We start from the raw sequence: 142,149 nt of genomic DNA, 5'->3' as shown, positions 1-142,149 counted from the left end.
ATTACAGTTTGAATCGGACAGCAGCCAATAAAATTGTGCCAGCTGAGAAAAAGTTGTGGGTGGCAGTGCAGAGGAACATCGGCGGGTGAATTCAGAAGGAGCACTTGGAAAGATGATACCCCAAATTATTATTTTCGGATATAAAGACAACGCTGTATAAACAAAAAATGGATTGCAACTTGCAAAACATGCGGGAAGAAAATTAGACGGAGGCGCAACAATTTTCAACTTTGTTCGACATTTGAAGCTGCACAAAGAATGGTAGGTCGTGGCTAATAAGGCGGAAGGTATGTATTTTATTACTTTACTAGTGTATCATGTAGGCTAGCGTAACGTTAAATCAATGAGCCTCCACAGAGTCATCATTGCACCCAAGATCGTGATCATTAATCCCAAGATTGAGCTACAACTGGATAGGCAGTTGGTAGCCTAAATCCTGCCTGATGTTCCTAAAACAAGTTTGGCCGATTGTGTACAAGCCTACATCACCCGATTGCACCCCACTATCGATGTATTTCCATGGAAATATAACGTTTATTTGGAAAGTAATATATATATATAGATATTTTTAAAAGCATTCATGATTTGCGTAAATGTAATATACTAACTATTACTCTTGTTAAAAATATGAAATGGAATTACATTTGGTGAATAGCACGCATAGCACATTCATCTCCTGCACATCTATCACTCCAGTGTTTTATTGGTATATTGTATTTACTTCGCCACCATGGCCTATTTATTGCCTTACCTCCCCTATCTTACCTCATTTGCACACACTGTATATAGATAGACCTTCTCTACTGTATTATTGACTGTATGTTTGTTTATTCCATGTGTAACTCTGTGTTGTTGTATGTGTCGAACTGCTTTGCTTTATCCTAGCCAGGTCGCAGTTGTAAATGAGAACTTGTTCTCAACTGGCCTACCTGGTTAAATAAAGATGAAATAAAAATATATATAATAAAGTTACACCAGCTCTGTCAGGGGGGATGGGCCAAAATTCACCCAACTTGTGGGAAGCTTGTGGGAGGCTACCCAAAATGTTTTACCCAAGTTAAACAATTTAAAGGCAATGTTACCAAATGCTAATTGAGTGTATGTAAACTTCTGACCCACTGGGAATGTGATGAAATAAATAAAAGCTGACATAAATCACTCTATCTACTATTATTCTGACATTTCACATTCTTAAAATAAAGTGGTGATCCTAACTAACCTAAAACAGGGATTTTTAAATGTCAGGAATTGTGAAAAACTGAGTTTAAATGTATTTGGCTAAGGTGTATGTAAACTTCAACTGTATGATTCAGATAGTGAGAGACAGCCATGCAAAAGAGTGGGAGGCTTGAGTGTGGGTGTCAAACTGATACAGGATGTGTTTGGTCTTGAAAAGAGCGAGAGGTATCGAAAGAGGAAATACCACAGGCTGTAACTGTGAGGTGTTATTTTGAACATACACTCATAAATTCCATTATATTTATTAATGGAGAGTTCAGAGAGTTCAGCTCATGCTGGTAAGATCTGTTCATCTCCTGCTGTTATGTGGATTGGGTCTGATACTGTTTGTAATTTTGGAAAGTCTTCTTTGGGAAAGGCTGCTACAGCTCTCTATGTCCTTCCTTTCTAGCATTGACCACTGTAAAGGTCATTATTTTGATTTCCTTGATACAACCCCCGAAGTCGATCTAAGTTGCATGATAAATAAAATTGCAGTCAGGGACTGCGTTTTTTGCATGGGTTAGGTCTCAATTTTCCACATCCGCCGATGTCTGCCTTTCGCAAATGCGGTGTAAGGTGGTGGGGCTACAGTTGTGTGTGTCAGACCAATGGCGTCATTTATAACCTTTGCGTAAATTATGCTTACTACATTTCTGAATAGTCTGCGCAAATACAGAACTATAGAGATTTATAAATTTAGCACACGTCATACATACACGTTTCCCGTTATAAATCAGACCTGTTGTAAAACTCCAGGCTACAAAAAACAAAATGCAATCACAGTACTTGTAGATCAACTTTAATATTGCAGATAGATTGTCGGTTCTATCAATATAAATGTCCACAAAATTTCCAATCCCCCTAATTTTTTCTCCCTTTTCTCTATACATCCTACCTTACTGTACCTACCATCTCAACCCTTCTTGCAGCCTGATCTCATAGGCTAGACATAACATAGTAAACGTAAAACCGAGATCCTCAAATTAGTATGATATGCCCCATCTGTTTTGAGCCCCACCTGTTCAGCTAAAAAAATGTATAAAATAAAAAAATATTGCCTGTTTGGCATGTTATTTGGGCATTAATACGTGTCACATATCAGTTTGCAAACAATGTCAAAAAAAGAAGAAGATTGAGTTAATGAACAAACATGGTCTCTTTTTTGCTTTCTTGAGTAAGGCATCTCCAAAATGTTGTTTCAGCCTAGTTCAGTGCCTTCTGTGGTGGAGGTGCAGCCAGTGGAAAATACAGAGTGTAGGCATGGGTAATCTTCTCTAGTTGTGCGGTGATTGGCTCAGTGTTCTGTCACTCACGGGGACACTTCGTCACCGCAGAATCTACAGCGAGAGCTAGGCAGAAATGCCCATTCAAGAAGGCTCAAGGTCAAGGCCTCAGATAAAATGCCATCAAATCACGTTATATTAACAATAGTTTTGATGGGACTGATCATGTCAACATCATACTTTCAAAATCTTAGCTAGCAAGCTAGACAAGCAGTCATCGTCATGAATCACATTGACAATCTAATCACATTGACAATCTATTGGTAAATCCTTTTCAAATCTTGTCATATGAAGAGAGATTATAGGTAAAACGTATCGGTACTCATCTGCAATTGGAGATAAACATTGCACAACAATGAGTGGTTTGGATATCACAAATTCAACAATGAGTGGTTTGGAAGGAATCGGTGGCTAACTGCAAGCGTTGCAAAGCTATTACTATTTTGCTTCCCCTGCCTGCTATTTGGTGGAGTGGGTGTGTGGTCCAAGTCTGGGTTTAAGGGTCTCTTCTCAAAACTTAAAATGATAGTCACACGCAACATCATGGGCCAGAAAAGGTTGAGTACATTGGCCATGCTGTCAACCCAGCATGACTTCTGCCATGCTCAAAACAACTGGAAACTCAGAACTGGGAAATCTCAGACTTCAGTGAGTTCAAGACAACTGGGAAAAAAACGAGCTCCGAACCCAGAGAAAGCACCATGAACCCAGAGAATGCCAGACTTTGATGATAAAGTTTCTAGTCAAAATTTGCCCGCAAGAACGACCGCCACGCCACCTTCCTGTTAAAGTGAGCAGAGTACAACAATGGTGAGTCCAAAAATGTCTTGTATGCTGCTGCATAAATTATGTGATATTCCACGGAGATATGTATACTGTATCTAAGAAAGTTATAATAAGTGTATGTTGTGTAGTAAGCTGTTAGTAGCCCATGTGCCTCACCTTAATAACTTGGTCCCTTTCCCCCTCATAACTTAGCCTACTGTTCTGACTTGGTGGTGCACATGTTTTAGATAAATAACATCATTGAATATTTTAAGAGCTTTCATTGTCTGCTTAAATGGACCCTTTATTTATCCTACATTTCTGACTTGGTGTACAGGGAGAATTCCAGTAAGAACAGCCCATGTTCGGAATTCTGTCGCTGTACATTTCAAAAGTGCTGAACAAATAGTTATATTGTTTACGTCCATTTTAGCTCGCTAATTAATTAACATCTTAATCAAAATTTCAGGTTGCCTCCTGTCCTCTCATCGTTCCCTTATGCCATAGTTTGTACATCTCAATTGTCAGTAGAAACCACATTTGTTTAAGTAAGTCAGCCATTTTAACTTTGTTTTTTTTAAAGGCAGTAAATGAGGCTGAATAAACTGTTTAGCTGCCAGAGAAGGCTCCACTGAGGTGTATCAGTGGTAAGGATTCACTCCATGGTGCTGAAAAGAAAGCTCTTATTTTGGGACAGCTTTATGTAGGCCCTAACAGTTTGTGGGCACCGCTTGTCACCGTTATTGTGCAATTAACGTATTGTTCAGTGTTGTGCTGTGTAGTGGCTTTGTTGGCATGCATCTAAAAAAAAAAATTTGAGTTTGCCCACCAAGATTTCTTTCACATATTTGATGCATTTGAACCAATCAGTGACAAGGTACGGGTGGTATACAGAAAATAGCCCTATTTGGTAAAATACCAAGTCCATATTATGGCAAGAACAGCTCAAATAAGCGAGGAGAAATGACAGTCCATCACTATCTTAAGACATGAAAGTCTGTCAATCTGGAACTTTGAAAGTTTCTATAAGTGCAGCCGCAGAACCCATCAAGTGCTATGATGAAACTGTCTCTCATGAGGATCGCCACAGGAGCGGTAGACCCAGAGTTACCTCTGCCGCAGAGGATAAGTTAATTCGAGTTACTAGTCTAAGAAATTGCAGCTCAAATAAATGCTTCACCTAGTTCAAGTAACAGACATCAACTGTTCAGAGGAGACTACGTGAAACTGGCGTTCATGGTCGAATTACTGCAAAGAAACCACAACTAAGGACACCAATAAGAAGAGACTTGCTTGGGCCAAAAAACTGTAGAAATGGACATTAGACCGGTGGAAATCTGTCCTTTGGTCTGATGAGTCCAAATTTGAGGTTTTTGGTTCCAACCGCCGTGTCTTTGTGAGACGCAGAGTAGGTGATCTCCGCATGTGTGGTTCCCACCGTGAAGCATGGAGGAGGAGGTGTGATGTTGTGGGGATGCTTTGCTGGTGAAACAGTCAGTGATTTATTTAGAATTCAAAGCACCTTTAACCAGCATGGCTACCACAGAATTCTGCAACGATATGCCATCCCATCTGGTTTGCGCTAAGTGGGACTAACATTTGTTTTTCAACAGGGCAATGACCCAACACACCTCCAGGCTGTTAAATGGCTATTTGACCAAGAAGTAGAGTGATGTAGTGCTGCATTAGATGACCTGGCCTCCACAATCACCTGACCTCAAGCCAATTGAGATGGTTTGGGATGAATTGGACCGCAGTGTGAAGGAATAGCAGATATTCTCATATATATAGCAGTGCATTCAGAAAGTATTCAGAACCCTTGACTTTTTCCACATTTTGTTAATTTACAGCCTTTTTCTAAAATGGCTTAAATAGTTTCCTCCCCATTAATCTACACAAAGCTGAAATAGTTTTTTTTTAGAAAATTTAGCAAATGTATAAAATAAATCAAACTGAAATATCATGTTTACATAAGTATTCAGAACCTTTACTCAGTTATTTTTTGAAGCACTTTTGGCAGCGTTTACAGCCTCGCGTCTTCTTGGGTATGACACTACAAGCTTGGCACACATCTATTTGTGGAGTTACTCCCTTTATTTTCTGCAGATCCTCTCAAGCTCTGTCAGGTTGGATGGGGAGCGTTGCTGCACAGCTATTTTCAGGAATCGTCAGAGATGTTCAATCGGGTTCAAGTCCGGGCTCTGGCTGGGCCACTCAAAGCCACTCCTGCTTTGTCTTGGTTGTGTTCTTAGGGACGTTGTGCTGTTGGAAGGTGAACCTTCGTCCCAGTCTGAGGTCCTGAGCACTCATCAAGGATCCCTCTGTACTTTGCTCCGTTCATCTTTCCCTCAATCCTGACGAGTCTCCCAGTCCCTGCCACTGAAAAACATCCCCACAGCATGATTCTGTCCCTTACCATGCTTCACCGTAGGGATGGTGCCAGGTTTCCTGGAATGCTTGGCATTCAGGCCAATGATTTCAATCTTGGTTTCATCAGACCAGAGAATCCTGTTTCTCATAGTCTGAGAGTCTTTAGGTGCCTTTTGGCAAACTCCAAGTGGGCTGTCATGTGCCTTTTACTGAGGAGTGGCTTCTGTCTGGCCAATTTACCATAAGGCCTGATTGGTGGAGTGCTGTAGGGATGTTTGCCATTCTGCAAGGTTCTTGCAGAGGAACTGTAGAGGTTTGTAAGAGTGACCATCGGGTTCTTGGTCACCTCCCTGATGTAGGCCCTTCTCCTCCCATTGCTCAGTTTGGCCAGGCAGCCAGCTCTAGGAAGAGTCTTGGTAGTCTTGGCCACTGTGTTATTTGGGGACATTCAATGCTGCAGACATTTTTTTGGTTCCCTTCCCTAGATCTGTGCCTCGACACAATCCTGTCTCGGATCTCTAAGGACAATTAATTTGACTTCATGGCTTGGTTTTTGCTCTAACATGCACTGTAAACTGTGGGACCTAATATTTACAGGTGTGTGCCTTTCAAAATGATGTCCAATCAATTGAATTTAGCAGAGGTGGACTCCAATCAAGTTGTAGAAACATCTAAATTATGATCAATGGAAAAAGGATGCACCTGAGCTCAATTTCGAGTCATGTAACAAAGGGTCTGAAATCTTATGTACTCTGTTTTGTTTTTGTAATATATTAGCAAAAATGTCAACCTGTTTTTGCTTTGTCATTATGGCTTATTGTGTGCAGATTGCTACGGATTTTTTTTATTTCATCCATTTTAGAATAAGGCTGTAATGTAACAAAATGTGGAAAAAGTCAAGGGGTCTGAATACTTTCCGAAGGCACTGTACACACATATTTATATATATATATATATATATATATATATATATATATATATATATATATATATATATCATGTATTGTGTTCAGAGGAAATACCACAGTGTTAATGGTGTGACTCTGAGGTGCTATTTTGGAACATGCACTCATCAATTCCATTCCATTACTTAATCAAGAGTAAAGATAGTTCAGCTCATGCTGATAAGATCTGTTTGTCTCCTGCTCTTTATGTAATGTGGAATGGGTCAGATACTGTTTGTAATTTGGGAAAGTCGACTTTGGTAAAGGCTGCGACAGCTCTATATGTAAACTTCATATTATTTTAATTTCCATGATACATAAAAATATGGTCACTCTTCATCTCCATCCCTGTCTTTCTCCCTGTATCTTTTCCTCTTTCACTTGCTATCTCGCGTTGGGTACTTTTCAGGTGCTGCCCTGGATTGGAAACAGAGATAGACATTAAATACATTTTGTAGAAAGGCCTTGAGTTCAGGTCAGAGGAAGTAACTGCCACTTCCTTCGCTGGCCATGGCAGAACACTGACATTCCTGTCGTTCAGGAAATCACGCACAGAACAAGCAGTATGGCTGGTGGCATTGTCATGCTGGATGGTCATGTCAGGATGAGCCTGCAGGAAGAGTACCACATGACGTAGGAGTATGTCTTCAGATCAAATAAAATACAATTTATTTATATAGCCCTTCGTACATCAGCTGATATCTCAAAGTGCTGTACAGAAACCCAGCCTAAAACCCCAAACAGCAAGCAATGCAGGTGTAGAAGCACGGTGGCTAGGAAAAACTCCCTAGATAGGCCAAAACCTAGGAAGAAACCTAGAGAGGAACCAGGCTATGTGGGGTGGCCAGTCCTCTTCTGGCTGTGCCGGGTGGAGATTATAACAGAACATGGCCAAGATGTTCAAATGTTCATAAATGACCAGCATGGTCGAATAATAATAAGGCAGAACAGTTGAAAATACAGTCTTCCCTGTAACGCACAGTGTTGAGATTGCCCGCAATGACAACAAGCTTAGTCCGATGATGCTGTGACACCCGGCCCCAGACCATGACAGACCCTCCACCTCAAATCGATTTCGTTCCAGAGTACAGGCCTCAGTGTAACACTCATTCCTTCGACAATAGACGCGAATCCGACCATCACCCCTGGTGAAACAAATCCGTGACTCATCAGTGAAGAGCACTTATTGCCAGTCCTGTCTGTTCCAGTGACGGTGGGTTTGTGCCCATAGGCAACGTTGTTGCCGGTGATGTCTGGTGAAGACCTGCCTTACACTGGCCTACAAGCCCTCAGACCAGCCTCTCTCAGCCTATTGCGGATAGTCTGAGCACTGATGTAGGGATTGTGCTTTCCTGGTGTAACTCGGGCAGTTGTTGTTGCTATCCTGTACCTGTCTCGAAGGTATGATTTTAAGATGTACCAATCCTGTGCAGGTGTTGTTACACGTGGTCTGCCACTGCGAGGACGGTCATCTGTCCGTCCTGCCTCCCTGTAGCGCTGTCTTAGGCGTGTCACAGTACGGACATTGCAATTTATTGCCCTGGCCACATCTGCAGCCCTCATGCCTCCTTGCAGCATGCCTAAGCCATGTTCACGCAGATGAGCAGGGACCCTGGGCATATTTTTTTGTGTGTTTTTCAGAGTCAGTAGAAAGGCCTCTTTAGTGTCCTAAGTTTTCATAACTGTGATCTTAATTGCCTACCGTCTGTAAGCTGTTTGTGTCTTAACGACAATTCCACAGTTGCATGTTCATTCATTGTTTATGGTTCATTGAACAAGCATGGGAAACAGTGTTTAAACCCTTTACAATAAATATCTGTGAAGTTATTTGGATTTTTACGAATTAATTGAAAGACAGGGTCCTGAAAAAGGGACGTTTCTTTTTTTGCTGAGTGTACATTATTCTACAGTACACTGCAATATTCTATAGTATTTACGAAACATGCTCAAGGGATATTACAATTTGTAGTATAATATTCTACTGTATACTACGGTCTACTACAGAATTATATTTGAAGTACTTTAGCATTTTGTCATGCAGGTGGGGTAGAAAGAAAGGTAGGATGGAGAAAGATATGAGGGGGAGCGAGAGGGGGAGACAAATATAAGCATGGAGGTGTGACAATGCCACAAGGGAGGTAATAGGCACATACACACATGTGCCTATTCACATACACACCTTTCTATAAGTCTATAAATGATTTGCACATTATTTGCACTGGCAATCACTGGCAATCATGACTCCTGAAAAAAATACAATCAGATGGTGCCGGAAAAGGCAGACATTAAACCGATTGAGTTTTTTTGTTTGTATATTTGCGTTGTTTGTAACTTATTTTTAGACTTATTTTGTACATAATGTTGCCGCTACAATTTCTTATGACCGAAAATAACTTCTGGACATCAAGACTGCGACTACTCACTATGGACTGGCAGAATCCTTTTTTCCCCTTTAACAAGCCTGACAAGGCTGACGTGAACGATACACTGCTTTCTAGGGAACAGGCCCAGATCCCTGTGATTTGCGTGAAGAGGAGGTGTAGAAAAAGGGTCCGGAGGTAGGGGCTGCCTTCTGAGAATTCCTAATCGATCAAATAAACCCCCACATCCTTCCATACATAAGGGAACATTTTGACATTTGCCATATGGTTAGTGAGAAAGTCCACATTGCAAATGTACAGTCCCTTACTAGACGTCCGAAAACGTTTGTAAAATTCGCAGAAGGCGTCGGGCCGTGCGGCAGGGCCGGATCTTCCAGGAAGTCATCAAAGGAACTCTCTCGGACATTCGGTTTCCGTTTGATAAAATAATCAAATTTTGGTCATTTTTCCGCTGTCCCGGTAAATCCCGCAAGAGGGCGAATGGAATCATATTGCAAATGTACAAAACATCACGAATCACGACGTGGCCTTATCTCCTAAACTGAAAATATTTCGAAGCCGAAACTTGGTGAGCATAGGTTTGGCATAATGGGCAGTTGGCCCCGAAAAAGATGGTGTCTAGGCCTCAACGGTTTTTGAGTTATGGCCATTTTTCTGGGATTAAAGGTCCAAAATGAAAATAGAGCAATAATTTAGAGCAAACATCAAACAGTGTTCTATGACTTCTCTCCCCATAGGAATACATTGCCTGCACCCTTAAATTCAACCTGAAGCCTATGTGGGTTATGAATGTCTTATGAACCTGTCTTCGATGACAGTCCATCAGGCCACTATGAGGTCTTACATACCACCACAGTCAGAGCCTGGCACTAAGACAGGATTGAATGAGTTGTATTCTGCCATAAGCAAACAAGAAAACGCTCACCCAGAGGCAGTGCTCCTAGTAGCCGGGGACATTAATGCAGGGAAACTTAAATCCATTTCCATCAGCATGTTAAAACCTCTTAAGGCTCCCCTGCATTTTTTCAACATTTTGTTAAAAATCGCGCAACATTTCAACGTCCTGCTACTCATGCCAGGAATATAGTATATGCATATGTTAGTATGTGTGGATAGACAACACTCTGAAGTTTCTAAAACTGGTTAAATCATGTCTGTGACTATAACAGAACGTGAACAGCAAGCGAAATCCCAAGAAAAACCTGGTCACAAAAAAAAGTATTCATCCGCCAGTCTCCGAATTGTCTATGGCAAGAGAAAATAGATGGCGATCAGTTGACAGTTCCTACAGCTTCCACACGATGTCGCCAGTACTGTCATTTTCATGGGATTTAATCCTTGGTGGAATGAGAAATAGACCCTTCCTCTCATCCAGTATACAGGAAGAGGCTTATGGGGGAGAGACAATGGACGATGATTTCAAGAGTAGCTGCTATTGAATACAGATCGCCCCGTGATCAATTTGATCGATTATTAACGTTTACAAATACCTAAAGTTGGGTTACAAAAGTAGTTTGAAGTGTTTTGTCAAAATTTATAGGCAACTTTTTTAATTTTAAAAAATGAAGTTGCGTTTTGGAATGGTGCTTTTCCATGGATCAGACGGGCTATATAAATGGACATTTTGGGTATACATGGACGGATTTAATCGGAAAAAATACCCAATTGTGATGTTTATGGGACATATAGGAGTGCCAACAAAGAATCTCGTCAAATGTAATGAATGTTTTATATTTTATTTCTGTGTTTTGTGTAGCGCCGGCTACGCTAATTCTTTTGTTTACTTCCCCTTCAGGTATTTCGGGGTGTTGCATGCTATCAGATAATAGCTTCTCATGCTTTCGCCGAAAAGCATTTTAAAAATCTGACATGTTGGCTAGATTCACAACGAGTGTAGCTTTAATTCAGTACCCTGCATGTGTGTTTTAATGAAAGTTTGAGTTGTATCGAGTACTATTAGCATTTGGCATTGCGCACTTCCATTTCCTGTTGACTAGGTGGGACGCTAGCGTCTCACATGGCTCTAAGAGGATGTGCAACCAGAAGAAAACAACTCTGGACCACATTTACTCCACACACAGAGACGCATACAAAGCTCTCCCTTGACCTCCATTTGGCAAATCTGACCATACTTCCATACTCCTGATTCCCGATTACATGCAAAAATTAAAGCAGGAAGCACCAGTGACTAGATCAATAAAAAAGTGTTCAGATGAAACGAATGCTAAGCTACAGGACTGTTTTGCTAGCACAGACTGGAATATGTTCCGGAAGTCCTCCGATGGCAATGAGGAGTATGCCACATTAGTCATGGGCTTCATCAATAAGTGCATTGATGGCGTTGTCCCAACAGTGACCGTATGTACATACCCCAACCAGAAGCCATAGATTACAGGCAACATCCGCACTAAAATAAAGGCTAGAGCTGCCACTTTCAAGGAGCGGGACTCGGAAGCTTATAAGAAATCCCGCTATGCCCTCCGATGAACCATCAAACAGGCAAAGCATCAATACAGGATTAAGATTGAATCGTACTACACCAGCTCTGATACTCATTGGATGTGGCAGAGCTTGCAACCCATTACAGACTACAAAGGGAAGCACAGCCGAGAGCTGCCAAGTGACATGAGCCTACCAGATGAGCTGAACTACTTCTATATTCGCTTCGAGGAAAATTACACTGAAACATGCATGAGAGCACCAGCTGTTCTGGAAGACTGTGTGATCACAATCTGCAGCCGATGTGAATAAGACCTTTAAACAGGTCAACATTCACAAGGCCGCAGGGCCAGACGGATTACCAGGACGTGTACTGCGAGCATGCACTGACCAACTGGCAAGTGTCTTCACTGATATTTTCAACCTCTTCCTGTCCAGGTCTGTAATACCAACATGTTTTAAGCAGACTACCATAGTGCCTGTGCCCAAGAACACTAAGGTAACCTGCCCAAATGACTACAGACCCGTTGCACTCACGTCTGTAGCCATGAAGTGCTTCGAAAGGCTGATCATGGCTCACATCAACACCATTATCCCAGAAACCCTAGACCCACTCCAATTTGCATACCGCCCTAACAGATCCACAGATGATGCAATCTCCATTGCACTCCACACTCCCCGTTCCCACCTGGACAAAAGGAACACCTATGTGAGAATGCTATTCATTGACTACAGCTCAGCATTTAACACCATAGTGCCTTCAAAGCTTGTCAATAAGCTAAGGACCCTGGGACTGAACACCTCCCTCTGCAACTGGATCCTGGACTTCCTGATGAGCCGCCTCCAGGTGGTAAGGGTAGGTAACAACACATCCGCCATGCTGATCCTCAACACAGGGAACCATCAGGGGTGCGATGACCCAACAGTGGTATGCTGATCACTGACAACGACGAGACAGCCTATAGGGAGGAGGTCAGAGACCTGTCCATGTGCTGCCAGGACAACAACCTCTCCCTCAACGTGATCAAGACAAAGGAGACGATTGTGGACTACAGGAAAAAGAGGACAGAGCATGCCTCCATTCTCATCGACGGAATTGCAGTGGAGCAGGTTGAGAGCTTCAAGTTCCTTGGCATCCACATCACCAACAAACTAACATGGTCCAAGCACACCATGACAGTCGTGAAGAGGGCACGACAAAACCTATTCCCCCTCAGGAGACTGAAAAGATTTGGCATGGGTCCTCAGATCCTCAAAAGGTTCTACAGCTGCACTATCGAGAGCATATCTGCCTGGTATGGCAACTGCTCGGCCTCCCACTACAAGGCACTACAGAGGGTAGTGCGAACAGCCCAGTACATCACTGGGGCCAAGCTACCTTCCATCCAGGACTGCGTTGTCAGAGGAAGGCCCTAAAAATTGTCAAAGACTCCAGCCACCCTAGTCATAGACTTTTTTCTCTGCTACCACATGGCAAGCGATGCCGGAGCGCCGAGTCTACATCCAAGAGGCTTCTAAACAGCTTCTACCCCCAAGCCTTAACTTCTTAAGGTATAGGGGGCAGCATTTTCAGTTTTGGATAAATAGCGTGCCCAATTTCAACTTCCTGCTACTCATGCCAAGAATATAAGATATGCATATTATTATTAGATTTGGATGGAAGACACTCTGAAGTTTCTAAAACTGTTTGAATCATGTCTGTGAGTATAACAGAACTTATGTAGCAGGCAAAACCCCGAGGACTAACCGTTCATATTTTTGTTTTAGGTCTCTGTCTGTTCACTGAGTTCTCATTGGCAAACAATATTTCTTAGGAACTTGTCTTCAGTTCCTACCGCTACCACTGGATGTCACCAGTCTTTGGAATTTGGTTGAGGTTATTCATTTGTGCAATGAAGAAGTAGGGCCAACTAGGACCTGCGTAACACTGTTGAGAGTTGCGCAAGACTTGAAAAGTAGCTTGGTTTGTTGTGTTCCTGTATTGAATCCAGATAGACCCGTCTTCAATTTGATTGATTATTAATGTTTAAAAATACCTAAAGTTGTATTACAAAAGTAGTTTTGGCAAAGTTTATAGGCAACTTTTGAAATATTTTGTAGTGATGTTGCGCATTTTGGAAGCTGTTTTTTTTCTGGTTCAAATGGGCCAAATAAATTGACATTTTGTATATATATGGACAGAATTAATCGAACAAAAGGACCAATTGTGATGTTTATGGGATATATTGGAGTGCCAACAAAAGAAGCTCGTCAAAGGTAAAGCATGTTTTATATTTTATTTCTGCGTTTTGTGTAGCGCTTGCAGGGTTGAAATATGCTACCCTCTTTGTTTACTGCTGTGCTATCATCAGATAATAGCTTCTTATGCTATCGCCGAAAAACCTTTTTCAAATCTGACATGTTGGCTGGATTCACAACGAGTGTAGCTTTAATTGAGTATCTTACATGTGTGACTTAATGGAAGTTTGATTTTTATATCAATTTATTTGAATTTGCCGCTCTGCATTTTCCCTGGTTTTTGGCCAAGTGGGACGCAAGCATCCCCTATACCATAAGAAGTTAAGACTCCTGAACATCTAGTCAAATGGCTACCCAGACTATTCACATTGCACCCCTCACCTCTCCACACCACTCTCTGTTGTCATCTATGCATAGTAATTTCAATTAACTCTACCTACATGTACATACTACCTCAACTAACCGGTGCCCCCACACATTGACTCTATACAGGCATTATTGTATTATTAATTTTTACTGCTCCTCTTTAATTACTTGTTACTTTTATCTCTTGTTCTTATCCATATTTTTTGAAACTACACTGTTGGTAAGTGGCTCATAAGTAAGCATTTCACTGTAATACCTGTTGTATTCGGCGTGTGTGACTAGTAACATTTGATTTGATTTGAGGAGTGTTAATTCACCTGTTTCCATACATGTTTCACTTCAAAACATGTATCTTACAAAGGAGTAGTTTAATCTATCTGTTTAACTATTTATTTGTACATGGAATTGTATTTGTTGTTGTTTTACTCCTTTATTTCTATTCCTTACAGGAAAATGCCACGGGCACTATCTGATGTGTGGAGACATTTCACTGCAGCTAATGTAGGAGGAAAAGCTGTGTATATTTACAACTAATGCGCCGAATCATATGTGAAGAATGCAACAAAGATGCAGAATCATCTGGCCAAGTGCATAAAGTTCCCTCAGCACTCTGAACAAGCAACCTCAGACAAAAGTCCCTCTACTTCTATTCAAGGTGAAAATGATGAATCAGACACCTTATCGATAGCAACAGCACATGGTCCTCCTGGTATCAGAAGTTTTTTGAACTCAATGGAGGAGAAATGCTGATGAATGTCTTGCTCGAGCTGTGTATGCAAGTGGTTCAACTCTGATGCTCACAGACAATGTGTATTGCAGAGATTTCTGAATGTTCTTCACCCCGCATACACCCCTCTAACCAGACATGCTTTATCTATTAATTTGCTGGATGCAGAGTTCAACAGAGTTCAAGTGAAGGGCAAGCAAATCAGAGAAAGCAGACTGTATTGCAATCATCTCTGATGGGTGGTCGAATGTTTGTGGGTAAGGAATTATTTAACGACATCATCTCCACCCCTCAACCAGTATTCTACAAGAGCACAGACACAAGGGACAACACACACACTGGTCTTTACGTTGCAGATGAGCTGAATGCAGTCATCAATGAACTTGGACCACAAAAGGTATTTGCACTGGTGATAGACAATGCTGCAAACATGAAGGCTGCTTGATCTAAAGCTGGCTGTGCTGCTCATGCATTGAATCTGCTCCTCAAGGACATCATGGCACTGAAAATAATGTATACACTCTACAAGAGAGCCAAGGAAATTGTTAGTTATGTAAAGGTTCATCAAGATATAGCAGCAATCTACCTCTCCAAGCAAAGTGAGAAGAAAAGAGCACCACATTGAAGCTGCCCAGCAACACCCACTGGGGTGGTGTTGTCATCATGTTTGACAGTCTCCTGGAGGGGAAGGAGTCTCTCGAATAAATGGCCATATCAGAGTCTGCCAATATGGACAGCCCCATTAAGAAGATCCTCCTGGATGATGTAATTTGGGAGAGAGTTTTTATTTTTTATTTTATTTCACCTTTATTTAACCAGGTAGGCTAGTTGAGAACAAGTTCTCATTTGCAACTGCGACCTGGCCAAGATAAGGCATAGCAGTGTGAACAGACAACACAGAGTTACACATGGAGTAAACAATTAACAAGTCAATAACACAGTAGAAAAAAGGGGAGTCTATATATACATTGTGTGCAAAAGGCATGAGAAGGTAGGCAAATAATTACAATTATGCAGATTAACACTGGAGTGATAAATGATCAGATGGTTATGTACAGGTAGAGATATTGGTGTGCAAAAGAGCAGAAAAATAAATAAATAAAAACAGTATGGGGATGAGGTAGGTGAAAATGGGTGGGCTATTTACCAATAGACTATGTACAGCTGCAGCGATCGGTTAGCTGCTCAGATAGCAGATGTTTGAAGTTGGTGAGGGAGATAAAAGTCTCCAACTTCAGCGATTTTTGCAATTCGTTCCAGTCACAGGCAGCAGAGAAGTGGAACGAAAGGCGGCCAAATGAGGTGTTGGCTTTAGGGATGATCAGTGAGATACACCTGCTGGAGCGCGTGCTACGGATGGGTGTTGCCATCGTAACCAGTGAACTGAGATAAGGCGGAGCTTTACCTAGCATGGACTTGTAGATGACCTGGAGCCAGTGGGTCTGGCGACGAATATGTAGCGAGGGCCAGCCGACTAGAGCATACAAGTCGCAGTGGTGGGTGGTATAAGGTGCTTTAGTGACAAAACGGATGGCACTGTGATAAACTGCATCCAGTTTGCTGAGTAGAGTGTTGGAAGCAATTTTGTAGATGACATCGCCGAAGTCGAGGATCGGTAGGATAGTCAGTTTTACTAGGGTAAGTTTGGCGGCGTGAGTGAAGGAGGCTTTGTTGCGGAATAGAAAGCCGACTCTTGATTTGATTTTCGATTGGAGATGTTTGATATGGGTCTGGAAGGAGAGTTTAGAGTCTAGCCAGACACCTAGGTACTTATAGATGTCCACATATTCAAGGTCGGAACCATCCAGGGTGGTGATGCTGGTCAGGCGTGCGGGTGCAGGCAGCGAACGGTTGAAAAGCATGCATTTGGTTTTACTAGCGTTTAAGAGCAGTTGGAGGCCACGGAAGGAGTGCTGTATGGCATTGAAGCTCGTTTGGAGGTTAGATAGCACAGTGTCCAAGGACGGGCCGGAAGTATATAGAATGGTGTCGTCTGCGTAGAGGTGGATCAGGGAATCGCCCGCAGCATGAGAAACATCATTGATATATACAGAGAAAAGAGTCGGCCCGAGAATTGAACCCTGTGGCACCCCCATAGAGACTGCCAGAGGACCGGACAGCATGCCAGAGGACCGGACAGCATGCCCTCCGATTTGACACACTGAACTCTGTCTGCAAAGTAATTGGTGAACCAGGCAAGGCAGTCATCCGAAAAACCGAGGCTACTGAGTCTGCCGATAAGAATACGGTGATTGACAGAGTCGAAAGCCTTGGCAAGGTCTATGAAGACGGCTGCACAGTACTGTCTTTTATCGATGGCGGTTATGATATCGTTTAGTACCTTGAGCGTGGCTGAGGTACACCCGTGACCGGCTCGGAAACTAGATTGCACAGCGGAGAAGGTACGGTGGGATTCAAGATGGTCAGTGACCTGTTTGTTGACTTGGCTTTCGAAGACCTTAGATAGGCAGGGCAGGATGGATATAGGTCTGTAACAGTTTGGGTCCAGGGTGTCGCCCCCTTTGAAGAGGGGGATGACTGCGGCAGCTTTCCAATCCTTGGGGATCTCAGACGATATGAAAGAGAGGTTGAACAGGCTGGTAATAGGGGTTGCGACAATGGCGGCGGATAGTTTCAGGAATAGAGGGTCCAGATTGTCAAGCCCAGCTGATTTGTACGGGTCCAGGTTTTGCAGCTCTTTCAGAACATCTGCTATCTGGATTTGGGTAAAGGAGAACCTGGAGAGGCTTGGGCGAGTAGCTGCGGGGGGGGGGGGAGCTGTTGGCCGAGGTTGGAGTAGCCAGGCGGAAGGCATGGCCAGCCGTTGAGAAATGCTCATTGAAGTTTTCGATAATCATGGATTTATCGGTGGTGACCGTGTTACCTAGCCTCAGTGCAGTGGGCAGCTGGGAGGAGGTGCTCTTGTTCTCCATGGACTTCACAGTGTCCCAGAACTTTTTGGAGTTGGAGCTACAGGATGCAAACTTCTGCCTGAAGAAGTTGGCTTTAGCTTTCCTGACTGACTGTATGTATTGGTTCCTGACTTCCCTGAACAGTTGCATATCGCGGGGACTATTCGATGTTAGTGCAGTCCGCCACAGGATGTTTTTGTGCTGGTCGAGGGCAGTCAGGTCTGGAGTGAACCAGGGGCTATATCTGTTCTTAGTTCTGCAGTTTTTGAACGGAGCATGCTTATCTAAAATGGTGAGGAAGTTACTTTTAAAGAAAGACCAGGCATCCTCAACTGACGGGATGAGGTCAATGTCCTTCCAGGATACCCGGGCCAGGTCGATTAGAAAGGCCTGCTCACAGAAGTGTTTTAGGGAGCGTTTGACAGTGATGAGGGGTGGTCGTTTGACTGCGGCTCCGTAGCGGATACAGGCAATGAGGCAGTGATCGCTGAGATCCTGGTTGTAGACAGCGGAAGTGTATTTGGAGGGCCAGTTGGTCAGGATGACGTCAATGAGGGTGCCCTTGTTTACAGAGTTAGGGTTGTACCTGGTGGGTTCCTTGATGATTTGAGTGAGATTGAGGGCATCTAGCTTAGATTGTAGGACTGCCGGGGTGTTAAGCATATCCCAGTTTAGGTCACCTAACAGAACAAACTCTGAAGCTAGATGGGGGGCGATCAATTCACAAATGGTGTCCAGGGCACAGCTGGGAGCTGAGGGGGGTCGGTAGCAGGCGGCAACAGTGAGAGACTTATTTCTGGAGAGAGTAATTTTCAAAATTAGTAGTTTGAACTGTTTGGGTATGGACCTGGAAAGTATGACATTACTTTGCAGGCTATCGCTGCAGTAGACTGCAACTCCTCCCCCTTTGGCAGTTCTATCTTGACGGAAGATGTTATAGTTGGGTATGGAAATCTCAGAATTTTTGGTGGCCTTCCTGAGCCAGGATTCAGACACGGCAAGGACATCAGGGTTAGCAGAGTGTGCTAGAGCAGTGAGTAAGACACACTTAGGGAGGAGGCTTCTGATGTTGACATGCATGAAACCAAGGCTTTTTCGATCACAGAAGTCAACAAATGAGGGTGCCTGGGGACATGCAGGGCCTGGGTTTACCTCCACATCACCCGCGGAACAGAGAAGGAGTAGTATGAGGGTGCGGCTGAAGGCTATCAAAACTGGTCGCCTAGGGCGTTGGGGACAGAGAATAAGAGGAGCAGGTTTCTGGGCATGGTAGAATATATTCAGGGCATAATGCGCAAACAGGGGTATGGTGGGGTGCGGGTACAGCGGAGGTAAGCCCAGGCACTGGGTGATGATGAGAGAGGTTGTATCTCTGGACATGCTGGTTGTAATGGGTGAGGTCACCGCATGTGTGGGGGGTGGGACAAAGGAGGTATCAGGGGTATAAAGAGTGGAACTAGGGGCTCCATTGTAAACTAAAACAATGATAACTAACCTACACAACAGTATACAAGGCATATTGACATTTGAGAGAGACATACAGCGAGGCATACAGTAATCACAGGTGTTGAATTGGGAGAGCTAGCTAAAACAGTAGGTGAGACAACAACAGCTAATCAGCTAGCACAACAACAGCAGGTAGAATGGCGATTGATTAGGCAGAGAGGGTCGGATTAACTACACACAGAGCCTAAGTGCGGCTGGGGCCGACAGATAAAACATAAACAAGCAGAATGGATTACCGTGATTAATGGACAGTCCAGCATGCATCAGCTATGTAGCCAAGTGATCAGTGTCCAAGGGGCAGCGGTGGATGGGGCAGGGAAGCTGGACTGGCGAGTGTTATCCAGGTTAGAAAACTAACAATGACTAAATAGCTTGTAGCCAGTTAGCTGGTTAGCTTCTGGAGGTTCTTGAGTGTGTTCTAAAAATGTAAAGATAATAGCGGTTCCGTATCACATTGGGTGAGGCAGGTTACCGGAAGGTATAAACAAATTAAAAATCGAAAAGGGATAGAAAGTAAATATGGGTTCAGTGAGTGTTTGGGACGCGGCGATTCAGACGGTTAGCAGGCCTGTGCTAACAAGCTAACAGTTAGTAGACGGTGCTAAACACGGTAGCAGTTAGCGGACCGGGCTAAACAAGCTAGCAGTTAGCAGGCCGAATTTGCAAGCAAGGAGATAGCAAGGGCTAGAGAGTTAGCCTTTGGGGACGTCGCGATGGGGGGAGTCTGTTTATTCCTCTTCATGCGGTGACATCGATGGACCGGTCGTGGGTCTGGATATTGTAGCCCAGGAGCTCAAAATGTTCCGTTTGCGATGGGAATCCGGGGATGAAAAATAAAAATAAAATAATAAATAGGTCCGTTATGCTCTGGTTAGAGTCGCGTTGTTCGAACTGGCGAGAGCTTTCCGAGCTAAAGGTTAGCTGATGACCGGTTAGCTGAAGACCGCTAGCAATGTTTTGCTGAAGCTGGTAGTTAGTTGGCTAGTTGGCTAGCTTCAGTTGAGGGGTTCCAGATCCGAAGTAAATATAAATACTTTAGGAAAAATAGCTACGTTGGGTGAGGCGGGTTGCAGGAGAGTATTTAGAAGAAGTTGAGGTTCAGCAAAAGGTTTTAAAGATATGTGAAGAAAGAAAAAAAAAAAAAAACGAAAACAAGCGATATATACAAGGGACACGACACGACAACACGTCCTACTGCTACGCCATCTTGGATCTTGAGTGATAAGAGTGGTAAGCAGCCTGAAACTACTGAAACCTATAGCACTGCTGCTCCAAGCAGAGGAAACTGCAGTTCTGAAATGCATCAAAAAGCGTGAAGACTTCTGCCTGAAGCCCATACACGCCACAGCGTACATGTTGAACCCAAAGTATGCTACAAAGAGCATCCTGTCTGATGCAGAGATCAACAATGCCTATTGTGTAATCATTACCGTGTTTCGCCACCTTGGCCTGGATGAGAGCAAGGTTCTTGGCAGTCTGGTGAAGGACACTTCCAAGCAAGGGCTTTGGGATGGAGATGCAATATGGCAGTCGTGCCAACATATCTCATCAGCCATCTGGTGGAAGGGACTTGTTGGATCTGAGGCTCTTTCCCCTGTTGCCTCCATCATCCTCCAAATCCCACCAACATCAGCCGCCTCAGAGCGCAACTGGTCCTTGTTTGGGAATACACACATTAAAGGACGCAACAGGCTGACCAATACAAGGGTTGAACAATTGGTGGCCATCCGGGCAAATTTGAGGATTTTTGAGCCTGACAATGAGCCATCCTCAAAAAGGTTGGAAAGTGACAATGAAGACGAGGGATCAGAGTCTGATGTTCAAGAGGTGGACATTGAGGAAGTCCAGGGAGAAGACATGGAAGCCTGAGAGGAAGACAAACAAAGCTTTAGTTTCAAGATTATCATTTTACAGATGTACTGTATGTTGAAAACGTTTTTGGGAGATGTGATGGATCATTGGGAATCATTCAATATTCCCTTTCTTTTGTTGTTCAGTGAAATCATCCCACGAGAAGAGTCAACTCATTTAATGAAAGTTCAATTTGTAACAATAAAAAAAAACATTTGCAATTATGTCTACTTATGATAAGGTTAATGTTTCTGTCTCCATATGATATGGTAAATGTATCCAATGCAAAAAACATCTACATTTTAAATGGTATTAATATTAATTAGCATATATTTTCATTAATTCCCATATATTCCTGTTAATTCCCACGGAACGTTTCCACCTCTGAATATTCCCCAAAATGTGCAACCCTAGACATGACTCCAACAGGGTCACCAGGAAGGATAAGCCAAAGAAGTTGGAAGTCCCACCCAGTGACTACACTAAAATGGTGGAAGCCCTCAATGGTGCTGCCCATGCTAAATACACTTTTGGCCACTAGAGGGGTCTATCATTCTCTATGGTGTGTCTACTGTGTGCGTGTGTCTGTGTGGGGGGGGGTGTCTAATGGAATTATTTGGATTGGGAGGGGGGGGGTGTCTAATGGAATTATTTGGATTGGGAAGCGTTCAGCTTTGACATGCAGGGAATAAAGTTAATTAGCAAAGCGTCAGTCTTTTCTCCCCTAGAGGAAATGTCGCCTGGGTGTACCGTTGCCAAGTTGTGTCTCCATGGTGATGTGGTGTAGGTCTGTGGTGTAGGTCTGTCTGTCTCTCTTATTGTAATTATCTTTCTCTCATTCTGATTCTCTTTTTGACATTCTTTTTGGATGTGCTTAATGTGCTGCCAAGGATATTATGGTGTTGGGATAGGTGTGTGATTGTGCATGCATGCATGCGTGATTGAGCCAGCTTTGTAGATATCAGGCCTCTGATGTATGTCTTACAGTAATACATGACCTTGATTATGGTCACTATAATCATGCTCTCCCTAACTCTCTCTATCCCCCTCTCTCTCTCATGTTAAATGAATGAATGTGTGCTACAGTCACAGACTCCTTTGGCATGTACACCAGCACACACACCTAGAGAAGAGAGAGGAGAATTCCAGCTACATTAAACACATAGTAGAGCCGGATGGCAAGCAAACCTGGTTTTGCCTGGCCCAGCGTGTCCTCCCTCTGTATGGAGTGCTGGAGTACGGGTTAAATGCTGAAGATACATTTTGGTTGAATTAATTCAGTTGTGCAACTGATTAGGCATCCCCTTTCCCACACACACATACTCATTTACAAATAGGACTCCATAATACTTTAAAGTTCTGTGATCACTGAGAACATAGATATGAGTACACACACAAACACACACAAACACAAACAAAGCATGCAGTGAGACCCAGTTGGTAAACGCTACACACATCTGACAGATGTTGGTGTGAGCCTGTGGTGCAGACCCAGACTGACTGCTCTGCTCAGTTTCTTTATCTCTGAATCTGCCTCTCACTCCTCTAATGGAGACCTGCAAAGAAAAAAGAGATTAAACAAAACATTGATCATAGAGAACAACACGGCAATTACATAAAATGATATAAGTTGTATTGATATGTGTGTGTATGGCGATAGGATGTTGAGTGTGTGTCAGCCTGACGGAACCACATCTTTTGAACAAACTGTATATAATGATGGGTTAAGAATTAACATACCAGACCAGAGAGACGTTGAGCTGCAGCTTTGCGTTTAAAGTGGTTTGAACTCTGAATCTCAACACGAGGTAGAGATGATAAACTCACCCCCTACAAACTCACCTCCTGAACAATCACTGGTACAATCACTGGTACGGCTGATTAGCTGTCCTAAGTATCTAGAAAAGGGAATTGAAGTGGGACCATTCTACTACTCTGCTCAAATCATTGTATTACGCTACTCTCATCACACTACTGGGAACCATCGACACGGCTGGCTAGCATATCTTCAAAGAGGCAGCTTCAAGAGCGAATGGAAGGAAAGTCAACTCTGTAGTTCTGTTCAGGACTACACGACAAGTCACCGGATACCAGACAACTACAGAGAAGAACAACTGTAGAAGACTTGTTGGAACCATTTTGGGACAATTAGAGCCTTACAAGCTTGCCGCAAAAAGGCCAAACCCACTTTCCACTGAGAAAAACCAAGGCATTTCACGTAAATACATTCATGATTTCCTACTTCAAGTGGGCGGCGATTCATGTGCAAAGTATAAGAGTACTATAAGTGAGAGTAGTTTCTACATGTGCCAGTGTTAATTGTCTCTGTCCCTCTCTCTCTATCTCCATGTCTTTTGTAACATGCAGCCGTATTGTTGTCAGTCCGCTAGGGACTGTGTATGTTTATCCTGTGTTACCATTTAATTAGCAAGTAAATAAATAATTAAACTAATTTGTGTCATACTGAATCATAAGTAAGGCTTGGGTTTTTGCAGATGCAAGTAGGTTATGACTGTTCAGAATCATGATATGATACGAGGTTATGAAAAATAAATTGACTGTTTATAGATGTGATAAGTAAAGACCTTTAGAGTTTAATTCGGGAGATGGTAACTCTTTAAAGAACCGCTCTCGTGGTGCCCCAGATCCCAATGAGTTAATTGTTACATGATTAATTTAATCGGGTAACAATTAAACATATTTAGGTAATTAGATAAATCTTCAGATTAATGTTAAAGTCAAATCACGACATATTGGTGCCCTATGCAAGGCATCTAAAACATAATTAGGCCTTAATGCTGAATTAGTCCTCTACATGAATGGTGGAGCAAATTACATTATACCCAGAAAGAGCAATAGGCAGGATTGTCGTTGAGTGTGTGTGTGTGTTTCCTTTCAACCAGATAGCAGGGAGAAATTGACTCTGTTGTTGAATACCTGACAAAAGGGCAGAGTGTGTAGGTCAGCTGATTTAAAGAAATTTAAAGAAATTTGAGAAGATATATTTGTTTGGCCGAAGCAAAGTATTACCTCTCTCTTGCGCGCTTCAGGAGCGTGAATAGACACGGCGAGTATATATTTATGTTACCGTGTATTCCTGTAACATTATAGCAAGAAAGACTGATTGGGTTGAACGTGAGACCTTGTTAGTAAACCACCGTTCCCCAATTGAAGAGGACCGTTTTGTGCTTGAAGCGAACATTCTTGTACAGGAACAACTTGCTTTGCATTAGCTAAGCTAGCAAACCGAGAGAAGCCGCCTTTGCTCGAATCCCATATGATTTGTATTTGTATTTATTATGGATCCCAATTAGCTGCTGCCAAAGCAAAAATAAGGCAGTTTATACAATTTTAAAACATTACAATACATTCACAGATATCGCAACACACTGTGTGCCTTCAGGCCCCTACTCCACCACTACGAACATATCTACAGTACTAAATCCATGTGTATGTATAGTGCGTATGTTATAGTGTGGGTGTGCGTGTGTATGCATGTGTCTCTGCCAATGTTTGTGTCTAATCTAATTTTACTGCTTGTGTCAGTTACTTGATGTGCAATAGAGTTCCATTTAGTCATGGCTTTATGTAAAAGAAACATCCCTTTTTCGGGACCCTGTCTTTTAAAGATAATTCGTAAAAATCCAAATAACTTCAACAGATCTTCATTGTAAAGGGTTTAAACACTGTTTCCCATGCTTCAATTAACCGTAAACAATTAACCTCTAGCGTCGAGCAATCCGGTATCCGGGAGCGTAATCAAATGACAAACAAAGCGACAAACAAACGGAGGTATTTGGATATAAAAATAATCTTTATGGAACAAAAGGAACATTTGTTGTGTAACTGGGAGTCTCGTGAGTGAAAACATCCAAAGATCATCAAAGGTAAACGATTCATTTGATTGCTTTTTTGATTTTCGTGACCTAGCTACTTAATGCTTAGTGTACATAATGTTTTGTTATGCTGTCGATAAACTTACACAAACGCTTGGATTGCTTTCGCTGTATAGCATAATTTCAAAATCTGAGACGACAGGTGGATTAACAAAAGGCTAAACTGTGTTTTGCAATACTGCACTTGTGATTTCATGAATATGAATATTTTTTAGTAAAATTATTTGACTGTGGCGCTATGCTATTCAACGGTTGCTGATGACAATTATCCCGCTTAAAACCTCTTGGGGCTAGGGGGCAGAATTTTCACTTTTGGATAAATAGCGTGCCCAATTTCAACTTCCTGCTACTCATGCCAAGAATATAAGATATGCATATTATTCCTAGATTTGGATAGAAAACACTCTGAAGTTTCTAAAACTGTCTGTGAGTATAACAGAACTTATGTAGCAGGCAAAACAGAGAGAGGCAAAAAAAGACAATTCTGAACAGTTAGTCCTCGGGGAAGCGGTAGGATGATGGTCGGATTTGCGTTTATCATCGAAGGAATGAGTGTTACACCGAGGCCTGTACTCTGGAGCGGGATCGATTTGGAGGTGGAGGGTCCGTCATGGTCTGGGGTGGTGTGTCACAGCATCATTGGACTGAGTTTGTTGTCATTGCAGGCAATCTCAATGCTGTGCGTTACAGGGAAAACATCCTCCTCCCTCATGTGGTACCCTTCCTGCAGGCTCATCCTGACATGACCCTCCAGCATGACAATGCCACCGGCCATTCTGCTCGTTCTGTGCTGCAAGACAGGAATGTCAGTGTTCTGCCATGGTCAGCGAAGAGCCCGGATCTCAATCCCATTGAGCACGTCTGGGAACTGTTGGATCGGAGGGTGAGGGCTAAGGCCATTCCCTCCAGAAATGTCCGGCAACTTGCAGGAGCCTTGGTAGAAGAGTGGGGTAACATCTCACAGAAAGAAATGGCAAATCTGGTGCAGTCCATGAGGAGGAGATGCACTGCAGTACTTAATGCAGCTGGTGGCCACACCAGATACTGACTGTTACTTGTGATTTTGACCCCCCTTTTGTTCAGAGACACATTATTCAATATCTGTTAGTCACATGTCTGTAGAACTTGTTCAGTTTATGTCTCAATTATTGAATCTTGTTATGGTCATACAAATATTTACACATGTTAAGTTTGCTGAATATAAACGCAGTTGACAGTGAGAGAGTTTAGTACTGTGTGCCTCCCATAGTCTTTTCTGGACTTGGGGACTGTGAAGAGACCTCTTGTGGCATGTCTTATGGAGTATGCATGTGTATCCAAGCTGTGTGCCAGTAGTTGAGACAGGCAGTTCGGTGCATTCAACCTCTCATAAATAAAGTAGTGATGAAGTCAATCTCTCCACTTTCAGCCAGTAGAGATTGACATGCATATTATTATAATTAGCTCACTGTGTACATCCAAGGTCCAGCCGTGCTGCCCTGTTCTTAGCCAATTGCAAGTCCTTTCTTGTGGCACCTGACCACACGACTGAACAGTAGTCAAGGTGCGACAAAACTAGGGCCCGTAGGATAACATGATCAAGGTTACAGGCACTGGTTACAGTTAGAAGTATTTTCCTGAGTGGGCAGAATGATGATAGCCAGTCAATATTTAAATCACCAAGAAAATATACTTCTCTGTTAGTATCACATACATTATCAAGCATTTCACACACATTATCCAGATACTTAGCACTTGGTGGTCTATAGCAGCTTCCCACAAGAATGGACTTTAGGTGAGGCAGATAAACCTGTAGCCATATTACTTCAACAGTATTTAACATTAGATCGTCTCTAAGCTTTACAGGAATGTGGTTCTGAATATAGACCGCAACACCGCCTCCGTTGGCATTTTTGTATTTTTGGTAGATGCTATAACCATGTATTGCTACCACTGTATTTTTTTATTTACCTTTATTTAACTAGGCAAGTCAGTTCAAGAACAAATTCTTATTTTCAATGACAGCCTAGGAACAGTGGGTTTACCTGCCTGTTCAGGGGCATCACGACAGATTTGTACCTTGTCTGCTTGGGGATTTGAACTTCCGGTTACAGGTCCAATGCTTTAACCACTAGGCTACCCTGCTGCCCCATATCATCAAAGGTGTTATCTAAGTGAGTTTCAGAGATTTCAGAATATGAGTGTCATCTGTTACTAGCAAGTTATTGACTTCATGGACCTTGTTTTTTAGGCTCCATATGTTAATATGGGCTATTTTTAGCACTTTTCTGGGTTGCTTGAATGTTTTTAATGCTTTACCGGGAAGCGTATTAGAGGTAGACTTACTCGTGTTATTTACATTGGAGCTGATAATGCAGGGTGAGCGGCTTAAAGTGGTCTTCCTACTATTGCACACCGCCTCAGTGCTAACAGTGCAACTCTGGTTTATAGGCTCATGATTACTGCTTACAATAGCTGTAGGATAAACAGATCTATTCAGTGCAATTAGGGGTACATAAATTAAAGTACTTACATTGTGTTTGCCAATGTCCCTAAGCTCATGTACATCTGATGCAGCATTATGACGACTCATTGTCACAATGGTAGGGATTAACTGAGCTGGTCTTGGATCATTTACCAGTCATTGTTTCAACGCAGCCTTGAAGTGTGTTGAGAGAGTCCAGAAGCCAAGATGATTTGGATGGACTCCGTCATTCCTGTAGAGTATCTTCTGTTTCCAGAAGGTGTCAAAGTTATCAATAAAAGTGAATCCAGCAGAGCTAGAGTAGTCTTTTAGCCAGATGTGTAATGCCAGCAGTCTGTTCAATCTTTCACACCCGCGGCCCTGGACCTGAAATTATTGGCCGTTTTTTTGGAGTCTTTTAATGCTAAATGCTTCTTTAAAATTAATTTTCAAATGTTCCGAGCTAGCCCTCCTGATGTCATTGACCCCACATGGACTAAGACAGTGTTAGTTCCCGGTATCTGGGTAGCACAGGGTTTTTGCCTTGGGGACCGAGATGTTTCTCACCATAGAGCTGCCTATGATGACAGCTAGTGATGATGAATGGGCCGGTCTTTCAGGCAGCCTCACAGTCTGGTTAGGCTGGGAGCTCCAAGGATCTGGACCCTAGGTAGAAGCCACCGGAGAGGGAGACAGAGACGAGGAGGAAGACACAGGTACCTCCAGATACGATTTTGATTGGGAAGCCACCACGGACGAAGGCGCCGGAACCTCTAGATCCAAGGCGGCAAAGCTGTTTCTGATCTTTGTCAGATCTGGGCTCAACATCTCCTTGGAGACTCCATTGCCAGAGGATGCCTTCTTCGACTTCCATGGCGAGTGACGTACTTCCATGGCTGTTTGCTTGGGTCGTGATCAGCTCCGTTCTCCAGGGAAGGAGACCCCTTCGGGGATGGAACCCTGCCTAGCACCGGCCAATCGGCTGTGGAGAGCAGGCATGGTGGCGACACTTCCACCAGACCAGAGCGCCGTCCGGCTACAGGGGTGGAAGAAAATTAAAAAGTAGGTGGGTGTGTGTTCCCCAGTAGCTTATGTAGGTTTGCTACTTGCTTGCTAAGAGTAGCTACTTCGCTCCTGTACTCCCCCGCAAGCAAACAGTTGCTATATTGAAAGTCAACGTGGTCCACATTGTTCCAGAACAAATCAAAATAAATGCAGCTCCTGCAACATTGGAAACGTTCAATAGTGGCCTCCAATTGAGACCGCTGAGCCAGCTAGGCTAGCTGGTCTTTCGCGTCTCTCCCCTTATATTTGGAATCTGGCAGGATCCCGGGACAGATGGCAGCGCTCACAGCAATTTAGCCCAATAGAGCCGCAGGATTCAAAATAAAATAAAAGTACATGAAAACACTGTCAGCTTTTAAACCAAGGTCTTTAGTTTGGGTTTCAAAGTTCAACAGATTTCAGTTTCGGCGTTCGACAGCGTTCAACAACAACAAACATACATTGCGCTCTAATGCCGTCGAAATCGCTACAGAATGTTTCAACTTTCAGGGTAAGTGACCCCTTGTGGTGAAGAATCACCCCTGAAATGTTTTTGAAAAACATCATGTCCAATGTGAGGGCAAAACGTCTTCTCACATCTGTAACAACTGGTTACACTTCTAATATCCAACCAAAATCATCTGATTGGATATCTTTAATCATTCGATTTAACAAGGAAGTTAAATTGCCTAACAAACATCTTTACCAGGTTGATAATTCAGATAAGGACCAAATTAATTTGTTCCAACCAATGAGACATTTTAAACTTTTCCATGCAGCGACGCTTTCAGATTATTTGAAGTTTATTTCCCAGATAGCCTACACAGGTATGATTAATCATTAACATTGCTAAATCAGTTAATAAACTTGCTTTTGCAAGTTCATTGAAGTCCAACTCCAACATTACTGATCCAGGATTGATGATTCATTAATGCCTATACATTTATTCAAATCTTTTTTCAGCTCCCAATGAGTCAAAACCCAAAATTAAATAATAAATATAATAATGAGCAAGCTATCAGAGGGGGTGGCCATCATTCCCCCGCTAATAAGTGAACCCTCACCGACAGACAGATTGATCGTTGACCTCAGCAGCGATATAAACCTAAACTATGCCAAAGGGCTGAGAATGTTAGATCACAATGCCATAAGCAAAAAAACTGCAGAAACGGTGAAAAACACCCTCCAAAATAAAACATCAGGCCCAGGCATTGTAAAGGTTCTCTTAAGTTTAGCCCAGAAGTACGGCAGCCAGCAAAGATTGGTCCAGTAGCACAGTGCCCAGCTGAAGCACGATCAAGAAATGGAAACGGAGGAAATCTCATCACTGAATCTCTCGCTCCGCACTCAAGACCTCTGCCTGCAAACCATGACAGATAAGGATGAGGCCAAACAGAGCAAGTGCCACACTCATGTGTCTAAAATAAGTACTCTAAGCTCCCAAGTAGACTTTGTTATGCAGCAGAAAACCACCCTTAGGTACCATCTGGAGGAACTCCAGAAAAGTCACAAGCTACAGCGTGACTACCCAACAAAGCAACCAAGCTCGCAACCGTAGCTCGGTACACAAATGAGTGAAGATGACAGAAGGTTTCAGACGTTGCCTCTCTCTGTGTCCCTCGGTCTTTTCCTCTTGGCCATTCAGGACAGAGTTATATCTTCTTTGTATACATCAATGATGTTGCTCTTGCTGCTGGTGATTCTCTGGTACACCTCTACACAGACGACACCATTCTGTATACTTCTGGCCCCTCTTTGGACACTGTGTTAACTAACCTCCAGACGAGCTTCAATGCCATACAACTCTCCTTCCGTGGCCTCCAACTGCTCTTAAACGCAGGGAAAACTAAATATATGCTCTTCAACCGATCCCTGCCCGCACCTGCTCGCCCATCCAGCATCACTATTCTGGACGGCTCTGACTTAGAATACGTGGACAACTACAAATACCTAGGTGTCTGGTTAGACTGTAAACTCTCCTTCCAGACTCACATTAAGCATCTCCAATCCAAAATTAAATCTAGAATTGGCTTCTTATATCGCAACAAAGCATACTTCACTCATACTGCCAAACATACCCTCGTAAAACTGACCATCCTACCGATCCTCGACTTCGGTGATGTCATCTATAAAATAGCCTCCAACATCTACTCAACAAACTGGATGCAGTCTATCACAGTGCCATCCGTTTTAGTCACCAAAGCCCCATACACTACCCACCATTGCGACCTGTACGCTCTCGTTGGTTGGCCCTCGCTTCATACTCGTCGCCAAACCCACTGGCTACAGGTTATCTACAAGTCTCTGCTAGGTAAAGCCTCGCCTTATCTCAGCTCACTGGTCACCATAGCAGCACCCACTCGTAGCACGCGCTCCATCAGGTGTATCTCACGGGTCACCCCCAAAGCCAATTCCTCTTTTGGTCGTCTTTCCTTCCAGTTCTCTGCTGCCAATGACTGGAACGAACTGCAAAAATCTCTGAAGCTGGAGACTCATATCTCCCTCACTAGCTTTAAGCACCAGCTGTCAGAGCAGCTCACAGATCACTGCACCTGTACATAGCCCATCTGTAAACAGCCCATCTATCTACCTACCTCATCCCCATACAGTATTTATTTATTTATCTTGACCCTTTGCACCCCAGTATCTCTACTTGAACATTCATCTTCTGCACATCTACCATTCCAGTGTTTAAATTGCTATATTGTAATTACTTCGCCACCATGGCCTATTTATTGCCTTAACTCCCTTATCTTACCTTATTTGCACTCACTGTACATATACTTTTTGTTTTCTTTTGTTCTACTGTATTATGTACTGCTGTATGTTTTGTTTATTCCACGTGTAACTCTGTGTTGTTGTACGTGCCGAATTGCTATGCTTTATCTTGGCCAGGTCGCAGTTGCAAATGAGAACATGTTCTCAACTAGCCTACCTGGTTAAATAAAGGTGAAAGAAAATGTAAAAAAAATAATATGGCCTCTCCTCGCCGCCAAAGCTTGGCTTCTCCTCTTTGTATTTTGGCCCAAAATTCCCCACAGGATGAAGCCAACCTTCTCCGCACACTTGGCACAGAACGCCTTGACAAAATGATCAAGAACTTCCGGACATTTGACCCCATTCCAGGGAAGACAAACGACACTGAGACGTTCTTAGCAGACATCGAGGACACCTTGGATGGCTACCTGAACGCTACGGGTACTGACAGGCTTTACCTGTTGAAGCGAACGTCGAATAGACACGTGACAAGGTTCATCCATCTACAACAGCAACACATGCAAAACGACTACGCAAAACTCGCCACGGCTTTGAAAATGGAATTCAGTCGTTCTGCAACTCGCAAACACAACAGCTCGCTGGCTAACACTGTCAAACAAGTACAGAATGAACACCCACAAGCATACTTTTATAGGCTTCGTTTAGCTTACTTTGGCCTACTCACTGAAACAGGAATGGAATTACCATTCAAACAAATGTTTCTGGCGAACGTGTATCCCAACTTCATTATCTACTTGGGCCCTACAGCCCACATTGGTTTGTCAATCTCAGAACTCAGAGAGCTTGCGTGCACAGCTTCTGAGGCATCAAGAGTGAGCCACGCAAAGAGCCCTGACATCTCGGTTTTCAATACTTAACAGGACCCACTCCAGTTAGAGGGAGCATAATCAGGGATAGTAGCGGTGAGAGATGATGCTCAACAGCCGCATCTACCACAAAACCACGATACAAATAACCACCGCGGTCAAAATAACTATAAAGAACGTTGCCGGCAAAAACAACTACCGCTACAATCAATCTGATCGCTACGTTCCTGCACCCAACCCACACAAAGGGTCAGGGCACTAGAGAGACAAAGGGTTCAATGACGACCAAAGCATAGACCGATGCTCTCTAGAAGTTCTGCTAAGAGAAGTACAAAAGCGCCATAAATTTGACAAAGAGGAAAAATATGATTTTCCATGACTAGGCGTGGATTTTCCGGAGAACAAGTCTGCCGAACGTAAACATTCAAATTACCCCCGCTCTCACTCAAAACCCTATGCTGGTCTGCTCGATCAAGAAACAAGCCCACAGGCTTCGACTATAGACTCAGATACAAATGTTGCGACGCTGAAGGTAAACCACATCACAATAGCCAATTCCACTCAAACTCCAATAAGTTGATCTGTTTTCACCATGAACACAAATGACGCATCACATTATTGCGAACAACCACTCCACTTTGTGGGGAATATGACCACAAAACGTAACTCTGAAAGTCGCTACCTGGAAACAATCCTGGAGGACTGCTTAAACCGTGATGCGCTAATTGATTCAGGCTCGACAATATCGCTCATCTCTCAAACATTGTTCAATGATCTCTAAAGGGCTGTGAACCCAGCTTAACATTGGATAAAAACAGAACGATGCAACACTAAACTGAGATTTCACTCAGACTACCTCGCCTCTCACATTGAGACTCATGCTGAAACTACACCTCCAAAACGTATTGCTTGTTCACCCTGTGTATGGTTACGAGCCTCAAAACTTCATACCCGCTACTCTGAGCAGACTTGATGGATCGTTTGGTCCCACTGATGGATTGGATAAACAACCCATTTTTGTCACAAGTAACCGTGCTGTCTCCACCGACCACACTGTCTTCTCCTAACGCTGGCTGCAACAAAGTCATCCACAAGGCGTATCTGTCGACAGGACCCCTTGGGACAAATACTTTTCGATACCTCTTCGTGCAGAATCTGACTCAAGCAGATATTACGATATCTCGGCACATACAATCAACAAACATGGTAGATTATTATTTTCATGATTTTGAGTCCACAGTCTCTGTGAGTGAGCAACTTCCTCCTCCTTGGAGTCATGCAATACTGTAGCTAAGATTAACTTATCTTGTCCTTCAGACACTTCCACTAGCACCGCGGCCGTATCAGGAAACAAAGCATCAACGTTCAGAGTGGACTCTGCCTCTGATGATACATTTTCCGCTTTGAGGGGGACTGAAACACCTTGAAATGGAACTAACGGAGTCAGTCCCACCACTGACCCGGTGACTCCAACTGGTGAAACACTGTGCGATATCGCCGAAACATATCCTTGTCTCAGTTTGCAAGTACAGGAACGGTTGCCACACGCGCACGCTGTGGTGTATGGCAGGCCACAACAGCCACTGAGCGTTTTGAAGCACGTACAGCTTTAGATTTGTTTGAAAGGTTACAACCAATCTACTAACAACACGGCTGCTGATAACTCGTACAAAGGGCACAATCTTTTAGTTTGTGCCTTGGACACAAACATCAACCGCGCTGGGAGGGGGGTCCTGAGACAAAAAGGGGGGGAATCCTAGCCGAGACCCATGACAGCCTCGTCGAGGCCAGTGCGGGGGTCAAGGCTACGTGCAACACTGTATGAGGCCGCCCGATCAGGAAACAAATACATTTGTAAACCTCCCCACGAAAACAGAGAGGAGCAGACAAGCCCCTCGATGGGGATAACCTTAGAATACACCTTGAGGTGTCCCACACTGGTCGTAAAAGACGTCCAGTGGACTTTCCACCTACCCCCCCAGAAATAGTAACAATAATTATTTATTGCCATGTGTAGTCTCAACTACACTGCAACTAGTAAAATGCTCTAATCACGTGTTCCAGTAGGATAACATTTCGGCATAAATTGGTAGGGTAGCTGGTCCCCTTGGGTAACAGTACCAATGCCAGCAACTGTCAGTCCAGCGACAGTCAGCAAGAAGGTTAGAGACCTAACAAGTCAAATTGCCCTTGATAACAGCGACAGAGGAGATGGTAGTCACTCAGATTGCAACAAGTGGAAGGGAATCGCCAAAACACTCTTCTGATGGTTAAATCACATGCCGCTAATAAATTGAACCCTCCATTAAGTTTTTAGAAGTCATGAACCATGATCTCACCGCATACGACTGGTTCAGTGGTTATAGAGTACTTCTGTCGTGAGGTTAGCTTCTCCGTGGATAACATAGCTATGAAATAGACTTCTTCATACCTATTGCCACTACAATGGTGTAAGACACATTGACTTGTAGTAAAACCACTACAGGTTCCCTTGGCATATGGCTTGTGGTCGGCACCCATTCTTACTGACACACGGTCATTGACATGGAAATTATCTGATGATGTCAGACTCATTCTTCCCAGGTTGCAGCCTACCAGGATACTTGATTTTCTTGCCCTTGGCATGTACGCTTGTGCAAGCATAAACACACGTGCACAATGGAACCTTTAATGAGGATTTGTACTAGGATCAGAGCAAAATACAAAGGGTCAGAGCAAAATACCAGTCTTGGTAAAGTTGAAAATAGACCCAGAAGCCCCTTTGACTCTACAGCTACATGAATCAGCCGTTTCTAACAAGAGGTCCATAGGTCATCCCTGTAGACTGTTCGAAGCTCGTGCCTTACAGCTGTAGACTCATCATATAGTTATCAACTTAGGCCCTTAGCAACACACCGCTACAACCACCAGTTAGTACCACAACGCCGCTAATTTGGGGAAGAAATGTAATGATGTATTGCATGAGTGTTGTCCGTTATTAACGTCAGTCTAAGTTACTGCATAGATCCACCAGCCTGGACAACCGGACGACGGGTCTGGATCGACAATGCACAACCATGTCCATTCTTGTGGGGGTCTGCAGCTTGCAGAAATCCTACCAGGTTTAACCATCATGTCATGATGATTCACAAACCAGGACACCCTGTGGTCATTCATGTGGTGGGTTGCAACTTGCAGACTCCTTCCAAGATTGAACCCACCAGAGGGGGATTGTCGTGAGGGTCCTGTGAGGATCCAAATAAGTCAGATCAGATTTGCAATGAATGACTTCAACCAGACCCCCTCTCACCTGTGTGTTATTTTGTCATGTCATGAAAGAGTTAATTGTTACCAGATGAATTTAATCGGGTAACAATTTAACGTATTTAGGTAATTAGATAAATAACAGTCTTCAGATTAATGTTAAAGTCAAGTCACAACAATGATCTAAATTGATATTCTTTCATGATGAAACCATCTCTCTTTCCATATTTGTGCAAATCTTTCTAAAACAGAAAATAGATACAATTCAATGGCTATCAATCAACAAAGAGGTAAGAATATGTAGGCTAAGATGTGTTGAAAGCTTTGGTGCAGAAGACTGAGCTGCTCACGTGTGTGTCTGTGTCTGCCGATATACAGGCAAGGAGCCATTCAAAGATATGTAAATTGGTATTGGTGTGCAGATCACATTTACCTCTTTCCTCATCAATGAATATGCCATAGGCCTCTACATTATGGACAATATATGTGTATGAAAACCATTATCAGCAGTTTTTTATATATATCGACCGGCTGGGATGTTCTTGTCCCATTTTGCTCTAGCGACTGTTTTCCCTCCTTAGTTTCACTCCGGTGTTTTGCAGACAGTGCTCATATTAAATTCACAGTGACACTCCAAGGGTCGTCTCCAGGCATAAGAACCATAAGCGGGCACTTAGGGCCCCCGGCTGCTTAATAATAATAATAATATATTTTAAGGAACTCAGTCAGAGTCTCAACTTACTGTTGAGTGTTAGAATAGCGCTACGCGAGTGGCGCAGCGGTCTAAGACACTGCATTGCAGTGGGGAGCAAAAGGGGAGAATAAAAAAATTGTGGGGAGAAAAAAAGAAAGAATAGTAGATTGGTACTAAAATAATTTTTAGATTGGTACTGTTAGTTAGCCTAGTCAGTTATCTAAACTTGTAGTAATCATGGCCGAATACTGGCCCAGGGGCCCTGACTTCCAGGGGGCCCCCATTGATTTTGTTAGTCACTCTCAATCAGACACAGTGTCATAAAAATTGCATAAGTCATAGCCAAATGTGTAGAATTGCAGTAAATGGGCTTTAAAATGGCAAAAATGTCTCTCTGTCCAATGGCAGAATGAGTAGAATCGCATGTAATTTGTTATAAAATTGCACATTTCTCTCTCTACCCCATTGCAAAATGTGTAGAACTGCAGAAAACATATTTTAAAACTGCATGCTCAAAATACACATACTGTATGCAAAAAAAATGAGTGAGCCTTTTCCTGGTTGTGCTGTTACTTTATATCCTCTAGTGTGCATGCATGTGTGCAATTCAATGTTGCTCAGATCAAGGCACGTCTATGGTCCTGTCAGACACTGATGGTTGTTTGTGAATATTTGAGATGTTTTCCTAGGGAACCACTGGCTCAACAACAGGAAAGAGGAAAGTAATACCGCTGCTGCTCTCTTCTACAATCTGAACACTGCATGAGGAGCTCTCAGGAATAATAAAAGCGGTAAAAGCATCTGCAAAAGGAACTAAATATAAATGCAAATGTACATCTTAACAATTGCAAAGTATGCTGAGTATTATTCTAATGAGCTCCACCCCGAAACAATACCCAGTGTGCAGTTCATTTTGGCATGTTCATTTTCAAATATTCATTTACGTTTTGATAATTTATCAGACACACTTATCCAGAGTGACTTGCTCAACTAAGGAAGTTAAATAACATATCACACTCAATTAAATACATTACAAAATACACTTTTGTCATTTATTTTGATACATTGATCTTTATGGTATTTTGTATCTGTATTTTGTCATTGTGGTTTGTCATTTTTGCCCATCCCTGCCTGATGTGCAGTTTTCAATCAATATAAGAACAGATTGCTTGACATTGACAGCTTGGAGATAAACAGTATTCCAAATGTTCACATATATCAAGCCAAGCAGAGAGTGTCTTTATGTAGCACGAACCTCAAAGAGAGAATACACACAGATCTGAAAACGTATCTTGCTCCTGTTAGCATGTATTTTCATGCTTGAATAGAATGTGGTGTAATTTTTTTTACAATATCTTTGTTTTCTTCCATTAGTTAACACACATAACACATACAGTATATAAACATAATATCATATTTTCACATTGGAGACATGTTTCTTATTTCTCTCCAGTATTGTCACGGTCGTCGTAGTGAGGAGACCAAAGTGTAGCGTGATGTGAATACATCTTTTTAATGAAAGACGAAAAACACGAAGTACACTAAACAAACAAACAAAATAACAAGACGACCATGACCGCTATAAAAACTGAGTGCAAACATGCAACATCACATAGACAATAACCCACCAAATACCCAAAGAGGATGGCTGCCTAAATATGGTTCCCAATCAGAGACAACGATAAACAGCTGCCTCTAATTGAGAACCAATCTAGGCAACCATAGACATACATAAACACCTAGATGGTAAACAACCCCATAAACCTACAAAATCCCTAGACAATGAGAAAACACATACATCACCCATGTCACACCCTGACCTAAACAAAATATATAAAGAAAACAAAGAATACTCAGGTCATGGCGTGACAGTACCCTCCCACAAAGGTGCGGACTCCGGCCGCAAAAACCTAACCTAAAGGGGAGGGTCCGGGTGGGCCTCTTTCACGGCGGCGGCTCGGGTGCGGGACGTGGACCCCGCTCTACCTCAGTCTTGGCCCACTTACGTGGCGCCTCAGGAGCGGGGACCCTCGCAGCGGGCTCCGGACTGAAGATCATCGTAGAGAGCGCCACTCGACGGAAAGGCGCCTCTGGATTGAGGAGCGACTCTGGCAGCTCCGGACAGGAGGGAGACTCTGGCGACTCCGGCATCGCCGGCGTGACAGGCGGCTCTGGCAGCTCCTGGCTGATGACTCTGGCAGCTCCTGGCTGACTGATGGCTCTGGCAGCTCCTGGCTGGCTGACGGCTCTGGCAGCTCCTGGCTGACAGACGGCTCTGGCAGGTCCTGGCTGACAGACGGCTCTGGCAGGTCCTGGCTGACAGACGGCTCTGGCGGATCCTGGCTGACAGACGGCTCTGGCGGCTCCTGGCTGGCTGACGGCTCTGGCGGCTCCTGGCTGGCTGACGGCTCTGGCGGCTCCTGGCTGGCTGACGGCTCTGGCAGGTCCTGGCTGACAGACGGCTCTGGTGGATCCTGGCTGACAGACGGCTCTGGCGGCTTCTGGCTGGCTGACGGCTCTGGCGGCTCCTGGCTGGCTGACGGCTCTGGCGGCTCCTGGCTGGCTGACGGCTCTGGCGGCTCCTGGCTGGCTGACGGCTCTGGCGGCTCCTGGCTGGCTGACGGCTCTGGCAGCTCCTGGCTGACGGCTCTGGCAGCTCCTAGCTGACGGCTCTGGCAGCTCCTGGCTGGCTGATGGCTTTGGCAGCTCCTGGCTGAATGGCGGCTCTGGCGGCTCCTGGCTGACTGGCTGCTCCTGGCTGACTGCCAGCTCTGGCAGCTCCTGGCTGGCTGACGGCTCTGGCAGCTCCTGGCTGACGGCTCTGGCAGCTCCTGGCTGGCTGACGGCTCTGGCAGCTCCTGGCTGACGGCTCTGGCAGCTCCTGGCTGGCTGACGGCTCTGGCAGCTCCTGGCTGGCTTTCGGCTCTGGCAGCTCCTGGCTGGCTGACAGCTCTGGCAGGTCCTGGCTGACAGACAGCTCTGGCGGCTCCTGGCTGGCTGACGGCTCTGGCGGCTCCTAGCTGTATGGCAGCTCTGGCGGCTCCTGGCTGACTGGCGGCTCCTGGCTGACTGGCAGCTCCTGGCTGACTGGCAGCTCTGGCAGCTCCTGGCTGACTGCCGGCTCTGGCAGCTCCTGGCTGGCTGACGGCTCTGGCAGCTCCTGGCTGACTGACGGCTCTGGCAGCTCCTGGCTGGCTGGCGGCTCCTGGCTGGCTGACGGCTCTGGCGGCTCCTGGCTGTATGGTGGCTCTGGCGGCTCCTGGCTGACTGGCGGCTCCTGGCTGACTGGCAGCTCTGGCAGCTCCTGGCTGACTGGCGGCTCTGGCAGCTCCTGGCTGGCTGACGGCTCTGGCAGATCCTGGCTGACTGACGGCTCTGGACAGGCTGGCGGCTCAGGACAGACGGGAGACTCTGGCAGCTCAGGACAGACGGGAGACTCTGACAGCTCAGGACAGACGGGAGACGCTGACAGCTCAGGACAGACGGGAGACTCTAGCAGCTCAGGACAGACGGGAGACTCTAGCAGCGCTGGGCAGGAGGAAGGCTCTGGCAGAGCTGGACATGCTTGAGCAAGTGTAGGGATGAGACGGAGAGACGGCCTGGTGCGGGGGGCTGCCACCGGAGGGCTGGTGCGTGGAGGTGGCACTGGATAGACCGGACCGTGCAGGCGCAGTGGAGCTCTTGAGCACCGAGCCTGCCCAACCTTACCTGGTTGAATGCCCCCGGTAGGAGCTGGAATGTACCGCACCGGGCTATGCACACGCACAGGGGAGACTGTGTCCTCCACCGCATAACAAGGTGCCTGCCCGGTCCCTCTCTCTCTCCGGTAAGCACAGGAAGATGGCGCAGGTCTCCTACCTGGCTTTGCCATACCCCCCGAAGTTTACATACACTAAGTTGACTGTGCCTTTAAACAGCTTGGAAAATTCCAGAAAATTATGTCATTGCTTTAGAAGCTTCTGATAGGCTAATTGACATCATTTGAGTCAATTGGAGGTGTACCTGTGGATGTATTTCAAGGCCTAACTTCAAATGCAGTGTCTCTTCGTTTGACATCATGGGAAAATCAAAAGAAATCAGCCAAGACCTCAGAAAAAAAATTGTAGACCTCCACAAGTCTGGTTCATCATTGGGAGCAATTTCTAAACGTCTGAAGGTACCACGTTCATCTGTACAAACAATAGTACGCAAGTATATATACCATGGGACCATGCAGCCATCATACCACTCAGGAAGGAGATGCGTTCTGTCTCCTAGAGATGAACGTACTTTGGTGCGAAAAGTGCAAATCAATCCCAGAACAACAGCAAAAGACCTTGTGAAGATGCTGGAGGAAACGGGTACAAAAGTATCTATATCCACAGTAAAAAGAGTCCTATATTGACATAACCTGAAAGGTTGCTCAGCAAGGAAGAAGCCACTGCTCCAAAACCACCATAAAACAGCCAGACTACGGTTTGTAACTGCACATGGGGACATGGGGACATACCTTTTGGAGAAATGTCCTCTGGTCTGATGAAACAAAAATAGAACTGTTTGGCCATAATGACCATTGTTATGTTTGGAGGGAAAAGGGGGAGGCTTGTAACCGGAATAACACCATCCCAACCATGAAGCACAGGGGTGGCAACATCATGCGCTTCACAAAATAGATGGCATCATGACGATGGAAAATTATGTGGATATATTGAAGCAACATCTCAAGACATCCGTCAGGAAGTTAAAGCTTGGTCACAAATGGGTCTTCCAAATGGACAATGACCCCAAACATACTTCCAAAGTTGTGGCAAAATTACTTAAGGGCAACAAGGTAAAGGTATTGGACTGGCCATCACAAAGCCCTGACCTTAATCCAATAGAAATTTGTGGGCAGAACCTAAAAGCGTGTGCGAGCAAGGAGGCCTACAAACCTGACTCAGTTACACCAGCTCTGTCAGGAGGAATGGACCAAAGTTCACCCAACTTATTGTGGGAAGCTTGTGGAAGGCTACCAGAAACATTTGACCCAAGTTAAACAATTTAAAGGCAATGCTACCAAATACTAATTGAGTGTATGTAAACTTCTGACCCACTAGGAATGTGATGAATGAAATAAAATCTGAAATAAATTGTTCTCTCTACTATTATTCTGACATTTCACATTCTTAAAATAAAGTGGTGATCCTAACTGACTTAAGTCAGGGAATTTTTACTCTGATTAAATGTCAGGAATTGTGAAAAACTGAGTTTAAATGTAGTTGACTAAAGTGTATGTAAACGTCCAACTACAACTGAATGTAGCATCACCCTTTTTCAGGAGAACGTTCCTGCAGTGTTTGACATTTTAAACTTGTGTATTTGAGGTTTAAAAAGGCTTCTGAAATGTGCAATTTCCACTTAGAAATTTCAGACTTCATTTTCCCTAATGAAAAATGTTTCAAGCCCTAAAAAAAATCTCCATTCATTAAAATCTAGATAGTAATTTACATTTCCTGTTGCTGCAGGATTATTTTCCTGCTGTAGCAAACTGTCTTAAATTAAGATCCTACATCTGTATATTTAATCAGATATCCTCTGCTGCCACTGTCAACCTGGCAGGTTATATCTGCCAGACTGTCACCCACTCTGATAGAGCAGATCGGAAATGTGTTGATGATGATTCTGTATCATAGCCTTATAGAGATATGGTCTTCCTACACAGACCTCACAAGAGAAAAGCAGACACCCTTTAAAACAAGCTCTCTTTGTTACGGTTTTCTTCCGATGAAAGAGAGGCGGACCAAAATGCAGCGTGGTTATTTTGATTCATTGATTCATTTAATAAAGAAACTACACATGAACAAACTAACAAAACAAGAAACGTGAAAACCTAAACAGCCTTATGTGGTGCAAAACAAACACAGAGACAGGAACAATCACCCACGAAACACTCAAAGAATATGGCTGCCTAAATATGGTTCCCAATCAGAGACAACGATAAACACCTGCCTCTGAATGAGAACCACTTCAGGCAACCATAGACTTTCCTAGATAACCCCACTATACCACATTCCCAATACCTACAAAAAAAACAAGACAAAACACACCACATAATTAACCCATGTCGATATAAACGATATCTTAACCGCCATCGATAAGAAACATTACTGTGCAGCCATATTCATTGATCTGGCCTAGGCTTTCGACTCTGTCAATCACCACATCCTCATTGGCAGACTCGACAGCCTTGGTTTCTCAAATGATTGCCTCGCCTGGTTCACCAACTACTTCTCTGATAGAGTTCAGTGTGTCAAATCGGAGGGTCTGCTGTCCGGACCTCTGGCATGGGGGTGCCACAGGGTTCAATTCTTGGACCGACTCTCTTCTCTGTATACATCAATGAGGTCGCTCTTGCTGCTGGTGAGTCTCTGATCCACCTCTACGCAGACGACACCATTCTGTATACTTCTGGCCCTTCTTTGGACACTGTGTTAACAACCCTCCAGGCAAGCTTCAATGCCATACAACTCTCCTTCCGTGGCCTCCAATTGCTCTTAAATACAAGTAAAACTAAATGCATGCTCTTCAACCGATCGCTACCTGCACCTACCCGCCTGTCCAACATCACTACTCTGGACGGCTCTGACTTAGAATACGTGGACAACTACAAATACTTAGGTGTCTGGTTAGACTGTAAACTCTCCTTCCAGACTCACATCAAACATCTCCAATCCAAAGTTAAATCTAGAATTGGCTTCCTATTTCGCAACAAAGTATCCTTCACTCATGCTGCCAAACATACCCTTGTAAAACTGACCATCCTACCAATCCTTGACTTTGGCGATGTCATTTACAAAATAGCCTCCAATACCCTACTCAACAAATTGGATGCAGTCTATCACAGTGCAATCCGTTTTGTCACCAAAGCCCCATATACTACCCACCATTGCGACCTGTACGCTCTCGTTGGCTGGCCCTCGCTTCATACTCGTCGCCAAACCCACTGTCTCCATGTCATCTACAAGACCCTGCTTGGTAAAGTCCCCCCTTATCTCAGCTCGCTGGTCACCATAGCATCTCCCACCTGCAGCACACGCTCCAGCAGGTATATCTCTCTAGTCACCCCCAAAACCAATTCTTTCTTTGGCCGCCTCTCCTTCCAGTTCTCTGCTGCCAATGACTGGAACGAACTACAAAAATCTCTGAAACTGGAAACACTTATCTCCCTCACTAGCTTTAAGCACCAACTGTCAGAGTAGCTCACAGATTACTGCACCTGTACATAGCCCACCTATAATTTAGCCCAAACAACTACCTCTTTCCCTACTGTATTTAATTGATTTATTTATTTTGCTCCTTTGCACCCCATTATTTTTATTTCTACTTTGCACATTCTTCCATTGCAAATCTACCATTCCAGTGTTTTACTTGCTATATTGTATTTACTTTTCCACCATGGCCTTTTTTTTGCCTTTACCTCCCTTCTCACCTCATTTGCTCACATCGTATATAGACTTGTTTATACTGTATTATTGACTGTATGTTTGTTTTACTCCATGTGTAACTGTGTCGTTGTATCTGTCGAACTGCTTTGCTTTATCTTGGCCAGGTCGCAGTTGTAAATGAGAACTTGTTCTCAACTTGCCTACCTGGTTAAATAAAGGTGAAATAAAAATACAAAATAAATAAATAAATGTCACACCCTGGCCTGAACAAAATAATAAAGAAAACACAAAATACTAAGACCAGGGCATGACACTCTTCCTCTGTCTCCCCACCTTTCTCTCTTCTCTCACAAACACACATACACACTCTCACTTTTGCTCTCTCTATCTTTCTTTCTTAATTTCTCAATGGAATAAAAACATACAAACAGGCATGCTTGTTTAACATTTCTGTCCCTGGGTGTTAGGTGAGTGGTGCAGGTACTGTTTAAACAATGATGAAGGGGAAGGAGATAACTTCTGCCCATCTGTCCTGCTCCTCTACCCCAGGTCCCTCACCTCATACTGGGTAGAGAGAGGACCCCATCCCCTTATGGTGAATACAAATGTAGGTTCCTTTTTCTGTGTGTGTGTGTGTGTGTGTGTGTGTGTGTGTGTGTGTGTGTGTGTGTGTGTGTGTGTGTGTGTGTGTGTGTGTGTTCGTGTGTGTGTGTGTTCGTGTTTGTGTGTGTGTGTACGGCCGGCTCAAGTCTTTTGGAGGCTCTAAGTGAGATTTGGTTGGGGGGCCCCCTATCTCGTGGCAAAACATTCTATTGCACAGCAACATTTTTCAGTGTTGCATTTCCAGTGCTGATTTAGGAGTTAAATTCACCCTGTAAGAATAAAACGAACACTCAGTGGTGTAAAATAAACAGTCCCATCAAACAGTCCCATCAAAACCACGCCCATCATTATCATGTTTCCCAGCTCTACTGAAGGTGAATTTTTTAGAATTGTTTTTAAAATCTGTGTTTTTGCATGTACATTTGCCATGGTGCTGGAATGTTGCATGATAACTTTGACCTTTTCTTATGTTTGCTGTGGACTGTTTGCTGATCATTTAATTTTTGCATGAAGACATTATGATTTGCAGTGGAATTGAAAGACTGACCTTTTAAAGGGTATTTATTCCTTACATTTGTTTTAGACAATTTGAGTATTCTATCACGTTTGTATTTTTGCATGCTTCTGTTGTTGGGATACACCCATGCAGATGACGACCTCTGAATTTACTTCCTGGGCTTCCCACTGGATTATCGACTCTGATGAACTAGACCCTGCCTGAATCTGAACTGTGGGTGCTGCCTGCATGTTTCCCACAGGATACATTGCATTCGCGAAGTATTGCAGGTTACAGTCTTATTCTAAAATATATTTAAAGTTTTTTTTTACCCACATCAATCTAAACACAATAACCCATAATGACAAAGCAAAAACAAGTTTTAAACATTTTTGTAAATTTATTCAGACCCTTTACTCAGTACTTTACTCACTTATTATCCTTCTCACTTATTATGGCGTAGCTGTCGGACGTGTGTTTTGTCTTGTCCCGTAATGTCCCGTGTAAATATAGTTTTCCTCATTTTTTCCGTATATATTTATATGTTTTTTAATCTCACTTTCCATCTATGGACTGAATATACTCTCCTGCATCCCGCCTCACCCAATGTGGTACGGATCTGCTATTTTTATACTTTACAACCGGATCCCCCCTCAGAAGCTAGCCTGCTAACTAGCTACTAGCTAGTAGTCAGTTAGCCACTGCTAGCGGCCTTCACCGTTAACTCGGACACCAGCCAGCCTCAGCTCGGTGAATACCTGCCAGTCTACACAGCGTGATATCAACCCAGAGCATATCGGACTGCTGTTTCTCTATCACATCTCCGGATTTCTACAGCAAGCTCTGAACCTTTACACCGGAGCATTACAGCTAGCTGCAATTCTAGTGGCTACTCCTGGCTAACATCTCTGGCCTGAAGCAAGCACCAGTTAGCCTTGAGCTAGCCTCGAGCTAGGCCTATCTCCTGGCTAGCCGAAGAGGTCCACCAGCTAATTTCTTGGGCTACAATACCTCTTTTGCAAATTGGCCTGGACCCTTTATTGCCGATTCGGAGCCCCGCCGATCCATCACGACTGGTCTGCCGACGTAATTGTCCGAGGTGGTTTCAACAGGCTTTTCCATTGCGAAGTCGCCGAAGACCCATCTGCTAGCCCCGGCCCGGTCCAAGTAAATACACCTCTGCTGTCTTCAACCAGGATATAAGTGATCACTGCCTCATAGCCTGCGTCCGTAATGGGTCCGCAGTCAAATGATCACTGTCAAACGCTCCCTAAAACACTTCAGCGAGCAGGCTTTTCTAATCAATCTGGCCCGCGTATCCTGGAAGGATATCCTGTCAGTAGAGGATGCTTGGTTGCTCTTTAAAGATGCTTTCCTCACCATCTTAAATAAGCATGTAGAACTAAGAACAGGTATAGCCCTTGGTTCACCCCAGACTTGACTGCCCTTGACCAGCCCAAAAACATAATGTGGCGTTCTGCATTAGCATCGTATAGCCCCCCCGATATGCAACTTTTCAGGGAAGTTAGGAACCAATATACAAAGTCAGTTAGGAAAGCTAAGGCAAATTTTTTCAAACTGAAATTAGCATCCTGTAGCACTAATTCCAAAAAGTTTTGGGACACTACAAAGTCCATGGAGAATAAGAGCACCTCCTCCCAGTTGCCCACTGCACTGAGGCTAGGAAACACTGCCACCACCGATAAATCTACGATAATCAATCATTTCAATAAGCATTTTTCTATGGCTGGCCATGATTTCCACCTGGCTACCCCTACCCCTGCCAACAGCTCTGCACCCCCTGCAGCAACTTTCACAAGCCCCCTGCCGCTTCTCCTTCACCCAAATCCAGATGCTGATGTTCTGAAAAAGCTGCAAAATCTGGATCCCTGCAAATCAGCTGGGCTAGACAATCTGTACCCTCTCTTTCTAAAATTGTCAGCTAAAATTGTTGCAACCCCCTCTCTTTCATATCGTCTGAGATCCCCAAAGATTGGAAGGCTGCTTCGGTCATCCCCCTCTTCAAAGGGGGAGACACTCTAGACCCAAACTGTTATAGACATATCCATCCTGCCCTGCCTTTCTAAAATCTTTCAACGACAAGTTAACAAACAGATCACCGACCATTTTGAATCCGACCGTACTTTCTCCACTGTGCAATCTGGTTTCTGAGCTGGTCACCTCAGCCATGCTCAAGGTCCTAAACGATATCACAACCGCCATCGATAAAAGACAGTACTGTGCAGCCGTCTTCATCGACCTGGCCAAGGTTTTCGACTCTGTCATCCACCGCATTCTTATCGGCAGACTCAATAGCTTTGGTTTCTCAAATGACTGCCTCGCCTGGTTCACCAACTCGCCTGGTTCACCAAGATAGAGTTCAGTGTGTCAAATCTGAGGGTCTGTTGTCCGGACCTCTGGCAGTCTCTATGGGGGTGCCACAGGGTTAAATTCTTGTCCGACTCTTTTCTCTGTATATATCAATGATATCGCTCTTGCTGCTGGTGATTCTCTGATCCGCCTCTACGCAGACAACACCATTCTGCATACACCTGGCCCTTCTTTGGACAACAAACCTCCAAACAAGCTTCAATGCCGTACAACACTCCTTCCGTGGCCTCCAACTGCTTTTAAAGGCTAGTAAAACTAAATGCATGCTCTTCAACCGATTGCTGCCCGCACCTGCCCGCCTGACTAGCATCACTATGCTGGACGGTTCTGTTTTGGAATACGTGGACAACTACAAATACCTAAGTGTCTGGTTAGACTGTAAACTCTCCTTCCAGACTCACATTAAGCATCTATTTCGCAACAAAGCCTCCTTCACTCATGCTGCCAAACATACCCTCGTAAAACTGACTATCCTACCGATCCTTGACTTCGACGATGTCGTTTACAAAATAGCCTCCAACAGTCTACTCAGCAAATTGGATGCAGTCTATCACAGTGCCATTTGTTTGTCACCAAAGCCCCATATACTACCCACCACTGTGAACTGTATGCTCTCTTTGGCTGGCCCTCGCTACCTATTCGTCGCCAAACCCACTGGCTCCAGGTCATCTATAAGTCTCTGCTAGGTAAAGCCATGCCTTATCTCAGCTCACTGGTCACCTTTGCAACACCGCCCTGTAGCAGGTATGTTTCACTGGTCATCCCCAAAGCCAACATTTCCTTTGGCCGCTGCAACTGCTGGAACGATCCAGAATTCGGAGAGCCTGAAGTGCAACAGCATTGTGTATCTGAAGGTGACTCACATCAAATCAAATCAATCAAATCAAATCAAATTTTATTTGTCACATACACATGGTTAGCAGATGTTAGTGCGAGTGTAGCGAAATGCTTGTGCTTCTAGTTCCGACAATGCAGTAATAACAAGTAATCTAACTAACAATTCCAAAACTACTGTCTTGTACACAGTGTAAGGGGATAAAGAATATGTACATAAGGATATATGAATGAGTGATGGTACAGAGCAGCATAGGCAAGATACAGTAGATGGTATCGAGTACAGTATGTACAAATGAGATGAGTATGTAAACAAAGTGGCATAGTATAGTATAAAGTGGCTAGTGATACATGTATTACATAAGGATACCGTCGATGATATAGAGTACAGTATATACGTATGCATATGAGATGAATAATGTAGGGTAAGTAACATTTATATAAGGTAGCATTGTTTAAAGTGGCTAGTGATATATTTACGTCATTTCCCATCAATTCCCATTATTAAAGTGGCTGGAGTTGAGTCAGTGTCAGTGTTAGTGGTGGCTGTTTAACAGTCTGATGGCCTTGAGATAGAAGCTGTTTTTCAGTCTCTCGGTCCCAGCTTTGATGCACCTGTACTGACCTCGCCTTCTGGATGATAGCGGGGTGAACAGGCAGTGGCTCGGGTGGTTGATGTCCTTGATGATCTTTATGGCCTTCCTGTGACATCGGGTGGTGTAGGTGTCCTGGAGGGCAGGTAGTTTGCCCCCGGTGATGCGTTGTGCAGACCTCACTACCCTCTGGAGAGCCTTACGGTTGAGGGCAGTGCAGTTGCCATACCAGGCGGTGATACAGCCCGCCAGGATGCTCTCGATTGTGCATCTGTAGAAGTTTGTGAGTGCTTTTGGTGACAAGCCGAATTTCTTCAGCCTCCTGAGGTTGAAGAGGCGCTGCTGCGCCTTCTTCACGATGCTGTCTGTGTGAGTGGACCAATTCAGTTTGTCTGTGATGTGTATGCCGAGGAACTTAAAACTTGCTACCCTCTCCACTACTGTTCCATCGATGTGGATAGGGGGGTGTTCCCCCATCACACACTGGTCCAGTAGGCTGTAGACTGTGACCTGGGAAAATCGTATGTAACCTGGTCTGATTTGTTTGTATGGTGGAGGTCCACATGAGGCCGGCTGTGGGTCCATGTGGACTACTTACTCGGTAGCAAGTTAGGGACGCACAAAGAGTTATGTGGAGTGTTTTGTTTAGCATTGTTTGCACAGTTAACCTTTTCAACATTTGTGATCATTTTTAGTCCAGCTGTAGTTTTCAAACATGGCCAAGCTATAGAGAGAACGTTTTCTGAGTGTACTTTTGGAGTGCTGTGCGGAACGAGGCACTGACTCTATATTCTCTTGTGTTTAGATCGCTAATCCGGCTCTGTGAAATTGGACTCGACTGTGGCACCATCTGGTGGAGTAAAACTGTCTTTTGAAAGTTACTATTTTTCTTGTGGAATTGTTTTTCTAAATGTTCTATATTTTTTTCTGTAGACAGTGTTTTTAAGGGCACATACATTTTTTTGAATAAAAGTTATAATTGTGTACTCTACTTCAGCCTCTGCCTCCTTCTAGGTAATTGTTACACTGCCCCATCCCAAACCAATAACCTGTTATTTTATAGTTATTCCATTGAGAATAACTATATAAAAAAAGATACATCTCTCAGATATAACACAAACTTCCTTTTGATAAAACATTTTAGTATCTGTTTTCCATGTATGAATCTCTTATTCAATGCGTTTCTTTGGGCTAATAGCTGTCACTTTACTCCCTCTCTGTCGCTCAAGTTCGTCAGGCTGCTCATTATTACGCACACCCCTCATCATTGTTACGCGCATCAGCGCCTCATCAGACTCACCTGGACTCAATCACCTGCCTGATTACCTTCCCTATAAATGTCACTCCCTTTGGTTCTTTCGCTAGGTGTTATTGACTCAGTTTGTGTTCCATGTCTGTACGCTACCCGTGTTTTGTTCTATGTTCATTTATTTATTCTACACATTTTGCCATGATTTACACCATCTTCATATAATATCTGAGTGAGAATGACTAACAAAATCAATGTTGGCCCCTTGGAGATCAGGGCCCCTGGGCACGTGCCATATGTGCCCGGTCGGTATTCGGCCATGATTAATTTAAGTTTAGATAGCTGGCTAGACTAACTACTACTCTAAAAATGTACATGGCTAATTGTCAGCTAATTGAGTGACTGACATAACAAGGGAAAAACTGATGATGCACAACAACATTTCTAAATTGCACCTGGTATGTTCTACTATTCTTACTCTCAATAGTAAGTATAAAAAAAAATGTTACCCGACCGCTTATGTTGCTTATGCCTGGAGACGGCCATGTGTGAATGTGTGTGCATATTTACTTTTCTCTTCCCCACTGTAGCTGGAGGGAGGTCCTCACCTTGTGGCAGGCTCAGTGGAGTGGAGCATTAATTAATTGCTGAACTGCATGCTGGATCTGTTCCGCTTGCCTACATTTTACAGTTGTTCCTTTTCAAGCTGCTCATTAAAATTGTATCTCACCACCAGCCCCTGGTGAGTAAAAGGCTTAAAGTAAGGGAAAATCAATGTTGTGACGAAAAGCCAGCCATCTCTCAGTCATTAGACCTATCCAACAAAACAAGCCTTGTTGTGTACTAGCTAGCAGGGTACATTGTTGATTCATTTCACAGTTGCATTTTCCAATGGTTTGTCACTGTTTGTGTATCCCTCTTGGATACCAAGACATTCTAAGCCGTTATGTGCTGTATGTCTACATCTGATTTTAGTCTCACATCCATTTGGAGGGAAAAGCTCTCCCTTGTTTTGGTTTCATATCCCTGCATGCCAGTGAAAGGTCACTCTCTGAGTACAGGAGATGGGGGGGGGAATGAAAAACAAATACACACATCCCGTTGGGGGAAGTGTGATTTAGTAACGGTGAAAAATGGAAATGGTACAATGAAAAGGTGAAAATGCTTGGATTTTGTCTGATAATACGGTGCTTGTCGTGATGAAGATGTGCAAGAGGGGCTTCTTTGCACTTCAATGAGCAAGCCACGCTTCAAGAATGAAAATCACTCAAAATACATGTGTAGATCCATGGGGGTGGGCACTGTGTGGTCTTTGCATCTATTTAAACAGGTATAGCTATCCATAGAGCGATAGGATCATCTAAAATGTCAAACATACACTGGAAAGATTCATCTTTCATCGAATTGAAATTCAGATTTTAAGGGTGTGCAATCTTTTGTTGCTAAGCCAGGCAGAGAAGACCATCCTTATCACTATTTAACCCAATGAGTACCGTTAGTAGCAGGTGCGATTTGGACCTCTAACTCCCTTCAAACATTGACTTCTGGGTTGTACCATTGGATTTGTCTATTTCATCTGCAGCCGTAGATACCATACATTAGTCTGTGTGATTAACGGGGGCTAAGCTAGAGCGGTCTTTGTGAGACAAAGACGGATCCCAAAAGGTATTTTTACAAAAATGTGACAGACCACCTAGATTCGGTCTGTAGCAAAATTTGAAATTGTGTTTTTTTTTTACATTGGATAAAAGCAGAGACACAGAGCTACAAAATGGTATATCACTTTTGAGAAAATGGCCTTTGAATGTTTTGGTACCTACTTAGGTGAGAATTGTCTGTCATTTGAATGATTAGAATATTCCTCCCTGAAACATATAATTGTATGGAATTTATTAGAATGTATAAAATCATAATCAATAAATGTGTAGTCCTAGTCAGAATTAGGGTAAAACAATATGTCTTCATGGTATTTTAAACACAGACTGTCTGAGCTTGGTGCCGACCTGACTAGAGATTTGGGAGAGAACGTGGAGTACGTCTCAAGGACAAGGTCACTATCTCTGTCGGCTGGGTAGTGAGACAGACAGTGTGTGCGTTGCAGGACATGTGTGTGCTTCTGTTTGTGTGCATGTGTGTGTGGGTATGTGTGTATGTGCGTCTGTTTGTGTGTGTGTGTGTGTATGGCTGTGTGAATGTGTGGGCGTGAGAAGTCAGTATAAAATGAATTGTTTTGTATTCTTGATTTTAGAATGTTCCATGAATAAACCTTTTTGTCTATTTAGCTGGGCCTCCGTCTGTTTTATTCGACCAGGATCTTACAAATTCTGGTTGGCAGACAGAGTAATATAAATTCAATTGGGTGATGTACCTGGAGAACATAATTCTCTTATCACTACTGAAGAGTTCTTCTTTGTCTACACCCATTCAGCATCGTTCACACACTCTTAAGCTTTAGCCCCATCCATCTCTTTTTGTTGTTCCAAACGTTCTGCCCTAACAACTGCAGTCAAGCACCAAAGCTAACTGGCTAACGTTGGCTACCTTGCTAGCTACTACCAGACACAAATGAGAGAACAGCTCACTGACCATCTTACTCGCCCTAGCAGAGCTGGTTAGGCTGTTTTATGTTTTCCAGAGTGTTGGTGACTGCAACTGTGCTGCTGGCAACAATTTACACTTTTTTTGGCAAAGTTTACAGATTGGTGACTGCAACTGTGCTGCTGGCAACAATTTACACTTTTTTGGCAAAGTTTACAGATTAAAGTTGACACTTGACATATTCAATGGGTGTTGAGTGCTCGTAAATTCGTCAGTTATTCTGCGCTCTGGCACACACAGATTAAAGTGTTCTGAAATTGGAGTAGATAGCCAGAGCGAATTTACCAGCTACGTCTATCAACAGTTGTCGCAGTGACATTCTATTGAAATGGATACTACCATAGTGGAGTCTTTTGTTAAGACATGTAGCTAGCTAGCTAAACAATTAACCATAATCCCAACTCATGACATTACTACCCTGCATGAATCTGCAGGTAGCTAACCAACCTGGTTCAATGTTAGCTAGCTAACATTAGGCTATAACTAGCAAAGCAAATGGCTCTATGATACGAATAATAAGATTGTTATTAAGGCACGTGAAAGTTCACATGTTCCAGAAGGCATTTCTGCCCAAAAACACATTTTTATTAAAATTGCTCTCCTGTGAAGTAGTGACCCGCGACTTACGCCTAGTTTCCTTAAACGAGTCACAAATGTCTGTAGAGTCTGAATAGTTTGAGCTATTTATGAAAAGCTGAGATTCTCACGAATATGTACATGTTTTGCTCTATGATGCCCACAAGCGTCGTTAAAACGTAAGGAGTTCTTCTACATAGATCATAGGAAATCCTATGATACTGTAATAAGCTCACATAGTTTCTGTCACAAACTCCATACAGTTGTCACTGACTAGTTTGATATTAATTTCCCAGTGAGCAAACCATTTCTGTACTTCCAGCATTCATATAAATTCATTTTTAACATTTGTCAATAAAACTCATGAATGCAACTATTTATGTCAAGTTGTGTGTTCTACTTTTAGCCCTGGTTGTCCTGAAAAGAAAATGGGGAAACACTTTATTGGGAACCTAAATATAAGGGCTTGACATGCAGATTAATGAAAGTCAGATAAATGAATAGCCAATTATTGCTGGGGTTTCAGGACTGATAGGGTTAATTAGTTTAAGGGTGTAGGACACATTGAGGCTTAGTTATCTTGGAATATTTGAAAAACATGTGGGCTAACTAGCTAGCTCACAACTCTAACTAGCTAATGTTAGCTAGCTAACTTGAATAGCTAATTCTGTGAGACACAATAATAGCTAGCTAGCTACATCCAAATCAAATAACATTTTGTCACGTGATTGATACAACAGACTTTACTGTGAAATGCTTACTTATGAGCACTTACCCAACAATGCAGAGTTAAAAACTAAAAATAAAAAAGGAAAGTGTAACACAAAATAACAATAACGAGACTACATATACTGAACAAAAATATAAATGCAACAATTTAAACAGAGTTACGGTTCATGTATGGAAATCAGTCCATTGAAATACATTCATTAGGCCCTAATCTTTGGATTTCACATGACTGGGCAGGTGCACAGTCATGGGGGAGCCTGGGAGGGCACCCATGGGAGACTGGCCCACCCACTGGTGAGCAAAGCCCAGCCAAACATAATTAGTTTTCCCCACAAAAGGGCTTTATTACACACAGAAATACTCTTCAGCTTAAAACTTCTTATGGATAGGTGGGATTGTAGCGTCCCACCTGGCCAACATCCGGTGAAATTGCAGAGCGCCAAATTCAAATTAAATTACTATAAATATTCAACTTTCATGAAATCACAAGTGCAATACCTCAAAATAAAGCTTAACTTGTTGTAAATCCAGCCAAGGTGTCAGATTTCAAAAAGGCTTTACGGCGAAAGCAAACCATGCGATTATCTGAGGACAGCGTCCAGCACACAAATGCATAACAAATCATTTTCAACCAGAGAGTTGCGACACGAAAGTCAGAAATAGCAATATATTATATGCCTTACCTTTGAAGATCTTCTTCTGTTGGCACTCCAAAATGTCCCAGTTACATTACAAATGGTCCTTTTGTTCGATAATGTTCTTCTTATTCTTATTCTTATTATTCTTATTCTTATTTTTTTAATGTTATACCCATAAATACTCAGTTTAGCTGGCGCGCTTCTGTCAATAATCCACTTGTTTTCCCTCCGTCAAAATGCATACAAAATGAATCCCAAACGTTACCAATAAACTTATCCAAACAAGTCAATCAACGTTTATAATCAAACATTAGGTACCCTAATATGTAAATAAAAAAATAACATTTAAGATGACGAATCGTTATTGTCTTTACCAGAGATAAACAAAAAGAATGCGCTCTCGGCCATGCGCTTGGAAACACTACAGCCAAAATTGGAGCCCTTAGAAAAACAACTTCTTCTCCCTCATTTATCCAAAAACCATCCTGAAACCCTTTCTAAAGACTGTTCACATCTAGTGGAAGCCCTAGGAACTGCAATTGAGGACAATTTCGCCCTATTATAAAAGTGCCAGCCATTGAAATCAGTGGTATGCTGAATTATCTTTTTTTATGGTTTGTCCTCGGAGTTTCGCGTGCCATTTCAGTTCTGTAATACTCACAGACATTATTGTAACAGTTTTAGAAACTTTAGAGTGTTTTCTACCAATTATGTGCATATCCTAGCTTCTGGGCCTGAGTAGCAGGCAGTTTACTATGCGTCAATATGTGTGTGTGTGTGTGTGTGTGTGTGTGTGTGTGTGTGTTTTGTGTGTGTGAGCATATGTATTGTGTATGTTGGAGTGTCAGTGTAGTATGTGTGAGTGTGTGTGTTTTGTGTGTGTGAGCATATGTATTGTGTGTGTTGGAGTGTCAGTGTAGTATGTGTGAGTGTGTGTGTTTTGTGTGTGTGAGCATATGTATTGTGTGTGTTGGAGTGTCAGTGTAGTATGTGTGAGTGTGTGGGTTTTGTGTGTGTGAGCATATGTATTGTGTGTGTTGGAGTGTCAGTGTAGTATGTGTGAGTGTGTGTGTTTTGTATGTGTGAGCATATGTATCGTGTGTGTTGGAGTGTCAGTGTAGTATGTGTGAGTGTGTGGGTAGTATCCAGTGAGTGTGCATTGAAATGGTGCAAGTAAAAAAGGGGTCAATGCAAATAACCAGGGTAGACATTTGATTAACTTTTCAGCAGTCTTATGGTTTGTGGGTAGAAGCTGTTCAAGCGCCTTTTGGGTCCAGAGTTGGCGCCTTGTCGTGCAGTAGCAGAGAGAACAGTCTATGATGTGGGTGGCTGGAGTCTTTTAACATTTTTAGGGCCTTCCTCTGACCCCATTTGGTATAGAGGCCCTAGGTGGCAGGGAGCTTTGCCCCAGTGATGTACTGGACCATGCACACTACTTTCTGTCGCATCTTACGGTCGGTCGCATGCCATGCAATTGCCATACCAAGCAATTGCCATACCAAGGGGTTATGCAGCCAGTCAAGATGCTCTCAAAGGTGTAGCTGTAGAACTTTTTGAGGATCTGAGGGCCAATGCAAAATGTTTCAAGCTCCTGAAACACCAATGCCAGCTTTCTCTTTCATGTTGTCTAAACGGTCTATGATTTTGTCATGATACAATACGTGCTTTCAGTTTTTGTTGTCCTAGGCTAATGGCTAAAATTAACATTAGACTACTACATCTAGCCTACATCTAGTCCAACAACAACATTGACGAATACGCTGATTTGGTGAGCGAGTTCATTAGAAAGTGCATCAGCGATGTTATACCCACAGCAATGATTAAAACATTCCCAAAATAGAAACCGTGGATTGATGGCAGCATTAGTGTGAAACTGAAAGCTGCAAACTGCTGCTTTTAACCAGGGCAAGGTGACCGGAAACATGACCGAATACAAACAGTGTAGCTATTCCCTCAGCAAGGCAATCAAACAAGCTAAGCTGTAACGGGATTCTTCTGTTGAAGGAGAGGCGGACCAAAACGCAGCGTGGTTATTGTGATACACCTTTAATAAAGATGAAAATAGAACAATATACAAAAAACAAGAAACCGAAAAAAACCGAAAACAGCCCTATCTGGTGTAACAAACACAAAGACAGGAAGAATCACCCACAAACCCCAACACCAATTAGCCTACCTAAATATGGTTCCCAATCAGAGACAATGACTAACACCTGCCTCTGATTGAGAACCATGTCAGGCCAAACACAGAAACAGACAAACTAGACACTCAACATAGAATGCCCACTCAGATCACACCCTGACCAAACAAAACATAGAAACATACAAAGCAAACTATGGTCAGGGTGTGACATAAGCGTCAGTATAGAGACAAAGTAGTCGCTATTCAAAGGCTCAGACACAAGAGGTATGTGGCATATTTTAGAGTCAATCCCGGATTACAAAAAGAAAACCAACCCCATCGCGGACCAGGATGTCTTGCTCCCAGACAGACTAAATAACTTTTTTGCCCGCTTTGAGGACAATACAGTGCCACTGACACAGCCCACAACCAAAAGCTGCGGACTCTCCTTCACTGCAGCAGATGTCAGTAAAACATTTAAACGTGTTAACCCTCGCAAGGCTGCAGGCCCAGACGGCATCCTCAGCCGCGTCCTCAGAGCATGCGCAGACCAGCTGGCTGGTGTGTTTAGGGACATATTCTTTTTAAAATGTTATTATTGATGTTGTTAATGTTGTTATTATTTCGTGGTATCCAATTGTTAGTAGCATGCGCAGACCATGCATATCTTGTCTCATCGCTGCAACTCCCAAACGGGCTCGGGAGAGACGAAGGTTGAAAGTCATGCGCCCTCCGATACACAACCCAACCAAGCCGCACTGCTTCTTAACACAGCGCGTATCCAACCCGGGAGCCAGCCACACCAATGTGTCGGAGGAAACACCGTGCACCTGGCAACCTTGGTTGGCGCGCACTGCGCCTGGCCTGCCACGGGAGTCGCTGGTGCGCGATGAGACAAGGATATCCCTACCGGCCAAGCCCTCCCTAACCCGGACGACGCTAGGCCAATTGCGCGTCGCCCCACGGACCTCCCGGTCGCGGCCGGTTACGACAGCGCTGCAGTACAGCGCCCTTAACCTCTGTGCCATCCGGGAGGCCGTTTACGGACATATTCAATCAATCTTTATCCCAGTCTGCTGTTCCCACATGCTTCAAGAGGGCCACCATTGTTCCTGTTCCCAAGAAAGCTAAGGTAACTGAGATAAACGACTACGTAGCACTCACTTCTGTCATCATGAAGTGCTTTGAGAGACAAGTCAAAGACCATATCACCTCCACCCTACCTGACACCCTAGACCCACTCCAATTTGCTTACCGCCCCAATAGGTCCACAGACAACGCAATCGCAACCACACTGCACACTGCCCTAACTAATCTGGACAAGAGGAATACCTATGTGAGAATGCTGTTCATCGACTACAGCTCAGCATTTAACACCATTGTACCCTCCAAACTTGTCATCAAGCTCAAAACTCTGGGTCTCGACCCCGCCCTGTGCAACTGGGTACTGGACTTCCTGACAGGCCGTCCCCAGGTGGTGAGGGTAGGTAACAACATCTCCACCCCGCTGATCCTCAACACTGGGGCCCCACAAGGGTGCGTTCTGAGTCCTCTCCTGTACTCCCTGTTCACCCACGACTGTGTGGCCATGCACGCCTCCAACTCAATCATCAGGACGACACTACAGTGGTAGGCTTGATTACCAACAACGACAAGACGGCCTACAGGCAGGAGGTGAGGGCCCTCGGAGTGTGGTGTCAGGAAAATAACCTCACACTCAACGTCAACAAAACAAATGATTGTGGACTTCAGGAAACAGCAGAGGGAGCACCCCCCTATCCACATCGACGAGACAGTAGTGGAGAGGGTAGTAAGTTTTAAGTTCCTCGGCGTACACATCACGGTCAAGTATTTCGCTACACTCGCATTAACATCTGCTAACCATGTGTATGTGACAAATTAAATTTTATTTGATTTGATCTTGAACGTCCATACTTTCAGGCCAGGGGCACAATGCATGAATTTATGGTTGGATCCGAATCACTGTTCTAATCATTGGCCAGTACGGAGAATTACTTAAAAGGAAAGGGACAAATAATCGAAGTGAAATGTGTCCCATGAACATTGTGCTGATATTTTTCAACAAATGCCTGTGCAGGGAAGTCTAATGTATTATCCTTATTTTCCAGACAATAAAGCTTGATGGCAGACATATTTTTCCTGAAGTATACTACATGTGGAGCCCTCTTGTGTTGTAAGGGCTGTCTATCCCTCTCTCAATGATCAATATGCTGTATAAAAACGTTGACTCCAAAGAGGAATTTCACATTTACTGAAATATCATATTTACACTACCAGTCAAAGGTTTGGACACACCTACTCAGTCAAGAGTTTTTCTTTATTTTTTACTATTTTCAACATTGTAGAATAATAGTGAAGGCATGAAAACAATGAAATAACACATATGGAATCATGTAGTAACCAAAAAAGTGTTAAACAAGTCAAACTATATTTTATAGTTTAGATTCTTCAAAGTATTCACCCGTTGTCTTGATATGTCCTTCTATATATACCTTAGTTTAGTGAACTGACTGTATGTCACTCTGGATAAGATTGTCTGCTAAATAACCATGTCATATCAGGTAAAACGTTTCTGTAACTGTTCCTGAGCATGTTGTTGTAGTTAAAGATACACTGGTCTTCAAGGTATATTGTATTTGTTAGGAGATACCTTTTGCTGTATCTTTGCCCATCTCTGGTTGGTGCCAAGTACGTTACTGTAATATTCAGTAAATTGCTACCAGTTTCCTGTGACTGTAATATCAGAGCAATGATACAGCACAATACTGTAAAATGTACCTACTATACTGTGAGAAAGTAAATGCTACTGTCATTTAAATAATGGCATTTCACTGTACGTACATGTGATTGGTGCAAGCAGGTTGGCTGCTAGTTATTTGTATGTTGCAGTACTACAAATACTGTATTTGGTGTTTATTTAATGTAGGAAATATAGTCACAATAAAGGCACACCTCTAAATATATTAATGAGCCAGCGATTATTTCCCAGCCCACAACATTTGACCGTAATTTATAGAACACTGCACTAAATAAACAGAAAAACAGTAATACAGTACTTTATTGTTAAATTGTATGGTAATAAAATTACAGCAATTGCTAACAGTGAGTATGTAATTATATATTACATTATACCAATGAATATTTGGGGTTTTATATCACTTGCAGTTGTAGAGGCCTTAACAAAGGCTTCTCAACTGGCAGTGGCTAGAGGGCAAAACAGTTCAAAAGGTTCAAAACATGGCTGAACACTCAACCATTAAAAGTTTGAGGCTAGCTGCCACTCTGATCAGTCCCCTAAACACATTCAATTGTTTGGGAACTACTTCCACATTTCAGTTACCGATGCAACAAATATAACCTCTTACAAGGCAAGCCTCAAAATATATAAATGAGACAGAAACAACACTACCATGTACCCATTAGTGTTCAAAAGTTTTTTGGCACTCCAAAAAAACAGTATGTTACTGTATTCTGTGGGGTTGGTATGGAATTACAGTGAAGTACTGGCAGCACAGTAGCTAGTAAATTACTTTAGATTTACAGGAAAATGTTTTTAGATTCCAAAAATGCAGTATGTTATTGCATTACAGTAAATTACTGGCTGCACAGTAGTCAGTAAGTTACTTTAGTTTTACAGGACAAGGTTTTTAGATTCCAAACTTACGGTATGGTACTATTTTCTTTGGGGTGCAGCATTCTAACTAACGGATGCAACAAATAGTGCCTCTTACACTGCATGCCTCAAAATGTGTTAATGAGCTACAGATTTGTTCCTCGCCCACAACATTTCCCACAATGCAACCTAATTCATAGTATGCTGCCATAAATATACATCAAAACAGGCAATACAATGTTTTATTTTAAATTTACATGGTAAAATTACAGAAATTGCAATTTTACAGCATTGTAGAGGAATTGTAGTGGAATACCATTTAGCCCTGATAATGCACTCCTCTTCACAGTACTGTACTGTAATATAGAATTATAATAGCAAAGGTAAGTGTTTTGCTGTAAATGTACAGCAATGTGTTTCAGTGGGGGTACAGTAAGCCATGAGACCATAACCTGCTTTGGTGCGCTCTGCCAGCGGTTGTTTGTCAAGTATGCTGAGCTGTATCACGCAAACCCTGCTAAAAAATAACATTACTCCAATTTGTATAATGATTATATAGATTTACGTCTATTAATTGAGTAGCATTTAGATAACTGCTCAGTAACAACTAGATATCAGCCGAAATAAGACAGGGGAAATAAAAATCATGAAAAATACATCTTAATCTGCTTGTGATCTGGTTATAAGAAGTCCCGACCATATTTCAACCAATAAAATACGTCTTCATCACGTTGTATGTCCACTGGGTACAACCATTTTGCAAGTAGGACATTTCTGAGTTTCGTAGTTCCGACTAGCACGTGAACGCTCCATAACGTTCCTGCGCTCCGGAGATTTTCATTGGTCACGCCATATCGGGGGCAAGACTCGAGACCAGGAATTCCTCAGCGCTCCTCAAATTTCCTGAAATCACAGACCTCTCGCTCGCCTCGGTTACCGATACATTCTGCGCCCACCTCCTCCTCGCAACAGACGTCTGAACAGAGCCGCTTTTCAAAATGGTAATTTTCTAATATTGCTCTTTATTTATTTGACTATTTTACTTGACATTAACCAATAACATGCGTTTTTCAACTTTCGTATATTTTCATATTTTTCTCTTCCTTGCCTCTGTCTTCCCAGATGTTGCAAAGTGTCCCCTTCCTCCTATTGCTGGCCATAGCGCTCTGTCAAACCGAGGTAAGTTGGACTTCAGATTGTTTTGTTAAATGGTAATCAATGCAAAGCCAAACAACATATTATGATTGACATAGGTTACTTCTATATTAAACGTGAAAGGCTCTGCTCTCTTTACTGGCTTTATGGTTTTTTGGTGCTTTTAGGCAGGACCTGATTATTGCAGGGGCTTACAGGGGCTGAAGCCCCAGGGACTAAACCAGTAAGGGGGCCCTTGAAGCAGAGAAAACATTTTCACAGTTAAATTACGTGTTTAATATTAGGCTCATCAAAAAATATCTAAGCCCCTATAAAATATCTAAGCCCCAGGGACTATGATTTTTTAATGCAGCCCTGCTTTTCGTGGCACAGCTGGAGCACTTACAATGTAGACTAGTCTAGTTATATTTGTGACAAACATTGGACCTAATAATTAAAAGCCTGGTTTTCTTTTCAAGGGAGAAACGATTAACATGGCATTATCCAAGGGACATTGCACACTAGACTTCATTATGGAGACAATTAGAAAATTGCATTTTAATTGGAAGATCTTCTTCCAAATCTGTTTGTAGATTATGATGGCCACACAGCATATTATTTTATCATCATGGTTTGTAGGACTATCCTAAAACAGCACAGACATTTATCTTTGATAATTTAGTTTAGCTATGTTCACAGATGTGAATGTGTCCTCTATATCTCTGATGGAAATAGGGCAAGGATTGGTATTTTTGACAGTGTTTTGGACCACACAGATGGAACAGAAAAAAAAAAACACACACACACACACACACACACACACACACACACACACACACACACACACACACACACACACACACACACACACACACATACACATACACATACACACACACACGAAGACACACACACACGCACACTCAAACACACACACACACACACACACACACACACACACAAACACACACTATCCTGTGAATTTCCTCTTTCAGTGTTTGTTAAGTTGATGAAGTGATATTGTTGCAAGCAAACGAGGATACTCTTTATTATCTTTGGCTCCATGGGTATCAAACAGAGTTAACTCTTTACACTCGTGGGAATTGGCCTAAATGGATAGGGCTACATTTAAATGTATTTTGCAGAAGAAATATGGAAATGCATAACAATGGTAGCAATTACACTGAACAAAAATATAAACGCAACATGCAACAATTTCAAATATTTTACTGAGTTACAGTTCATATAAGGGAATCAGTCAATTGAAATACATTCATTAGACCCTAATCTATTGATTTCACATGACTGGGAATACAGATATGCGTCGGTTTGTCAAAGATACCTTAAAAAAAAACGATAGGGGGCATCGATCAGCTGGATGTGGAGGTCCTGGGCTGGCGTGGTTACATGTGGTCTACGATTGTGAGGCCGGTTGGACGTACTTCCAAATTCTCTAAAACAACATTGGAGGTGGCTTATGGTAGAGAAATTAACATTCAATTCTCTGGCAACAGCTTTGGTGGACAGTCCTGGAGTCTGCATGCCAAATGCACGCTCCTCAAAACATCTGTGGCATTATGTTGTGTGACAATACTGCACATTTTAGAGTGGCCCAGCACTCAAGGTGCACCTGTGTAATGATCATGCTGTTTAATCAGCTTCTTGATGTGCCACACCTGTCAGGTGGATGGATTATCTTTTCAAAGGAGAAATGCTTACTAACAGGGATATTCTATATTCCATAGAATATGAGAGAAATATGCTTTTTGTGCATATGAAACATTTCTGGGATCTTTTATTTCAGCTCATGAAACATGGGACCAACAATTTACACGTTGTGTTTATATTTTTATTCAGTGTAAAGGGGAACAGTTTGGAGAAAAGTTATGTGCATTTACATTGACTATACATTCAGTAACATGATACGAATATTCACAAGGCAATTTGGAGAAGCAGATGGTAATTTTGGTGCGCATAGAGTGGAGTCATGAGTGCATTCAGATGCGTGGTCCGTGGCAAATTTTCTTCATAATACAGGACAAGCGAGGGTATGACACCATGTCGTCTTGTAACTGGACATCCAGCATAGTGATCATAAACGTTGACACGGTATATTACATGAGTTTGATGATATGGAAATGTGCGGTGCACTTTTGGACTCACGGGTGTTTGACTTGCTTGTATGACATCAAAGCGGTATTTATTATAATCCTCAATGTCTCATCTTTCAAAATATATCTAGTCCTCGTCATTTACAGCAATTCCCTAACTCAGAAAACAAAAAAGTTGCGCAATTATCGGGAGGGATGGTGCAACTTCTTGTCACGTGAGGGGCTCAAGTTCAGAATGTCTATCAGTCAAAACTCATGCAGACCTGTGAAGCGGACACCCTTAGCATGTTACTATACAGCCACCTCATTCCAATTTAGGCACTTATCAGTGTCCAAATCTGCAACTTTCAACCGTATATGGGTATGCGTGTAGAGGGTTAATAGACAGCTGAGCTAACTATACAGGGATCAGGAAGACTTTTTGCTGTGCTGGGGTTGTGTTTGGGTGGTCAGTGTGTGTGTGTGTGTGTGTCTCTCTGTGTGTGTGTGTGTGTGTGTGTGTGTGTGTCACTCACCCGGGTGGGTCTCACACACTGTGGTGCTAAGTAATGCCTGAGTAAACACTGAACCTAAAGTGGTTGGAGGTGAGGTCTCTTGAAACCACACAGTTAGAATTGTCACACACACATACACACATGTTGTCTATTTTCAATTACTTCTCAATAAATTCAAAATATGTTTATTTATGTAAAAAATAACAACACACACTTGTGGGCTTCGGGGTTAGATTGTGGAAAACACTTTGGAATTTCCAAATATGTTCAGGAATTACTGTGGAATTCCAAGGATTTTCAGGAATTATGCTACTTTGGAATTACTTTGCTTTTCAGGATTACCCTCATTTCTAGATTAAGATTATAGGTCAAGGTTTGGGAGAGGTTAGCTTTTGGGTTGAGGTTTAGCATGGTTGTAGTTCTGTCTCTAGACTTGCGGGAGATTGCAGGGTGAACTAAGTCAGCCTCTACTCATTGGCATTACATGTCCAGACAGTCATCACTATCAGTACCAGCGCTACTACCTCCAGGCCCTCTGCTGACCTCCGAGTGCTGCCCCTGTCATTGCCTGCTGAAAAAAGGCCCTTTGTGTGGGTCTTTATTGGATCTGTGACCTCTCTCATTGGTGACATCTGGCACTGAGAAGACTGAGTACAGGCCAGAGTTTGTGGAATGTGGCTGTGGAATATGTGGGAGAGGCATTATAAAGACATATATAATTTAAGGGTAATTACCCTGCTAATATACAGCCTATTGACAGACCCAGTAGGAATGTTAAAGTGGCCTGCTAGTACACTGTCTTAAGGCGGTCTTGGGGATTGTTTAGTTATACAATGTGTTGGTATACAGTTTAAAGTTTACTACAGACCAATTTATGCTTGATCCGAAAATGTGATCGGAGGCTCTGTATAGAGGGTGTGACACAATTGAAGCGCCTCCGGGGGCATGCAGAGGCCAAATTGAGCTCTGTACCCGCATTGCCTTGCGCCTCCCAAATGTTTTAACAATGCAGAGGGCTCCGCATAGCTCCGCATTGACATGATTGGTTGTTGGTACGTGGGGGCGGTTTGTATAAACACATTCATTTCCTTGACAACTTCCTTCACAACAGCTCTCCTCAACAGCTATACGCTGCTCCGTGAAGCGCAATTAGTATGAATGCAGATGTCAGATTGACCATGCAGTGCCTTTAAGGCAGACTAAAATGTTGCACTGCATGGCGGTCTTCAGTGATTATTTCAAGTCTCAATCCCTGTTGTTTAGTTAGTTTAGCTGCGGATACTGTACCTCAGGTTTATGTGTTTTGTGTGTGCGAGTGTGAGTGTGTGTGTGTGTGTGTGTTGCTGTTTGATGGCTCTTTATATTGCTGACATATGAATGCTAAGATATTAAAATGTGAAAGCTGGCTCCAGATTTATTATGAAGGAGAGAATGCCTGGGTACTTCCTGAGGCAAGAAACGGCTGTGTTTGCATATAGTACGGCTGGGCTCACGGCTATTCTCTCTGGCTGTGTAAAGACTGAGGAGAAAGATGCATCTGGTGAATATGATGTGGACGTTTCCCACACACACACACACTGTGAGAGTGAGATGCGAAGGCTGTGTGTGGGGGGGGCACACACACACTGTGAGAGTGAGATGCGAAGGCTGTGTGTGGGGGGGCACACACACACACACTGTGAGAGTGAGATGCGAAGGCTGTGTGTGTGGGGGGGCACACACACACTGTGAGAGTGAGATGCGAAGGCTGTGGGGGGGGGGGCACACACACACACTGTGAGAGTGAGATGCGAAGGCTGTGTGTGGTGGGGGGCACACACACACACTGTGAGAGTGAGATGCGAAGGCTGTGTGTGGGGGGGGCACACACACACACACTGTGAGAGTGAGATGCGAAGGCTGTGTGTGGGGGGGGCACACACACACACTGTGAGAGTGAGATGCGAAGGCCGTGTGTGGGGGGGGCACACACACACACTGTGAGAGTGAGATGTGAAGGCTGTGTGTGGGGGGGGCACACACACACACTGTGAGAGTGAGATGCGAAGGCTGTGTGTGGGGGGGGCACACACACACACTGTGAGAATGAGATGTGAAGGCTGTGTGTGGGGGGGGCACACACACACACTGTGAGAGTGAGATGCGAAGGCTGTGTGTGGGGGGGCACACACACACACACTGTGAGAGTGAGATGCGAAGGCTGTGTGTGTGGGGGGGCACACACACACACTGTGAGAGTGCGATGTGAAGGCTGTGTGTGGTGGGGGGCACACACACACACTGTGAGAGTGGGCACACACACACACTGTGAGAGTGAGATGCGAAGGCTGTGTGGGGGGGGGCACACACACACACTGTGAGAGTGAGATGCGAAGGCTGTGTGTGGGGGGGCACACACACACACTGTGAGAGTGAGATGCGAAGGCTGTGTGTGGGGGGGGGGGGCACACACACACACTGTGAGAGTGAGATGCGAAGGCTGTGTGTGGGGGGGGCACACACACACACTGTGAGAGTGAGATGCGAAGGCCGTGTGTGGGGGGGGCACACACACACACTGTGAGAGTGAGATGTGAAGGCCGTGTGTGGGGGGGGCACACACACACACTGTGAGAGTGAGATGTGAAGAAGGCTGTGTGTGGGGGGGGCACACACACACACTGTGAGAGTGAGATGCGAAGGCTGTGTGTGGGGGGGGGCACACACACACACTGTGAGAGTGAGATGCGAAGGCTGTGTGTGGTGGGGGGCACACACACACACTGTGAGAGTGAGATGCGAAGGCTGTGTGTGGGGGGGGGGCACACACACTGTGAGAGTGAGATGCGAAGGCTGTGTGTGGGGGGGCACACACACACACTGTGAGAGTGAGATGCGAAGGCTGTGTGTAGGGGGGGGCACACACACACACTGTGAGAGTGAGATGCGAAGGCTGTGTGTGGGGGGGGCACACACACACACGCTCACACTTTTCTGTTCTCCAGGCATCCTGTGTTATTGCATTACCCATGGTGGCCGGTGTAATAACACAGTAGATCATTCAGTTATTAGAAACACGGCTGGATCTGGCTTTGGAAATACAGGAAAGAAACTGACCAATGGCCCTCAATGCCACACACAGTATACAACCTCTCTACTCACACACAGTGGATATACTACCTCTCTACTCACACACCGTGGATATACTACCTCCCTATACACACACAGTGGATAGACAACCTCTCTACTCACACACAGTGGATATACTACCTCCCTATACCCACACAGTGGATATACTACCTCCCTATACACATACATTGTGGATATACTACATCCCTATACCCACACAGTGGATATACTACCTCCCTATACACACACCGTGGATAGAAGACCTCTCTACTCACACACAGTGGATAGACAACCTCTCTACTCACACACAGTGGATAGACAACCTCTCTATACACACACAGTGGATAGACAACCTCTCTATACACACACAGTGGATAGACTACCTCTCTACTCACACACAGTGGATAGACAACCTCTCTACTCACACACAATGCATATACAACCTCTCTACTCACACACAGTGGATAGACAACCTCTCTACTCACACACAGTGGATATACAACCTCTCTACTCACACACAGTGGATATACTACCTCCCTATATACACACAATGGATATAGTACCTCTCTATACACACACAGTGGATAGACAACCTCTCTATACACACACAGTGGATAGACAACCTCTCTATACACACACAGTGGATAGACTACCTCTCTACTCACACACAGTGGATAGACAACCTCTGTACTCACACACAATAGATATACAACCTCTCTACTCACACACAGTGGATATACTACCTCCCTATACACACACAGTGGATAGACAACCTCTCTATACACACACAGTGGATAGACAACCTATCTACACACACACAGTGGATAGACAACCTATCTACTCACACACAGTGGATAGACAACCTCTCTATACACACACAGTGGATAGACAACCTCTGTACTCACACACAATGGATAGACAACCTCTGTATTCACACACAGTGGATAGACAACCTCTGTACTCACACACAGTCGATATACAGTGCATTCGGAAAGTATTCAGACCCCTTGACTTTTTCCACATTACAGGCTTTATCTAAAATGTATGAAATAAAAGTTTTCCTCATCAATCTACACACAATAACCCATTATGACAAAGCGAAAACAAGTGTTTAGAAATGTTTGCAAATGTATTTCTAAAAATAACAAACAGATATAACTTATTTACATACGTATTCAGACCCTTTGCTATAAGACTCGAAATTGAGCTCAAGTGCATCCTGTTTCCATTGATCATCCTTGAGATGTTTCTACAACTTGATTGGATTTACCTGTGGTAAATTCAATTGATTGGACATGATTTGGAAAGGCACACATGTCCATATAAGGTCTCACAGTTGACAGTGCTGTCAGAGCAAAAACCAAGCCATGAGGTCAAAGGAATTGTCCGTAGAGCTCAGAGACCGGATTGTGTTGAGGCACAGATCTGGGGAAGGATACTATAATACATTCTGCAGCATTGAATGTCCCCAAGAACATAGTGGCCTCCATCATTCTTAAATGGAAAGAAGTTTAGAACCACCAAGACTCTTCCTAGAGCTGGCCGACCGGCCAAACTGAGCAATCGGGGGAGAATGGCCTTGGTCAGGTAGGTGACCAAGAACCTGATGTACACTGACAGAGCTCGATTTCAGATTTCCTCTGTGGAGAAGGACACCCATCTTTGCAGCACTCCACCAATCAGGCCTTTATGGCAGAGTGGCCAGACGGAAGCCACTCCTCAGTAAAAGGCACATTTGCCAAAAGGCACCTAAGGACTCTCAGAGCATGAGAAAAAAGGTTCTCTGGTCTGATGAAACCAAGATTGAAATCTTTGGCCTTAATGCCAAGCGTCACGTCTGGAATAAACCTGGCACCATCCCTGTGGTGAAGCATGGTGGTGGTAGCATCAGACTGGGGCGAAGATTCACCTTCCAACAGGACAACGACCCTAAGCACACAGACAAGACAATGCAGGTGTGGCTTTGGGACAAGTTTCTGGATGTCCTTGAGTGGCCCAGCCAGAGCCCGGACTTGAACCTGATCGAACATCTCTGTAGAGACCTGAAAACAGTTGTGCAACAATGCTTCCCACCCAACCTGACAGAGCTTGAAAGGATCTGCAGAGAAGAATGGAAGAAACTCCCCAAATACTGGTGCGCCAAGCTTGTAGCGATATACCCAAAAATACTCGAAGCTGCCAAAGGTGCTCCAACAACTGAGGAAATGGTCTGAATAATTATGTAAATGTGATATTTCAGTATTTTTCTTTTTTTTACATTTGCAAACATTTCAAACAGTTTTTGCTTTGTCATTATGGGGTATTGTGTGTAGATTGATGAGGGGAAAAACAATTTAATCCATTTTTAGAATAAGGCTGTAACGCAACAAAGTGGAAAAATAAATGGTTCTGTATAATGCCAAATAAGGGCTATTTGACTGGTAACCACAGTGAATCCCTTTTTTCAGCAAACTTAGCATGTGTAAATATTTGTATGAACATAACAAGATTCAACAACTGAGACATAAACTGAACAAGTTCCACAGACATGTGACTAACATAAATTGAATAATGTGTCCCTGAACAAATGGGGGGTCAAAATCAAAAGTAACAGTCAGTATCTGGTGTGGCCACCAGCTGCATTAAGTACTGCAGTGCATCTCCTCCTCATGGACTGCACCAGATTTTCCATTTCTTTCTGTGAGATGTTACCACACTCTTCCACCAAGGCACCTGCAAGTTCCCGGACATTTCTGAATGGCCCTAGCTCTCACCCTTCAATTCAGCAGGTCCCAGACGTGCTCAATGGGATTGAGATCCGGGCTCTTCGCTGGCCATGGCAGAACACTGACATTCCTGTCTTGCAGGAAATCACACACAGAACGAGCAGTATTGCTGGGGGCATTGTCATGCTGGAGTGTCATGTCAGGATGAGCCTGCAGGAAGGGTACTACATGAGGGAGGAGGATATTTTCCCTGTAACGCACAGCGTTTAGATTGCCTGCAATGACAACAAGCTCAGTCCGATGATGCTGTGACACACCTCCCCAGACCATGATGGGCCCTCCAGCTCCAAATAGATCCTGCTCTCGAGTACAGGCCTCGGTGTAACGCTCATTCCTTCGACAATAAACGCGAAATCGACCATCACCCCTGGTGAGACAAAGCCGCGACTCGTCAGCGAAGAGCACTTTTTGGCAATCCTGTCTGGTCCAGCGACGGTTGGTTTGTGCCCATAGGCAACGTTTTTGCCAGTGATGACTGGTGAGGACCTAATTGCCTACCATTTGACCGTTCCACAGGTGCATGTTCATTAATTGTTTATGGTTCATTGAACAAGCATGGGAAACAGTATTTAAACCCTTTACAATGAAGAGCTGTGAAGTTATTTGGATTTTTATGAATTATCTTTGAAAGACAGGGCCTGAAAAAGGGACGTTTCTTTATTTGCTGAGTTTAAATAGCACCAATAAGGGTTCCGCCATGGTTACAACCCCTTTTGGGTTCTTTAGCAAGAAAAGTTATTTATAGAACCATTCTCAATATCAAAGGTTCTTTATAGATCCTTTTGAAGATCCCACATTTTTTTGGGCTGGTTATCCATATTAGGTTGTTAAAATTCCATAGGTATTGTTATGGCAATGTACAAGTTCAATCAGGTGTGCTAAATCTTGAACTGCTGGAGAACCCCGAGGAGAGAATTGAGAACCATTGATATTGTCAACCATTCTCAATTAACACAAGGCCATACATGAGTATTACCTAAGACACCATCACTATATATTGTCATATATAGCATGCAATCACATAACATAACAGATTAGATAAACTGGAATGACACTCGCAATCACGGTTGCACAAAAATATTTTTTAGCTTTGTGCTAAACACGGCCCAAATTATTCCAAGGAGCAGCCGTCCCTATATTTTAATTATCACTAAAAGAGCAAAGAACCCTTTTGTGAACTGCAAAGAACCATTGAAGGGCTCAAATTCCCAAAGAACCCTTGAGGAATCCTCTTTTCTTAGTGTGTACTCTCAAAGTTGAAGGACATGATGTAGGACATAGGATCAAAATGTTAGAATACTGATGGTTTGCAATTCGTTTTTCACTTGATCTACTGTATAAACAAATACATGTTCTTGTGTGTATTGGTCATAGAATCACTTAACTAATGTTAGCGACTAGCAATGTGCAAAACCACATTTAGCAGGCTACTTTATAGTCGAAGTAGAGGAACTGCCTCCCAAGCTGTAATATCCTTACTAGAGCTGACAGTGACAGGGTCGCTGCCTCCATGTCACCATGCTGTGTAGCTGTTGATGACTGTTCTCTCATTGGAAGGTGCTGCCTGGGCTATAAATACCATGCCAAGGAGGAGTGAACAGAGCTGGAACATGGGGTACAGTACAGCCTGTCCTCTGTCATTTTTACTCAGGAATGCTCTAATTGTTCTAGTTCTACATTCACACACACACCCACACACACACAAACACACGCAGGAAGGCATGCACGCAAAGACACACACATGGAGAGAGAGAGAGAGCTGCACTTCCTAACCTCCTGCCAAATCAAATGTATTGGTCACATACACATGTTTAGCAGATGTTATTGCGGGTGTAGCGAAATGCTTGTGCTTCAAGCTCTGACAGTGCAGTAATATCTAAAAAGTAATATCTAACAGTTTCACAACATATACCCAAAATACACGTAAATCTAAGTAAGGAATGGATTAAGAATATACAGTGGGGCAAAAAAGTATTTAGTCAGCCACCAATTGTGCAAGTTCTCCCACTTAAAAGATGAGAGAGGCCTGTAATTTTCATCATAGGTACACTTCAACTATGACAGACAAAATGAGAAAAAAAATCACATTGTAGGATTTTTAATGAATTTATTTGCAAATTATGGTGGAAAATAAGTATTTGGTCACCTACAAACAAGCAAGATTTCTGGCTCTCACAGACCTGTAACTTATTCTTTAAGAGGCTTCTCTGTCCTCCACTCGTTACCTGTATTAATGGCACCTGTTTGAACTTGTTATCAGTATAAAAGACACCTGTCCACAACCTCAAACAGTCACACTCCAAACTCCACTATGGCCAAGACCAAAGAGCTGTCAAAGGACACCAGAAACAAAATTGTAGACCTGTACCAGGCTGGGAAGACTGAATCTGCAATAGGTAAGCAGCTTGGTTTGAATAAATCAACCGTGGGAGCAATTATTAGGAAATGGAAGACATACAAGACCACTGATAATCTCCCTCGATCTGGGGCTCCACGCAAGATCTCACCCCGTGGGGTCAAAATTATCACAAGAACGGTGAGCAAAAATCCCAGAACCACACGGGGGGACCTAGTGAATGACCTGCAGAGAGCTGGGACCATAGTAACAAAGCCTACCATCAGTAACACACTACGCCGCCAGGGACTCAAATCCTGCAGTGCCAGACGTGTCCCCCTGCTTAAGCCAGTACATGTCCAGGCCTGTCTGAAGTTTGCTAGAGAGCATTCGGATGATCCAGAAGAAGATTGGGAGAATGTCATATGGTCAGATGAAACCAAAATATTACTTTTTGGTAAAAACTCAACTCGTCGTGTTTGGAGGACAAAGAATGCTGAGTTGCATCCAAAGAACACCATACCTACTGTGAAACATGGGGGTGGAAACATCATGCTTTGGGGCTGTTTTTCTGCAAAGGGACCAGGACGACTGATCCGTGTAAAGGAAAGAATGATGGGGCCATGTATCGTGAGATTTTGAGTGAAAACCTCCTTCCATCAGCAAGGGCATTGAAGATGAAACGTGGCTGGGTCTTTCAGCATGACAATGATCCCAAACACACCGCCCGGGCAACGAAGGAGTGGCTTCGTAAGAAGCATTTCAAGGTCCTGGAGTGGCCTAGCCAGTCTCCAGATCTCAACCCCATAGAAAATCTTTGGAGGGAGTTGAAAGTCCGTGATGCCCAGCAACAGCCCCAAAACATCACTGCTCTAAAGGAGATCTGCATGGAGGAATGGGCCAAAATACCAGCAACAGTGTGTGAAAACCTTGTGAAGACTTACAGAAAACGTTTGACCTCTGTCATTGCCAACAAAGGGTATATAACAAAGTATTGAGATAAACTTTTGTTATTGACCAAATACTTATTTTCCACCATAATTTGCAAATAAATAAATAAAAAATCCTACAATGTGATTTTCTGGATTTCTTTTCTCATTTTGTCTGTCATAGTTGAAGTGTACCTATGATGAAAATTACAGGCCTCTCTCATCGTTTTAAGTGGAAGAACTTGCACAATTGGTGGCTGACTAAATACTTTTTTGCCCAACTGTATACATATGTCAGAGCGGCATTGGGCTAAGATACAGTGGCATAGTATAGAGTACAGTATATTCAGTTGAAGTCGAAAGTTTACATACACCTTAGCCAAATTCATTTAAACTCAGTTTTTCACAATTCCTGAAATGTAATACTAAAATTCCCTGTCTTAGGTCAGTTAGGATCACCACTTTATTTTAAGCATGTGAAATGTCAGAATAATAGTAGAGAATGATTTATTTCAGCTTTTGTTTCTTTCATCACATTCCCAGTGGTTCAGAAGTTTACATACACTCAATTAGTATTTGGTGTCATTTGGAAGTATGCTTGGAGTCATTGTCCATTTGGAAGACCCATTTGCGACCAAGCTTTAACTTCCTGACTGATGTCTTGAGATGTTTCTTCAATATATCCACATAATTTTCCTGCCTCATTATACCATCTATTTTGTGAAGTGCACCAGTCCCTCTTGCAGCAAAGCACCCCCACAACATGATGCTGCCACCCCCGTGCTTCACGGTTGGGATGGTGTTCTTCAGCTTGCAAGCCTCCCCCTTTTTCCTCCAAACAAAACGATGGTCATTATGGCCAAACAGTTCTAATTTTGTTTCATCAGACCAGAGGACATTTCTCCAAAAAGTACGATCTTTGTCCCCATGTGCAGTTACAAACCGTAGTCTGGCTTTTATATGGTGGTTTTGGAGCAGGGGCTTCTTTCTTGCTTAGTGGTCGATGTAGGACTTGTTTTACTCTGGATATAGATAATTTTGTACCTGTTTCCTCCAGCATCTTCACACGGTCTTTTGCTGTTGTTCTGGGATTGATTTGCACTTCTCCTACCAAAGTACATTCATCTCTAGGAGACAGAACGCATCTTCTTCCTGAGCGGTATGACAGCTGCGTGGTCTCATGGTGTTTATACTTGCATACTACTGTTTGTAAAGATGATCGTGGTACCTTCAGGCATTTTGAAATTGCACCCAAGGATGAACCAGACTTGTGGAGGTCTACAATTTTTGTTGATAGAATTTCAGGAGCCAATTTGCTTTGTTTAAATCCCCAGGTACAGTAAATGCAGCCTCAGGATATGTGATTTCCAATTTGCAAAAAGTCCAGTGAAGATCTTTGAGGGCCGTTGTGGTATTGGCTTGAGGGGGGATATAGACCACTGTGGCTATTATTAACAAATGTAGGCTGTTACGGTATGTTATCCAGAGCATAGTTACCTGCAACTGTGCTGTCAGATTGTCCGTTTGTAAATTCAGAGCTTTTCACGTTCAGAGCCCACGTTGGACGCTCTGGCCAATAAGTAAGGTTGTTTCCCGAAAGCTCTGACCTCACAACCACAGTCAATGAACCAAGCTAACTGGCTAACATTGGCTAGCTACATCCAGACACATAATGAGTGAACACCCCACTCTGACCATTTTAGTCACCCTAGCAGAGCTGGTTAAGCAGTTTTCATGTTATCCAGAGCATTGGTGACTGTAACAGTGCCCTGCAGTGCCTAGTTCCACTCCGATTCCCCAGGCGCTCTCTTTTGATGACTTCTGTAACCGTAATAGCCTTGGTTGCATGCATGTTAACATTAGAAGCCTCCTCCCTACGTGTGTTTTATTCACTGCTTTAGCACACTCTGCCAACCCAGATGTTCTAGCCGTGTCTGAATCCTGGCTCTGAAATGTTCATCCCTAACTACAACATTTTCAGACAAGATAGAACGGCCAAAGGGGGTGGTGTTGCAATCTACTGCAAAGATAGCCTGCAGAGTTCTGTCCTACTATCCAGGTCTGTACCCAAACAATTTGAACTTCTGCTTTTAAAAATCCACCTCTCTAAAAACACGTCTCTCACCGTTGCCGCCTGCTATAGACCACCCTCTGCCCCCAGCTGTGCTCTGGACACCATATGTGAACTGATTGCCCCCCATCTATCTTCAGAGCTCATGCTGCTAGGCGACCTAAACTGGAACATGCTTAAAACCTCTTAGAACTACCCATCCCGGATCCGGGAGAATTGTCATCAACTACACTAATTAGCATAGCGCAACGGTCAAAAAATATTACTAGAAAATATTGATATTCATGAAATCACAAGTTAAATATAGTGAAACACAGTTTAGCCTTTTGTTAAATAAGCATGCCCCATTCAAGAAATTTAGAACCAGGAACAGATATAGCCCTTGGTTCTCTCTTTCGTGTCATCTGAGATTTTCAAAGATTGGAAAGCAGCTGCGGTCATCCACCTCTTCAAGGTTGGGGACACTCTTGAGCCAAACTGCTACAGACCTATATCTATCCTACCCTGCCTTTCTAAGTTCCTCAAAAGCCAAGTCAACAAACAGATTACCGACCATTTCGAATCCCACCATACCTTCTCCGCTATGCAATCTGCTTTCAGAGCTGGTCATGGGTGCACCTCAGCCACGCTCAAGGTCCTAAACGATATCTTAACCTCCATCGATAAGAAACAGTACTGTGCAGCCGTATTCATTGACCTGGCCAATACTTTCGACTCTGTCAATCACCACATCTTCATCGGCAGACTCGACAGCCTTGGTTTCTCAAATGATTTCCTCGCCTGGTTCACCAACTACTTCTCTGATAGAGTTCAGTGTGTCAAATCGGAGGGTCTGTTGTCCGGGCCTCTGGCAGTCTCTATGGGTGTGCCACAGGGTTCAATTCTTGGACCGACTCTCTTCTCGGTATACATTAATGACGTTGCTCTTGCTGCTGGTGAGTCTCTGATCCACCTCTACGCAGACGACACTATTCTGTATACATCTGGCCCTTCTTTGGACACTGTGTTAAAAACCCTCCAGGCGAGCTTCAATGCCATACAACTCTCCTTCCGTGGCCTCCAATTGCTTTTGAATACAAGTAAAACTAAATGCAAGCCCTTCAATTGATCAATGCCTGCACCTGCCCGCCTGTCCAACATCACTACTCTGGATGGCTCTGACTTAGAATATGTGGACAACTACAAATACCTAGGTGTCTGGTTAGACTGTAAACTCTCCTTCCAGACTCACATCAAACATCTCCAATCCAAAGTTAAATCTAGAATTGGCTTCCTATGTCGCAACAAAGCATCCTTCACTCATGCTGCCAATCATACCCTTGTAAAACTGACCATCCTACCAATCCTCGACTTCGGCGATGTCATTTACAAAATAACCTCCAATACCCTACTCAATAAATTGGATACAGTCTATCACAGTGCCATCCGTTTTGTCACCAAAGCCCCATATACTACCCACCACTGTGACCTGTACGTTCTCGTTGGCTGGCCCTCGCTTCATACTCGTCGCCAAACCCACTGGCTCCAGCTCATCTACAAGACCCTGCTTGGTAAAGTCCCCCCTTATCTCAGCTCGCTGGTCCCCATAGCAGCACCCACCTGTAGCACACGCTCCAGCAGGTATATCTCTCTGGTCACCCCCAAAACCAATTCTTCCTTTTGCCGCCTCTCCTTCCAGTTCTCTGCTGCCAATGACTGGAACGAACTACAAAAATCTCTGAAACTGGAAACACTTATCTCCCTCACTAGCTTTAAGCACCAGCTGTCAGTGCAGCTGACAGATTACTGCACCTGTACATAGGTGCATAGTTAAATAAAGGTGAAATAGGCCTCCCGGGTGGCGCAGTGGTTAAGGGCGCTGTACTGCAGCGCCAGCTGTGCCATCAGAGTCCCTGGGTTCGCGCCCAGGCTCTGTTGTAACCGGCCGCGACCGGGAGGTCCGTGGGGCGACGCACAATTGGCCTAGTGTCGCCCGGGTTAGGGAGGGCTTGGTCGGTAGGGGTGTCCTTGTCTCATCACGCACCAGCGACTCCTGTGGCAGTGTGCGCTAACCAAGGTGGCCAGGTGCACGGTGTTTCCTCCGGCGCATTGGTGCGGCTGGCTTCCGGGTTGGATGCGTGCTGTGTTAAGAAGCAGTGCGGCTTAGTTGGGTTGTGTATCGGAGGACGCATGACTTCGTCTCTCCCGAGCCCGTACGGGAGTTGTAGCGATGAGACAAGATAGTAGCTACTACAACAATTGGATACCACGAAATTGGGAAGAAAAAGGGGTTAAAAAAATACAAAATAATAATAATTAATAAAGGTGAAATAAATAAGTACAAATAAATATTAAACTGGTGTTGAGCGTTCATGTCTTTTGTTAAGACATGTAGCTAGCTAGCTAAACAATGGACCATGATCACAACTCTTGACGTTACTACCCTTTGATGTTACTACCCTACCTGAATCTGCAGGTAGGTTCTATGGCTATAACTAGTCAAGCAAATGTGTCTGAGATACGAAGAATAAGATCATACACAACGTTACCTAGTGACCCAGCCAGCTAACGTTAGCTAGCTAACAGTACACTTGAAATTAAGCAACGTTCTGTCAAAATTAGAAATGTGTAACATCTGAAACTAAACAAACTAGGCTCGTAATTTAACAATTGTATTTGTATTTACAGATGGAATACAAGTTTGATATTAAGGCACATGAACTTCACATGTTCGAGAAGGCATTTCTGCCAAGAAACACATTTTGATAAAAATAAATGTTTTATGTTCAAATAGCTCTCCTGTGAAGTCATGACTTGGAACATATGCCTAGTTTCCTGAATCGGGTCACGTTAGCACATCGTTACAACACTGTACATAGACATAATATGACATTTGAAATGTCTCTATTCCTTTGAAACTTTTGTTAGTGTAATGTTTACAGTTCATTTTTTTATTGTTTATTTCTCTTTCATTTGATATCTATTTCACTTGCTTTGGCAATGTAAACGTATGTTTCCCATGCCAATAAAGCCCTTTGAATTGAATTGAGAGAGACAGAGTGTGTGCCAGTGTTTTATGGCCATGTTGTGTGATCTCCTCACTCTTGTCTAGTCATGAAAGGAATCCTCATTAACCAGCTGTACTGCTCTCTTATCCTCATCAGAGACACAGAAACACACGCACACGCGGTACAAAGACGTCATGCCTCACTGCCTCCTATGGTTGCTTTATAACACCATCCTCTCTCTCTCTCTCTAGCCTCTCTTTTCTGTAGCTAGCTCCATCTCGTGTGTGTGTGTCGTGGGATAGGACCAGGCACAAAGATAGCACTTGGCAGCATGCCCAAACATCGGGCCCAAATTGGCGGGCAATTAATACCAAGCAGAGCCCTGGGAGACACACACAGCCTAATTTCAGTGCAGCTTCAAAATGAAATGGTTTATGACACAATACTTCAATGTAGAAAATGAACATGGACCTATCCGACTCGGCGAAACACTTGAATTGACACAGTGTATTGAACTTTGATGATAACCGTGGTCTCCAACATGCATCTGAACATTCCAGTCCCCAAAATGGCTGTCCATTCTACATATTCCAACCTATACTGTAGAGGTCTGCAAACAGGCCCACTTCCTTTGCCAAACACACTTTCAGCCATTAGCCCTGACTGTGGCCCCATGGAGGGAGTAGTGTCTGGGGCAGGGAAACTACCAATTCCTCTGGTCTGGGCCTGGGTCTGAGCCCTCCCACCCAGACAGACTGGAGGGCTGCCAAGAACAGGCAGTGAGAGAAGTGGGGTGGAGAGAGGGGGAGAGAGAGAGGGATTGAGAAGGGAGGATAAGGGAGAGAGGGGCAAGGTGGGGAGCTGGTAAGGAGAGAAAGGATAATTTCCAACAAAAATAAGAGATTTTCACATAAAGAGGGAGACAGGAAAGAAGGAAAGGTGAGGGTATGGATAATAAAAGTTCGACACAAAATCAGCACAAGAGAGATGGACAGAGAAAGAAAGAGAAGCCTCCTCCTTGGATTTAGCAATGGAAATGGAGGCAACAGGACAGAGGTGTCATTGTCCTGACTGTGCCATATGCCCACTGGGTTAGGTTGGGCAGTGGTGGCACTCTGATTTTGTTTTTCTGCTCAATTTCATGGCATCCAATTGGTAATTACAGTCTTGTCTCATCGCTGCAACTCCCGTACGGACTCGGGAGAGGTGAAGGTCGAGAGCTTTGCGTCCTCCGAAACACAACCCAACCAAGCCACACTGCTTCTTGACACAATGCCCACTTAACCCGGAAGCCAGCCGCACCAATGTGTCGGAGGAAACAACATACAGCTGGCAACTGTGTCAGCATGCACTGCGCCTGGTCTGCCACAGGAGTCGCTGGTGCGAGATGGGACAAGGACATCCCTGCCGGCCAAACCCGGACGACGATGGGCCAATTGGTGGCACTCTGTTTTAGGGACTTTATTTTCTTGGTGACATTGTAACAGCAAGCAGATGTGCCTATAAGCTCAGGCCATGACAACTTCCTGACTAACAGCTTTCATTATTTTTTTTCTTTCACTCTTTCTTCTCAGTATTTCGTTTGCTATTTCTTTTTCTCTATTCCTTCCTACAGCTCTCTCTCCCTGCTTTCATCTCTCTCGCATTCTCTCTCCCTCCCTCTTTCTCTCTAACCCCCCATCTTTCTCTCTCTCGCTCTCTCACCCTACCTCTCTCACCGTTTCTCTCTTTCACCCTTGCTCTGTTTATCTCTCTCAACCTATTTCTTTCCCTCTTTCCCCCTTCTCACCCTCTCTCTCCATTTGTCTTTGTTTTCTGTTCCTTTTTGACACGATCTTGAATCTCATGGACTTAAGGGATATGGAATGTGCAGCTTTATAATGACATCACACATGATTCCATTCCAGATACGTGCATAAGAAAACAACATCTCCAAGAAACAAATACAGATCAATACACAATGGTATTTTCTCTCGCTCCATTTGGCCAGAGAACCAGACACAAACACTGGTCTGTGGCCATGTCCGAAGTCTGTCTCGCCTACTACTTCCTAAAATGACATACTATGTACTAATCGTACTGCATACTATTTAGAATGTATTGTTTAGTAAAAACGAATGCAGTAAGCAACAAAATTTCAACATACTGTCTCATACATACTGAGATGTGTAGTCAATTGTGCAATTGCGTTGATTCCTGGCATTCTGTTTTTTAAAAAGATAATCAGATAATCAGCTGTTGTAAAACATGTGGGTCTGGAAAGACAATTCCCTTCCTCAAAAATGTCCAGTGAATTCTACTAGCTGAAAAGCCTAAATGAGTATGACATCCTGGTATTTAAAGCGTATTGTAAAGAAGACGCTAAGAGTCGAGAAGCAGGTGGCACGTTTAATAAACCAACAAACATGGACCAAAACAACATCGGAGTGGCGTCTTAACCTAGACACAGACACAATACTGAATGGGGAGAGAACCTAAGGGTGTGCCAGATATAGGGAAGTTAATAAGTGAGGTAATGGAGTCCAGGTGTGCCTCATGATGACGTGCAGGTGCGCGTAATGATGGATGCCAGTACCGATGGAGATCGACTACCAGAGGGGAGGAGCGGGAGTAGATGTGACACATACTGAAAATATATGCATTTCATTTCAAATCTTTTATTTCAGATACCCAAAATGCCTGCTATTTAGAACGCAAGTACAAGTATTCAGACACGGCCAATGTGTATGGAACAAAGACTACCAGAGAGCCTGTGTGTATGGATGTCATTTCTCTCTGTAACTGTTTCCTATATTACCCTGTTTCCTCATCACAGCTACATACTGGTCACTCCTCTCTCACTCCAATATAAATGCATGGAATAGGAACCAGGCGTTTCATCTCAGAAGAGGATGAGAAATCCCTGTCATGCTGTAGTGTGGTGTCTAATGCACTGCAAGTCATTTCAGTTCACTACTGGTCGCTCAGCAGGGGTTCCCTCCATAACTCCTTTAAATTGAACGCAGTGGAGTAAAGGTATGATGAAAGCCTGATTAGTTGGAACTTAGGCTCAAAAGTGTGAAGATCCATATGCAGTCTTTGTAGGATACAGGTCTGTTTCAGGATAATTAAAAGTACATTTAGAAATTAAGGAGCTGTCATTGAAAAAAAAAATATTCCTCCAAATGATTATAAAACGCTCTAATTAAAACTGCTGTAAAGTATTTCTTCCTCTGGGCTATCCTCCAATGTGTCCCTTAGCTGAGCAGAGAGCTCCTCTCCTCTCCTCTCTTCTCTCTGGCCTGGTTTGGACTGGGTCAGAGTTGTGTGCATAGGCTAGGACAACCCTGGGGAGGCTGGGAGTTGTGTAGAGAAGCAGGGAGGGGAGGGATATAGGAAACGGGGACGGAGGAGGGAGTTTGGGGGAACGTCCCTCTTACCCAGATATTTATGAGATTTTGGCTCCGGAGAAACCCCAATAGACATTGACAGAGGCACAGTTGAGCACCCAACCAATCTCTACTTGTTCTCTCTTCCCCTCTTGGTCTGACTCTTTTCCTCCCTCCCTTCCTCTTTCTCCCTCTCTCTTCAGATTATTTTGCCACGCTCCCTTTTATTCATATTCTTACCCTCTCTTGTTCCCTACAGTATGTACAGTACCTTTCCTTCATGCTCTTTTGTCCCTCGTTCTCCTTTCCACCCCCCTCCCCCCTGTTGGAGTTTAATAAGAAACATGTGTCTGAGAGCTATGAATGTTTCATTGGGAGGGGTGTATAGGCATGATGTCATCCATGGTGAGCTGCAGAGAGTCTGTGAGCCATTATGTTTAAACTCCCCTTACACATTTCTGTAATGGGGTGTATGTGTATAGGCATTGGTTTGTTAATTCAAATTATAAACTGGGTGGTTCGAGCACTAAATGCTGATTGGTTGACAGCCGTGGTATATCAGACCGTATACCATGGGTATGACAAAACATTTATTTTTAATGCTCTAATTACGATGGTAACCAGTTCATAATAGCAATAAGGCACCTTGGGGGTTTGTGGTATATGGCCAATGTACAGTACCACGACTATCTGCTGTATCCAGGCACTCCGCATTGCATTGTTCGTAAGAACAGCCTTTAGCCGTGGTATATTGGCCATATATACCACACCCCGTCATGCCTTATTGCTTAAGCATAGCATTGATTAACACTAATCTCACTGGCCTTTTACTGTTGTTGCGGTTAGCAATACTGTTGTTTTAAAGGTAGTTACAGATTCTGTTGCAGGGGAAAAGAGAGAGAGCAGAGAAGGAGTCGGGGGATGGGTTTTATCCTTGCTTTAAACTGGCTATCAATGTTCTGTATGCTAATGCATGCAGTGGTGCATCCTGGGAAGGGACTAATTGAGGTGGGAAAGTGACCCCACAACAGGAAGCATCAATCCAACTGCTGACTCAGTGGATCATTACACACAAATGTGCACACGTGGACGCACACGTCCAACGAGAAAGTAAACCAGTCGCAGAAGTAATCCCATTTTGTGAAATTAAACCCCCACTGTGAAGTGTGGGTGTACACTGGTTTCTTCTAACTATGTCACCTCCCATTCCATATGCGGTGCTTTTATGGTGCTATGTTATATCATACTTCCTGCTCTAATGATCTGTGTTTGCAGGCTCGCAGGCCGCCAGGGTTTCCGTTAGCCGGCAATTGCTGGCTTTTAGAGAAAAACATTTTTAAGCCGATAAATAAAACTGTTGCCGGCCAAACAAAAAAAAAAAAGAAAATCCCAATGCAAAATGATGCTTTTTATTCATTGATGTAAATACCAGTCGATGTAAATACATTTGACCATTATGCTTATCGATCTATAGGTCAATTTGCATAATATATTGGAATAAAACTGGCCTGTGTGTATTTTTGTTAGTCATCATGTATCATTTATCCAACACAACTATCACATGTGCACAGCATACAGAGCCTATTTTGAGCTGGATTTCTCCTGCAGCTCCTCAGCTTGTTGCTGCTGGAATAAAACATGTGCTTTTGTAAGCCCATTCGTTGGCAACATTTCTGAATGCAATTGTGTTAGAAAACTGTTTTCGTGCACGGTTAAAAAAAGCTAGTCTTACTATTGTTATTTCTCAACTGGTAATTGAAGCCTGGCTCATTCACCATTCAAGTGCATGCAACAGACTATCAGCGCTTCACCCACCACTTTACAATGTGAGCTTGAAGCCAAATGCATTTTGAATGCATACTTAATTGTTTGAAAACTGAATGGTTGTTTTTTTCATATTATTTTTAAATAGCTTACTGTGAGGAACTCTAATTATAATATATTCTAATTCGCTATGGATGTTAAAAAAAATAATATTCCGAGCAGTTTGCCAGGTCTTCTATGCGTGCTCAGGAGCGCGCTCCCTCAACTTTATCAGGACAGAGAAATCAGACACATGCTCAGGAGCGTGCTCCCTCAACATTATCAGAGCAACCAGACAGAGTCTCATTGCTCACACTGAGCACTCCAAATATAAGACAATGAACATTTATTTATTAAATAAACCAAAACTTGTTTCTCACAAGTGTAGTAGGTTGTGAACTCTGCAAAAAAAGAAGAAAATCCACAACTGGAATGAGAAGAGTAAATGTTAATGTTCAATATTAATTCATACATGCATTAACATTACTACAGAGATGACCTCTTCACACATCAACACTATTCATGGGTTGCACGTTTCATCAATTAACATTATTATGAAGACTGATGCCCCACAAAGGGTGGCTCCTTTGAAGAATCTCAAATATAAAATATATTTAGATTTGTTTAACATTTTTTGGGTTACTACATGATTCCATATGTGTTATTTCATAGTTTTGATGTCTTCACTATTATTCTACAATGTAGAAAATAGTAAACCTAAAGAAAAACTCTGGAATGAGTAGGTGTTTCCAAACTTTGACTGGTACTGTATGTATATTACTTTTTATGTTTTATATGGGCATACGGGGCCTTCAGAAAGTATTCATACCCCTCAACGTATTCCACATTTTATTACATGACAACCTGAATTCAAAATGTATTCAATATTTTTTTTCTCACACATCTACACACAATAACCCATAGTGACAAAGTGAAAACATGTTTTTAGACATTTCTGCAAATGTATTGAAAATGAAATACAGCTAAATTAATTTACATACGTTTTCACGCCCCTGAGTCCTTACATGTTAGAATGGGCTTTGGCAGTGAATACAGCTGTGAGTCTTTCTGGATAAGTCTCTAAGAGCTTTCCACACCTGGATTGTACAATATTTGCATAATATTATTTAAAAAATTCTTCAAGATCTGTCAAGTTGGTTGTTGATCATTGCTAGACAGCCATTTTCAAGTCTTGCCATAGAGTTTCAGTATAAGTCAAAACTGTAACTAGGCCACTCAGGAACATTCAATGTTGTCTTGGTAAGTAACTCCAGTGTTTATTTAGCCTTGTGTTTTAGGTTATTGCCCTGCTGAAAGGTGAATTTGTCTCCCGGTGTCTATTGAAAAGCCGACTGTACCAGGTTTTCCTCTAGGATTTTACCTGTGCTTAGCTCTATTCTGTTTATTTTTATTCTAAAAAAACTCCCTAGTCTTTGCCAATGACAAGCATGGGGTGGCAGGTAGCCTAGTGGTTAGAGTGTTGGACTAGTAACTGAAAGGTTGCAAGATCGAATCCCTGTGTTGACAAGGTAAAAATCTGTCATTCTGCCACTGAACAAGACAGTTAACCCACTGTTCCTAGACTGGGACTATTGAACATAAGAATATATTCTTAACTGACTTGCCTAGTTAAATTTAAAAAATACCCATAACATGATGCAGCCACCACCATGCTTGAGTGGTACTCTGTGACATATTGGATTTGCCCCAAACGTAACTCTTTGTGTTCAGGACATAAAGTAAAGTTCAGACCTCTCACCCATCCCCACTTTTTCTTCCAGTTTCTGACTCTTTTTCTACAGCTCAATTCCTATCATTTCTCCCTCTCTGTCCTCTCCTTCTCCCATCAGTCTTTTTCTTCCTATGAAGAGTGGCACTCAGTGATGTGTTGTGCTGGATTTGTCCTAAACATAACACTTTGTATTCTGTATTCAAGACATAAAGTACATTTCTTTGCCACATTTTTTATAGTTTTACTTTGGTGTTAATTGCAAACAGGATGCATGTTTGGAATATTCTTATTCTGTACAGTCGTCATTTTTTTCACTGTCAATTAGATTAGTATTGTGAAGTAACTACAATGTTGTTGATCCATCCTCAGTTTTTGCCTATCACAGGCATTATATTTTTAAGTCACCATTGGCCTCATGGTGAAATCCCTGAGAGGTTTTCTTCCTCTCCGGCAACTTAGTTAGTAAGGATGCCTGTATCTTTGTAGTGACTGGGTGTATTGGTACACCATGCAAGGTGTAATTAATAACTTCACCATGTTCAAAGGAATATTCAATGGCTGATTTTGTTTTATTTTTACCCATCCACCAATGGGTGCCCTTCTTTGTGAGGCATTGGAAAACCTCCATGGTCTTCGTGGTTGAAACTTTGTCCGATCCCGGGCAGTGTCACAATCGATCATGACCGAGAGTCCCATAAGGCGGCACACAATTGGCCCAGCACCGTCCGGGTTAGGGGAGGGTTTGGCTGTGGGGGCTTTACTTGGCTCATCGCGCTCTAGCGACTCCTTGTGGCGGGCCGGATGCCTGCAGGCTGATACGGTCGTCAGTTGAACAGTGTTTCATCCGACACATTGGTGCGGCTGGCTTCCGGGTTAAGCGGGCGGGTGTTCAAAAGAGCGGTTTGGTGTTTCGAGGAATTCTTGACCCAACCTTCGCCTCTCCTGAGCCCGTTGGGGAGTTGCAGCAATGAGAAAAGATCGTAATTGGATATCACGAAATTGGGCAGAAAGATATATTTAAAAATCCACTGCTCGACTGAGGGACCGTGTCAATATTTATGTGTAAATAAATGTACATGTTGGGTACAAAGATGAGGTAGTCATTCAAAAATCAGGATAAATAGGTGTGAGTTATTATTTGACTTGTTAAGCAAATATTTAGTCCTGATTTGTTTTAGGCTTGCCATAACAAATGGGTTGAATACTTACTGACTCCAGACATTTCAGCTTTTCATTTCTAATAAAAATGTATTACATGGCTTATAGAGTGACGGAGAATGGTAGAGAAGAGCTGTGATGTCTGAATACACTTCCCTCACCTGGAGCTAGAGAGAGATATGAAGGAAGGGACTAGTGAGATTGTAGTGCCTCAAAATGTTTAAAGGCTGATCAATATACATTCATAAGCAAATCATTAATCACACTCAGACAGCTCTGATTTCCGATTGGCTCAGTTGGGGTTTATTATTGGCCAATCATTAATCACCCAGACAGCTCTTGGCTGCTATTGGCTCAGATTGGACAGATTGTTTTTTTCGTTATCAGTTCAAATAAACAAAGGCCATTACTTAACTCAATATTTTAAGAGCCTCAGTGTGTGTGTGTGCATGCATGCATGTGTATGCTAGTTGTGTATATGAATGTATATCTTTCTGGTATGACTGTAATCCTAGGTGATGCTTGACCTTCTCCCTGTCAATAGGACAGTAAGACATGCGTCTCTCTGAGCCTCACATCCCCTGTCACCATAGAAACTCCCCATTCAGAGCTGGTGGAACAAAAACTGCTCTCTCTTAGCTAAAATGAAAGGTGGTCCTGCAGGCGATATTTGGAGAGGTGTAGCTGGAGCTAGACTAAACCAAGCAACATCAGCACATCCATTACTCGGCTAGGGTTATCAGAGAAAGAGACTGCAGGTTTCAACAGACTCCTCTCTCTGGTCTCTGGCCATCTGTAGCTAACTGTCTGAATGGACCACTACTCCACCAACCCTCATGGAGGCATTTGAAGAAGTATTATAGTATGACCTCAGCTGTGGTTTGTGTGGAAGGGGGATGTGTGAGTGTGTTTAACTTTTACACCAAACAGGGTTGTGTGTGTGTATATGCCTTCCACCAAATGAACAGACTGGTCGTCTCTCAGGTAAAGGTCAGTAGTTAGTACATTACAATAGGCTGTTTAGCCCCCTCCTCTCTCTCTCAGGTAAGGGTCAGTAGTTAGTACATTACAATAGGCTGTTTAGCCCCCTCCTCTCTCTCTCAGGTAAGGGTCAGTAGTTAGTACATTACAATAGGCTGTTTAGCCCCCTCGTCTCTCTCTCAGGTAAGGGTCAGTAGTTGGTACACTACAACAAGCTGTATTGCCCCCTTCTCTCTCTCTCAGGTAAGGGTCAGTAGTTAGTACATTACAATAGGCTGTTTAGCCCCCTCGTCTCTCTCTCGGGTAAGGGTCAGTAGTTAGTACATTACAATAGGCTGTTTAGTCCCCTCCTCTATCTCTCAGGTAAGGGTCAGTAGTTAGTACATTACAATAGGCTGTTTAGCCCCCTCCTCTCTCTCTCAGGTAAGGGTCAGTAGTTGGTACACTACAACAAGCTGTATTGCCCCCATATGACCTCCATGTTAGCCTGTCATTAGCTTCCTAAAGGCTGATTGGAGAGATGGCAGGTCACAGGAGCCTTCAGGGATTTCTCCCACATTCCATGACTCACCCACACGCACGCGCTAACACAGCACACAGGGGAGGGAGGAGAGCGAAGAACAGGGGACCCGAGTAGGGGGTGGGGTAAGAATTACATAGACCATGGGAACGGGCCCAAAGGAAAACACAGCTCAGACTCCAGATGTGGATACACCCTGTTTTAAACACACACACACTCACACACACACAGTGAAAATGGGGAGGGAGGGGGTAGTAGGGAGGGCTGTAAGGCTACTCCCAGAGCTGTGCTTGGCAGCTGGTGATTGGCTGGCCTGTTGCTCATAATGAACTGGACTTGGCAAGTATACTGCCCTTGTTTCAGGAGAGACAAAGGCACAGAAATAGAGAAACAACGGAAAGAAAGAGCAATAGAAACATTTACAAGTATAAAGAGAATGAACAAAACCAAAGACTGTTAGTGTGTGTTCTGTATGAGGTCATATCTTCTCCACAGAATACATATACAGTTAGTATTTTCCTACTATTCACACACACACACAGCTCTTCTATCCTTGTGGTCCCTAACCCCAAACCCTAACCGTAACCCAAACCTAACCACTAACCCCTTACCCTTATGTTATTTCTAACCCTAATTGTAAACTTAAGCCTAACGCATCAGCTTAAAATTGCCTTTGTCCTCATGGGGATGTGGGAAATGTCCCCACAAGGGAGACATTTTCCATGTTTAACTATCTTTGTGGGGACTTTTGGAGAATTTCGGTCCCCACAGCGATGCCATCATGAATCAGTACACTACACTCAAGTTCCCGAGTTGCGCAGTGGTCTTAGGCACTGCATCTCAGTGCTAGAGGCATCACTACAGACACCCTGGTTCAAATCCAGGCTGTATCACAACCAGCTGTGATTGGGAGTCCCATAGGGTGGCAAACAATTGGTCCAGGTTTGTAGGCTGTCATTGTAGGCTGTCATTGTAAATAAGAATTTGTTCTTAACTGACTTATTACTAATATAAGAATTGTCCCTATCGCTACATTGTGTTGGCTAAGGCTTTTACTACAGGCCACTTCCTGTTTACACTATGTCGTTTCTTGAGGTGAGCATGACGTAGTTGACATGGTAACTAACAGCTGCCACAAACAGGAATTAATGTGAGAGACCTTCACTCAGGTAGAGATAGAGAGAACCTGTCTGTGCTCTGTTGGAAGGGAACTGCTTTGGCCCCATTTAAGGACAATTACGTGTTGTCATGGCAATGAGATAGCCATCGTGTCTTCTGGGAGTTTGTAACAATAATTGTGCCCCTCTAGTAAGGCAGTTATCAGCATGCATGTTTGTACATTTGTTTGCCCCTATTAGGCCAGTAATACCACATATCAGTTCAATTAGTACAGTATTCTCACTAACAGGTGCAACAAATATAGCCCCTTACAAGGCATGGCTCTAAATATGTTAAGGAGCCAGCGATTCTTTCCCTTCCAACAACATTTTACCATAATGCACCATAATTCACAGTATGTTGCTGTGAATATACAGCAGTGTAGTGGAATGCCGTTGAGCCCCCATAATGTGTTGCTCTTTACAGTACTGTACGTTAATATATAATTACAGTAGATAGCTGTACATTTTTTGCTGTAAATTCACAAGCAATTTGTTACAGTGTGTGTGTGTGCGTGTTTTTGTGCGTGTTTGTGTGCGTGTGTGTGTGTGTGTGTGTGTTTGCTGAATGTTTGGTTGTGGTTCCTGAAGGGTTCTGAGTTATGCTGTATCTTTCATGTGATTGCGTCAGCGAAACTGATAGTATCCTGATAGGGAGTGTGATAGGAGCCCACTGAAACTCACCCTACATGTGAAACCACTCATTCTATTCTGAAGAACACTGGCTCTTCTGAGAATGGGGCAACAGTGACGCCTTGTGTCTGAGACATGTAAATGCTGTATTTTTTCCTGTGTGTGTGTTTGTGGGGGTGTGTGCGTGCATATACAACAAAATACAACTGCAAATGCCCCTAAAGACCAATGTATCAAAATTAAATATAATATACTTTTGCAAAGTATTGTACTTAATTACTATACATGTATTTTGTAGAACAGCAACAACATTCTCATTAACGGTTTCAGAAACTTCTTACTTTCTATGACTGTGATATGTTGTTATTTATATACCTTAGTTGAATGAGTTTTCACTCTGGATAAGAGCATCTGCTAAATTACCAAAATGTATATGTGAAAATTAACAACTACAAAGCACACTGGGTATTGTCATTGGCCTTGTTTTGGGGTGGAGATCATTCGAGTAATACACGGCATTCTTTGAAATTATACATTTTTACAAATATATTTATATTTAGTTAGCTATAAAGAAATAGGATACAAATTACAGCTTTCCAATGTATCTTCTTACAAAATACATTGGAATGTAAGTTCAGCCCAGTGCAATACAACATACAGAATACTCAGAAGTAATTATAATACCTATTTAAAATACATGTAACAGAAGTACTACCCATCTGTGTGTGTTTGTGCTGACAGTGTGCTCATGTGCCAAAGCTGTGTGTTTGTTTTCAGCACTAACAATGTGTGTTTTCTCTTTCCTCAGGAGGTGCAGAGTAAGAGTAAAGTGTGTGCCAATGTGTTTTGTGGAGCAGGAAGAGAGTGTGTCGTCACTGAGAAGGGAGAGCCCAGCTGCTTGTGTATAGAGGTGAGGCGTGTGTGTGTGTGAGTGTGTGTGTGTTCATTATCAGGACCACAAGTCACCAGAATGTCCCGACAAGGTCGGAAACCAAGAAAATGTTTGAAAAGTCAGGACCTTTTTCATGTGACTCACATCAACAGTGGCACTCAGCTAAAAAATGTTTTTAAAGGGTTAGATCAGCTTTAATATTGCAGATAGATTGTGGCTTCTATCAGTGTAATTGTCTGCATATTTTCCAATCCCCCATATATTATTTTAAATATAAACAGTAGCAGTCAAAAGTTTGGACACACCTACTCAGTTAAGGGTTTTTCTTTATTTTACTATTTTCTACATTGCATAATAATAGTGAAGACATCAAAACTATGAAATAACACATATGGAATCATGTAGTAACCAAAAAAGTGTTACCCTTTTGTGTGTAGGGGGCAGTATTTTGGTTTTTGGCTAAAAAAACGTACCCATTTGAAACGGCCTATTTCTCAGTCCCAGAAACTAGAATATGCATATAATTGTCGGATTAGGATAGGAAACACTCTAAAGTTTCCAAAGCTGTAACAATATTGTCTGTGAGTATAGCAGAACTGATATTGCAGGTGAAAGCCTGAGGAAAATCCAATCAGGAAGTGCCTCTTATTTTGAAACCTCTCTGTTCCTCAGCATGCCTATCCTCCATTTAAAGGGATATCAACCGGATTTCTTTTTCTATGGCTTCCCTAAGGTGTCGACAGTCTTTAGACATAGTTTCAGGCTTTTATTTTTAAAAATGGGCGTGAAGGATCACATTGCGTAAGTGGATAGGCGGGGGCTCTCAGAGTGAGTTTTGCGCAACTGAGTAAAGCGGCCATTGTTTCTCCCGCTGTTATTGAAAAAGCTACACACTCAGTTGATATATTATCGAATATATTATCGAAACTTTTACAGATGCACAATTGGGAGCATCCTGTCAGGATCTATCACTGCCTGGTACGGCAACTGCACCACCCACAACCGCAGGGGTCTTCAGAGGGTGGTGCGGTCTGCACAACGCATCACCGGGGGCAAACTACCTGCCACTCCTTTGTTGTCTCCACAGAGGAACTCTAGAGCCCTGTCTGAGTCTTGGTGGTTCCAAACTGTTTTTGGGGACCATCAATGCTGAAGAAATGTTTTGGTACGCTTCCCCAGATCTGTACCTCGACACAATCCTGTATCAGAGCTCCACGGACAATTTCTTCGACCTCATGGCTTGGTTTTTGCGCTGACATGCACTGTCAACTGTGGAACCTTATATATAGTTGAAGTCGGAAGTTTACATACACTTGGGAGTCATTAAAACTTGTTTTTCAATCACTGTCTTGTTCACAAACTATAGTTTTGGCAAGTTTGTTAGGATCTCTACTTTGTGCATGACTCAAGTAATTTTTCCAACAATTGTTTACAGACAGATTATTTCACTTACAATTCACTGTATCACAATTTCAGTTAGTCAGAAGTTTACATACACTAAGTTGACTGTGCCTTTAAACAGCTTGGCAAATTCCATAAAATCATGTCATGGCTTTAGAAGCTTCTTTTAGGGTAATTGACATCATTTGAGTCAATTGGAGGTGTACCTGTGGATGTATTTCAAGGCCTACCTTCAAACTCAGTGCCTCTTTGCTTGACATCATGGAAAAATCAAAAGAAATCAGCCAAGACCTCAGAAAATAAATTGTAGACCTCCACAAATCTGGTTCATCCTTGGGAGCAATTTCCAAATGCCTGAAGGTACCATGTTCATCTGTACAAACAATAGTGCACAAGTATAAACACCATGTGACCACGCAGCCGTCATACCACTCCAGAAGGAGACACGTTCTGTCTCCTAGAGATGAACGTTCTTTGGTGCGAAAAGTGCAAATCAAGCCCAGAACAACAGCAAAGGATATTGTGAAGATGCTGGAGGTACAAAAGTATCTATATCCACAGTAAAAATAATCCTATATCGACATAACCTGAAAGGCCGCTCAGCAAGGAAGAAGCCACTGCTCCAAAATCGCCATAAAAAAGCAAGACTACAGTTTGCAACTGCACATGGGGAAAATATTGTACTTTTTAGAGAAATGTCCTCTGGTCTGATGAAACAAAAATTGTTTGGCCATAATGACCGTCATTATGTTTGGAGGAAAGAGGGGGAGGGAGGCTTGCAAGCCGAAGAACACCTTTGCTGCAGGGACTGGTGCACTTCACAAAATCATGAGGTTGGAAAATTATGTGGATATATTGAAGCAAAATCTCAAGACATCAGTCAGGCAGTTACAAAATGGGTCTTCCAAATGGACAATGGCCCCAAGCATACTTCCAAAGTTGTGGCAGAATGGATTTCTGTTGGAAAGTTCATTGGCTCGTCTCTCCATCTGCTTCCAAGAAGTCTCTCGTGGTTAGAATGGATACGTCAGAGTCCCATTCAGAAATGTTCTTATAGAATAGTTGTTTCGGCAGTTGTTGGTCTTCGTATTCCAGGTCAACATAATTCCTAGCTGCAGACTAGTAATTAGTATCGAAGATTTGCTCTTATTCTGTCGGTATCGATAGTCTCAGAGTTTAACCATTTCCCGCCGTGTAGCCAATGCTCCACGTGGTTTGGTTAGGAATTCAACAACCATTACAACCTTAGCTTATACTGAGGTTTTGTGGTCTCTACTCAAACCTCTCGCCCCCTCGATGGTCGAGGTACACATGCTCAAGAGTATTTCTCCAGGTGGGGGTTTTGTTCGGAACATTAGAAAAGGGCTGTCCCATGAGCCAGATCATGTCTGTTCTCACGGGGCGGGCCAGTGACTAAGTTAAACTTTGAAGGGAATACAATTCTGTCACATTAATGGTTCAACATCACCTTACATAATTTCACAAATAGTTTCATCTTTACTCATTCATTTTATACAATAATTAGACTCAAACCTTATGAGTTATGGTTATGTGGCTGTATTGCTTTCATGAGGTCACAAAATTAAACAAAACGGACTGGGTCGTAGCTGGCTACTCCACCGACTGTTTACACATTCTCCAAAACATGGATATTGTTCAGTTTTCAAGTTCTGTGATGTAAAATAAGTGAATTTGTTCTACTGTGAAACCCTCTCTCTATACTGCATGTATTCCACTATCGTAACCCCCCCCAACATTCTGCTGAAAAGATAGCGCGGGATATTCAAAAATATTTTTGGGAAATATTTAACTTTCACACATTGACAAGTCCAATACAGCAAATGAAAGATAAACATCTTGTTAATCTACACATCGTGTCCGATTTTTAAAATGTTTTACAACATATATTTATGTTAGATCACCACCAAATCCAAAAGAACACACAGCCATTTTTCCCAGCCAAAGATAGTCACAAAAGCAGAATTTGAGATAAAATTAATCACTAACCTTTGATAATCTTCATCCGATGACACTCATATGACATCATGTTACACAATACATTTATGTTTTGTTCGATAATATGCATATTTATATCCACAAATCTCGGATTACATTGACGCCATGTTCAGAAATGCCTCCAAAATATCCGGAGTAATTACAGAGAGCAAAGATACATGTTTTACCTATAATTAAAGATACACTGGTTCTTAATGCAACCGCTGTGTCAGATTTTTAAAAAACGTTACGAAAAAAGCATACCATGCAATAATCTAAAACGGCGCTAAGACGTAACAATATTTCTCCGCGAATAAACTGGTCAAACTAAGTAGAGAATCAATCTTCAGGATGTTATTTTCATATATATCCAATAACGTTCCAACCGGAGCATTCATTTTTGTCTACAGAGTCATGGAACGCAGGCGATATCAACAGTAATTTACGCAACCAGGAACTGGCATTCTGACAGTCCACTGACTCATTCCCCTCCCGTCATACATTACACTAGAGGCTTCATTCCACGTTCTACTGACTGTTGACATCTAGTGGAAGGCGTAGGAAGTGCGAACAGATCCAAATCTTCTTTGGATGTGGATAGGCGATGACTTGAAATTCGAGCAGCTCTAGAACTTCCATTTCCTGTTTGGAAGTTTGCCTGCCCTATGAGTTCTGTTATACTCAGACATAATTCAAACAGTTTTAGAAACTTCAGAGTGTTTTCTATCCAATAGTAATAATAATATGCATATATTAGCATCTAGGACAGAGTAGGATGCAGTTCACTATGGGCGCGCAATTCATCCAAAGTGAAAATGCTGCCCCCTATCCCTAACAGGTTTTAATTAAATGTCTTATAATGGCCTAGTCAAAGGCCGGACCTAAATCCAATTTACAATCTGTGGTATGACTTAAATCAAATCAAAATTATTTATATAGCCCTTCTTACATCAGCTGATATCTCAAAATGCTGTACAGAAACCTGGCCTAAAACCCCAAACAGCAAGCAATGCAGGTGTAGAAGCACGTGGCTAGGAAAAACTCTCTAGAAAGGCCAAAATCTAGGAAGAAACCTAGAGAGGAACCAGGCTATGAGGGGTGGCCAGTCCTCTTCTGGCTGTGCCAGGTGGAGATTATAACAGAACATGGCCAAGATGTTCAAAGGTTCATAAATGACCCGCATGGTCAAATAATAATAATCACAGTAGTTGTCGAAGGTGCATCAAGTCAGCACCTCAACTGAGTAAATGTCAGTTGGCTTTTCATAACCGATCATTAAGAGTATCTCTACCGCTCCTGCTGTCTCTAGAGAGTTGAAAACAGCAGGTCTGGGACAGGTAGCACATCCGGTTAACAGGTCAGGGTTCCATAGCCGCAGTCAGAACCGTTGAAACTGGAGCAGGAGCACGGTCAGGTGGACTGGGGACAGCAAGGAGTCATCATGCCAGGTAGTCCTGAGGCATCTTCCTAGAGCTCAGGTCCTCCAAGAGAGAGAAAGAGAGAATTAGAGAGAGCATACTTAAATTCACACAGGACACCGGATAAGACAGGAGAGGTACTCCAGATATAACAGACTGACCCTAGCCCCCTGAACATAAACTACTGCAGCATAAATATTAGAGACTGAGACCGGAGGGGTCAGGAGACACTGTGACCCCATCCGATGATACCCCCGGACAGGGCCAAACAGGCAGGATATAACCCCACCCACTTTGCCAAAGCACAGCCCCCACACAACTAGAGGGATATCTTCAACCACCAACTTACCATCCTGAGACAAGGCCAAGTATAGCCCACAAAGATCTCCGCCACGGCACAACCCAAGGGGGGGGCGCCAACCCAGACAGGAAGTTCACGTCAGTGACTCAACCCACTCAAGTGACGCACCCCTCCTAGGGACGGTATTAAGAGCCCTAGTAAGCCAGTGACTCAGCCCCTGTAATAGGGTTAGAGGCAGAGAATCCCAGTGGAAAGAGGGGAACCGGACATGCAGAGACAGCAAGGGCGGGTCGTTGCTCTAGTATTTTTCCGTTCACCTTCACACTCCTGGGCCAGACTACACTCAATCATATGACCCACTGAAGAGATGAGTCTTCAGTAAAGACTTAAAGGTTGAGACCGAGTCTGCGTCTCGCACATGGGTAGGCAGACCATTCCATAAAAATTGAGCTCTATAGGAGAAAGCCCTGCCTCCAGCTGTTTGCTTAGAAATTCTAGGGACAATTAGGAGGCCTGCATCTTGTGACCGTAGCGTATGAGTAGGTATGTACGGCAGGACCAAATCAGAGAGATAGGTAGCAGTAAGCCCATGTAATGCTTTGTAGGTTAGCAGTAAAACCTTGAAATCAGCCCTTGCCTTAACAGGAAGCCAGTGTAGGGAGGTGTATGATCAAATTTTGGGGTTCTAGTCAGGATTCTAGCAGCCGTATTTAGCACTAACTGAAGTTTATTTAGTGCTTTATCCGGGTATCCGGAAAGTAGAGCATTGCAGTAGTCTAACCTAGAAGTAACAAAAGCATGGATTCATTTTTCTGCATCATTTTTGGACAGAGAGTTTCTGATTTTTGCAATTTTATGTAGATGGAAAAAGCTATCCTTGAAACAGTCTTGATATGTTCGTCAGAAGAGAGATCAAGGTCCAGAGTAACGCCGAGGTCCTTCACAATTTAATTTGAGTTGACTGTACAACCATCAAGGTTAATTGTCAGATTCAACAGAAGATCTCTTTGTTTCTTGGGACCTAGAACAAGCATCTCTGTTTTGTCCGAGTTTAAAAGTAGAAAGTTTGCAGCCATCCACTTCCTTATGTCTGTCTGAAACACAGGCTTCTAGCGAGGGAAATTTTGGGGATTCACCATGTTTCATTGAAATGTACAGCTGTGTGTCATCCGCATAGCAGTGAAAGTTAACATTATATTTTCGAATGACATCCCCAAGAGGTAAAATATATATGGAAAGCAATAGTGGTCCTAAAACGGAACCTTGAGGAACACAGAAATTTACAGTTGATTTGTCAGAGGACAAACCATTCATCGAGACAAACTGATATCTTTCCGACAGATAAGATCTAAACCAGGCCAGAACTTGTCTGTGTAGACCAATTTAGGTTTCCAATCTCTCCAAAAGAATGTGGTGATCGATGGTATCAAAAGCAGCACTAAGGTCTAGGAGCAAGAGGACAGATGCAGAGCCTCGGTCTGACGCCATTAAAAGGTAATTTACCACCTTCACAAGTGCAGTCTCAGTGCTATGATGGGGTCTAAAACCAGACTGAAGCATTTCGTATATATTGTTTGTCTTCAGGAAGGCAGTGAGTTGCTGTGCGACAGCTTTTTCTAACATTTTTGAGAGGAATGGAAGATTCGATTTAGGCCGATAGTTTTTATATTTTCTTGGTCAAGGTTTGGCTTTTTCAAGAGAGGCTTTATTACTGCCACTTTTAGGGAGTTTGGTACACATCCGGTGGATAGAGAGCAGTTTATTATGTTCAACATAGGAGGGCCAAGCACAGGAAGTAGCTCTTTCAGTAGTTTAGTTGGAATAGGGTCCAGTATGCAGCTTGAAGGTTTAGAGAGCTTTGCGACAGTATCAAAAATAAATTTTGGATTGTTCTTATTTTCCTCAATTAAGTTGGAATAATAGGATGATCGAGCAGCAGTAAGGGCTCTTCGATACTCCACGGTACTGTCTTTCCAAGCTAGTCGGAAGACTTCCAGTTTGGTGTGGCGCCATTTCCGTTCCAATTTTCTGGAAGCTTGCTTCAGAGCTCGGGTATTTCCTGTAAACCAGGGAGCTAGTTTCTTATGATAAATGTTTTTAGTTTTTAGCGGTGCAACTGCATCTAGGCTATTGGACAAAGTTCAATTGAGTTCCTCAGTTAGGTGGTTAACTGATTTTTGAATTTATAGCACAACTTTTGATGCTCCTTGGTTGGGGTCTGAGTAGATTATTTGTTGTGATTGCAAACGTAATAAATTAGTGGTCCGATAGTCCAGGATTATGAGGAAAAACATTAAGAGCCACAAAATATATTCCATGGGACAAAACTAGGTCCAGAGTATGACTGTGACAGATTGCTGTACACTGTACACTTAAAGATTGCTGTACACCAGCGGAACCCATCCAACTTGAAGGAGCTGGGGCAGTTTTGCCTTGAAAAATGGGCAAAAATCCAAGTGGCTAGATGTGCCAAGTTTATTCAAGTGTTTTGTTTGTTTCACAATAAAAAATATTTTGCATCTTCAAAGTGGTAGGCATGTTGTGTAAATCAAATTATACAACCCTCCCCCCAAATCTATTTTAATTCCAGGTTATAATGCAACATAATAGGAAAAATGCCAAGGGTGATGAATACTTTTGCAAGCCACTATACAATGTGTAATTTATTGATGGTTCCTAACTAGCCCCATAGGCAGGGATGGGCAAAATACCATAAAGATCAATGTATTGAAATAAACTACAAAATACTATGACTGTGATATGTTGAGCAAGTCACTCTGGATAAGAGTGTCTGCTAAATCACCAAAATGTAAATGTATATGTGAAAATGAACACACCAAAATGAACTGCAACGCACGCTGGATATTATTATTGGCCCTGTTTCAGGGCATAGATTATTAGAATAATACTCTGCATGCTTTGCAATTGTTCATTTTTACATTTACATTTTAGTCATTTAGCAGATGCTCTTATCCAGAGCGACGTATAATTACTGCATTCATCTTAATATAGGTAGGTGAGACAACATATCACAATCATATCAAGTACATTTTCCCTCAAAGTATTTATCAACATTTTTACAAAAACATTTATATTTATTTCATTTAGCACACCCTCTTACCACACCATAGTGCTATCAGACTTCTGATTTTCTGTTTTGGCATCTGCGCTCCAGCCAATTGCTCGCAGAGACAGTGCGGCTAGGCTAGTCTACATGATGAGATTATGGATAAGAGTGAGAATGTTTTATTTGTCAAAACTGCAGTCAAGCATCGATCATCATGTCACCAGATTAAGACCCTCAACATTTATTGGAAAGGAGCATCAAGATCATCACCTTGCACTTTCACCACCCTGTGAAGTTCATCATAACTTCGTTATTTTGTAGCCTAATTTAAACTGCATTGTTTCCTGAGTCGTAGTGGGATTCCAAGTTTACTTTGATAAAATGGTTATTATATAAATATTTACACATAAAGGCGTTTCCATTGCCATTTCTCACATAATACATTTTACAGACACGAAAAGATCCCACCATGTCGAACCAACAAATGATCTGTCTGCATTGATAAAATTGTTCCTTAAACTTCCAGTTTTCATCACAGCTGTCATGATTTTTTTTATATGGTATAACTTTACTCGCATAAAAACTGTGGATAGAAACATGGTTAGTGTGACCGTTAAAGGGGCAATCAGCAGTTGCTTTATACTTTTTTTGACTTATAAAGGAATGAAATGTACCTATTGATTCTTGAAGAATACAACTTATGCCTCATAAGCTTATTTCAATTGCCATACCTAATCGAAACCCAAAATATAAGTTTGTTTTACTCCAATGATTGTAACCAAAGTAAATGTAAACAAACACTATATAGCCTCAAACATGGTTAAAACGATAATTTTTATATCATGGATGCTCAGTCCTTGCATCCATAGCTCTGTCTATGAATTGTTAGTAGTACACCAGACCCAACACTCAGCTTTTTACGGAACAAGGGCGGGGAAAGTACTTTGTTATTGTTTCTATTGCTGATTGCTGCTTTAAGAGAGTCAAGATGATATATTTATGTAGCTATAACATCTCTCCCTCTCCTTTTCCAGAGCTGTAAGCCCCACAAGCGTTCAGTGTGTGGCAGTAACAGTAAGACGTACCGCAACCACTGTGAGCTCCACCGAGATGCCTGTCTCACCGGCCTCAAGATCCAGGTGGCTCATGATGGACACTGCCAGGGTGTGGAAAACACACACACACACACACACACACACACACACACACACACACACACACACACACACACACACACACACACACACACACACACTTTCTTGTTTACTTTGTGTGTGTATAGCAGACCTGGGCATAAAATAGTTGTCTTTTGTTGTTTATTTGAAAATACCAACTTTTCAAATACTCAAGGTAGACGAATATAGAGAATACAGTAAAGGAAACTATTGGCGACTACACTGAACAAAAATATAAAAGCAACATGTAAAGTGTTGGCCCCATGTTTCATGAGCTGAAATAAAAGATCCCAGGAATTTTCCATACACACAAAAAAGCTTGTTTCTCAAATGTTGTGAACGAATCTGTTCACTGTTAGTGAGCATTTCACCTTTGCCAAGATAATCCATCCACCTGACAGATGTGGCATATGAGGAAGTTGATTAAACAGCATGATCATTACACAGGTTCACATTGTGCTGAGGACAATAAAAGGCCACTCTAAAATGTGAAGTTTTGTCATACAAGGCCACAGATGTCTCAAGTTTTTAGGGAGCGTGCAATTGGCATACTGACTGCAGGAATGTTCACCAGTGCTGTTGCCAGATAATTGAATGTTAATTTCTCTGCCATAAGCCGCCTCAATGTCGTTTTAGAGAATTTGGCAGTACGTCCAACTAGCCTCACAACTGCAGACCACATGTAACCACGCCAGCCCAGGACCTCCACATCTGGCTTCTTCACCTCGTCTGATACCATACACCCAGACAGCTGACAACCGAATAATTTCTGCACAAACTGCTAGAAACTGTCTCAGGGAAGCTCATCTGCGTGCTTGTCGTCCTCACCAGGGTCTAGACCTGACTGCAGTTGTAACCCACTTCAGCGGGCAAATGATCACCTTGCTTATATCAAAGTTGTGAACAAAGTGCCCCATGATGGCAGTGGGGTTATGATATAGGAAGGCATAAGCTACAGACAATTTGAATGCACAGAGATACCGGGATGAGATCCTGAGGCCGATTGTCGTGCCATTCATCCGCCGCCATCACCTCATGTTTCAGCATGATAATGCACGGCTCCATGTCGCAAGGATCTGTACACAATTCCTGGAGGCTGAAAATGTCCCAGTTCTTCCATGGCCTGGATGCTCACCAGACATGTCACCCATTGAGCATGTTTGGGATGCTCTGGATCAACGTGTACAACGGTATGTTCCAGTTCCCGCTAATATCCAGCAACTTCGCACAGCCATTGAAGAGGAGTGGGACAACATTCCACAGGCCAAAATCAACAGTCTGATCAACTCTATGCAAAGGAGATATGACTGGTTTTCTGATCCATTCCCCTAACTTTTTTAAAGGTGTCTGCTACTAACAGATTCATATCTGTATTTTTTACCTTTATTTATTTATTTATTTATTTAACTAGGCAAGTCAGTTAAGAACAAATTCTTATTTTCAATGATGCCGGTTCAGGGGCAGAACGACCTTGTCAGCTCGGGGGTTTGAACTTGCAACCTTCCAGTTACTAGTCCAGCAACTTCACACAGCCATTGAAGAGGAGTGGGACAACATTCCACAGGCCAAAATCAACAGTCTGATCAACTCTATGCAAAGGAGATATGACTGGTTTTCTGATCCATTCCCCTAACTTTTTTAAAGGTGTCTGCTACTAACAGATTCATATCTGTATTTTTTACCTTTATTTATTTAACTAGGCAAGTCAGTTAGGAACAAATTCTTATTTTCAATGATGGCCTAGGTACAGTGGGTCTGTTCAGGGGCAGAACGACAGATTTGTACCTTGTCAGCTCAGGGGTTTGAACTTGCAACCTTCCAGTTACTAGTCCAACGCTCTAACCACTAGGCTACCCTGCCGCCCCATCATGATATTCCCAATCATGTGAAATCCATAGATTAGGGCCTAATTCATTTATTTTAATTGACTGATTTCCTTATATGAACAGTAACTAAGGAAAACGTTGAAATTCTTGCATACTGTGTTTATATTTTTGTTCCTTTAAAATTCAAATACAGGTCTCAGAGAAACTAATACTATTTGAATTTATTTTGAATACCTCTCAGAAAAACAAATCATATTTGAAGCTATTTGAATATATGCAAGTTATTTGAAACCCAAAAATATATTTATTTGATGGCTGCCAAGTATTTCATGGGCCTTATGAAATACTGCATGTATGGTATTTTGTTAATAATTTAAAATAATAATGATAAAATATTTGCTTCGGATCTCACTTGGTGAAGTCCATAGGACCAAAAAATGGATGAATGCAACAGCCTCTGTCCTTAACAAATACAGTCATGGGTGGTAACTCTACAATTTACTAGAAAAGCACTCTCTAAAATAATGGAATAAGGCTTTACACTAAGCAGTGTGTTAATGTAACACTATTCCAGTGTTTATGTGGGTCCACAGACTCAACACTGTCAGTGTTAATAATTGTTTTTAAATTACACTGGATAATTTGCTGTGCAGTATATTGTCACAACGTATTTATACTTATCTGTACACAATATCATTGGTTGATTGGTTTGACTTTATTATCCACACCTGGGACCTGTTCAGGAGAATGGACATTTACAGAATGTTCAGATAGAAGTGTATTGTGTAGATCAAATGTGACTGTCAGATAGATTGGAATAGTATAGGACATAATGTGTGCTTTATTCATCACATTTCTATCTGCAACATGCTGTTCCAGATACAGGCCTGCCATTAGTTGAAGGCAGCAAATCAAATAGTTTCTGAATTATAGTCACTTCTTAAGATCTGTATTCAAATATGTTTTTAATGTAGTCGCTTTCTGAGATCTGTATTCAAATATATGTCTTTTTTTTAAGTAGTTGCTTTTCAGATCTGTATTCAAATAGTTGTAGTCACCTCCAACGTAGCTATTTGTTACTTTCCAACAAGCATATTTAAAACTATAGTTATCCCAGGTCTGGTGTATAGCACACGACTGAACTCTATTTCTATCTGATGCCAAATACTCTGGTTGGCATGACTGTCAGTCTATGTGCGAACTGACAGGCGACACATATGGTCCCATACTCATCTTTAATTTACCTGACTGATTATCTCCTAGTGTTGAACTTTGAACCTGTACACCCAATGACCTCTTCGTGTCTGTCTGTTGGCCTGGACATTGATCAGGTTGATGATAAATCGGTTACTCCTCTGTTGTTGTATGAGTGTCACAAAGAGGCCATCATGTCACAGTGTCCTTGGGCATTAATGGTTATTGTGGCAATGTGACAATGACATGGTGAAAAACACTAGATAGGGAGAAACGCTAGATACTGTAAAGCACAATGAATTACAGTTGCTCTCTCTCCCTTTGTCATCTGCAGAGAAGAAAGCAGAGCAAGCAGCTGCCAGCCCAGGTGAGTGATTGTGACACAGTGAATCTGTGCCAGGTGTTCGGGGTTAGGACAGTACATTTGACCTCATACTGAGCGGGGAGGTACTGGTGTGCTCTGGGCAGAACAGGGATTATGTGGATTCTCTTGATCATCCTAGAGAGTGTCAGAAAGGCAAGTGTACCTGATAGATTGTGTGTCACATTCTCTCTCTCTCTCTCTCGCTCTCCGTCTCTGTCTCGCTCAATCACACCCACTGTCTCTCTCTCTGTCATTCCTCTCTCCAGTGGTGTGTTACGTAGCAGACCGTAATGAGTTGAGGCATCGTGTGATCCAGTGGCTGCAGACTGAGGTGGTCCCAGACGGCTGGTTTGTCAAGGGCTCCAACTTTACCGACATCCTGCTCAAATACTTCAAGGTGTGTGTGTCTGTGTGTGTGTTCCAGTTGTGATATTGGTTATATGAAGTCCAAAACTATGGACCACATGTAAAAATGTAAGCAGTTTTTACCTCTCACATACAGTGCATTCAGAAAGTACCCCTTGACTTTTCCCACGTTTTGTTACGTTACATTCAGAAATTGATTAAATAAAAAACAATTTCCTCATCAATCTACACACAATACCCCATATATAAATGTAAAAAAAAAACAGAAATACCTAATTTACATAAGTATTCAGACCCATTGCCATGAGACTCGAATATGAGCTCAGGTGAGTCCTGTTTCCATTGATCATCCTTGAGATGTTTTTACAACTTGATTGGAGTCCACCTGTGGTAAATGAAATTGATTGAACATGATTTGGAAATGCACACCTGCCTATATACGGTTCCACAGTTTGACAGTGCATGTCAGAGCAAAAACCAAGCCATGAGGTCGAAGGAATTGTCCATAGAGCACTGAGACAGGATTGTGGTAAGGCACAGATCTGGGGAAGGGTACCAAAACATTTCTGCTGCATTGAATGTCCCCAAGAACACAGTTGCCTCCATCATTCTTAAATGGAAGAAATTTGGAACAACCGAGACTCTTCCTAGAGCTGGCCGCCCGGCCAAACTGGGCAATCGGGGGAGTAGGGCCTTAGTCAGGGAGGTAACCAAGAACTCGATGGTCACTCTGACAGAGCTCCAGAGTTCCTCTGTGGAGATGGGAGAACCCTCCAGAAGGACAACCATCTCTGCAGCACTCCACCAATCAGGCCTTTATGGTAGAGTAACCAGACGGAAGCCATTCCTTAGTAAAAGGCACCTAAAGGACTCTCAGACCATGAGAAACGAGATTATCTGGTCTGATGAAACCAAGGTTGAATCCTTTCGCCTGAATGCCAAGCTTCACGTCAGGAGGAAACCTGGCACCATCCCTACGGTGAAGCATGGTGGTGGCAGCATCATGCTGTGGGGATATTTTTCAGCGACAGGGACTGAGAGTTGTTTGGAGGACTTTTGGGCCCAGAAGTCTGTTTTAGCATGGACAACGCCAATGAAGACTTTTTTTTAGTAGTCAACTTGATGGGACTTCCTATGGGTTAAGGAAGGATCACATAGGAGGAATTAGCCAATTAATTATACTCATGAGTAAACATTCCATAACTCTACGTGGCAGTAAATCACCAACCTTGGCTTTATACCTGTTCAAACAACACACTCCAGGTGGCAGTATGCACCCTTACAGTTTGTTTACCAACCAGAAGTAGTAGAATAAGAATATGGAGATGGCCTCAATGGCGCTGTCCGTGCTCTCACAGACGCCATAATAGGACAGATTCAACGTTGCAATCTCTATATAACTCTGTGATTTATTCCCCCACTGGTTACAGTTTCTTCCACACACATGAAAACATGAGAGAGATTCATTTGAAATCAAAATACCATTATTCTCGTGACTCTTCCAATCTCCTCTATGTGCCTTGTGTCTGAGAGTTTCATTAACTCAAAGTGCTGTACAGAAACCCAGCCTAAAACCCCAAACAGCAAGCAATGCAGGTGTAGAAGCACGGTGGCTAGGAAAAACTCCCTAGAAAGGCCAAAACCTAGGAAGAAACCTAGAGAGGAACCAGGCTATGTGGGGTGGCCAGTCCTCTTCTGGCTGTGCCGGGTGGAGATTATAACAGAACATGGCCAAGATGTTCAAATGTTCATAAATGACCAGCATGGTCAAATAATGATAATCACAGTAGTTGTCGAGGGTGCAGCAAGTCAGCACCTCAGGAGTAAATGTCAGTTGGATTTTCATAGCCGATCATTAAGAGTATCTCTACCACTCCTGCTGTCTCTAGAGAGTTGAAAACAGCATGTCTGGGACAGGTAGCACGTCCGGTGAACAGGTCAGGATTCCATAGCCGCAGGCAGAACAGTTGAAACTGGAGCAGAAGCACGGTCAGGTGGACTGGGGACAGCAAAGAGTCCTCATGCCAGGTAGTCCTGAGGCATGGTCCTAGGGCTCAGGTCCTCCGAGAGAGAGAAAGAAAGAAAGAGAGAATTAGAGAGAGCATACTTAAATTCACACAGGACACCGATAAGACAGGAGAAGTACTCCAGATATAACAAACTGACCCTAGCCCCCCAACACAAACTACTGAAGCATAAATTATGGAGGCTGAGACAGGAGGGGTCAGGAGACACTGTGGCCCCATCCGATGATACCCCCAGACAGGGCCAAACAGGCAGGATATAACCCCACCCACTTTGCCAAAGCACAGCCCCCACACCACTAGAGGGATATCTTCAACCACCAACTTACCATCCTGAGACAAGTCAGAGTATATCCCACAAAGATCTCCGCCACGGCACAACCCAAGGTGGAGTGCCAACCCGGACAGGAAGATCACATCAGTGACTCAACCCACTCAAGTGACACACCCCTCCCAGGGACGGCATGGAAGAAGACCAGTAAGCCAGTGACTCAGCCCCTGTAATAGGGTTAGAGGCAGAGAATCCCAGTGGAGAGAGTGGAACCAGCCATGCAGAGACAGCAAGGGCGGTTCGTTGCTCCAGAGCCTTTCCGTTCACCTTCAAGCTCCTGGGCCAGACTACACTCAATCATATGACTGAAAAGACTTAAAGGTTGAGACCGAGTCTGCGTCTCTCACATGGGTAGGCAGACCATTCCATAAAAATGGAACTCTATAGGAGAAAGCCCTGCCTCCAGCTGTTTGCTTAGAAATTCTAGGGACAATTAGGAGGCCTGCGTCTTATGGCCGTAGCGTATGAGTAGGTATGTACGGCAGGACCAAATCAGAGAGATAGGTAGCAGTAAGCCCATGTAATGCTTTGTAGGTTAGCAGTAAAACATTGAAATCAGCCCTTGCCTTAACAGGAAGCCAGTGTAGGGAGGCTAGCACTGGAGTAGTATGATCAATTGTTTTGGTTCTAGTCAGGATTCTAGCAGCCGTATTTAGCACTAACTGAAGTTTATTTAGTGCTTTATAACCCAACCTAACTTAGAAGTAACAAAAGCATGGATACATTTTTCTGAATAATTTTTAGACAGAAAGTTTCAGATTTTTGCAATGTAACGTAGATTGAAAAAAGCTGTCCTTGAAACAGTCTTGATATGTTCGTCAAAAGAGAGATCAGGGTAACGCCAAGGTCCTTCACAGTTTTATTTGAGTCGACTGTACAAACATTAAGATTAATTGTCAGATTCAACAGAAGATCTCTTTGTTTCTTGGGACCTAGAACAAGCATCTAGGTTTTGTCCGAGTTTAAAAGTAGAAAGCTTGCAGCCATCCACTGCATTATGTCTGACACACAGACTTCTAGCGAGGGCAATTTTGGGGCTTCACCATGTTTCATTGAAATTTACAGCTGTGTGTCATCCGCATAGCAGTGAAAGTTAACATTATGTTTTTGAATGACATCCCCAAGAGGTAAAATATATATGGAAAACAATAGTGGTCCTAAAACGAATCTTGAGGAGCACCGAAATTTACAGTTGATTTGTCAGAGGACAAACCATTCACAGAGACAAACTGATATCTTTCCGACAGATAAGATCTAAACCAGGCCAGAACTTGTCTGTGTAGACCAATTTGGGTTTCCAATATCTCCAAAAGAATGTGATGATCGATGGTATCAAAAGCAGCACTAAGGTCTAGGAGCACGAGGACAGATGCAGAGCCTCGGTCTGATGCCATTAAAAAGTAATTTACCACTTTCACAAGTGCAGTCTCAGTGCTATGATGGGGTCTAAAACCAGACTGAAGCATTTCGTATATATTGTTTGTCTTCAGGAAGGCAGTGAGTTGCTGCGCAACAGCCTTTTCTAAAAATTTGAGAGGAATGGAAGATTCGATATAGGCAGATAGTTTTTTTTATATTTTCTGGGTCAAGGTTTGGCTTTTTCAAGAGAGGCTTTATTACTGCCACTTTTAGTGAGTTTGGTACACATCCAGTGGATAGAGAGCTGTTTATTATGTTCAACATAGGAGGGCCAAATACAGGAAGCAGCTCTTTCAGTAGTTTAGTTGGAATAGAGTCCAGTATGCAGCTTGAAGGTTTAGAGGCCATGATTATTTTCATCATTGTGTCAAGAGATATAGTACTAAAACACTTGAGTGTCTCTCTTGATCCTAGTTCCTGGCAGAGTTGTGCAGACGCAGGTCCGTAATTTGCTTTCTAATAATCATGATCTTTTCCTCAAAGAAGTTCATGAATTTATTACTACTGAAGGGAAAGACATCCTCACTTGGGGAATGCTGCTTTTGAGTTAGCTTTGCGACAGTATCAAAAATACATTTTGGATTGTTCTTATTTTCTTCAATTAAATTGGAAAAATAGGATGATCGAGCAGCAGTGAGGACTCTTCGATACTGCACAGTACTGTCTTTCCAAGCTAGTCGGAAGACTTCCAGTTTGGTGTGGCGCCATTTCTGTTCCAATTTTCTGGAACCTTGCTTCAGAGCTCGGGTATTTTCTGTATACCAGGGAGCTAGTTTCTTATGAGAAATGTTTTTAGTTTTTAGGGGTGCAACTGCATCTAGGGTATTGCGCAAGGTTCAATTGAGTTCCTCAGTTAGGTGGTTAACTGATTTTTGTCCACTGACGTCCTAGGGTAAGCAGAGGGAGTCTGGAAGGGCATCAAGGAATCGTTGTGTTGTCTGTGAATTTATAGCACGACTTTTGATGCTCCTTGGTTGGGGTCTGAGCAGATTATTTGTTGCAATTGCAAACGTAATAAAATGGTGGTCCGATAGTCCAGGATTATGAGGAAAAACATTAAGATCCGCAACATTTATTCCATGGGACAAAACTCGGTTCAGAGTATGACTGTGGCAGTGAGTCGGTCCAGAGACATCTTGGACAAAACCCACTTAGTCGATGATGGCTTTGAAACCCTTTTGGAGTGGGTCTATGGACTTTTCCATGTGAATATTAAAGTCACCAAAAATTACAATATTATCTGCTATGACTACAAGGTCCGATAGGAATTCAGGGAACTCAATGAGGAACGCTGTATATGGCCCAGGAGGCCTGTAAACAGTAGCTATTAAAAAGTGATTGAGTAGGCTGCATTGATTTCATGACTAGAAGCTCAAAAGACGACACCTCTGCCTTTGTGGGATGCACGGGGGATATGGTCACTAGTGTAACCAGGAGGTGAGGCCTCATTTAACACAGTAAATTCATCAGGCTTAAGCCATGTTTCAGTCAGGCCAATCACATCAAGATTATGATCAGTGATTAGTTCATTGACTATAACTGCCTTTGAAGTGAGGGATCTAACTTTAAGTAGTCCTATTTTGAGATGTGAGGTATCACGATCTCTTTCAATAATGGCAGGAATGGAGGAGGTCTTTATCCTAGTGGGATTGCTTAGGCGAACACCGCCATGTTTAGTTTTTCCCAACCTAGGTCGAGGCACAGACACAATCTCAATGGGGATAGCTGAGCTGACTACACTGACTGTGCTAGTGGCAGACTCCACTAAGCTGGCAGGCTGGCTAACAGCCTGCTGCCTGGCCTGCACTCTATTTCATTGTGGAGCTAGAGGAGTTAGAGCCCTGTCTATGTTGGTAGATAAAATGAGAGCACCCCTCCAGCTAGGATGGAGTCCGTCACTCCTCAGCAGGTCAGGCTTGGTCCCAGAAAGAGGGCCAATTATCTACTAATTCTATCTTTTGGGAGGGGTAGAAAACAGTTTTCAACCAGAGTTGTGAGACTCTGCTGTAGAGCTCATCACTCCCCCTAACTGGGAGGGGGCCAGAGACAATTACTCGATGCCGACACATCTTTCTAGCTGATTTACACGCTGAAGCTATTTTGCACTTGGTGACCTCTGACTGTTTCATCCTAACATTGTTGGTGCCGACGTGGATAACAATATCTCTATGCTCTCTACACTCGCCAGTTTTAGCTTTAGCCAGCACCATCTTCAGATTAGCCTTAATGTCGGTAGCCCTGCCCCCTGGTAAACAGTGTATGATCGCTGGATGATTCGTTTTAAGTCTAATACTGCGGGTAATGGGGTCGCCAATGACTAGGGTTTTCAATTTGTCAGAGCTAATGGTGGGAAGCTTCGGCGTCTCTGACCCCGTAACGGGAGGAGTAGAGACAAGAGAAGGCTCGGCCTCAGACTCCGACTCGCTGCTTAATGGGGAAAACAGGTTGAAAGTTTCTGTCGGCTGAATGAGCGACACCGATTGAGCATTCCTACAGCATTTCCCTCCAGAAGCCATGAGAAAGTTGTCCGGCTGCGGGGACCGTGCGAGGGGATTTATACTAACGTTACTATCTGTACTTACTGGTGGCACAGACGCTGTTTCATCCTTTCCTACACTGAAATTACCCTTGCCTAACGATTGCATCTGAAGCTGGGCTATCAGCACAGCTACCCTGCCGTAAGGCGATCGTTCTCCTGTATATTATGAGTACAGCGACTGCAATTAGAAGGCATCATGTTAATGTTACTACTTAGCTTCGGCTGTTGGAGGTCCTGACGAACCACGTCCAGATAAAGCGTCCGGAGTGAAAACGCTGAATGAAAAAAAGTTGAGTGAGGGAAAAACTAAAAATATAAACAGTAATTAAAAAGTAAAAACCGTAAAGTTGTCAGGTAGCAAAGTAAGGTTGGCAACAAAATGCACAGCCACACGTAAAATGGAGACTTTAGTATAGTCCCACATACCACCACATCTACGCACTAAAGTGTGGTGTCAGGAAAATAACCTCACACTCAACGTCAACAAAACTAAGGAGATGATTGTGGACTTCAGGAAACAGCAGAGGGAACACCCCCCTATCCACATTGATGGGACAGTAGTGGAGAGGGTAGTAAGTTTTAAGTTCCTCGGCGTACACATCACAGACAAACTGAATTGGTCCACCCACACAGACAGCATCGTGAAGAAGGCGCAGCAGCGCCTCTTCAACCTCAGGAGGCTGAAGAAATGTGGCTTGTCACCAAAAGCACTCACAAACTTCTACAGATGCACAATCGAGAGCATCCTGTCGGGCTGTATCACCGCCTGGTACGGCAACTGCTCCGCCCACAACCGTAAGGCTCTCCAGAGGGTAGTGAGGTCTGCACAACGCATCACCGGGGGCAAACTACCTGCCCTCCAGGACACCTACACCACCCGATGTCACAGGAAGGCCATAAAGATCATCAAGGACAACAACCACCCGAGCCACTGCCTGTTCACCCCGCTATCATCCACAAGGCGAGGTCAGTACAGGTGCATCAAAGCTGGGACCGAGAGACTGAAAAACAGCTTCTATTTCAAGGCCATCAGACTGTTAAACACCCACCACTAACATTGAGTGGCTGCTGCCACACACTGACTCAACTCCAGCCACTTTAATATTGGGAATTGATGTAAAATATATCACTAGCCACTTTAAACAATTCTACTTAATATAATGTTTACATACCCTACATTATTCATCTCATATGTATACGTAGATACTGTACTCTATATCATCTACTGCATCTTTATGTAATACATGTATCACTAGCCACTTTAAACTATGCCACTTTGTTTACATACTCATCTCATATGTATATACTGTACTCGATACCATCTACTGCATCTTGCCTATGCCACTCTGTACCATCACTCATTCATATATCTTTATGTACATATTCTTTATCCCTTTACTCTTGTGTGTATAAGGTAGTAGTTTTGGAATTGTTAGTTAGATTACTCGTTGGTTATTACTGCATTGTCGGAACTAGAAGCACAAGCATTTCGCTACACTCGCATTAACATCTGCTAACCATGTGTATGTGACAAATAAATTTGATTTGATTTAAAAATATAATGGAGACTTTAAGTTTCCCTCCACCCAATATAGAGGTTCACCCTGGGGGACCCCCGTGGGGAAAGGGATTAAAGACCATATCTATTTCCAAGGCAACAGGTCCCTGCATCCAAACCCCTCAATCCCCTTATCTGGCAGGGCCATCGCACCCCTCCCCCCTCTCTTTCTGGAGACTGTCTCACTTTCTCTCCCTATTCACCATGTCTGTCTGTCAATCTCTCTCTTTATAGAATAGAACTCTATAGCTGTTATAGAGTTCCATTTCCATTTGTCCCCCCTCTCTCTGGATTAGCAGACTAGAAGCAGGTGTTTTATCAGTTAAATGGAGATATTGTTAGAGTGATTGATAGAGAAACTCTTCTCTCCTCCTACTAACTCTGCGTGTGTGTGTGTGTGTGTGTGTGTGTGTGTGTGTGTGTGTGTGTGTGTGTGTGTGTGTGTGTGTGTGTGTGTGTGTGTGTGTGTGTGTGTGTGTGTGTGTGTGCGTGTGTGCGTACACAGAACTACGACAATGGTGACTCCACGCTGGACTCCTCAGAGCTCCTCAAGTTCATCCAACATAATGACTCCAACGTGGACATGCAGTCATACGCAGACCAGGAGAGCAACAAGCTGCTCAGGTCAGTGTGCGTGTGTGAGTGAGTGTGTGCTTGTGTGCTATTTCATCTTTAAAAAGATTATCTATTTCTGGTGTAGTGTTTATGAATACCTCTACAGTATCTATATCTTATCCTCAGCTGTACAGTAGAGGGCTTCTGAGGAGCTGGTGCTATATTATGCCCTACTTTCCCTCTCTCTGAGCCTTAAACCCTGTGTGACCCAGTCTAAACTGCACCGGGGGCCTCCTGTGGCTATTACCCTCACAGACATCTGTTCTGTGCATTATCAGAGCCTGGGTTTCCACTTCGCTGCTCACTGGAGCAGTGCTGCAATGCTTCTTCAGGTTTGGAGAAAATAAACTGATTAAATAAGCCGCTTGTATTGCCCACACATGAGTAGGCCCCTGAGTAATTCCTGGCCATGTGACTTGACTAGGGAAAACTCTTGGCCTTGCAAATGAAGGATGGATACAGTGTAAAAGCAAATGTATTTGTTTCAACTAATTATTGTTAAGTAACTGGTGTCACTGGTGTCACATCCTTTTAGTTTACTCAACTTTTTTGGTCCAAATGCTACCTGGAAGAAAAAAAAATTGTTGGCCCAAACTTTAGCTCCAACTTGAGAAAACGTAGGCAAAATCCAGTCAATTTAAAATTATGTGTTTTTTCAAGTTGTCTCATATGTTCATTCAACTATAAATTATTATTTTTCTAACTAAAAAAGTTTGTGCAACTGGTTACACACACTAACAATGCTTTTAACTTACATATTTGACATTCGTGATTACATTGTGCATTGATACAGTCATTATTATTCAACATGTCTTCACCTGGGATTTGAATTCGCAACCTCTTGGTTCATGGCATTCTGATCTTCCTGCTATGTCTCCACGTCTGGGTCATTTATAAGTTAATCTGATTATTCTCTCATCATTGATTTGATTTACTTATTTCAGCAATTGTAGTTTTTTCTGTGTAGTTGTCTGTTGTTGGCGCATATTATTCTGTTTTAATGTTAGTCCTGAATCACTATGATAAATAAAATAGTTTTTGTTGAGTGTACTTTTAACAAAGCTGAGATTTACTTTGAAGTGCAAAGTGTAGCAATACAGGTAAAATCAGTCTTCGACACAGACATGGTGGCCTACCAGGAAGACTGGAATGCTGTGAAACCAAGAGGTTGTGAATTCAAATCTCAGGTGAGGACATGTTGAATCGTAATTACTGTATAAGAGAATGTGCACAATGTTAATGTGTGGTAAATATTGTATGTTAAAAGCATTGTGTGTGTGACCAGTTGCACAGCCTTTTTTAGTTAAGATGCCCAAATAATAATTTATAGTTGAATGAACATAAATTATGAGACCATTTCTGAGCAAACACATCATTTTGTAACGGCTGTTTGAAGAAGAGGACCGAGGTGGTATGTGTTCATGATCTTTAATGAAACTGAACACTAGAACAAAAAAGAACAAAGTGGCACAAACTAAACAGTTCTGTCTGGTGCAGACACACAAAACAGAAAATAACTACCTACAAAACCCATGTGAGCAAGAGCTACCTAAGTATGGTTCCCAATCAGAGACAACGATAGACAGCTGTCCCTGATTGAGAACCATACCCGGCCAAAAACAAAGAAATACAAAAACATAGAAAAAAGAACATAGAATGCCCACCCTAGTCACAGGGTGGAGCTAAATTTGAGGCAACTTTTTGAGATGGTTCAGGTAACACTTGGACTCAACATTTGAGTAAACAAAAAAAAAAAGTTGTGGAACCAGTTACTTAATAAGTTGAAACAACAGATTTGTTTACAGTGTAGGAAGATTCTCTATGCAAAATCAACCACTAACTTTTTTATCAGTCAGAAGCTATGCCCAATAACCATCTCAACAGCTATACATAACTATGAGTACAGGCAGTGGATGTGAACTTGTGTGTGCGTTTCTTTGTCCTGTTCCCAGAAGCCTGTGTGTGGACGCCCTGATCGAGCTGTCAGATGAGAACGCTGACTGGAAGCTTAGCTTCGATGAGTTCCTCAACTGCCTGAAGCCCGGCTTCAACCCACCCGAGAAGAGTGAGCTCACAGACACATGACCTTTGACCCCATTACTCTATGATGACAACATTGCACACTACTGCTGACATCACACGTTTTTTTTCTCAGTTCATTACACAAATACCTCTATATCAACCTCTCCAATACATGCAGTAAATTGCAGTATGCATTTAAAGTGCATGGGATTTACATTATGTTAATCAAAATAGCAAACTTATTCACCACAACCACAAGCATATCTACTGTAACTCACCCTAACATACTTGAAATTCATTGAAGCAAAAACAGCTAAATATGATTTATTTACAGACAAGATAATTTTTCCTCAGTCTGTTGTACTGTACTAAGTTGAGCAGAGGCTGTGCAACCTGTTATAACACCCTGTCCCGCAGGGACAATCACATATTATTTTTCATAATTTTCATAAATATTTTAGCTAGCTAGCTATAGCTACTAGAAAGGAAGCTAGCATAACCCATAATAGCGACCTGCACACTGTTCACCAAAAGTAATGTAAATGTTTTTATTATTCATCCAATCATTAACATATTTGGTGGTGTTGGGCCTCCCTGACACTTTGTCAGTCATTTGAGGAATGAGAAAGAATAGCTCAGTTTGAAATGAATTTGGATGTCTATGAAGGAAACATTAATTTTGGCTTACAATTACTGTATATATTTCCTTTTTTCTACGTATAAATTGTACATTATTTTGTGTGTAGGATGGACCTAAGAAAGTTTGAAAGACGTATATTTAATTTAACATGTACAGTGCATTTGGAAAGTATTCAGATCCCTTGACTTATTCCACATTTTGTTATGTAACAGCCTTAAACATTTGATTTTAAAAAATCACATCAATCTACACACAATATTCCTTAATGACATTTTGGAAAATTGATAAAAATTATATAACAGGAATACCTTATTTATGTAAGTATTTAGAGCCTTTGCTATAAGACTTGAAATTGAGCTCAGGTGCATCCTGTTTCCATTGATCATCCTTGAGATGTTTCTAGAACTTGATTGGACTCCACCTGTGATAAATTAAATTGATTGGACATGATTTGGAAAGGCACACACCTGTCTATGTAAGGTTCCACAGTTGACAGTGCATGTCAGAGCAAAAACCAAGCCATGAGGTTGAAGGAATTGTCCGTAGAGCTCCGAGACAGGCGTCGGTCAAGGCACAGATCTGGGGAAGGGTACCAAAACATTTCTGCAGCATTGAAGGTCCCCAACAACACAGTGGCCTCCATCATTCTTAAATTGAAGAAGTTTGGAACCACCAATACTCTTTCTAGAGCTGGCCTCCTGGCCAAAATGAGCATTCAGGGGAATGAGCATTCAGAAGGGCCTTGGTCAGGGAGGTGACCAAGAACTCGATGGTCACTCTGACAGAGCTCCAGAGTTCCTCTGTGGAGATGGGAGAACCTTCCAGAAGGACAACCATCTCTGCAGCACTCCACCAATCAGGCCTTTATGGTAGAGTGGCCAGACGCATGCCATTCTTCAGTAAAAGGCACACAACAGTCCGCATGGAACAGTCCGCTTGGAAAAAGGTGCCTAAAGACTCTCAGACCATGAGAAACAATATTCTCTGGTCTGATGAAACCAAGATTGAACTCTTTGGCCTGAATGCCAAGTGTTATGTCTGGAGGACACCTGGCACCATCCCTACGGTGAAGCATGGTGGTGGCAGCATCATACCTTGGGGATGTTTTTCAGGGACAGGGACAGGGATACTAGTCAGGATCGAGGGGAAAGAAGAACGGAGCAAAGTACAGAGATCCTTGATGAAACCTGCTCCAGAGCGCTCAGGACCTCAGACTGGGGCGAAGGTTCACCTTCCAACAGGACAACAACCCTGAGCACACAAGACAACGCAGGAGTGGCTTCGGGACAAGTCTCTGAATGTTCTTGAGTGGCCCAGCCAGAGCCCGGACTTGAACCCGATCAAACCTCTCTGGAGAGACCTGAAAATAGCTGTGCAGCGACGCTCTCCATCCAACCTGACCGCTTGAGAGGATTTGCAGAGAAGGATGGAAGAAACTCCCCGAATACAGCTATGCCAAGCTTGTAGCGTCATACCCAAGAAGCCTCGAGGCTGTAATCGCTGCCAAATGTGCTTCAACACTGAGTAAAAGGTGTCTGAATACTTATGTAAATCTGATATTTCCGTTTTTATCTTTAATACATTTGCAAAAAAATTCTAAACTCTTTTTGCTTTGTCATTATGGGGTATTTTGAGTAGATTGATGAGGGGGAAAAACTATTTTATCCATTTTAGAATAAGGCTGTAACGTAACATAATATGGAAAAAGTTAAGGGGTCTGAATACTTTCCAAATCCTCTGTATGTGTCATGCCCTGACCTTAGTTATCTTAGTTTTCTTTATTTTTGGTTAGGTCAGAGTGTGACGAGGGTGATTTGTTAGTTTTTGCATTGTCTAGGGTTTTTTGTATGTCTAGGGTTTTTTGTAAGTCTAGGTGTTTATGTCTATGGTTGCCTAGATTGGTTCTCAATCAGAGGCAGCTGTTTATCGTTGTCTCTGATTGGGGACCATATTTAGGTAGCCATAATCCTTGGGTATTTTGTGGGTTCTTGGTCTATGTTTAGTTGCCTGTCTGCACTATGCATATTAGCGTCACGGTTCGTTTTGATAGTTTGTTCAGTGTCCTTTCTGTAATTAAAAAGGATGTATGCTTACCATGGTGCGCCTTGGTCTCCTCCATACCACGACCGTGACAGTATGCTATTTCAAATGGCCCAGTACAGTGTTTTAACAGAGGGCATCAGGGCTCTGTTGCTCTCTTTCTGCTGTGGACTATGTATAAACTCATCACTACTCAACTGCATTGCCATGGTCCTATTTAGACAGAATAAATTGATTTAACTTAAAAACACAATTGTATCTCTTTGTTAGAGAGGCACCATATCTGCTGTACTCTATCTATTTTTAATCTGAATTCTATGTGCCCCTCTGCAGAGTGTGCCCTGGAGGATGAGACCTATGAAGATGGGGCCGAGACACAGGTGGAGTGTAACCGCTGTGTGTGTGCCTGTGGCAACTGGGTCTGCACTGCCATGACCTGCACTGGTGAGGAAAGACACACCAGCACACCTGTATAGACACACTGACTCCTCTACAAATCATCTGAACCACATATAGCACAACAGATAAGGACTCAACACCTGTTCTTCTCTCTCTCCAATTGTTCCTGTAATTCTTTCATCCTTTGCATCTCTTTCTCAGACAAGACAGCGGTTGTCAAGGAGACCGGGGAGGCGGGGCAGGAGATGACCGAGGAGGAATGGAGTCTCCGTGTGACCGAGCTTAACAAGCACCAGGTCAGCCTGTCACCAAAGGAAACAGTTGGTCAAAGTTCAACGGACAGACCAGGCCGCTCTCCAATCCCCCCAGACAGATGGGTAGCTCTGGAATTTGTCTAGACAGAGTTATCAACTAGCTCCAATATTATTGAAAGTTTAGAACAAATGAGTTTATTACACCCGTTTCACCCCTTGAAAGATGTGTACTACAGCCCATGAGTAACTATTCGGCATATCTCACAACATTAAGGGTGGTTTGAACAGTCATGACTATGCAAATAGTGTACCTAGACCAGGGCTCTCCAAACCTGTTCTTGGAGAGCTACCCTCCAGTAGGTTTTTGCTCCATTTCCAGTTGTAACTCGTCTAATTTAGCTTATCAACCAGTTAATTATTAGAATCAGGTGCGCTAGATTAGGGTTGGAACCCTGACCTAGACCATCAGGAGTGGGAGATATGCTTTGTCATGCCAATACAGCATGTTTAGTTGTCCTGAGAAAGAAACAGTGGTAGAGTTGTTCTTTATTGATGACTAACCTTGTACAGATCATGCGACCCATTATCGGCTGCCAAGGCAGCAACTACTTTTCCTGGGGTCCAGCAACATTAAGACAGTTACATAATTTTAAAAACATTACAGTACATTTAACAATAGATTTCACAGCACATTAAGTGTGTGCCCTCAGGCCACTACTCTACTACCAAATATCTACAACACTGGGTAGAGGAATTTAGGGTATTGAGTCTGTTACTATCTAATCAGAGCTACATGGCATACAGTATATTGCTCTTCTCATGACAATGTATAACATTCTCCTATCACACCATCTCTCTCTCTCCCTCTACCCCCCCCCCCCCCCCCCCCCCCTTTTTAAACACAGGAAACAGTGGAGAAGATGAAGGTCAGCACAAAGGAGGCCTAAGAAGCCCAAAGAAGAAGGGCTTGAGAGAGAGTGCGAGAGAGTCACTCTTCCTCTATACTTGATGTACCTTGAGGCCCTGTGCTGTTGCTGAATTTACTCATATGTTAATTATTATAGCTTTTTTACTGTCTTTCTGTTGATGTTTGTTAGATGCAAGGGCAGTCTAGAGTATTATTTTAGGAGTTCCTTGTGTTAAGTACTGTCTTTATTTGTGATTGTATTACTGCACCCTGCACTAGGAATGGGGCCATTTTTTACTGTTACAGTTTTCTTCTTCTTCCTATGTATACAATATAGAGACAGTATGGCTCTTGTTAGTAAAATAGCAAGCAGTAATTGTTTGGAATGAGAAAGATGAGAGATGTTAGGAGTGAGCTGTTGGGACAACTTTCTTCATCAAGGAAACAAAATCATCTTGAAAGTCCTTCAAGATGTGTTAGAAGTGTAGAGCAAGACGATGACAGTGTCCTATTGTAGGGGAAGGTAGTGGGATGTCATACACTTGACTTTAAGCTTGTTTGCTTACAGAACTGCCATGATACTACTTGACCAATGCACTTCCCCCTCTGTGACTAGCAGCATAGTTTCAGGCCTTAGTGAATCATCCCGTTTAGTTAGTATGCCCTGCTTTTTGACAAATACACTTGCTCCTATGTACAATTTGTTATATGCTTGAGTTGGAGATCATGTGGTCACAATGGCTCCTGTGCTGTATTCAATCAGTGCTCTCTGGTGCTTGTTTCAGAAACATCGAAGCAATAGTCATCTAGATGTGAATCCCCAAGTAGAATATAGAATGAAAGCACCAAGCACAAAGCTGAACTGAGTACAGCAGGGAGAGAACTGAAACCAAAGCCTGATGATGACTATGATGATGAAATGATGTACGAACCCCTCCAGGTAAAGCATTACTCTGGACCCAGCAACAACACTATACCTGTGCTTATCAAAGATCAGTTATAAGGATTAGCCTTGCTGTCAGCTAACATAACTTAGATGCATCTCTAACTTAGAGGGAATGCATCTGTCAGATAATGTGTGTGTGTGTGATGAGGGAGTGTTTTTTGAGAGTGTGAGCTACTAGTGTGTGGCGGTGAGTGTCATATTTGTTTTATGTTTTATTTGTCAAAATCCCACTCATCCTGAGAATTATTTGTGGTTAAATCAGTGCCTTTAACACCCAAACATAGGCCTGCAGACACACACTGTCGAGGTCTTGTGTCCAACAAGCTTTAAACCACAAGTGCAATGGGCAAGACTATAATTGGCAGAATTTTTATAGTAACCTTAGAGCTATGTGGTTTAGTCCTTGTTAAATGTTTGTGTAAAAGTTCCATAACTAGTTTGGTTAATAACTTTTTATTCTAAAAGGAATGCAGAGTGTATAAGGAGTATATATGCCAATACAAGACAACCCATACAGTACTACAAATGTCTCAACCTGTGTGTTTATCTTTTATGTTCAAACTGTAATAAATACAAATCTTAAGACACAAAAAATAGAAAATAATCACATTTTTGCATCAGAGCTGTCTATCTGAGAAATGTTGCTGGTGTGGTTTTCTACAGAAAATCTAGCCTACATTCCATTTGTATTGGTCAAAGAGGCAGTGTTCCAATGCCATCTGGTCCATATTGTGGCTGTAATATGATAATCCTTTTTAAAAGTCACTTAACATTGCAAACAGTGTGCATTTTTAAAATTCTGCTAGGAGGCATTGTGGTTTAAGTAGGATATAGGTGAATTGATGTTGCTTTTTAAACCTACATCAGGTTATACACGTGTGTATATAATTCTATACTCTTGCATGATGTTTTACATAATGTAGGCTACTAGTGGATGAATGGATAATATCCAGGGGTTCATCACCACCTTCAACTTTCTCCCAGGTTTAGTTTATTATTGACCCATTAGAAATTGAAGCACGACAACCATGTTTTAACAGCAAACGGGAGACAATAAACGTTGTGATGATACTCTATCAGATCAGATCCAACTGATATAAATGCACGTAGGCCAATAAACGGCTTCAACAGTTAGGGCGGAGCTACTGGAACAAGCCAACCCCGAAACATGTACTACAAATACTCACTGCTGAATAGTTGCTTTGTCTGTACCAGCCAGGTTCTGGCAATTTACAGTGATCTCTCTATATTCCACACAATAATCTTGCCAAATGTAAATGACCGACCAATATTATTTTCCTTAAAATACAGTGTGTCGTGTTGCAACCTGGTCTCAGAGCATTTCGTCAACTGCAACGTTGCATGAACAACATGAGCATGAGTGAGTGAGCAAGAATAGTGGACTCGACGTTTCCCCTTCAAAATAAAGGTCTCAATTGAAACTGATGCGAACTGATAAAAGCGCTAATATTTGTGTGAACTCTACAGTGGTGTTCTATGGGTCTCTCCGAGTAGACTGATACGCCAGTTCAAGGGTGCACAATCCATAGGTTTGGCTGTAGAGTGCAATATAGTATCCCCAATGCAATTATAAGGTCTAATACATCCACAGTTTGTATTTTTGTAAAATTAACTAACACTTGTCTTTTAACATTACAACCTTGTTTGACATGATCTAGTGCAAATGTGGCGTGCTTCCACTTTTTTCCTCCGTTTGCATCAGTTTCAACGGCGACTTTTACTTTGAAGGCAATTCCACTACTGTCGCTCACGGTAATGTTGTTCATGACACCCACATGCAACTCGGGCCATTGGCATTGGACTCCTCTCTTTATTTGGAGAACCACAAAGAGTGCAATCACCAGTGTGTCCACAATATTGAAGAGTAGCCTACGCTGCGAAATGGATTTGCATGAAGGAGCCGCACACGGACATGGTGAGGGTGTTTTAGACTTGTCGCGTCTGAATTTGAACACTTTGAGCTTGGTCGAAATCAGCGAGGAGCGAAAGATGGGCACCAAGCAGTTGTATCTAAGCTTCAACCGACTGCCCTCGCTTCCCGGATCGGTTTGCATGTTCTCCAACCTCGAATTTCTTGACATTAGCAACAACGGACTATCGGTAATCTGTGAAGGCATTTCTTGGTTAACGAAGCTCAGAACACTAATAGCCAAGAACAACCGTCTGGACGAATTCTCGCTTCCCAAGGAGTTCGGGTCTTTGCCGTTGGAGGTGTTGAATCTAAGTGGCAATAGGTTTGAGGAGATGCCAGCGCAGTTCCTAAAGTTGCAGCGGCTACAATCACTTTCCCTGGGGGGAAACAGACTCCAAAGTATTCCTGCAGAAATTGAGAATTTAACCAGGTATGTAGAGTACATAACGATGCCCGCGGCCTCACCAGCTGCTACCACAGTAACTAGCTTGTTGCAGTCACCAGTAATTACATCAAACTTTCATATAATTTGCAACAAACGGTATGTCACAATGACCAGTTTAGGCGAACTGTAGTCAGTTTCCTGGGCGAACAGCGAGTTCAGCCAATAGCGTTTAACTGCAGCCTGAAATTCTGGGTGTTCCAGCATGTGGGCATTCCAATTGGAACGTCCCTTCCATCCCATCCCATTGGTTCCTGGATGTTGCCACACACATACCTACTTGTTAACAGAATTAAGGAAGTTTCCTTTAAAATTATTCATAAATATTGTCCTGCCAACCACTATATGAAGAAGTTTAAGGAAAACATCAACTCAAATTGCTCCTTTTGTAATGACCACCCAGAAACAGTGTTGCATCTTTTTTGGCATTGTATGCATGCAAGAAAACTGTGGCAAGACATCAGTAGGTTTATAATTGAACACATTTATTTAGATTTTACACTATTGTGGAGAGATGTATTGTTTGGATTCTTTACATACAATAGAAATAAGCGGAAACATTTTTATGTAATTCATTTCATTATTCTTTTGGCCAAATTTCATATACACAAATGTAAATTTGCAAACAGAAAACCACATTTTCGTACCCTGCAAAAATAAATTGAACTGTATTTTAAGACGGTTAAATGCTCTACTAACAAAAAAGCAATTTGTAAATATATGAATGTCCCTTAAGGTCCTTGCGTAATTGTAATGTGATATTGTACCCCCTAGCTCGATTGTCAATTGTTTGTAATCTATGTATGCTTGTGTTCCCTCATGTGCTTTATGTATTGGTTTGTTGTTAATAAAAATATATATATATATTTATATATATATATAAATAAAACATCAGGCCGTTTCCGTCTACCGGAATTCAGCCTACTTTGCCAGCATCTTACCAGAATGGGCCCAGAAGTGGCCCGATGCAAATCGAAATAAATGTATACAAAATTACCCAATTTAGTCATTTTAAATATTACTATTATACATTGTATACATACAAATTATACTCATCCAACACAAAATGTTTTTGACCGTGTCAGCGTGCATGCCCCTGGCTACAACTAGATGGGACAAGGACATCCCGGCACGGGTCTTGAATCAGCTTCTGTAGCAATGCAGTTTGCACTGCGATGCAGTGTCTTAGACCGCTGCGCCACTTGGGAGGCTACATCCATAATGCTTTTAAATCGTATCAAAAGACTACACTGGACTCTTTAAAGAATTTCAAACAATGAGAAAATATGTACAAATAAATAATGAAATGTTAATTCCATAAAGCAGCCAGTGTAATCTTCTGCCAGAGAGTAGCCCTAACCGTCCCGAGCCCCAAGTAATACATTTGGGCCAGATAACTCGAGCTCAATCCCCGCATCCTAGCCATAAGTAATACTGCTAAAGGCGGCCCAGACTCAGGCCACATGACGTTGGCCGAGTCTGGCTTTCAGTCGAGTGTCCCGACTCTCAGCCGGAGTCAGCCCAGATCCACTGTGCTAGCTGGGTCTACCGGTCACCCCCTCCTCCCGCTAGAATAGCAGGCGGGATGCTGGGGAAACACCATGTGTTGGCTAGCTTGCGAGTTAGGATGCTAGCTAGCAAACATTTCTTCACCCGTCTCCAACCTGCTGTGTACCAGACTAGCTGGCTAAGCTAGCAGACTGTGTCTTTAGTTCCCGCCTGCCGAACACCTGCTCTCGCCATCGTTAACAGAACTGCAGGAAAACAGTGCCTGACAGGCAGGGAAGAAGGACACTGTCTACCGGTGTGAGACTAGCTAGCTACCATTGTCACACCTGCCCCTTCTTCTGTGGGTTTTATCGGTGGCTGGCATCCAACGTTATTGTGTGTTAATGCCTTCTATTGTACTGGAGTACACCTACTGTACTGGAATCCTGCCTGTCCTAGCTTAAATTGACCAATAGAAGCATAAAGAGATGCAGGAATGCCCCGACTTGCAGGCCGCAATTGCACCCTTCTCAGTTCAGCGGGTACAGGATAGTTCAACTGCCAATGCTGCTGGGGGTTAGGGTTGTAAAGGCTGAACTGATGCCCTTACATCAGTGACTTGTCAGAGGCAGAGATGAGGGAGCAAGCTATACAACTACAACCACTGTGATTATTATTATTTGACCCTGTTGGTTGTCTATGAATGTTTGTACATCTTGGCCATGTTCTGTTTTAATCTCCAGCCGGCACAGCCTGAAGAGGACCAGCCACAGCTCAGAGCCTGGTTCCTCTCTAGGTTTCTTCCTAGGTTCCTGCCTTTCTAGGGAGTTTTTCCTAGCCACCGTGCTTCTACTTCTGCATTGCTTGCTGTTTGGGGTTTTAGGCTGGGTTTCTGTATAGCACTTTGTGACATCGGCTGATTGTAAAATGGGCTTTATAAATACATTTGATTGATACTATGCTGTCTTGTAGCCCACTATCATGGTAGCTTGCCTTTACAAACATAATGCACTTATTTGATTGCCAGGACAATGGTTAAATGGATTTCAACAGATCCTCACTCCCTGAGCCTAAACTAAAGTGGACTTTATATCGAAACCTAACCTGTATGTTTTTCAGAAAATGTATACCTTCACAACATCCAGCTAATCAGGCCTTTAGCAACCCTGACTGGTGTGTGAGATATCAAGAATCTTATATGTTCTTGGCCAGGGGCATGACAGACTGCCATTGCCACACTCACAAAGTTATTCAGAGCAGGAAATTTGTGGTTCATATGGTGGGGTACACACACTTTACAGTATACATGTAAACAACCTTTGGGATGACTAACTACTATTCATAAATGACACACACAAACACTCACTTGCACATGGTCAAGACACACACGTAAGCATACACACTTGTACATAGTCATCACACACACACGAGCACGTAGAGAAATTCAAGCCTCGTGGTCAATATGTGAAGGATGCCAAGTTTGTATAAAGTGCAGGGGCAGTGTGTTCCAATGGTACTAAAAAACAAGGTCATCTGGAATAATTGTTTATTACTCTCCTTATATCATGTTTACACTGTGTCAGTGGTAGGTTAATATCAGCGAGAACAGTTTAGAATCCTCCTCAGGGGAGGTTCCTCAGTGAATTTCAAAAATAGTGAAACAAAGTTATTATTTTTAGATAAAACTGTACTAAATATATTCCTCCTTTGGGTACATTGACTTCAAGACAATCTAGGAGGCTCAAAGTTCTCACCCCCTTGAATAGACTTACACAGTAATTATGACTATAGGTCGACCGATTAATTGGAATGGCCGATTAATTAGGGCCGATTTCAAGATTCATAACAATCGGAAATCGCTATTTTTGGGCGCCGATTTATAATTTATTTATTTTTTTCCTTTATTTAATCTTTATTTAACTTCTTGGCAAGTCAGTTAAGAACACATTCTTATTTTCAATGACGGCCTCGTTCAGGGGCAGAACGACAGATTTTCACCTTGTCAGCTCGGGGGATCCAATCTTGCAACTTTACAGTTAACTAGTCCAACGCAATAACGACCTGCCTCTCTCTCGTTGCACTCCACAAGGAGACTGTTACGCAAATGCAGTAAGCCAAGGTAAGTTGCTAGCTAGCATTAACTAGCATTAACTTATCTTATAAAAACAATCAATAATAATGACTAGTTAACTACACATGGTTGATATTACTAGATATTATCTAGCGTGTCCTGCATTGCATATAATCTGACTAAGCATACAAGTATCTAAGTATCTGACTGAGCGGTGGTAGGCAGAAGCAGGCGCGTAAACATTCATTCAAACAGCACTCTCTTGCGTTTTGCCAGCAGCTCTTCGTTGTGCGTCAAGCATTGCACTGTTTATGACTTCGAGCCGATCAACTCCCGAGATGAGGCTGGTGTAACCGAAGTGAAATGGCTGGCTAGTTAGCGCATGCTACTCGCTCTGAGCCTTGAGGTGGTTGTTTCCCTTTCTCTGCATGGGTAACGCTGCTTCGATGTGGTGGCTGTTGTGTTGCTGGTTCGAGCCCAGGGAGGAGCGAGGAGAGGGACGGAAACTATACTGTTACACTGGCAATACTAAAGTGACTATAAGAACATCCAATAGTCAACGGTTAATTAAATACAAATGGTATAGAGGGAAATAGTCCTATAATTTCTATAACTACAACCTAAAACTTCTTACCTGGGAATATTGAAAACTCATGTTAAAAGAAACCACCAGCTTTCATATGTTCTCATGTTCTGAGCAAGGAACTGAAACGTTAGCTTTCTTACATGGCACATATTTTACATGGAACATATTGCACTTTTACTTTCTTCTCCAACACTTTGTTTTTGCATTATTTAAACCAAATTGAACATGTTTCATTATTTACTTGAGGCAAAATTTATTTTATTGATGTATTATATTAAGTTAAAATAAGGGTTCATTCAGTATTGTTGTAATTGTCATTATTACAAATACATAAAAAAAACACACAAAAAACGTCAGATTAATCGGTATCGGCTTTTTTGGTCCTCCAATAATCGGTATCGGTATAAGCGTTGAAAAATCATAATCGGTCGACCTCTAATTATGACAGGTTGGTGGACGTCCTCCGGAAGTTATCAGAGTTCTTTCAGCATGAACTGACATGTTGTCCACTCAATCCAAGGATCAGATAATGAATCTAGTACTGAAAGCATAAGCTACAGCTAGCTGGCAATGCATTGCATAACATGTGGTGAGTAGTTGACTCAAAGGGAGAGAAAGACAATAGTTGAACAAATAAATGTTTGTTTTTTTTTTTGGTGGAGGGGGGGATTTTTACTTTCACTTAGCTAGTTTAGCCTACTCAAACAACCGGCTCAAACTGAAAAAAATGCAATTTTAGCTAGCTGGCACTGGCTATCCAACACTGGAACTCTTCCAAGTCAATGTAAGACTTTGGTTTTATTGACACAATAGTTCTAATAGCTATATTGACTATGGGGTGACAACGATGTAGGCTATGTGTAGCGGTTAGTGTTCATGAAATGAAGGTTTGCCTGGTCACAGACCACTGATGTGTTGTGCACCGAAGTCCACAACAGAAGGGAAAAGGTGTGAGACTGAGAGCATGTAGATTCAGTTGAAGTCGGACGCTTACATACACCTTAGCCAAATACATTTAAACGCAGTTTTTCACAATTCCTGATATTTAATCATAGTAAAAAATCCCTGTCTTAGGTCAGTTTAGGATCACCACTTTATTTTAGGAATGTGAAATGTCAGAATAATAGTAGAGAGAATCATTTATTTCAGCTTTTATTTCTTTCATCACATGCCCAGTGGGTCAGAAGTTTACATACACCCAATTAGTATTTGGTAGCATTGCCTTTAAATTGTTTAACTTGGGTCAAAAGTTGGGTGAATTTTGGCCCATTCCTCCTGACAGAGGTGGTGTAACTGAGTCAGGTTTGTAGGCCTCCTTGCTCGCACATGCTTTTTCAGTTCTGTCCAAAATAAGGGCTTTGTGATGGCCACTCCAATACCTTGACCTTGCTGTCCTTAAGCCATTTTGACTCACCACTTTGGAAGTATGCTTGGGGTCATTGTCCATTTGGAAGACCCATTTGTGATCAAGCTTTAACTTAGTGATGTCTTGATGTTGCTTCAATATATCCACATAATTTTCCAACCTCATGATGCCATCTATTTTGTGAAGTGCACCAGTCCCTCCTGCAGCAAAGCACCCCCACAACATGATGCTGCCACCCCCTTTCTTCACGGTTGGGATGGTGTTCTTTGGCTTGCAAGCCTCCCCCTTTTTTCTCCAAACATAACAATGGTCACTGGCCAAACAGTTCTATTTTTTGTTTCATCAGACCAGAGGACATTTCTCCAAAAAGGGCGATCTGTGTCCCCATGTGCAGTTGCAAACCGTAGTCTGGCTTTTTTATGGAGGTTTTGGAGCAGTGGCTTCTTCCTTGCTGAGCGGCCTTTCAGGTTATGTCGATATAGGACTTGTTTTACTGTGGATATAGATACTTTTGTACCCGTTTCCTCCAGCATCTTCACAAGGTCCTTTGCTGTTCTGGGATTGATTTGCACTTTTCGCACCAAAGTACGTTCATCTCTAGGAGACAGAACGCCTCCTTCCTGAGCGGTATGACGGCTGCGTGGTCCTGTGGTGTTTACTTGCGTACTATTGTTTGTACAGATGAACGTTGTACCTTCAGGCATTTGGAAATTGCTCCCAAGGATGAACCAGACTTGTGGAGGTCTACAATTTTTTTCTGGGGTCTTGGCTAATTTCTTTTGCTTTTCCCATGATGTCAAGCAACGAGACACTGAGTTTGAAGGTAGGCCTTGAAATACATCCACAGGTACACCTCCAATTGACTCAAATTATGTCAATTGGCCTATCAGAAGCTTCTAAATCCATGACATAATTTTCTGGAATTTTCCAAGCTGTTTAAAGGCACAGTCAACTTAGTGTATGTAAACTTCTGACCCACTGGAATTGTGATACAGTGAAATACTCTGTCTGTAAACAATTATTGGAAAAAATACTTGACATGCACAAAGTAGTTGTCCTAACCCACTTGCCAAAATATAGTTTGTTAACAAGAAATTTGTGGAGTGGTTGAAAAACGAGTTTTAATGACTCCAACCTAAGTGTGTGTAAACTTCCAACTTCAACTGTATTTGCAAGAAGGAATTATTTATATATACACAGCAAGCAACGTGATCATGCTGTTTTTATGTGGCTGCTATGAAAGCAAACTGTGTTTGCGTGCGGTCAGGGGTGTATTCATTCCTCTGTGTTCAAAAACTTTCCTTAAACGGAAACAAATGCAACGAAACGGGGATTAACATACCTGAATTGGTATGTAGAAACTCTTAATTTGCAACTGCACTAATGATTAAACCCTAGAGGCAGGCTCCCGAAGGGCGCAGTGGTCTAAGGCACTGGTCTCAGTGCTATAGGCATCACTACAGACACCCTGGTTCGAATCCAGGATTTATCTCAACAGGCCGTGATTGGGAGTCCCATTGGGCTGCGCACATTTGGCCCAGCATCGTCCGGGTTTGGCCAGTGTAGGCTGTCATTTTTAAATAAGAATTTGTTGAACTGACTTGCCTAGTTAAATAAGGGTTATATTTTTATATTTTTTGCGGGGGTCAGCTAGATGCAGGCAAGTGTGTGCAAGGCAGTATTGAATGTATCAGTGTCTGTCACCTTGATTACAAAAAAATTGCTTGACTTGTGCACCTACATTATAAACTTTCATTCATAGGCTAAATTGTAGCAACCTCATGATGGGTACAGGGGAAATTTGAGTTGTGTCGTAACCTAAACTATTCAATGTTACATTGAGCTGGGTGAAATGGAATATGAATGACAGTCAGCCAACATGCTGTAATAGAAATACCTTAATGTCATGATCCATCATCTTAAACGGCACCGACCGCCACTGATCTGACTATATAGTTACTATCATAAAAGAGAGAACTCATAAAGTCACAGAGATCAGTGAGTGCAACCGAGATGTGGGTCATGCGGTTAAACAGTAGCCCATTTATATACCAAAGATAAGTGTGTAAATACTTTTGACTTCATCTGGAACAGACCCACATTGGCTTTAATAGTTGTTGTTCCACCCATTCTGTGCCATTTGAGGTGAGTAACTTGATTGGGGGGGGGGGGGGGGGGGGGGGGGTGTTTGATTTCACCTAATTTTAACATTCTCTCATATGCGAAATTGAAGTAACAGGGTTGATGATTTAATCTTCAATCAGCTATAAAACCCCTTGTGACAGGGAAGCTTGTTGTGTGCAACAGCAGGGGACATTTTTAATGCAAGCTTCATTTGAATTATTATTATTTTTAGTAATTGTTAACATTTCTATGGGTAACAGGGTTGATGTTATACTCGTTTTCCACCACAAAACAGCAAAAAAAAAGTAGAACCAGCTCACCCGCTTTTGACAATTAATGTTCAATGTTTCTTTAAAAAATGTTTTTTAAATCCTAGTTGAACCATATTAAAGTGAGATGTTTTGTTTTTCTCACATGAAATAAATGTTCTTCAGAAATGACTTTTGGGAAATTCCACGTTAAGTGACACAGACTCAGGTTTTTCACTTTAAAACCTATTTCAAACAAAAACCAATGATTACAAAGTTGAACAGACCATATAACTATGTACAATGACTACTTTTAACAATTTCCACAAACATTTTATAGAAAAGCATACTAACAGAATTATGGTTTGTGTTTGTTCTGACATTCTGTTACCAAAATTTGCATCTGCACTGTTCTTCAACAAACTGACTAGGGATTATTATTATTATTATAACTAGGGATCCTCTAGGCTTTTGCCTGTGTTTAGCTCCCATTCTATTTCTTTTTTTAAAATCGTAAACTTCCCAGTCCTTAACTATTACAAGCATACCCATAACATGATGCCACTATTCTTGAAAATATGGAGAGTGGTACTCAGTAATGTGTTTGGGGCAAATCCAACACAACACTTTGTATTCAGGACAAAAAGGTAATTGCTTTGCTACATTCTTTGCAGTATTACTTTAGTGCCCTGTTGCAAACATGATGCATGATTTGGAATATTTGTATTCTGTACGGGCTTCTTTTTCCTCTGTCAATTAGGTTAGTATTGTGGAGTAACTACAATGTTGTTAAAAACCTCTTAAGGATTGGACCCTTTTTTTTTTCAATTTTCAAATTAAAATTTTGACCTTCAAAGTACACAGTTCATTTTTAGAATGTTGTGTGTTCTGAATTTGCACGTGCAAGCCAAGCGCCACCACTACTATCAGTAGCACTGTCAAAGCTGTACAAAAAGTCAGCAATCACCAGCCACTAACGATGTGTTTACAATATCGCGTTGGTAATTGGTAACAAAGTACCTCTTTGAAAGTGATGCAGAAGGTTACAATTGGTGGAATCATGCCATATTTAGACTGGAATGTGAAGCAATGAAGTTGGCTATCAGTCTAATCGGTGACACCCACAGCTGAAGAGTTTACACAAATATTAGCGTTGTAGCTCTTATCGCGGAATGTGACTGTGTGAAATCACCTCCCCCAGTCAGCCTATTGTGTTTATTGACATTCATATTGTACTGTACAGCTTTACCTAAAGGATTGGGGATCAATGAAATAGGGTAATAGTCTACTCAATACCCAATATATTTTTTTCCTAATGTTCTCCTCAGTTATCAGACTCCAAAACATTCACACAGTATTGTTTTTCCCCGGGAATAGTGTTCAATACATATAGGCTGACGATAAATGTGTCTCAATTCAGTTGTTTCAGAGTCTCACAATAAGAGCTACGATGCTAATGTTCTCTGAGTGTCACTGAGTAGACCGATACCCCATGTCATTGAGCCACAATCCATAGGTAAGGCTGTACAGTAAAATAATTATGCCCCCAATGCAATTCTAAGGTATAAGACATCCAGTGTGATTTCAACAGATTTTTTGTCAAATTAACAAATTGTCTTTATATAACATTCCAACCTCGTTTAGCAGGATCTATTCAATTATGGCATAATTATATTATTTGTATTCATTTGCGTCACTGTCAATGACATTTTATTTTGAAGGCTAACTGCAAAGTCCACTAACAGAAATGGAATAATGTGTCCCTGAACAAAGGGGAGGTCAAAATCTAAAATAACTGGTGTGGCCACCAGCTGCATTAAGTACTGCAGTGCATCTCCTCCTCATGGACTGCATCAGATTTGCCAGTTCTTGCTCTGAGCTGTTTAAAAAAATTCATTGTAACCTTTATTTAACTAGGCAAGTCAGTTAAGAACAAATTCTTAATTTCAATGATGGCCTAGGAACAGTGGGTTAACTGCCTTGTTCAGGGGCAGAACAACATTTAACCTGTTACCCCACTTTTCCACCAAGGCACCTGCAAGTTCCTGGACATTCCTGGGGGGAAGAGCCCTAGCCCTCGCCCTCCGATCCAAAATGTCCCAGACATGCTCAATGGGATTGAGATCCGGGCTCTTCGCTGTCCATGGCAGAACACTGACATTCCTGTCTTGCAGGAAATCGCGCACAGAATGAGCAGTATTGTCATGCTGGAGGGTCATGTCAGGATGAGCCTGCAGGAAGGGTACCACATGAGGGAGGAGGATGTCTTCCCTCTACGCACAGTGTTGAGATTGCCTGCAATGACAACAAGTTCAGTTCGAAGATTGTGACACACCTCCCTATACCATGACGGACCCTCCAGCTCCAGAGTACAGGCCTCGGTGTAGCGCTCATTCCTTCGATGATAAACGCGAATCCGACCATCACCCCTGGTGAGACAAAACCACGACTCGTCAGTGAAGAGCACTTTTTGCAAGTCCTGTCTGGCGACGGTGGGTTTGTGCCGGTGATGTCTGGTGAGGACCTGCCTTACAACAGGCCTACAAGCCCTCTCTCAGCCTATTGAGGACAGTTTGAGCACTGATTGAGGGATTGTGCATTCCTGGTATGACTCGGGCAGTTGTTGTTGCCATCTTGTACCTGTCCCGTAGGTGTGATGTTTGGATGTACCGATCCTGTACAGGTGTTACACGTGGTCTGCCACTGCGAGGATGATCAGCTGTCCGTCCTGTCTCCCTGTAGCACTGTCTTCGGCGTCTCACAGTACGGACATTGCAATTTATTGGCCACATCTGCAGTCCTCATTCCTCATTGCATAATGCCGAAGGCACGTTTACGCAGGGACCCTGGGCATATTTTTGTTGTGTGTTTTTCAGAGTCAGTAGAAAGGCATCTTTCGTGTCCTAAGTTTTCATAACTGTGACCTTAGTTGCCTACCGTCTGTAATCTGTTAGTGTCTTAAGGACTGTTCCACAGGTGCATGTTCATTCATTGTTTATGGTCCATTGAACCATAAAGCATGGGAAACAGTGTTTAAACCCTTTACAATGAAGATCTGTGAAGTTATTTGGATTTTTACGAATTATTTTTGAAAGACAGACAGATTATTGTTTTGCTATGTTTTTGGGGAAGAACATTTGTTTGCATCCATGAGCTAGTGAGCTTTTTTTATGTCCAGAACTCTTGCTGCACGAGACAACTTTACCGGCATCATAGCATACGTATCGATGAATTGTTGTGCATATGAAATTCGAGTGATAGTGTAATAACTATGTAAAAAATAAATAATGAGGGAGTTAAATTATGTGACGTGCAGTCATATTCAGGTCCTGATTGGTCAACAAGCTTATTTGACACGTCAAATAGTGTTATTTGACTTATATCTTTGTTGACACGTGGAGACCTAAACGGCGTTCCATAGAAATCCTGGTTGAGAATGAAACGACTGAACAAATAAACAACTTAACAGCAAGTAAGTGAAAGAAATAGGCGTGTGTGTGTGATTTTTATTTAACTAGGCAATTCAGTTAAGAACAAATTCTTATTTAAAATGGCGGACCAACCCCGACCAAACCCGGACGACGCTGGGCCAATTAGACTCCCAATCACGGCCGGATGTGATACAGCCTGGATTCAAACCAGAGACTGTAGTGACGCCTCTTGCACTGAGATGTAGTGCCTTAGACCGCTGTGTGTGTGTGTGTGTGTGTGTGTGTGTTAACTATTTGACTGTACTAGAATGCTTAAGAACGCAAAAATGTTCAATATCGGTATCGGGTTTTTTGGCAAGGAAAATATTGAATATCGGTATCGGCCAAAAATGGCATATCGGTGGATCACTATATATAACACATTTAGATCTGATAAAATAAAAATTTGTTTTTTATTAATTTTTTTGTTCCATCATCTTTGAAATGCAAGTGAAAGACCGTAAAATAATTTTGCAGTTTAGGCGCAATTTATATTTTGGCCACTAGATGATCCAGTGAAGCATTGTAGTACTGGACAATATTTTGTATCAAATCTGCCCAAATGTGCCAAATTGATACATTTTCAAGTACATAACTATAGAGAACATACAAGAAGTATATGGTAATACAACATTTAAGTTTACACACTCCCAGGAATGTAATGCATGATGGATCATTAGCTTATACACTAACTTTCACACATCTACATGGCCGGGCGAGGTGGGTGTGGAGCCAGAGATCGCAGGGGTTCAAACTGTAGAACCCAGTTCCCACATTTGAATATAAACGTTTATTTTATCAAACACAACTATGCTACATTTTATCTCTGGGACCCTCAGGATGACAAATCAGAGCAGGTTTACTGAATGTAAGTACATTATTTACTTTCAGAGGTGAATGTATCAAACCAGTTGCCGTGATTTTAAATGTTTTTGTTGTGTATTCTCCTCAAACAATAGCATGTTATTTTTTCATTGTAATAGCTACTGTAAATTATACAGTTAACAATGAGCTAGCTAGTTTATATGGGATTAGCAACAATAGTGCAGTTGATTAACAATAATTTAACATTTCTGCCCATATAAGACATGTTTATGTCCTGGAAAGTTTGCTGTTACTTACATCATGCTAATCACATTAGCACAAGTTAGCTCAACCGTCCCAATAACGCAAAGCCAGAGTAAAATTCAAAGATAGGGTTACTTTCAGTCACTCACTGTGTCTTGTAAACATACTAACCAACACAAACTACATGTAAAGAGAGCCTCTCACCGACAACTTCAGAGCAGCTGAACATATACACTGTCTCAGATCTACAGTCATGAATGATTGAGGTTGTATGGGACTAGGCCTCTGTGTGTGTTAGTGGTGTAACTGTAGAGTGAGTTGTTGAGATGGCCCTGAATGGCTTCTTTAGACCCTCGGGACAGAGGGGCTGGCTCAGGGCTCAGGCCCCAAGGACACATAATGGCCTCTCCCAGTCTCTGCTGTGTCATCAGTTCCACAGGCAGACCAGACCATGGGGCAGATGGGCTGACTGCTCACTTTTAGTGTCAGGCCATTACATCTCCCTTTCACTCCCTGTCTCTCTGTCCCTGCTGCTCACTCTGTTCTTCTCTCTATTTCCCCAGTGTTCCTCTGTCTTTTCAGTTTTTCATCTGTTCAGAGGGATTGGAATAAAGCAGAATGCTTGTGTATGTGTACATTTCCATTGGCGATTTGTGGGAATTGGACAATAGTAATCTTTTTCTCTCTGCCTCAGTCATCGGTTTTGTAAAGTGAACAAAAATATAAAGGCAACATGTAAGGTGTTGGTCCAATGTTTCATGATCTGAAATAAAAGATCACGAGTAACCACGTCAGCCGAGGACCTCCACATCCGGCTTCTTCACCTGCGAGATCGTCCGAGACCAGCCACCCGGACAGCCGATGAAACTGGGTTTGCACAACCAAAGAATTTCTGCACAAACTGTCAGAAACCATTTCCGAGAAGCTCATCTGCATGCTCTTCGTCCTCGCCAGGATCTTGACCTAACTGCAGTTTGGCGTCGTAACCAACTTCAGTGGGAAAATGCTCACCTTCGATGGCCACTAGCACGCTGGAGAAGTGTGCTCTTCACAGATGAATCCCGGTTTTAACTGTCCCGGGTAGATGGCAAACGGGTGCCGTGTGGGCGACCGGGTGCCGTCAATGTTTTGTACAGAGTGCCCCATGGTGGGGTTATGGTATGGGCAGGCATAAGCTGCAGACAATGAACACAATTGCATTTTATCGATGGCAATTTGAATGCACAGAGATACCGTGACGATCGTGAGGCCCATTTTCATACCATTGATCTGCCGCCGTCACCTCATGCTTCAGCATGATAATGCACGGCCCGGTGTTGCAAGGATCTGTACACAATTCCTGGAACCCAAAAAATTCCCAGTTCTCCCATGACTTCCATACTCCCCAGACATGTCACACATTGAGCATGTTTGGGATGCTCTGGATCAACGTGTACAACAGTGAGTTCCAGTTCCTGACAAATATATATATATATATATATATATCAACTTTGCACAGCCATTGAAGAGGAGTGGGACAACATTCCACGGGCCACAATCAACAGCCTGGTCAATGATATGTGTCGTGCTGCATGTGGAAAATGGTGGTCACACCAGATACTGACTGGTTTTCTGATCCACGCCCCAACAGTGTATATGACTACCCCACATTGTCTGCTGCTTAGAACTGTGTATTTAGCCGACACTGCATTTGATTTCTCCAAACCTAAACGCCAGTCTTCACTAGATCTAAACTTCTGTCTGAATAAAAAGAATTGGGACTCTCTAGCGATGCCTCTCTACCTCTGCTGTCCCTTGAACAAAGTCAGAGTAAACACACACACACACAGGCAGGTAGGCTAAAAAGCTATCGAAATTCCAGCACCTCTTTGTGCATAGTGTGTCCTCTTTGAAACAGTTTGTTTAGCAGTTCCACTGCTCCAGTCCATTCCTCATAGTCACATCTACACACACCTGTTTAACTCTTTTTTTACTATGGACCCGGCTGCTCAATCTTTGATGCCTTGCGCTCACTCTGGTAATGCATTGCTGTCACATACAGCATCAATATCAACATGTGGGAACCCCATTGTGGTACTGATGTGTCGACATGGCTAGTCATGTGTCCACTTGGAACTGTCAAGATATAGTATGGTGTTTTTAAAGTCCTAAACCCCTTCAGGCATGCTTTACTTGTTACCGTAATGTTAATTACCACTCGATATGATGCTAAACATATTAAACCTCTCTCTCTGTCAGTCTTGAGATGCTGTATTTGGGTGGTAACCTGATCACCTCTATTCCTCCTGAGCTGGCCAACCTGCCCTACCTCAGCTATCTGGTCCTGTGTGACAACCGCATACAAGGTGTACCCCCGCAGCTCACCAGGTATCCACAACACAACCATAACACAGCCTCAACCCCATCTAGAGCATACTGCCACAGCTCACGAGGTATCCACAACACAACCATAACACAGCCTCAACCCCATCTAGAGCATACTGCCACAGCTCACGAGGTATCCACAACACAACCATAACACAGCATCAACCCCATCTAGAGCATACTGCCACAGCTCACGAGGTATCCATAACACAGCCTCAACCCCATCTAGAGCATACTGCCACAGCTCACGAGGTATCCACAACACAACCATAACACAACCTCAACCCCATCTAGAGCATACTGCCACAGCTCACGAGGTATCCATAACACAGCCTCAACCCCATCTAGAGCATACTGCCACAGCTCACGAGGTATCCACAACACAACCATAACACAGCCTCAACCCCATCTAGAGCATACTGCCACAGCTCACGAGGTATCCACAACACAACCATAACACAGCCTCAACCCCATCTAGAGCATACTGCCACAGCTCACGAGGTATCCATAACACAGCATCAACCCCATCTAGAGCATACTGCCACAGCTCACGAGGTATCCATAACACAGCATCAACCCCATCTAGAGCATACTGCCACAGCTCACGAGGTATCCACAACACAACCATAATATAACCACATGAAACTGCAAGTAAGCATTTCATTAGGCAATGTATACCTTACATACTAATACTATTAAACTTAATACAACTACAACTCAATAATAATAATAATACTGCTAAGACGGTCATAACCCACCAGCACCACAGCTCAACTGGTTACTACAATACATCCATAGTGGACTACTACAACTTAACCTAACCACGGTCTAGATTTCTGTTCATAATACTCAAAACGATAACCATGACCTTGTCAATCTCTCTCTCCCCCCTCAGGCTCCACTCCCTGCGCTCCCTGAGTCTCCATAACAACCTGCTGACCTACCTGCCCCGGGAGATCCTCAGCCTGGTGCGCCTGCAGGAGCTCAGTCTTCGTGGCAACCCCCTAGTCGTGCGCTTTGTCAAGGAGATGACCTACGACCCCCCATCACTGCTGGAGCTGGCGGGTCGTACCATCAAGAGCCGGAACGTTCCATACTCGTCCTGCGACATGCCCTCTCACCTGTTGCACTACCTAGACCTGGCCAGCAAGTGTCCCAATCCTAAGTGTGCCGGTATGTCTACTACACATTAATTTCTCAATGGACTGTGTGTCTGTATTTCTGTCCCTGTCTTTTTTTGCTTGTCTGTATACAGTTGATTATGTATACGTATGTGTCAATTTATTTAAGTGTGCTTATTCTGTCTGTTTCTCCGCTCTCTCACCAGGCGTGTACTTTGACTCGTGCGTGCGCCACATCAAGTTTGTGGACTTCTGTGGGAAGTACCGGCTGCCCCTCATGCACTACCTGTGCTCCCCAGAGTGCACTTCACCCTGCAGCTCCAACCCCCAGAGCGACGCCGAGTCAGAGGATGAGATCAGCGTGCCCGCCTACCGCCTGCAGAGGGTGCTGCTGGGATAGCAGGAAGTGGAAGGGCCTCCAGTCCTAACCATATCAATAGCCTCAGAACCCGTCTTTCTCTCTGTGACTGGACGGTACTGTAGGGATGAAATCTGACCCCTCTGGTCTCGTGTGTGTTTGATGCAAGACGCTAGATGCACAAGCACAAAGACATACCCTCACACACAAACACACTCACATGTGAGAGATATCCGGTTGTCAATGTGGACCTAAACCAGGACAAATGTCTTTAGTTGGGTATGTCCCCTGGAACCCATTGACTCAGTCACTTTAGCCATCTAAAACTGGGGGACAAATGATGGGAGGGATCTTACCTCTATTTCTCAGTAACACTACAGATCACTGATGCCTTCAGACTTTGAGCAGTGCCTTTAACAGATGAAGCATTTCACTCCATTCCTGATGGTTTCATGGGTAAACATAGGAGGGCAGTAGAAACCATAACTTTGCCAACTCGCTATGTGAGCTATTGAAAGGTGTTTCATGATTTTAGAACACTATCACACCATTCCTTAGAGTCAGGTTATGAACAATTTAAGATTTCTAATTGCCTGAAAACAGGAAGTGTGTGCCCCGGTTCTTTGTAAAAGCTTTGTTTTTCTCTCACACACAGGAAGTCGATCTAGGCCAGGCAGAGTGTGAATAGACTCCTGAAAGGAGAAAATCAAACGTATCTGACAAGATGCAATGAACGTTTGTATTTCCAGCTCTTGGTTTTCTCTAAATTTGACAAATATGTATTAACACTTTGTATGTGGGAACATTTAGACAACTTCTCCAGAAGGTACATGTTTAAGGTAACCGGAAGAATAATACAGTAGCTGGCCTTTCAATAATGCTGGTCTATTGTTACAGTATCATGTAGAAGTGCTTTTGAATGTATGTGTATATACCTTATTGAAGAGGGAAGGAATTCTAGAAAGAAAACAAAGTGAGAAAAGAACAAAACAAACATTTTTCTTGTACCCTGAAATATGTAACAATTCACTTTTTTTAATTTTCTATTTATGATCCATTAAAACTTTACTTGACACCTAGTGTCATAACATGTTATGAAACATTCATAACAGCTGACATAACCTGTCGTAACACTGTCATGACACATATTTAGACCTCTTGTGACATATTGCATTATTTTATTGCTGGTTATGACCCCTACATAAAACCTACCACAAAAGGCAAAACATCCATTACACCATAACCTACATCAACTGTATTTTTATGTTTATATAACATTTTCTGAAATGTACCCTATTAAATTATCATTGTAATTGTGCACACATTGATGTCAGACATGCAGCTACCACAATGTTCTGTTGCTGATGACTGGGATCAGATTTCAGGAGCAGGACTGATGACTAACATAGGCCTATCATGTACATGCCCTTATCTGGCATATATGATACTGATGGTCATAATGCTTCTTGACAGTGTCGAAGTGTATTTTCTTAGTCCAAGTAAAGTGACATAGGATGGTCATAGTGCTTCTTGACAGTGTTGAAGTATATTTTCTTAGTCCAAGTAAAGTGACATAGGATGGTCATAGTGCTTCTTGACAGTGTCGAAGTGTATTTTCTTAGTCCAAGTAAAGTGACATAGGATGGTCATAGTGCTTCTTGACAGTGTCGAAGTGTATTTTCTTAGTCCAAGTAAAGTGACATAGGATGGTCATAGTGCTTCTTGACAGTCATAAAGTGTATTTTTTTATGATAGGGGGAAAACATGAATCTTTTAAATTCTTTGTTGAAATTGATTCTAACGAAATCACACTTTTTTTTTTTTGACCTTATGTAGGTGTCATAACCAGCCATAAAATAACGCAATATATGTCACAATAGGTGTAAATATATGGGCCATGACAGTGTTATGTCAGCTACTATGACATAGTTATGACGTTAGGCGTCGTAGTGTTACCTATGATCTTAACCACAATGTTGGGAAATTGATGCAATTGTGCAGTTTTTGTAACGTACTGCATTTATACAAATCCAACGTTCTACTGTCAATGACACACTAATACAGTGCTTTCATTGAATATGACTTACTGAATATAATATAGTACTCATACAGGTCGACGATCTGTACTAAAGTATGTGCACTTTTCCCCTATAATATAGACTGTACACAGTATATAATAACATCCCTAATAAAGTTTAATTTGAGTGTCTAAAAAAAATGTGTGTGGGATATCTGTGAAACTTGTTATCCTCGATCGTGCAACATTAGCTGACTGCACTACCATTTCCTATCTGTCTAGTTAGCTCCGAGTTCATAGTCCACATCTCATATCTGCTGAAGCTATGATGACATCTTAGCTTCTGTCATCATTGTTTGCTATGTAGACTGTTCTATGAGGAAGAATCAGTGGGCCTGTCACCAAACAGTGTCCATTTGTTTGTTTGCCTGCCTGTTGTGAAAATGACTACAATGCATTTCCACTGTATCTTTCTCCAGGACTTAACTGCCAAACAGTTGACAGTTGGAACTATGCTAGATTGCTAGGCCGTCTGTGAGTGTGCTTGTGCATGAGCGTGACTGACTGTTTTGTTTTGAGTCATTGGTAGCTTGAATGAGTTGCGTTCAGGACCGGTCTGTTTCATTTGCATATGAACGTGATTGCATTACTGAGGCAAATGCAGAGGGACCTCTTCTTTAACCCAGCACTAAGAGATGCCAGGGGAATGCCATTCTGCCTCTCAATCAACAGATCCCTTTATTTACCCTGCCAAGACCTAGTGATGTAAACATCCCCTACTCTCTCAGCCTCTCCTCTTTCATTCTCTTTCTCTCCTCTGAGCAGGCTGACTGGTTCTTTGATGGCTTTGAGGGACAGATGTTTTGTGTCATCTGTTTGCCCACGTTTTAAACAGTCTCTTAAGAGAGCTCAAAGTTCTGTCTCTGTCTGTCTGGCTCACTAACAGACAGGCTCTGTCCAGCCCTCCTCATTCAGGCCTGGGGTGGCTTACGTCAGACACCTCACGGGCCTTTTTTCCCCCCTCTTCCATCTTTCTCTTTGACACACACACACACACACACTCATCACTGTGAGAAGCTGATATGCTTACAGGGTTGTGCTCTCACTATCTTCTGTATAGTAGTATGATATGTATGAGTTGAATGTTTATTGATATTTTCCACTGCCACGATGATTCCTTCTCCCAACAGCAGGTGTCTTGAGCCCCCTACTCTGTTACATAAGCCAGGTGTGTGTGTGTGTGTGTGCGTGTGCGTGCGTGCTGCAACCCGAGACCGAGACGCACACTGAAGCGGCCATGATGAAACTGAGCCAGAGTGAATTAAACAGACAGTTGAGGAGAGGAGCCCTCTGTCACCAGTCAACACAGCTCAGGAGTTCACACTCACAGATCACAACTCAGACATTTGGAATATAGAACAGGAAGTCAAGATCTTGTACTCAAGAATTCGGAACATAACTAAGGACTAACTTCTTGACTGTCAGCAGTGAATGGAAGATAAAGACCCAAGGATACTGACCCAAGGCCAACAGAACTGCCTGCTATTGGTAAAGACTATAGTGTGTGTGTGTGTGGTGTATGTATGCAGGCTAATTCCATCTGATTCATGTCTGGCATTAGGTTTTTGCGCTGCCCTATAGATCATAGTATAGAGTACAATGCACAGTATAGGGGATCAGTTGCTAAAAGAACAGAGTTGTTTGAAATGGGGGATTTTGATACTATAAGCCTCTTATCACCTTCACTGGACCATTAATTCAAATCAGCTCCCCTCAACACTTCTACTTGGCTGCGTGTGCCTCCACTGATGTACATTCCAGACCTCACACACGATGAACTCCGCACATACTCACACACACGCATCGTTCAACACACGAGAGTCACACACTCCGGACCCTGACAATCGGACCTTGTCCTGGGATTAGGGGAGGGGGGACTGCTAATCGGCCTCCTTACTGCCGCTTATATGGTTTCTCTGGGGGAAGGGGGGTGGTGATGGAGGCACGGAGTGAACAAGAGGGGAGGGCCATGATTGTCCACTGTTATGTAACCATGTTAGATCACCATGGTGAAGAACAAATCATAGAACAAAAACTCTGATCACACCCCTCTCTCCTCAACCCTTTTCATCTTACTTCTCTCTGCTACATTATCCTCAGCTCTTTCTCTTGTGTTGCTTCTGCCTGCAAACTTCTTGTTCTACTCCTCTCACCCATCTTTTCTTTCTTCTAACATCTATTCCATTACCTCTCAAACCTGCTGTCCTCATTTCTCATAACTTTTCTGCCATCACCTGTGATTACTAGATCTCTCTCAGAATCTGTTTGACTGTTAAACCCCTTTCCTCATGTGGCCAGCAGCACACGGCGAGGGAGACCTCAATTGCCCCTTTAGTAGAGACAATTCGGTTGCAGCATCAAATAAAAATATAATACCGGTAATCCAGGACCCTGGGAAATCATGGAAGGGTTTCAGTGTTCCAGAGCTGGATTTGCAGCACAGGAAATGGTTTCTGCTATGGCAGGAAATGGGCCTCAGGCATTCAAATCACAAAAACAAAAGATTTAGCCCAGAGGCAATTTATTTGTATTTTTTTTTGTCTTTGTTCCACTCATATACAGAACTTCACTGCTGGTTTACATTCACTGTAAGTAGTTATTGTGCCTTTGTTAGTTACAAAGACAGCCCAAGCACAGGGTGAACAAAGTGTCTTGAACAATGATGGTGCCCGTTAGACATG

General features: G+C 42.8%; 2 protein-coding genes across 2 annotated transcripts; both read left to right on the top strand.

Annotated features, from left to right (window-relative positions):
- Positions 1-60,577: 60,577 nt before the first annotated feature.
- On the top strand, positions 60,578-119,353 carry LOC110501623 (follistatin-related protein 1). The gene is made up of 11 exons (XM_021579317.2): positions 60,578-60,774; positions 60,896-60,952; positions 89,868-89,969; positions 99,168-99,297; positions 102,663-102,695; positions 102,959-103,089; positions 111,435-111,553; positions 113,497-113,609; positions 116,580-116,690; positions 116,847-116,941; positions 117,805-119,353. Exons 1-11 carry the CDS (start codon positions 60,772-60,774, stop codon positions 117,844-117,846), a joined length of 936 nt encoding a protein of 311 aa, XP_021434992.2. The 5' UTR covers positions 60,578-60,771; the 3' UTR covers positions 117,847-119,353.
- A 972-nt stretch (positions 119,354-120,325) lies between these two features.
- LOC110501622 (leucine-rich repeat-containing protein 58) lies at positions 120,326-139,057 on the top strand. Its single transcript, XM_021579316.2, has 4 exons — positions 120,326-121,115; positions 135,787-135,915; positions 136,808-137,085; positions 137,240-139,057. The coding sequence occupies exons 1-4, from the start codon at positions 120,529-120,531 to the stop codon at positions 137,431-137,433; spliced, it is 1,188 nt and encodes a 395-aa protein (XP_021434991.2). The 5' UTR covers positions 120,326-120,528; the 3' UTR covers positions 137,434-139,057.
- The last annotated feature ends 3,092 nt before the right edge of the window (positions 139,058-142,149 follow it).

The sequence above is a fragment of the Oncorhynchus mykiss genome, chromosome 22 (assembly GCF_013265735.2).
Source record: "Oncorhynchus mykiss isolate Arlee chromosome 22, USDA_OmykA_1.1, whole genome shotgun sequence".
In the NCBI taxonomy this organism is placed as follows: domain Eukaryota; kingdom Metazoa; phylum Chordata; class Actinopteri; order Salmoniformes; family Salmonidae; genus Oncorhynchus; species Oncorhynchus mykiss.
The sequence above is the reverse complement of the archived record's forward strand: the minus strand, read 5'-3'. Positions and strand labels throughout refer to the sequence as shown.

Excerpts from the sequence above, each read along its gene's own strand:
- LOC110501623 (XM_021579317.2), top strand. Across the intron at positions 99,298-102,662 it reads TCATGATGGACACTGCCAGG|AGAAGAAAGCAGAGCAAGCA; the intron begins GTGTGGAAAACA and ends TGTCATCTGCAG. Across the intron at positions 116,942-117,804 it reads CCGAGCTTAACAAGCACCAG|GAAACAGTGGAGAAGATGAA; the intron begins GTCAGCCTGTCA and ends TTTTAAACACAG.
- LOC110501622 (XM_021579316.2), top strand. The coding sequence starts at position 120,529 with ATGTTGTTCATGACACCCACATGCAACTCGGGCCATTGGCATTGGACT. Across the intron at positions 135,916-136,807 it reads GTACCCCCGCAGCTCACCAG|GCTCCACTCCCTGCGCTCCC; the intron begins GTATCCACAACA and ends CTCCCCCCTCAG. Across the intron at positions 137,086-137,239 it reads TCCCAATCCTAAGTGTGCCG|GCGTGTACTTTGACTCGTGC; the intron begins GTATGTCTACTA and ends CTCTCTCACCAG.